Source organism: Phaenicophaeus curvirostris, chromosome 1, assembly GCF_032191515.1.
Source record: "Phaenicophaeus curvirostris isolate KB17595 chromosome 1, BPBGC_Pcur_1.0, whole genome shotgun sequence".
In the NCBI taxonomy this organism is placed as follows: Eukaryota; Metazoa; Chordata; class Aves; order Cuculiformes; family Cuculidae; genus Phaenicophaeus; species Phaenicophaeus curvirostris.
The window spans coordinates 56,960,703-57,104,881 of record NC_091392.1 but is presented as its reverse complement, the minus strand read 5'-3'; the positions used below and the strand labels follow the sequence as shown (position 1 = coordinate 57,104,881).

At 43.8% G+C, this 144,179-nt stretch overlaps 1 protein-coding gene and 1 pseudogene across 1 annotated transcript; one reads left to right on the top strand and one right to left on the bottom strand.

Moving 5' to 3' along the window:
- Positions 1 to 45,422: 45,422 nt before the first annotated feature.
- On the top strand, positions 45,423 to 72,828 carry LOC138732737 (otogelin-like protein; annotated as a pseudogene).
- Positions 72,829 to 96,181: 23,353 nt separating this feature from the next.
- Positions 96,182 to 106,350, bottom strand: LOC138716594 (inositol 1,4,5-trisphosphate receptor-interacting protein-like 1). The gene is made up of 5 exons (XM_069849760.1): positions 106,285 to 106,350; positions 104,300 to 105,475; positions 98,784 to 98,858; positions 97,979 to 98,062; positions 96,182 to 96,319 (listed from the first exon to the last, which is right to left on the bottom strand). The coding sequence occupies exons 1-5, from the start codon at positions 106,348 to 106,350 to the stop codon at positions 96,182 to 96,184; spliced, it is 1,539 nt and encodes a 512-aa protein (XP_069705861.1).
- Between the last annotated feature and the right edge of the window lie 37,829 nt (positions 106,351 to 144,179).

Genomic DNA, 144,179 nt, shown 5'->3' with positions numbered 1-144,179 from the left:
GTAACTGATTGTTAGCAGTAGGTCTGTGCTAGTCCCTGATCTGGAGCACAATCCCATCTCAAGCCTCCCCAGAGGAGGGAGGTGGGATCAGATCATTGGCCAGCCTGCCCTCAGAAGGCACAGAATTAGTCTGTGTAATATAAGAGAGATACTTGAGAAGTGACACCGACTCCTTCTTTACCTGTTGCCATGCAAAAAACCCACTGTTTTTTCCTGCCATGCTAAAAATTATATCAGTTGAGACAGAGCAAAAAAAAGGGTAAACGCCTCCAGCAAAAGAAGTGGTGCATGGTCTGGAGAACAACTGTTAGGAGGGGGAGCTTAGGATCTGGGCTTGTTTAATGTAGAAAAGAGGAAGCTGAGGGGAAACCTTACTGCTGTCTAGAGCTACCTGAAAGTAGATTGGGTCAAGGTGAATGTGGCTGTCTTTTTCCAAGTGGAAAGTCATAGGAGAGTAGGGAACGGACTTAAGTGGTGCCTGGGGAGGACTAGATGGGAGATTCCGAAAGGCTCTTTACTGAACGGGTTACCAAGCACTGGCACAGGCTTCCCGAGGAAGTGCTTGCCTAGCCTTCATTGGAAGTATTCAGAAAAGGTGTAGATGTGGCACTTATGGACGTGGTTTATGAGGTGAACTTGGAAGTGTTAAGATTCCTGTTGGAATCAAGGATCTTCAGGCTCTTTCCTGAACAAAATGACGCTATGATTCTACCTTAGAAGACTGAGAGTAGTAGCAGCATGGCTGTTTTGATGCTTTGATTCCAGAAACGTGGTAAAATACTAAAATGAGCCCTAAAGAAGGAAACGGAGCATCCAACTAATCATTCTTCACAGCTTGTTCCTACATTCAGTAGTTTGGAGAAAAGCTTTCTTGTAGTTTGTACCACTCCATTCAATGATGACTGTCCCCTGCTCACCAGATTCCCAAGATTAAATCTTCACAATCTGCAGGGACTTGCATGTGCCGTGCTATTTACTGTCTTCCAATATGAAAGCCGCATCTGCTCTTTCAGAGTGGCATTCACTTCCATCATTCTTTGGTTTTCAGAGAAAGCTTCATTTAACTGCTCTATTTTCCTTTCTTTTTCTTCATGTTCATTTGTCATCTGCTCAACTATCTGCTTTTCCTTAAAAACTCCTCAACAATTCCCCCTTTTTTTTTTTTTTGCACAACCCAAGCTTGATTTAAAAGTCTCTCTGCTGACTTTTGGAAGCATCGAAACAAACAAGGTTATACAAGAAGCAATGCAAGAGCCATAATAGCTAACATAAGTGCACCCTTAATCAAATCCTTTAACCAGCCAGCCAAACTAAAGCCATTCAGCCAATTATCTAAGCCAAAACCGTCAGTTACCTGCAATTTGTTAATAAGCCGCTGCAGTTCATTTAGTTGATGATGTATCGACTTTGAATGATCGGACAAATTCATACAACACATTCCTTCAAACTCTTCACATCCATGGCCTTGACTAACAATAAAAAATATATGGCCGCTCTATTCTGCAAAGTAGCCTGTTGAATAGAGTCCACATCAAGTAATAAATGAGATATGTCTCGGGATGTAGCATTTGTCTGTTTGGCGAGCCAACAGCCTAGCTGATTCAATTGGGCTAGTGCTCTGGCAGATGCTACACCTGGAGCTAAAAATGAAGCTGCTGTAATAGCGCTTGGAGACCAAAATTTTACATTATCCTTGCATTCTGCTGTAAATGCATGGGTCATTCTTTTTGTCCTTCGGTGTTGTCGAGACACAGTCAGGATCATACTCGTGTTTGGTGTCAACAAGGTTAATCTACCTATGGAACATGGTCTGCCTCGCAGTCGGGATGGGATACCTGGCCATGCACGGTCTCCACAAATCAAGAAAAATCCTGCTGGTAATGTAATAGGGCTGTTGGAAGATATTGACTTCTTCGGGGACGTATAGTTACACCACTGAGAAGAATTTCTGTATGTTAATAAACTAGAATTAACATTAATGGCTGTCCGGTTTAGGCTTTGGCTGGTCCAATTGAATTCTAAGCAAGCATCCATTTCAACGGATCCCAATAGCTCTAACTATTGTGGCTCAATTGATGCAATAGGGTAATGAGGCATCCATGTGTCCCAATTGTCGGCTGTTGTGTTAAGGTTTGAACTATTACATGTTGGCATAAAACCAGGAGGACAAGACCAAGTATCCGCTGGAACTCCCACCAAACAGGCTGAAAAGGGGTTTCCAGGGGAAGATAAGGCCAAACAAATAGAATCTTGATTGGTCAAATTAGTCATGGTAACCCAAATGTTAGTTTTTGGTTGAGGTGGAATCCATGTACCATTAATCCCTGAAAAATAAAGTGTTACTAACAACAAAGCAACTATCATTTTTAGTCCCATAGTGCTTCCACCTCGACCTCTCCACATCTTTACTTGTTAAATGGACACTCAACCTTCAAAATTGTTGTTCTTTGACTAGCTTGCACTTGTTCAGTAGTACACCTTATTATATTGGCTAATATGGTTCTTTGCAACTGTCCCTTGTCTTCAAATATAGCAATGCTTGATGTGTCCCTATAATATTGTTCTCCTACTTCTACCCTAAGTGCTGCAATGCAATCACGCTGTTGCCTAAGCTTAAAGCGACAAGCAATCCATATAAGCTCTATGCTAAAGTGACTATAATAAATCCACACTTGCTCTTGACATCCACGGCACTGGATTAACAACTGTGGATGACAATTATCATGCCGTTTACAGTAGAGTTGCAGTGCTGTAATGCACTGTTGATTTGGGCGTATGAATGATCTTAACCCGTTAGCAAGTAATTCCGACGTCAATGTCTCTGCGTCTGCAAAATAAAACTGAATGCCAAGAGCGTCGGTCAATTCCCTAATCAGGGGCTTAATTTTCCTGCGATGACGATGCTCTTCCCTCTCACGTGCTTCTGGGCATAGTTGTTCCTTGATCGCAGGCTCCACCATCCGAGTGCTGTAGATATGGTCTAATCCACTTCGCAGGTAACGGGCGTATTCTGGAACCTGTAAGTAAGCACATGTATTCTCTCCCGGTTAATCGTACCGTAGCTGACTCTTCCCACTGACCTGTTTCCAAATTTTTATACATGACTTTAATATCTGGCCGCTTGTTATTTGATGGTTCAGGCTGCGGGGCATGGTGCACATGAATAGGGGGATCAAGGTTGTCTCCTACCAGACGCAGGTAGTTAAGTACAAATAAAGCCTTCGCTGTACGTTCTTCTGGGGAAGCCCCTATCATTCCCCCTTTTTGTTTTTGCAACATGCCCTTCAAGGTCTGGTGGGCACGTTCGATAATTGCTTGCCCAGTAGGATTATGTGGAATACCGGTTTTGTGTTTGATACCCCATAGGGCACAAAATTTACGAAATTGCGCCGAGGTATACGCTGGTCCGTTATCCGTTGCTGACAGTCAGGACAGGATTTTGTGATTCCTGTGGCATCTGTAAGGGACAGTCCATATTGACGAGCTAGCATTTTTGCAGGTTGATGAAAAACCTGAAGAGAAATTTTGGCCTGGCTGAAAGAATCAGGTGTCACCGTCGGCCAGGCAGGGGCTACAAGCTGGTCGGCCTTAGCATTACCTATAGATAACCCAGGTAAGTCTTGATGACTCCTGATGTGCATAATAAAATATGGGCAGGTGTGACAGTTCACAAAATGTAACGGTTGTTGTAGAAGTCCTTGCAAGTGGGAGTTACAGAGATCTTTAATCATAGATCCCTCTAACCGGTGCACACATCCCACGACATACAAAGAGTCAGATACCACATTTAGCAGACTGTCATGCCAAGTTTTAAAAGCCCAAAGAACTGCCTTCAATTCTAAGGTTTGAAGGGAGTCTGAGGTTCCACCTTGGATGATATGGTGTTTCCACTGTTGGTCTTCGTGTCAGGTGCATGCTGCCCTTTTGGAACGATGCCCAGCATCAGTGAAAATTGTCATTCCAATGACAGGATGGTCAGAGCGAACTGGGCGAGTTTCAAAGGTGTTATTCATTAGCAGTGGAAGTGTTGGGTGCTTAGGATAGCAATTGGTCAATTGCCCTGAGTACCCAGCTACCGCAATCTGGATGGGCGTAGAGTATCTTAAGCACCAATCAAAATATGAGGTCACCAGAGGGATGATAATAGATTCAGGTTCCGTTCCTGTTATTTCCAAGATACGTTGCCGTCCTTTCATTATTAATTGAATAAAAAGTTCGAGTCGTGTAGTGATGGTTTTCGTGGGTTTTACTGACAGGAAAATCCACTCTAGGATTTTTAATGGATCTGTATCTTGAAAGGCCCACTGACAGATCAGTGCATAAGGATGACTTCTGGACTGGTCTGCTGTTTCTGGGTAGATTAACATCAATATGACTGACAATTGTTCGATTACTCTACTGGCAAAGGCGGTGGATACTTTATCCACACTATTTTCTAATGCTCGTCTGTGTTCTTTCTGTAGGGAGCGCTTGTCACGGCCGTGATTAGCCGTTCCAAGTAACTGAATCAATGGCATTATATCTTGATTTGTTAAACCACACAACTTCCAAATCCATTGTAAATCTCCTACTAATCTTTGTACGTCCTGACCAGTTGTGATTTCTGTGGTCAAAGTCAACTTTTGTGGCTTAACGCGGGTTTGATCAATTATCCAGCCTAGATACTTCCACGGTTCCTGTTGTTGTACCTTTTCAGGTGCGATTACCGCTCCTCGCTGTTGCAAGTTCTCATGCAAAATTTTGAAGGTTGTTTCATATGATAGTTGTTTTCCAGCAATGAGAATGTTGTCCAGGTAATGATAAATAAGCACCCTGGGAGTAGTTTCCTAATAGGTTCAAGGGCCCAAGAAACATAGATTTGGCACATGGTAGGGGAATTTTTTCATGCCTTGAGGCAAAACAGTCCATTCATAGTGCTTATAAGGCCTTTCTTTATTAATGGATGGTACTGAAAAGGCAAATGGAGCAGTATCTTCTGGGTGCAACGGAATAGTGAAAAAACAGTCTTTCAAATCTATTATTAAAAGATCCCAGCCCTCCGGGATCATTGTGGGCGAGGGAAGGTCTGGTTGCAGGGCTCCTATGCTTTGCATGACTGCATTGACCGCCCTTAGATCATGTAGTAACCTCCATTTTCCACTTTTCTTCGGGATGACAAAAATTGGAGTGTTCCATGGACTAGTAGAAGGCTGGATGGGTCCAGCTTGCAACTGTTCCTCTACCAGTTCCTGCACTTTGAGCAGCTTTTTTCTTGACAGCGGCCACTGATCAATCCACATGGGTGTATCAGTTGTCCATTGAATTTTTAGGATTGGCTGCTCCCCAGTGACCACTCCCACAAAGGCGTAGTCACTAGGGTTGTGTGCATTTGACTCAAAATGTCATGTCCAATCAGTCCACTCAAATTAGGAGGGGTACTCATCACATAAGGTAGAGTAGAAATATGTGTCCCATCCGTGAATTCAAATATGATGAGATCTCTACTGACTCAAGTAGCTTGTGACCCTCCTATTCCCATAATCCCTGAATGTGCCAGATGGGTAGGCCACCTTTTTGGCCATAATATTGAGGAGATAATCGTAACATCCACTCCAGTGTTGACCATTAAGTGACAGGGGATCAAGTCATCATCACGATGTGACAATATCACATTAGTAATAGGTTTTCTTTGCGTAATGTCCAGGGCCAAATATGTTTCTGGTTTCCCAGTGGATCCAAATCCTTGGTCGCCTCGCGGGGTGGATCCAGGTGTCGGAACATTTGCTTGAAAAGGTACTAATTGGGCGATTTTTGTCCCTCTTGGAATATTTATTGGGGGGTGTAGTGTTCTAACCATGATCTTTATGATTCCCATATAATCTGCATCAATGAGTCCAGGTAGCACTTCTAATCCCATTTTGGCACAAGACGATTGCCCTTAGAGGAATGCGCTCAAACCACGTCCTAAGGGTCCTGATACAGTGGTGTCTATCAATTTTACAATCGGTCAGGGTGGTTTCTACTGCTGTTTCCACATCCGCTCCTGTGCTTCCGGGAGTTACGGATTGAAGGGATCCGAGGCCGATGTGACTGGCTGTGCTGGAAATGCTTGTCCCCTCTTCTGTGTCGCTGCGCGGGGGCCTGCGCTCGATACAGAGTTTCCCTGATGCTGGAAGTGGCACTCTTGTGTAGTATGGTTATTCTTTCTGCAGATGGCACAGTGCTTCGATCGAAAAGAAGCTCTGCACTGGCTTCTCACATGACCCACCTTCCCACATCCAAAACATTTTGGACCTGTAGCCTTCTGGATTTTAGATGTTTTATCGAGAAGAGGATGCAAGATGGGTTGAACTGCTCCTTGTACTGCTGTGGCTACATGCACTGCTTTTTGCCGTTCCTGTACTCGAGATACAGGTTCGAACATATCTACCACTTTGGCTGATTTCGGGAGTGTACCTAATAATTGGCGAGTTCTTTCATTTGCATTGTCGAAAGTAAGCATTGTAAACATACGGCCTTTAGCGTCGGTGTCTAGGTCAGGGTTTTGCTCAATAGCTTCATGTAGCCGGTCTATAAATCGGTCGAAATCTTCATTTGGTCCATGTAAAATTTGGGTAAAACTTGGAGAATTACCTTTATAAGGAACAGTCAAAAGGGCTTGAAAGGCTGCTGTCTGACTTGCGTGCAATACTGCGTCGACGTTTGTGATCTGAGCCGTGGCTGTGGACCTTGGACCTTGCCCTAATAGTTGTTGGGCTGTAACGCCATAGAGAGGGTTGCCTTGAGCTCTGGGGGTTCTTTCTAACTGCTGACATGCTGACTCCCAGGCTTTAAAAAGAGCATTTGCTGGTGGACTGCAAGGACCAATTTTGCTAGAGTACATGTGTCTGCCGGAATGAGGGTATGCGATTGAAAGATGTACTGTATTATCTATATCGTAACTTGTGATTTAAGGCCGTACTGGATTACGGCAGCCTTGAGTTTCTCCAACAGTTTCCAATTGATCGGTTTCCCATATCGACCCCCTGCACCTTGCATTACTGGAAATGCTTCCAGTGCAGTTATGAAGTCCCCTTCTAAAACTGCGTTCATGATTGTGCCTTTCCACTTTTGGCTATGGGCTTCTTCTATCTCAGGGTCTGGCTCGACAAATGAGGGTTGCGCTGATAACCGTTTTGTGGCAATTGTGAGAGTTGGACCAGATCCATCCGTAAAAGTATAATTTTTATGTGCAGGGGGTTCCGGAGCTGACGGCAGCTCTGGCTTCTGTTGAATAGCCAATTGTTGCAATGCTTTCACTAACCCTTTCAACTCCCCTTCAAGCGAGGTCATTGCAGCCACTCCAGCAGCATTATCTTCTGTTGTTGCCACATATGGGTAACAGGGAACTAACTCCTCGGAGAGCGCAGAAGGATGACAGGCAGCCCCTCCTTGCTCCGCATCTCCCCTTAGTAACACAGTCTCTTGGGGTTAATCAGACGGTTTTCTCTCTGTCTCCATCTAGGGAGGTAACGCTTTTGGCACCTCTTTTACTAAAAATTCGTTAGATGCAGCCGCAGGGGCGGTGAGCACACTGCCAACAGCACCAGGTGCATTAGATGGGCTGGATTCCAGTGGGCTAGATGCCAGTGGGGCCCGCTGTGGGATGTTTAGTGTGTGGGAGAAGAGCATGGTTGGTGGGAAAGCTTGCGGAGCCATGCCAAGCAATACGGGGGCCCCGGGCACTCCGAGTAACGCTGTAGCCGCTGCAGCTGCTGATCTCTCTCCTTTCATTGTGCGCAGCACCTCCACTATTTCCCTCCACACCGGTCTGAATTTGGCTGCTTCTTTTGACTCCTTGCCCCCTTCGGACACTGCATCCCATAATACATGACCTACTGCTTCCGAGGTAAGAAATTTCGAACGCGACCATTGCCATCCTGCTCCAAAATGGGTCGTGACCATTGTCTGCGTCTGAGTCCTGGTGGAATCCTGTCCTTTTCCAGCCCACGGTCAGAGGACACACAATCATTCTGTGTAATTTAAAAGAGATACGTGAGCTCTGGCATCGACTCCTTCTCAACCCATTGCCATGCATAAATCTCCCTTGTTGAAAACATGCATAAGATGTTAGAGGTGAGGGATGGAAGAGAAGGGAGAAACACCGAGAGCATCTTTGGCATTTCTGCTGAGAAGGGCTTTTGAAAGGGGCTTAAGTACACCAGCCCAAGATGCACAGGGGCGAGGCAGAAGCACCTCTTTGTCTAGACTGTGGGTCCTATGGGCAATCCTTTGACACGGATGGGATCTGCAAGAGCGCTGAATGGTGGAACGGCATTTTTTCTCGCAGCAGAAGCCACCAAGGTTTTCAGAGGACTCTAAGTGGCAGGAGGCTTAACTGCATCAGTCCTCTACTAGAAATCAAGCTCAAAGGGCAGCTGCTAGGAGAGCCAAATCATTGGATTGCCCTAACATTGCCTCAGTCCTAATTGAACAGCTTGTCTGCAGCCCTGGTGCGTCAAGGTCCCCGTGAGAAGGTGTGGCAGAAGCAGCAGAGGAAAAGGAGTCCAGAAGCAAGCCAGCCCAGTGGGGCTCCACTGCCTCCTTCAGAGAAGGGCAAGAGTGACTGGAAAGCTGGCTGGTGGAAAAGGGGCTGGGGGGTGTTGATCAATAGGTGCTGAATATGATTGGGAAGGGTGGCCAGGCAGCCAAGAAGGCGAATTGCATCGTGGCTTCCAGCAAGAGCAGTTTGGCCAGCAGGACTAGGAAAGTGATTGCCCCTTTTGACTTGGCACTGCTGAGACTGCTCCTCCAATACTCGGTGTAATTTTGTGCCATAACTACAGATTTTATCATTCTACCTCAAAATCCTTGGAGATGTCCTTTTCATTGTCGGCATTTTTGAAGTCTGACATGGGAAAGACATCTGCAAAGGAGGCAAAAAGCACAAAGGAGCTGTGGGTGATTTTCACACTGCTTTTCCCCATCTGCTTCACTACAGAGAATCTGGAAGACGTGGCCCTTTTAGTTCATTAGGAAATTACCATTGCCATCCTGCCCCAAAATGGTTCGTGACAATTGTCTGCGTCTGCGTCCTGGTGGAATCCTGTCCTTTTCCAGCCCACGGTCAGAGGACACACAATCATTCTGTGTAATTTAAAAGAGATACGTGAGCTCTGGCATCGACTCCTTCTCAACCCATTGCCATGCATAAATCTCGCTTGTTGAAAACATGCATAAAATGTTAGAGGTGAGGGATGGAAGAGAAGGGAGAAACACGGAGAGCATCTTTGGCATTTCTGCTGAGAAGGGCTTTTGAAAGGGGCTTAAGTACACCAGCCCAAGATGCACAGGGGCGAGGCAGAAGCACCTCTTTGTCTAGACTGTGGGTCCTATGGGCAATCCTTTGACACGGATGGGATCTGCAAGAGAGCTGAGTGGTGGAACGTCTTTTCTTCTCGCAGCAGAATCCACGTAGGTTTTCGGAGGACTCTAAGTGGCAGGAGGCTTAACTGCATCAGTCCTCTACTAGAAATCAAGCTCAAAGGGCAGCTGCTAGGAGAGCCAAGTCATTGGATTGCCCTAACATTGTCTCAGTCCTAATTGAACAGCTTGTCTGCAGCCCTGGTGCGTCAAGGTCCTCGTGAGAAGGTGTGGCAGAAGCAGCAGAGGAAAAGGAGTCCAGAAGCAAGCCAGCCCAGTGGGGCTCCACTGCCTCCTTCAGAGAAGGGCAAGAGTGACTGGAAAGCTGGCTGGTGGAAAAGGGGCTGGGGGGTGTTGCTCAATAGGTGCTGAATATGAGTGGGAAGGGTTGCCAGGCAGCCAAGAAGGCGAATTGTATCGTGGCTTCCAGCAAGTGCAGTTTGGCCGGCGGGACTAGGAAAGTGATTGCCCCTTTCCACTTGGCGCTGCTGAGACCCCTCCTCCAATACTCGTTGTAATTTTGTGCCATAACTACAGATTTTATCATTCTACCTCAAAATCCTTCAAGATGTCCTCATCACTGTCGTCATTTTTGAAGTCTGACATGGGAAAAACAACTGCAAAGGAGGCAAAAAGCAGAAAGGAGCTGTGGGTGATTTTCACACTGCTTTTCCCCATCTCCTTCACTACAGAGAATCTTGAAGACGTGGCCCTTTTAGTTCATTAGGAAATTACCATTGCCATCCTGCTCTGAAATGGGTAGTGATGATTGTCTGCGTCTGCGTCCTGGTGGAATCCTGTCCTTTTCCAGCACATCTTTACAGGACACATAATACCTCTGTGTAATTTAAAAGAGATACGTGAGCTCTGGCATCGACTCCTTCTCAACCCATTGCCATGCATAAATATCGCTTGTTGAAAACATGCATAAAATGTTAGAGGTGAGGGATGGAAGAGAAGGGAGAAACACCGAGAGCATCTTTGGCATTTCTGCTGAGAAGGGCTTTTGAAAGGGGCTTAAGTACACCAGCCCAAGATGCACAGGGGCGAGGCAGAAGCACCTCTTTGTCTAGACTGTGGGTCCTATGGGCAATCATTTGACACGGATGGGATCTGCAAGAGAGCTGAGTGGTGGAACGGTTTTCTTCTCGCAGCAGAATCCACCTAGGTTTTCGGAGGACTCTAAGTGGCAGGAGGCTTAACTGCATCAATCCTCTACTAGAAATCAAGCTCAAAGGGCAGCTGCTAGGAGAGCCAAGTCATTGGATTGCCCTAACATTGTCTCAGTCCTAATTGAACAGCTTGTCTGCAGCCCTGGTGCGTCAAGGTCCTCGTGAGAAGGTGTGGCAGAAGCAGCAGAGGAAAAGGAGTCCAGAAGCAAGCCAGCCCAGTGGGGCTCCACTGCCTCCTTCAGAGAAGGGCAAGAGTGACTGGAAAGCTGGCTGGTGGAAAAGGGGCTGGGGGGTGTTGATCAATAGGTGCTGAATATGATTGGGAAGGGTGGCCAGGCAGCCAAGAAGGCGAATTGCATCGTGGCTTCCAGCAAGAGCAGTTTGGCCGGCAGTATTGGAAAATGATTGCCCCTTTTGACTTGGCGCTGCTGAGACCGCTCCTCCAATACCCGATGTAATTTTGTGCCATAACTACAGATTTTATCATTCTACCTCAAAATCCTTCAAGATGTCCTCGTCACTGTCGGCATTTTTGAAGTCTGACTTGGGAAAGACATCTACAAAGGAGACAAAAAGCACAAAGGAGCTGTGGGTGATTTTCACACTGCTTTTCCCCATCTGCTTCACTACAGAGAATCTGGAAGACGTGGCCCTTTTAGTTCATTAGGAAATTACCATTGCCATCCTGCCCCAAAATGGGTCGTGACCATTGTCTGCGTCTGTGTCCTGGTGGAATCCTGTCCTTTTCCAGCCCATGGGCAGAGGACACACAATCATTCTGTGTAATTTAAAAGAGATACGTGAGCTCTGGCATCGACTCCTTCTCAACCCATTGCCATCCATAAATCTCGCTTGTTGAAAACATGCATAAAATGTTAGAGGTGAGGGATGGAAGAGAAGGGAGAAACACGGAGAGCATCTTTGGCATTTCTGCTGAGAAGGGCTTTTGAAAGGGGCTTAAGTACACCAGCCCAAGATGCACAGGGGCGAGGCAGAAGCACCTCTTTGTCTAGACTGTGGGTCCTATGGGCAATCCTTTGACACGGATGGGATCTGCAAGAGAGCTGAGTGGTGGAACGGCTTTTGTTCTCGCAGCAGAAGCCACCTAGGTTTTCGGAGGACTCTAAGTGGCAGGAGGCTTAACTGCATCAGTCCTCTACTAGAAATCAAGCTCAAAGGGCAGCTGCTAGGAGAGCCAAGTCATTGGATTGCCCTAACATTGTCTCAGTCCTAATTGAACAGCTTGTCTGCAGCCCTGGTGCGTCAAGGTCCCCGTGAGAAGGTGTGGCAGAAGCAGCAGAGGAAAAGGAGTCCAGAAGCAAGCCAGCCCAGTGGGGCTCCACTGCCTCCTTCAGAGAAGGGCAAGAGTGACTGGAAAGCTGGCTGGTGGAAAAGGGGCTGGGGGGTGTTGCTCAATAGGTGCTGAATATGAGTGGGAAGGGTTGCCAGGCAGCCAAGAAGGCCAATAGCATCGTGGCTTCTAGCAAGAGCAATTTGGCCGGCAGGATTGGAAAGTGATTGCCCCTTTCCACTTGGCGCTGCTGAGACCGCTCCTCCAATACTCGGTGTAATTTTGTGCCATAACTACAGATTTTATCATTCTACCTCAAAATCCTTGGAGATGTCCTTTTCATTGTCGGCATTTTTGAAGTCTGACATGGGAAAGACATCTGCAAAGGAGGCAAAAAGCACAAAGGAGCTGTGGGTGATTTTCACACTGCTTTTCCCCATCTGCTTCACTACAGAGAATCTGGAAGACGTGGCCCTTTTAGTTCATTAGGAAATTACCATTGCCATCCTGCCCCAAAATGGGTCGTGACAATTGTCTGCGTCTGCGTCCTGGTGGAATCCTGTCCTTTTCCAGCCCACGGTCAGAGGACACACAATCATTCTGTGTAATTTAAAAGAGATACGTGAGCTCTGGCATCGACTCCTTCTCAACCCATTGCCATGCATAAATATCGCTTGTTGAAAACATGCATAAAATGTTAGTGGTGAGGGATGGAAGAGAAGGGAGAAACACCGAGAGCATCTTTGGCATTTCTGCTGAGAAGGGCTTTTGAAAGGGGCTTAAGTACACCAGCCCAAGATGCACAGGGGCGAGGCAGAAGCACCTCTTTGTCTAGACTGTGGGTCCTATGGGCAATCATTTGACACGGATGGGATCTGCAAGAGAGCTGAGTGGTGGAACGGTTTTCTTCTCGCAGCAGAATCCACCTAGGTTTTCGGAGGACTCTAAGTGGCAGGAGGCTTAACTGCATCAGTCCTCTACTAGAAATCAAGCTCAAAGGGCAGCTGCTAGGAGAGCCAAGTCATTGGATTGCCCTAACATTGTCTCAGTCCTAATTGAACAGCTTGTCTGCAGCCCTGGTGCGTCAAGGTCCTCGTGAGAAGGTGTGGCAGAAGCAGCAGAGGAAAAGGAGTCCAGAAGCAAGCCAGCCCAGTGGGGCTCCACTGCCTCCTTCAGAGAAGGGCAAGAGTGACTGGAAAGCTGGCTGGTGGAAAAGGGGCTGGGGGGTGTTGATCAATAGGTGCTGAATATGATTGGGAAGGGTGGCCAGGCAGCCAAGAAGGCGAATTGCATCGTGGCTTCCAGCAAGAGCAGTTTGGCCGGCAGGATTGGAAAATGATTGCCCCTTTTGACTTGGCGCTGCTGAGACCCCTCCTCCAATACTCGTTGTAATTTTGTGCCATAACTACAGATTTTATCATTCTACCTCAAAATCCTTCAAGATGTCCTCATCACTGTCGTCATTTTTGAAGTCTGACATGGGAAAGACATCTGCAAAGGAGGCAAAAAGCACAAAGGAGCTGTGGGTGATTTTCACACTGCTTTTCCCCATCTGCTTCACTACAGAGAATCTGGAAGACGTGGCCCTTTTAGTTCATTAGGAAATTACCATTGCCATCCTGCCCCAAAATGGGTCGTGACAATTGTCTGCGTCTGCGTCCTGGTGGAATCCTGTCCTTTTCCAGCCCACGGTCAGAGGACACACAATCATTCTGTGTAATTTAAAAGAGATACGTGAGCTCTGGCATCGACTCCTTCTCAACCCATTGCCATGCATAAATCTCGCTTGTTGAAAACATGCATAAAATGTTAGTGGTGAGGGATGGAAGAGAAGGGAGAAACACCGAGAGCATCTTTGGCATTTCTGCTGAGAAGGGCTTTTGAAAGGGGCTTAAGTACACCAGCCCAAGATGCACAGGGGCGAGGCAGAAGCACCTCTTTGTCTAGACTGTGGGTCCTATGGGCAATCATTTGACACGGATGGGATCTGCAAGAGAGCTGAGTGGTGGAACGGTTTTCTTCTCGCAGCAGAATCCACCTAGGTTTTCGGAGGACTCTAAGTGGCAGGAGGCTTAACTGCATCAGTCCTCTACTAGAAATCAAGCTCAAAGGGCAGCTGCTAGGAGAGCCAAGTCATTGGATTGCCCTAACATTGTCTCAGTCCTAATTGAACAGCTTGTCTGCAGCCCTGGTGCGTCAAGGTCCTCGTGAGAAGGTGTGGCAGAAGCAGCAGAGGAAAAGGAGTCCAGAAGCAAGCCAGCCCAGTGGGGCTCCACTGCCTCCTTCAGAGAAGGGCAAGAGTGACTGGAAAGCTGGCTGGTGGAAAAGGGGCTGGGGGGTGTTGATCAATAGGTGCTGAATATGATTGGGAAGGGTGGCCAGGCAGCCAAGAAGGCGAATTGCATCGTGGCTTCCAGCAAGAGCAGTTTGGCCGGCAGGATTGGAAAATGATTGCCCCTTTTGACTTGGCGCTGCTGAGACCGCTCCTCCAATACCCGATGTAATTTTGTGCCATAACTACAGATTTTATCATTCTACCTCAAAATCCTTCAAGATGTCCTCGTCACTGTCGGCATTTTTGAAGTCTGACTTGGGAAAGACATCTGCAAAGGAGGCAAAAAGCAGAAAGGAGCTGTGGGTGATTTTCACACTGCTTTTCCCCATCTGCTTCACTACAGAGAATCTGGAAGACGTGGCCCTTTTAGTTCATTAGGAAATTACCATTGCCATCCTGCTCTGAAATGGGTTGTGATGATTGTCTGCGTCTGCGTCCTGGTGGAATCCTGTCCTTTTCCAGCACATCTTTACAGGACACATAATACCTCTGTGTAATTTAAAAGAGATACGTGAGCTCTGGCATCGACTCCTTCTCAACCCATTGCCATGCATAAATCTCGCTTGTTGAAAACATGCATAAAATGTTAGAGGTGAGGGATGGAAGAGAAGGGAGAAACACCGAGAGCATCTTTGGCATTTCTGCTGAGAAGGGCTTTTGAAAGGGGCTTAAGTACACCAGCCCAAGATGCACAGGGGCGAGGCAGAAGCACCTCTTTGTCTAGACTGTGGGTCCTATGGGCAATCATTTGACACGGATGGGATCTGCAAGAGAGCTGAGTGGTGGAACGGTTTTCTTCTCGCAGCAGAATCCACCTAGGTTTTCGGAGGACTCTAAGTGGCAGGAGGCTTAACTGCATCAATCCTCTACTAGAAATCAAGCTCAAAGGGCAGCTGCTAGGAGAGCCAAGTCATTGGATTGCCCTAACATTGTCTCAGTCCTAATTGAACAGCTTGTCTGCAGCCCTGGTGCGTCAAGGTCCTCGTGAGAAGGTGTGGCAGAAGCAGCAGAGGAAAAGGAGTCCAGAAGCAAGCCAGCCCAGTGGGGCTCCACTGCCTCCTTCAGAGAAGGGCAAGAGTGACTGGAAAGCTGGCTGGTGGAAAAGGGGCTGGGGGGTGTTGATCAATAGGTGCTGAATATGATTGGGAAGGGTGGCCAGGCAGCCAAGAAGGCGAATTGCATCGTGGCTTCCAGCAAGAGCAGTTTGGCCGGCAGTATTGGAAAATGATTGCCCCTTTTGACTTGGCGCTGCTGAGACCGCTCCTCCAATACCCGATGTAATTTTGTGCCATAACTACAGATTTTATCATTCTACCTCAAAATCCTTCAAGATGTCCTCGTCACTGTCGGCATTTTTGAAGTCTGACATGGGAAAGACATCTACAAAGGAGACAAAAAGCACAAAGGAGCTGTGGGTGATTTTCACACTGCTTTTCCCCATCTGCTTCACTACAGAGAATCTGGAAGACGTGGCCCTTTTAGTTCATTAGGAAATTACCATTGCCATCCTGCCCCAAAATGGGTCGTGACCATTGTCTGCGTCTGTGTCCTGGTGGAATCCTGTCCTTTTCCAGCCCATGGGCAGAGGACACACAATCATTCTGTGTAATTTAAAAGAGATACGTGAGCTCTGGCATCGACTCCTTCTCAACCCATTGCCATCCATAAATCTCGCTTGTTGAAAACATGCATAAAATGTTAGAGGTGAGGGATGGAAGAGAAGGGAGAAACACGGAGAGCATCTTTGGCATTTCTGCTGAGAAGGGCTTTTGAAAGGGGCTTAAGTACACCAGCCCAAGATGCACAGGGGCGAGGCAGAAGCACCTCTTTGTCTAGACTGTGGGTCCTATGGGCAATCCTTTGACACGGATGGGATCTGCAAGAGAGCTGAGTGGTGGAACGGCTTTTGTTCTCGCAGCAGAAGCCACCTAGGTTTTCGGAGGACTCTAAGTGGCAGGAGGCTTAACTGCATCAGTCCTCTACTAGAAATCAAGCTCAAAGGGCAGCTGCTAGGAGAGCCAAGTCATTGGATTGCCCTAACATTGTCTCAGTCCTAATTGAACAGCTTGTCTGCAGCCCTGGTGCGTCAAGGTCCCCGTGAGAAGGTGTGGCAGAAGCAGCAGAGGAAAAGGAGTCCAGAAGCAAGCCAGCCCAGTGGGGCTCCACTGCCTCCTTCAGAGAAGGGCAAGAGTGACTGGAAAGCTGGCTGGTGGAAAAGGGGCTGGGGGGTGTTGATCAATAGGTGCTGAATATGAGTGGGAAGGGTTGCCAGGCAGCCAAGAAGGCCAATAGCATCGTGGCTTCTAGCAAGAGCAGTTTGGCCGGCAGGATTGGAAAGTGATTGCCCCTTTCCACTTGGCGCTGCTGAGACCGCTCCTCCAATACCCGGTGTAATTTTGTGCCATAACTACAGATTTTATCATTCTACCTCAAAATCCTTGGAGATGTCCTTTTCATTGTCGGCATTTTTGAAGTCTGACATGGGAAAGACATCTGCAAAGGAGGCAAAAAGCACAAAGGAGCTGTGGGTGATTTTCACACTGCTTTTCCCCATCTGCTTCACTACAGAGAATCTGGAAGACGTGGCCCTTTTAGTTCATTAGGAAATTACCATTGCCATCCTGCCCCAAAATGGGTCGTGACAATTGTCTGCGTCTGCGTCCTGGTGGAATCCTGTCCTTTTCCAGCCCACGGTCAGAGGACACACAATCATTCTGTGTAATTTAAAAGAGATACGTGAGCTCTGGCATCGACTCCTTCTCAACCCATTGCCATGCATAAATCTCGCTTGTTGAAAACATGCATAAAATGTTAGTGGTGAGGGATGGAAGAGAAGGGAGAAACACCGAGAGCATCTTTGGCATTTCTGCTGAGAAGGGCTTTTGAAAGGGGCTTAAGTACACCAGCCCAAGATGCACAGGGGCGAGGCAGAAGCACCTCTTTGTCTAGACTGTGGGTCCTATGGGCAATCATTTGACACGGATGGGATCTGCAAGAGAGCTGAGTGGTGGAACGGTTTTCTTCTCGCAGCAGAATCCACCTAGGTTTTCGGAGGACTCTAAGTGGCAGGAGGCTTAACTGCATCAGTCCTCTACTAGAAATCAAGCTCAAAGGGCAGCTGCTAGGAGAGCCAAGTCATTGGATTGCCCTAACATTGTCTCAGTCCTAATTGAACAGCTTGTCTGCAGCCCTGGTGCGTCAAGGTCCTCGTGAGAAGGTGTGGCAGAAGCAGCAGAGGAAAAGGAGTCCAGAAGCAAGCCAGCCCAGTGGGGCTCCACTGCCTCCTTCAGAGAAGGGCAAGAGTGACTGGAAAGCTGGCTGGTGGAAAAGGGGCTGGGGGGTGTTGATCAATAGGTGCTGAATATGATTGGGAAGGGTGGCCAGGCAGCCAAGAAGGCGAATTGCATCGTGGCTTCCAGCAAGAGCAGTTTGGCCGGCAGGATTGGAAAATGATTGCCCCTTTTGACTTGGCGCTGCTGAGACCCCTCCTCCAATACTCGTTGTAATTTTGTGCCATAACTACAGATTTTATCATTCTACCTCAAAATCCTTCAAGATGTCCTCATCACTGTCGTCATTTTTGAAGTCTGACATGGGAAAGACATCTGCAAAGGAGGCAAAAAGCACAAAGGAGCTGTGGGTGATTTTCACACTGCTTTTCCCCATCTGCTTCACTACAGAGAATCTGGAAGACGTGGCCCTTTTAGTTCATTAGGAAATTACCATTGCCATCCTGCCCCAAAATGGGTCGTGACAATTGTCTGCGTCTGCGTCCTGGTGGAATCCTGTCCTTTTCCAGCCCACGGTCAGAGGACACACAATCATTCTGTGTAATTTAAAAGAGATACGTGAGCTCTGGCATCGACTCCTTCTCAACCCATTGCCATGCATAAATCTCGCTTGTTGAAAACATGCATAAAATGTTAGTGGTGAGGGATGGAAGAGAAGGGAGAAACACCGAGAGCATCTTTGGCATTTCTGCTGAGAAGGGCTTTTGAAAGGGGCTTAAGTACACCAGCCCAAGATGCACAGGGGCGAGGCAGAAGCACCTCTTTGTCTAGACTGTGGGTCCTATGGGCAATCATTTGACACGGATGGGATCTGCAAGAGAGCTGAGTGGTGGAACGGTTTTCTTCTCGCAGCAGAATCCACCTAGGTTTTCGGAGGACTCTAAGTGGCAGGAGGCTTAACTGCATCAGTCCTCTACTAGAAATCAAGCTCAAAGGGCAGCTGCTAGGAGAGCCAAGTCATTGGATTGCCCTAACATTGTCTCAGTCCTAATTGAACAGCTTGTCTGCAGCCCTGGTGCGTCAAGGTCCTCGTGAGAAGGTGTGGCAGAAGCAGCAGAGGAAAAGGAGTCCAGAAGCAAGCCAGCCCAGTGGGGCTCCACTGCCTCCTTCAGAGAAGGGCAAGAGTGACTGGAAAGCTGGCTGGTGGAAAAGGGGCTGGGGGGTGTTGATCAATAGGTGCTGAATATGATTGGGAAGGGTGGCCAGGCAGCCAAGAAGGCGAATTGCATCGTGGCTTCCAGCAAGAGCAGTTTGGCCGGCAGGATTGGAAAATGATTGCCCCTTTTGACTTGGCGCTGCTGAGACCGCTCCTCCAATACCCGATGTAATTTTGTGCCATAACTACAGATTTTATCATTCTACCTCAAAATCCTTCAAGATGTCCTCGTCACTGTCGGCATTTTTGAAGTCTGACTTGGGAAAGACATCTGCAAAGGAGGCAAAAAGCACAAAGGAGCTGTGGGTGATTTTCACACTGCTTTTCCCCATCTGCTTCACTACAGAGAATCTGGAAGACGTGGCCCTTTTAGTTCATTAGGAAATTACCATTGCCATCCTGCTCTGAAATGGGTTGTGATGATTGTCTGCGTCTGTGTCCTGGTGGAATCCTGTCCTTTTCCAGCACATCTTTACAGGACACATAATACCTCTGTGTAATTTAAAAGAGATACGTGAGCTCTGGCATCGACTCCTTCTCAACCCATTGCCATGCATAAATCTCGCTTGTTGAAAACATGCATAAAATGTTAGTGGTGAGGGATGGAAGAGAAGGGAGAAACACCGAGAGCATCTTTGGCATTTCTGCTGAGAAGGGCTTTTGAAAGGGGCTTAAGTACACCAGCCCAAGATGCACAGGGGCGAGGCAGAAGCACCTCTTTGTCTAGACTGTGGGTCCTATGGGCAATCATTTGACACGGATGGGATCTGCAAGAGAGCTGAGTGGTGGAACGGTTTTCTTCTCGCAGCAGAAGCCACCTAGGTTTTCGGAGGACTCTAAGTGGCAGGAGGCTTAACTGCATCAGTCCTCTACTAGAAATCAAGCTCAAAGGGCAGCTGCTAGGAGAGCCAAGACATTGGATTGCCCTAACATTGTCTCAGTCCTAATTGAACAGCTTGTCTGCAGCCCTGGTGCGTCAAGGTCCTCGTGAGAAGGTGTGGCAGAAGCAGCAGAGGAAAAGGAGTCCAGAAGCAAGCCAGCCCAGTGGGGCTCCACTGCCTCCTTCAGAGAAGGGCAAGAGTGACTGGAAAGCTGGCTGGTGGAAAAGGGGCTGGGGGGTGATGATCAATAGGTGCTGAATATGAGTGGGAAGGGTTGCCAGGCAGCCAAGAAGGCGAATTGCATCGTGGCTTCTAGCAAGAGCAGTTTGGCCGGCAGGATTGGAAAGTGATTGCCCCTTTCCACTTGGCGCTGCTGAGACCGCTCCTCCAATACTCGGTGTAATTTTGTGCCATAACTACAGATTTTATCATTCTACCTCAAAATCCTTCAAGATGTCCTTTTCATTGTCGGCATTTTTGAAGTCTGACATGGGAAAGACATCTGCAAAGGAGGCAAAAAGCACAAAGGAGCTGTGGGTGATTTTCACACTGCTTTTCCCCATCTGCTTCACTACAGAGAATCTGGAAGACGTGGCCCTTTTAGTTCATTAGGAAATTACCATTGCCATCCTGCTCTGAAATGGGTTGTGATGATTGTCTGCGTCTGCGTCCTGGTGGAATCCTGTCCTTTTCCAGCACATCTTTACAGGACACATAATACCTCTGTGTAATTTAAAAGAGATACGTGAGCTCTGGCATCGACTCCTTCTCAACCCATTGCCATGCATAAATCTCGCTTGTTGAAAACATGCATAAAATGTTAGAGGTGAGGGATGGAAGAGAAGGGAGAAACACGGAGAGCATCTTTGGCATTTCTGCTGAGAAGGGCTTTTGAAAGGGGCTTAAGTACACCAGCCCAAGATGCACAGGGGCGAGGCAGAAGCACCTCTTTGTCTAGACTGTGGGTCCTATGGGCAATCCTTTGACACGGATGGGATCTGCAAGAGAGCTGAGTGGTGGAACGGCTTTTGTTCTCGCAGCAGAAGCCACCTAGGTTTTCGGAGGACTCTAAGTGGCAGGAGGCTTAACTGCATCAGTCCTCTACTAGAAATCAAGCTCAAAGGGCAGCTGCTAGGAGAGCCAAGTCATTGGATTGCCCTAACATTGTCTCAGTCCTAATTGAACAGCTTGTCTGCAGCCCTGGTGCGTCAAGGTCCTCGTGAGAAGGTGTGGCAGAAGCAGCAGAGGAAAAGGAGTCCAGAAGCAAGCCAGCCCAGTGGGGCTCCACTGCCTCCTTCAGAGAAGGGCAAGAGTGACTGGAAAGCTGGCTGGTGGAAAAGGGGCTGGGGGGTGTTGCTCAATAGGTGCTGAATATGAGTGGGAAGGGTTGCCAGGCAGCCAAGAAGGCGAATTGTATCGTGGCTTCCAGCAAGTGCAGTTTGGCCGGCAGGACTAGGAAAGTGATTGCCCCTTTCCACTTGGCGCTGCTGAGACCCCTCCTCCAATACTCGTTGTAATTTTGTGCCATAACTACAGATTTTATCATTCTACCTCAAAATCCTTCAAGATGTCCTCATCACTGTCGTCATTTTTGAAGTCTGACATGGGAAAAACAACTGCAAAGGAGGCAAAAAGCAGAAAGGAGCTGTGGGTGATTTTCACACTGCTTTTCCCCATCTGCTTCACTACAGAGAATCTGGAAGACGTGGCCCTTTTAGTTCATTAGGAAATTACCATTGCCATCCTGCTCTGAAATGGGTTGTGATGATTGTCTGCGTCTGCGTCCTGGTGGAATCCTGTCCTTTTCCAGCACATCTTTACAGGACACATAATACCTCTGTGTAATTTAAAAGAGATACGTGAGCTCTGGCATCGACTCCTTCTCAACCCATTGCCATGCATAAATCTCGCTTGTTGAAAACATGCATAAAATGTTAGAGGTGAGGGATGGAAGAGAAGGGAGAAACACGGAGAGCATCTTTGGCATTTCTGCTGAGAAGGGCTTTTGAAAGGGGCTTAAGTACACCAGCCCAAGATGCACAGGGGCGAGGCAGAAGCACCTCTTTGTCTAGACTGTGGGTCCTATGGGCAATCCTTTGACACGGATGGGATCTGCAAGAGAGCTGAGTGGTGGAACGGCTTTTGTTCTCGCAGCAGAAGCCACCTAGGTTTTCGGAGGACTCTAAGTGGCAGGAGGCTTAACTGCATCAGTCCTCTACTAGAAATCAAGCTCAAAGGGCAGCTGCTAGGAGAGCCAAGTCATTGGATTGCCCTAACATTGTCTCAGTCCTAATTGAACAGCTTGTCTGCAGCCCTGGTGCGTCAAGGTCCCCGTGAGAAGGTGTGGCAGAAGCAGCAGAGGAAAAGGAGTCCAGAAGCAAGCCAGCCCAGTGGGGCTCCACTGCCTCCTTCAGAGAAGGGCAAGAGTGACTGGAAAGCTGGCTGGTGGAAAAGGGGCTGGGGGGTGTTGCTCAATAGGTGCTGAATATGAGTGGGAAGGGTTGCCAGGCAGCCAAGAAGGCCAATAGCATCGTGGCTTCTAGCAAGAGCAATTTGGCCGGCAGGATTGGAAAGTGATTGCCCCTTTCCACTTGGCGCTGCTGAGACCGCTCCTCCAATACTCGGTGTAATTTTGTGCCATAACTACAGATTTTATCATTCTACCTCAAAATCCTTGGAGATGTCCTTTTCATTGTCGGCATTTTTGAAGTCTGACATGGGAAAGACATCTGCAAAGGAGGCAAAAAGCACAAAGGAGCTGTGGGTGATTTTCACACTGCTTTTCCCCATCTGCTTCACTACAGAGAATCTGGAAGACGTGGCCCTTTTAGTTCATTAGGAAATTACCATTGCCATCCTGCCCCAAAATGGGTCGTGACAATTGTCTGCGTCTGCGTCCTGGTGGAATCCTGTCCTTTTCCAGCCCACGGTCAGAGGACACACAATCATTCTGTGTAATTTAAAAGAGATACGTGAGCTCTGGCATCGACTCCTTCTCAACCCATTGCCATGCATAAATATCGCTTGTTGAAAACATGCATAAAATGTTAGTGGTGAGGGATGGAAGAGAAGGGAGAAACACCGAGAGCATCTTTGGCATTTCTGCTGAGAAGGGCTTTTGAAAGGGGCTTAAGTACACCAGCCCAAGATGCACAGGGGCGAGGCAGAAGCACCTCTTTGTCTAGACTGTGGGTCCTATGGGCAATCATTTGACACGGATGGGATCTGCAAGAGAGCTGAGTGGTGGAACGGTTTTCTTCTCGCAGCAGAATCCACCTAGGTTTTCGGAGGACTCTAAGTGGCAGGAGGCTTAACTGCATCAGTCCTCTACTAGAAATCAAGCTCAAAGGGCAGCTGCTAGGAGAGCCAAGTCATTGGATTGCCCTAACATTGTCTCAGTCCTAATTGAACAGCTTGTCTGCAGCCCTGGTGCGTCAAGGTCCCCGTGAGAAGGTGTGGCAGAAGCAGCAGAGGAAAAGGAGTCCAGAAGCAAGCCAGGCCAGTGGGGCTCCACTGCCTCCTTCAGAGAAGGGCAAGAGTGACTGGAAAGCTGGCTGGTGAAAAAGGGGCTGTTGCTCAATAGGTGCTGAATATGAGTGGGAATGTTGGCCAGGCAGCCAAGAAGGCCAATAGCATTGTGGCTTCCAGCAAGAGCAGTTTGGCCGGCAGGACTAGGAAAGTGATTGCCCCTTTCCACTTGGCACTGCTGAGACTGCTCCTCCAATACCCGGTGTAATTTTCTGCCGTAACTACAGATTTTATCATTCTACCTCAAAATCCTTGGAGATGTCCTTTTCATTGTCGGCATTTTTGAAGTCTGACATGGGAAAGACATCTGCAAAGGAGGCAAAAAGCACAAAGGAGCTGTGGGTGATTTTCACACTGCTTTTCCCCATCTGCTTCACTACAGAGAATCTGGAAGACGTGGCCCTTTTAGTTCATTAGGAAATTACCATTGCCATCCTGCCCCAAAATGGGTCGTGACCATTGTCTGCGTCTGCGTCCTGGTGGAATCCTGTCCTTTTCCAGCCCACGGTCAGAGGACACACAATCATTCTGTGTAATTTAAAAGAGATACGTGAGCTCTGGCATCGACTCCTTCTCAACCCATTGCCATGCATAAATCTCGCTTGTTGAAAACATGCATATAATGTTAATGGTGAGGGATGGAAGAGAAGGGAGAAACACCGAGAGCATCTTTGGCATTTCTGCTGAGAAGGGCTTTTGAAAGGGGCTTATGTACACCAGCCCAAGATGCACAGGGGCGAGGCAGAAGCACCTCTTTGTCTAGACTCTGGGTCATATGGGCAATCATTTGACACGGATGGGATCTGCAAGAGAGCTGAGTGGTGGAACGGCATTTCTTCTCGCAGCAGAAGCCACCAAGGTTTTCGGAGGACTCTGAGTGGCAGGAGGCTTAACTGCATCAGTCCTCTACTAGAAATCAAGCTCAAAGGGCAGCTGCTAGGAGAGCCAAGTCATTGGATTGCCCTAACATTGTCTCAGTCCTAATTGAACAGCTTGTCTGCAGCCCTGGTGCGTCAAGGTCCCCGTGAGAAGGTGTGGCAGAAGCAGCAGAGGAAAAGGAGTCCAGAAGCAAGCCAGCCCAGTGGGGCTCCACTGCCTCCTTCAGAGAAGGGCAAGAGTGACTGGAAAGCTGGCTGGTGGAAAAGGGGCTGGGGGGTGTTGCTCAATAGGTGCTGAATATGAGTGGGAAGGTTGGCCAGGCAGCCAAGAAGGCGAATTGCATCGTGGCTTCCAGCAAGAGCAGTTTGGCCGGCAGGACTAGGAAAGTGATTGCCCCTTTTGACTTGGCACTGCTTAGACCGCTCCTCCAATACCCGGTGTAATTTTCTGCCGTAACTACAGATTTTATCATTCTACCTCAAAATCCTTGGAGATGTCCTTGTCATTGTCGGCATTTTTGAAGTCTGACATGGGAAAGACATCTGCAAAGGAGGCAAAAAGCACAAAGGAGCTGTGGGTGATTTTCACACTGCTTTTCCCCATCTGCTTCACTACAGAGAATCTGGAAGACGTGGCCCTTTTAGTTCATTAGGAAATTACCATTGCCATCCTGCCCCAAAATGGGTCGTGACCATTGTCTGCGTCTGCGTCCTGGTGGAATCCTGTCCTTTTCCAGCCCACGGTCAGAGGACACACAATCATTCTGTGTAATTTAAAAGAGATACGTGAGCTCTGGCATCGACTCCTTCTCAACCCATTGCCATGCATAAATCTCGCTTGTTGAAAACATGCATAAAATGTTAGAGGTGAGGGATGGAAGAGAAGGGAGAAACACCGAGAGCATCTTTGGCATTTCTGCTGAGAAGGGCTTTTGAAAGGGGCTTAAGTACACCAGCCCAAGATGCACAGGGGCGAGGCAGAAGCACCTCTTTGTCTAGACTGTGGGTCCTATGGGCAATCATTTGACACGGATGGGATCTGCAAGAGAGCTGAGTGGTGGAACGGCTTTTCTTCTCGCAGCAGAATCCACCTAGGTTTTCGGAGGACTCTAAGTGGCAGGAGGCTTAACTGCATCAGTCCTCTACTAGAAATCAAGCTCAAAGGGCAGCTGCTAGGAGAGCCAAGTCATTGGATTGCCCTAACATTGTCTCAGTCCTAATTGAACAGCTTGTCTGCAGCCCTGGTGCGTCAAGGTCCTCGTGAGAAGGTGTGGCAGAAGCAGCAGAGGAAAAGGAGTCCAGAAGCAAGCCAGCCCAGTGGGGCTCCACTGCCTCCTTCAGAGAAGGGCAAGAGTGACTGGAAAGCTGGCTGGTGGAAAAGGGGCTGGGGGGTGTTGCTCAATAGGTGCTGAATATGAGTGGGAAGGGTGGCCAGGCAGCCAAGAAGGCGAATTGTATCGTGGCTTCCAGCAAGTGCAGTTTGGCCGGCAGGACTAGGAAAGTGATTGCCCCTTTCCACTTGGCGCTGCTGAGACCCCTCCTCCAATACTCGTTGTAATTTTGTGCCATAACTACAGATTTTATCATTCTACCTCAAAATCCTTCAAGATGTCCTCATCACTGTCGTCATTTTTGAAGTCTGACATGGGAAAAACAACTGCAAAGGAGGCAAAAAGCAGAAAGGAGCTGTGGGTGATTTTCACACTGCTTTTCCCCATCTGCTTCACTACAGAGAATCTGGAAGACGTGGCCCTTTTAGTTCATTAGGAAATTACCATTGCCATCCTGCTCTGAAATGGGTTGTGATGATTGTCTGCGTCTGCGTCCTGGTGGAATCCTGTCCTTTTCCAGCACATCTTTACAGGACACATAATACCTCTGTGTAATTTAAAAGAGATACGTGAGCTCTGGCATCGACTCCTTCTCAACCCATTGCCATGCATAAATCTCGCTTGTTGAAAACATGCATAAAATGTTAGAGGTGAGGGATGGAAGAGAAGGGAGAAACACGGAGAGCATCTTTGGCATTTCTGCTGAGAAGGGCTTTTGAAAGGGGCTTAAGTACACCAGCCCAAGATGCACAGGGGCGAGGCAGAAGCACCTCTTTGTCTAGACTGTGGGTCCTATGGGCAATCCTTTGACACGGATGGGATCTGCAAGAGAGCTGAGTGGTGGAACGGCTTTTGTTCTCGCAGCAGAAGCCACCTAGGTTTTCGGAGGACTCTAAGTGGCAGGAGGCTTAACTGCATCAGTCCTCTACTAGAAATCAAGCTCAAAGGGCAGCTGCTAGGAGAGCCAAGTCATTGGATTGCCCTAACATTGTCTCAGTCCTAATTGAACAGCTTGTCTGCAGCCCTGGTGCGTCAAGGTCCCCGTGAGAAGGTGTGGCAGAAGCAGCAGAGGAAAAGGAGTCCAGAAGCAAGCCAGCCCAGTGGGGCTCCACTGCCTCCTTCAGAGAAGGGCAAGAGTGACTGGAAAGCTGGCTGGTGGAAAAGGGGCTGGGGGGTGTTGCTCAATAGGTGCTGAATATGAGTGGGAAGGGTTGCCAGGCAGCCAAGAAGGCCAATAGCATCGTGGCTTCTAGCAAGAGCAATTTGGCCGGCAGGATTGGAAAGTGATTGCCCCTTTCCACTTGGCGCTGCTGAGACCGCTCCTCCAATACTCGGTGTAATTTTGTGCCATAACTACAGATTTTATCATTCTACCTCAAAATCCTTGGAGATGTCCTTTTCATTGTCGGCATTTTTGAAGTCTGACATGGGAAAGACATCTGCAAAGGAGGCAAAAAGCACAAAGGAGCTGTGGGTGATTTTCACACTGCTTTTCCCCATCTGCTTCACTACAGAGAATCTGGAAGACGTGGCCCTTTTAGTTCATTAGGAAATTACCATTGCCATCCTGCCCCAAAATGGTTCGTGACAATTGTCTGCGTCTGCGTCCAGGTGGAATCCTGTCCTTTTCCAGCCCACGGTCAGAGGACACACAATCATTCTGTGTAATTTAAAAGAGATACGTGAGCTCTGGCATCGACTCCTTCTCAACCCATTGCCATGCATAAATATCGCTTGTTGAAAACATGCATAAAATGTTAGTGGTGAGGGATGGAAGAGAAGGGAGAAACACCGAGAGCATCTTTGGCATTTCTGCTGAGAAGGGCTTTTGAAAGGGGCTTAAGTACACCAGCCCAAGATGCACAGGGGCGAGGCAGAAGCACCTCTTTGTCTAGACTGTGGGTCCTATGGGCAATCATTTGACACGGATGGGATCTGCAAGAGAGCTGAGTGGTGGAACGGTTTTCTTCTCGCAGCAGAATCCACCTAGGTTTTCGGAGGACTCTAAGTGGCAGGAGGCTTAACTGCATCAGTCCTCTACTAGAAATCAAGCTCAAAGGGCAGCTGCTAGGAGAGCCAAGTCATTGGATTGCCCTAACATTGTCTCAGTCCTAATTGAACAGCTTGTCTGCAGCCCTGGTGCGTCAAGGTCCCCGTGAGAAGGTGTGGCAGAAGCAGCAGAGGAAAAGGAGTCCAGAAGCAAGCCAGGCCAGTGGGGCTCCACTGCCTCCTTCAGAGAAGGGCAAGAGTGACTGGAAAGCTGGCTGGTGAAAAAGGGGCTGTTGCTCAATAGGTGCTGAATATGAGTGGGAAGGTTGGCCAGGCAGCCAAGAAGGCCAATAGCATTGTGGCTTCCAGCAAGAGCAGTTTGGCCGGCAGGACTAGGAAAGTGATTGCCCCTTTCCACTTGGCACTGCTGAGACTGCTCCTCCAATACCCGGTGTAATTTTCTGCCGTAACTACAGATTTTATCATTCTACCTCAAAATCCTTGGAGATGTCCTTTTCATTGTCGGCATTTTTGAAGTCTGACATGGGAAAGACATCTGCAAAGGAGGCAAAAAGCACAAAGGAGCTGTGGGTGATTTTCACACTGCTTTTCCCCATCTGCTTCACTACAGAGAATCTGGAAGACGTGGCCCTTTTAGTTCATTAGGAAATTACCATTGCCATCCTGCCCCAAAATGGGTCGTGACCATTGTCTGCGTCTGCGTCCTGGTGGAATCCTGTCCTTTTCCAGCCCACGGTCAGAGGACACACAATCATTCTGTGTAATTTAAAAGAGATACGTGAGCTCTGGCATCGACTCCTTCTCAACCCACTGCCATGCATAAATCTCGCTTGTTGAAAACATGCATATAATGTTAATGGTGAGGGATGGAAGAGAAGGGAGAAACACCGAGAGCATCTTTGGCATTTCTGCTGAGAAGGGCTTTTGAAAGGGGCTTATGTACACCAGCCCAAGATGCACAGGGGCGAGGCAGAAGCACCTCTTTGTCTAGACTGTGGGTCCTATGGGCAATCCTTTGACACGGATGGGATCTGCAAGAGAGCTGAGTGGTGGAACGGCATTTCTTCTCGCAGCAGAAGCCACCAAGGTTTTCGGAGGACTCTGAGTGGCAGGAGGCTTAACTGCATCAGTCCTCTACTAGAAATCAAGCTCAAAGGGCAGCTGCTAGGAGAGCCAAGTCATTGGATTGCCCTAACATTGTCTCAGTCCTAATTGAACAGCTTGTCTGCAGCCCTGGTGCGTCAAGGTCCCCGTGAGAAGGTGTGGCAGAAGCAGCAGAGGAAAAGGAGTCCAGAAGCAAGCCAGCCCAGTGGGGCTCCACTGCCTCCTTCAGAGAAGGGCAAGAGTGACTGGAAAGCTGGCTGGTGGAAAAGGGGCTGGGGGGTGTTGCTCAATAGGTGCTGAATATGAGTGGGAAGGGTTGCCAGGCAGCCAAGAAGGCCAATAGCATTGTGGCTTCCAGCAAGAGCAGTTTGGCCGGCAGGACTAGGAAAGTGATTGCCCCTTTCCACTTGGCGCTGCTGAGACCGCTCCTCCAATACCCAGTGTAATTTTGTGCCGTAACTACAGATTTTATCATTCTACCTCAAAATCCTTGGAGATGTCCTTGTCATTGTCGGCATTTTTGAAGTCTGACATGGGAAAGACATCTGCAAAGGAGGCAAAAAGCACAAAGGAGCTGTGGTTGCTTTTTCACACTGCTTTTCCCCATCTGCTTCTCTACAGAGAACCTCGAAGACACGGCCCTTTTAGTTCATTAGGAAATTACCATTGCCATCCTGCCCCAAAATGGGTCGTGACCATTGTCTGCGTCTGCGTCCTGGTGGAATCCTGTCCTTTTCCAGCCCACGGTCAGAGGACACACAATCATTCTGTGTAATTTAAAAGAGATACGTGAGCTCTGGCATCGACTCCTTCTCAACCCACTGCCATGCGTAAATCACACTTTTTGAAAACATGCATAAAATGTTAGAGGTGAGGGATGGAAGAGAAGGGAGAAACACTGAGAGCATCTTTGGCATTTCTGCTGAGAAGGGCTTTTGAAAGGGGCTTATGTACACCAGCCCAAGATGCACAGGGGCGAGGCAGAAGCACCTCTTTGTCTAGACTGTGGGTCCTATGGGCAATCATTTGACACGGATGGGACCTGCAAGAGAGCTGAGTGGTGGAACGGCATTTCTTCTCGCAGCAGAAGCCACCAAGGTTTTCGGAGGACTCTGAGTGGCAGGAGGCTTAACTGCATCAGTCCTCTACTAGAAATCAAGCTCAAAGGGCAGCTGCTAGGAGAGCCAAGTCATTGGATTGCCCTAACATTGTCTCAGTCCTAATTGAACAGCTTGTCTGCAGCCCTGGTGCGTCAAGGTCCCCGTGAGAAGGTGTGGCAGAAGCAGCAGAGGAAAAGGAGTCCAGAAGCAAGCCAGGCCAGTGGGGCTCCACTGCCTCCTTCAGAGAAGGGCAAGAGTGACTGGAAAGCTGGCTGGTGGAAAAGGGGCTGGGGGGTGTTGCTCAATAGGTGCTGAATATGAGTGGGAAGGGTTGCCAGGCAGCCAAGAAGGCCAATAGCATTGTGGCTTCCAGCAAGAGCAGTTTGGCCGGCAGGACTAGGAAAGTGATTGCCCCTTTCCACTTGGCGCTGCTGAGACCGCTCCTCCAATACCCAGTGTAATTTTGTGCCATAACTACAGATTTTATCATTCTACCTCAAAATCCTTGGAGATGTCCTTGTCATTGTCGGCATTTTTGAAGTCTGACATGGGAAAGACATCTGCAAAGGAGGCAAAAAGCACAAAGGAGCTGTGGGTGATTTTCACACTGCTTTTCCCCATCTGCTTCACTACAGAGAATCTGGAAGACGTGGCCCTTTTAGTTCATTAGGAAATTACCATTGCCATCCTGCCCCAAAATGGGTCGTGACCATTGTCTGCGTCTGCGTCCTGGTGGAATCCTGTCCTTTTCCAGCCCATGGGCAGAGGACACACAATCATTCTGTGTAATTTAAAAGAGATACGTGAGCTCTGGCATCGACTCCTTCTCAACCCATTGCCATGCATAAATCTCGCTTGTTGAAAACATGCATAAAATGTTAGAGGTGAGGGATGGAAGAGAAGGGAGAAACACCGAGAGCATCTTTGGCATTTCTGCTGAGAAGGGCTTTTGAAAGGGGCTTAAGTACACCAGCCCAAGATGCACAGGGGCGAGGCAGAAGCACCTCTTTGTCTAGACTGTGGGTCCTATGGGCAATCATTTGACACGGATGGGATCTGCAAGAGAGCTGAGTGGTGGAACGGCTTTTCTTCTCGCAGCAGAATCCACCTAGGTTTTCGGAGGACTCTAAGTGGCAGGAGGCTTAACTGCATCAGTCCTCTACTAGAAATCAAGCTCAAAGGGCAGCTGCTAGGAGAGCCAAGTCATTGGATTGCCCTAACATTGTCTCAGTCCTAATTGAACAGCTTGTCTGCAGCCCTGGTGCGTCAAGGTCCTCGTGAGAAGGTGTGGCAGAAGCAGCAGAGGAAAAGGAGTCCAGAAGCAAGCCAGCCCAGTGGGGCTCCACTGCCTCCTTCAGAGAAGGGCAAGAGTGACTGGAAAGCTGGCTGGTGGAAAAGGGGCTGGGGGGTGTTGCTCAATAGGTGCTGAATATGAGTGGGAAGGGTTGCCAGGCAGCCAAGAAGGCGAATTGTATCGTGGCTTCCAGCAAGAGCAGTTTGGCCGGCAGGACTAGGAAAGTGATTGCCCCTTTCCACTTGGCGCTGCTGAGACCCCTCCTCCAATACTCGGTGTAATTTTGTGCCATAACTACAGATTTTATCATTCTACCTCAAAATCCTTCAAGATGTCCTCATCACTGTCGTCATTTTTGAAGTCTGACATGGGAAAAACAACTGCAAAGGAGGCAAAAAGCAGAAAGGAGCTGTGGGTGATTTTCACACTGCTTTTCCCCATCTGCTTCACTACAGAGAATCTGGAAGACGTGGCCCTTTTAGTTCATTAGGAAATTACCATTGCCATCCTGCTCTGAAATGGGTTGTGATGATTGTCTGCGTCTGCGTCCTGGTGGAATCCTGTCCTTTTCCAGCACATCTTTACAGGACACATAATACCTCTGTGTAATTTAAAAGAGATACGTGAGCTCTGGCATCGACTCCTTCTCAACCCATTGCCATGCATAAATCTCGCTTGTTGAAAACATGCATAAAATGTTAGTGGTGAGGGATGGAAGAGAAGGGAGAAACACCGAGAGCATCTTTGGCATTTCTGCTGAGAAGGGCTTTTGAAAGGGGCTTAAGTACACCAGCCCAAGATGCACAGGGGCGAGGCAGAAGCACCTCTTTGTCTAGACTGTGGGTCCTATGGGCAATCCTTTGACACGGATGGGATCTGCAAGAGAGCTGAGTGGTGGAACGGCTTTTGTTCTCGCAGCAGAAGCCACGTAGGTTTTCGGAGGACTCTAAGTGGCAGGAGGCTTAACTGCATCAGTCCTCTACTAGAAATCAAGCTCAAAGGGCAGCTGCTAGGAGAGCCAAGTCATTGGATTGCCCTAACATTGTCTCAGTCCTAATTGAACAGCTTGTCTGCAGCCCTGGTGCGTCAAGGTCCCCGTGAGAAGGTGTGGCAGAAGCAGCAGAGGAAAAGGAGTCCAGAAGCAAGCCAGCCCAGTGGGGCTCCACTGCCTCCTTCAGAGAAGGGCAAGAGTGACTGGAAAGCTGGCTGGTGGAAAAGGGGCTGGGGGGTGTTGCTCAATAGGTGCTGAATATGAGTGGGAAGGGTTGCCAGGCAGCCAAGAAGGCCAATAGCATCGTGGCTTCTAGCAAGAGCAATTTGGCCGGCAGGATTGGAAAGTGATTGCCCCTTTCCACTTGGCGCTGCTGAGACCGCTCCTCCAATACTCGGTGTAATTTTGTGCCATAACTACAGATTTTATCATTCTACCTCAAAATCCTTGGAGATGTCCTTGTCATTGTCGGCATTTTTGAAGTCTGACATGGGAAAGACATCTGCAAAGGAGGCAAAAAGCAGAAAGGAGCTGTGGGTGATTTTCACACTGCTTTTCCCCATCTGCTTCACTACAGAGAATCTGGAAGACGTGGCCCTTTTAGTTCATTAGGAAATTACCATTGCCATCCTGCCCCAAAATGGTTCGTGACAATTGTCTGCGTCTGCGTCCTGGTGGAATCCTGTCCTTTTCCAGCCCACGGTCAGAGGACACACAATCATTCTGTGTAATTTAAAAGAGATACGTGAGCTCTGGCATCGACTCCTTCTCAACCCATTGCCATGCATAAATATCGCTTGTTGAAAACATGCATAAAATGTTAGTGGTGAGGGATGGAAGAGAAGGGAGAAACACCGAGAGCATCTTTGGCATTTCTGCTGAGAAGGGCTTTTGAAAGGGGCTTAAGTACACCAGCCCAAGATGCACAGGGGCGAGGCAGAAGCACCTCTTTGTCTAGACTGTGGGTCCTATGGGCAATCATTTGACACGGATGGGATCTGCAAGAGAGCTGAGTGGTGGAACGGTTTTCTTCTCGCAGCAGAATCCACCTAGGTTTTCGGAGGACTCTAAGTGGCAGGAGGCTTAACTGCATCAGTCCTCTACTAGAAATCAAGCTCAAAGGGCAGCTGCTAGGAGAGCCAAGTCATTGGATTGCCCTAACATTGTCTCAGTCCTAATTGAACAGCTTGTCTGCAGCCCTGGTGCGTCAAGGTCCCCGTGAGAAGGTGTGGCAGAAGCAGCAGAGGAAAAGGAGTCCAGAAGCAAGCCAGGCCAGTGGGGCTCCACTGCCTCCTTCAGAGAAGGGCAAGAGTGACTGGAAAGCTGGCTGGTGAAAAAGGGGCTGTTGCTCAATAGGTGCTGAATATGAGTGGGAAGGTTGGCCAGGCAGCCAAGAAGGCCAATAGCATTGTGGCTTCCAGCAAGAGCAGTTTGGCCGGCAGGACTAGGAAAGTGATTGCCCCTTTCCACTTGGCACTGCTGAGACTGCTCCTCCAATACCCGGTGTAATTTTCTGCCGTAACTACAGATTTTATCATTCTACCTCAAAATCCTTGGAGATGTCCTTTTCATTGTCGGCATTTTTGAAGTCTGACATGGGAAAGACATCTGCAAAGGAGGCAAAAAGCACAAAGGAGCTGTGGGTGATTTTCACACTGCTTTTCCCCATCTGCTTCACTACAGAGAATCTGGAAGACGTGGCCCTTTTAGTTCATTAGGAAATTACCATTGCCATCCTGCCCCAAAATGGTTCGTGACCATTGTCTGCGTCTGCGTCCTGGTGGAATCCTGTCCTTTTCCAGCCCACGGTCAGAGGACACACAATCATTCTGTGTAATTTAAAAGAGATACGTGAGCTCTGGCATCGACTCCTTCTCAACCCATTGCCATGCATAAGTCTCGCTTGTTGAAAACATGCATATAATGTTAATGGTGAGGGATGGAAGAGAAGGGAGAAACACCGAGAGCATCTTTGTCATTTCTGCTGAGAAGGGCTTTTGAAAGGGGCTTATGTACACCAGCCCAAGATGCACAGGGGCGAGGCAGAAGCACCTCTTTGTCTAGACTGTGGGTCGTATGGGCAATCATTTGACACGGATGGGATCTGCAAGAGAGCTGAGTGGTGGAACGGCATTTCTTCTCGCAGCAGAAGCCACCAAGGTTTTCGGAGGACTCTGAGTGGCAGGAGGCTTAACTGCATCAGTCCTCTACTAGAAATCAAGCTCAAAGGGCAGCTGCTAGGAGAGCCAAGTCATTGGATTGCCCTAACATTGTCTCAGTCCTAATTGAACAGCTTGTCTGCAGCCCTGGTGCATCAAGGTCCCCGTGAGAAGGTGTGGCAGAAGCAGCAGAGGAAAAGGAGTCCAGAAGCAAGCCAGCCCAGTGGGGCTCCACTGCCTCCTTCAGAGAAGGGCAAGAGTGACTGGAAAGCTGGCTGGTGGAAAAGGGGCTGGGGGGTGTTGCTCAATAGGTGCTGAATATGAGTGGGAAGGTTGGCCAGGCAGCCAAGAAGGCGAATTGCATCGTGGCTTCCAGCAAGAGCAGTTTGGCCGGCAGGACTAGGAAAGAGATTGCCCCTTTTGACTTGGCACTGCTGAGACCGCTCCTCCAATACCCGGTGTAATTTTCTGCCGTAACTACAGATTTTATCATTCTACCTCAAAATCCTTGGAGATGTCCTTGTCATTGTCGGCATTTTTGAAGTCTGACATGGGAAAGACATCTGCAAAGGAGGCAAAAAGCACAAAGGAGCTGTGGTTGCTTTTTCACACTGCTTTTCCCCATCTGCTTCTCTACAGAGAACCTCGAAGACACGGCCATTTTAGTTCATTAGGAAATTACCATTGCCATCCTGCCCCAAAATGGGTCGTGACCATGCTCTGTCTGTGTCTCCTGGTGGAATCCTGTCCTTTTCCAGCCCACGGTCAGAGGACACACAATCATTCTGTGTAATTTAAAAGAGATACGTGAGCTCTGGCATCGACTCCTTCTCAACCCACTGCCATGCGTAAATCACACTTTTTGAAAACATGCATAAAATGTTAGAGGTGAGGGATGGAAGAGAAGGGAGAAACACCGAGAGCATCTTTGGCATTTCTGCTGAGAAGGGCTTTTGAAAGGGGCTTAAGTACACCAGCCCAAGATGCACAGGGGCGAGGCAGAAGCACCTCTTTGTCTAGACTGTGGGTCCTATGGGCAATCCTTTGACACGGATGGGACCTGCAAGAGAGCTGAGTGGTGGAACGGCATTTCTTCTCGCAGCAGAAGCCACCAAGGTTTTCGGAGGACTCTGAGTGGCAGGAGGCTTAACTGCATCAGTCCTCTACTAGAAATCAAGCTCAAAGGGCAGCTGCTAGGAGAGCCAAGTCATTGGATTGCCCTAACATTGTCTCAGTCCTAATTGAACAGCTTGTCTGCAGCCCTGGTGCGTCAAGGTCCCCGTGAGAAGGTGTGGCAGAAGCAGCAGAGGAAAAGGAGTCCAGAAGCAAGCCAGCCCAGTGGGGCTCCACTGCCTCCTTCAGAGAAGGGCAAGAGTGACTGGAAAGCTGGCTGGTGGAAAAGGGGCTGGGGGGTGTTGCTCAATAGGTGCTGAATATGAGTGGGAAGGGTTGCCAGGCAGCCAAGAAGGCCAATAGCATTGTGGCTTCCAGCAAGAGCAGTTTGGCCGGCAGGACTAGGAAAGTGATTGCCCCTTTCCACTTGGCACTGCTGAGACCGCTCCTCCAATACCCAGTGTAATTTTGTGCCATAACTACAGATTTTATCATTCTACCTCAAAATCCTTGGAGATGTCCTTGTCATTGTCGGCATTTTTGAAGTCTGACATGGGAAAGACATCTGCAAAGGAGGCAAAAAGCACAAAGGAGCTGTGGGTGATTTTCACACTGCTTTTCCCCATCTGCTTCACTACAGAGAATCTGGAAGACGTGGCCCTTTTAGTTCATTAGGAAATTACCATTGCCTTCCTGCTCTGAAATGGATCGTGACCATGCTTTGCGACTGAGTCCAGGTGGAATCCTGTCCTTTTCCAGCACATCTTTACAGGACACATAATACCTCTGCGTAATTTAAAAGAGATACGTGAGCTCTGGCATCGACTCCTTCTCAACCCATTGCCATGCATAAGTCTCGCTTGTTGAAAACATGCATATAATGTTAATGGTGAGGGATGGAAGAGAAGGGAGAAACACCGAGAGCATCTTTGTCATTTCTGCTGAGAAGGGCTTTTGAAAGGGGCTTATGTACACCAGCCCAAGATGCACAGGGGCGAGGCAGAAGCACCTCTTTGTCTAGACTGTGGGTCGTATGGGCAATCATTTGACACGGATGGGATCTGCAAGAGAGCTGAGTGGTGGAACGGCATTTCTTCTCGCAGCAGAAGCCACCAAGGTTTTCGGAGGACTCTGAGTGGCAGGAGGCTTAACTGCATCAGTCCTCTACTAGAAATCAAGCTCAAAGGGCAGCTGCTAGGAGAGCCAAGTCATTGGATTGCCCTAACATTGTCTCAGTCCTAATTGAACAGCTTGTCTGCAGCCCTGGTGCATCAAGGTCCCCGTGAGAAGGTGTGGCAGAAGCAGCAGAGGAAAAGGAGTCCAGAAGCAAGCCAGCCCAGTGGGGCTCCACTGCCTCCTTCAGAGAAGGGCAAGAGTGACTGGAAAGCTGGCTGGTGGAAAAGGGGCTGGGGGGTGTTGCTCAATAGGTGCTGAATATGAGTGGGAAGGTTGGCCAGGCAGCCAAGAAGGCGAATTGCATCGTGGCTTCCAGCAAGAGCAGTTTGGCCGGCAGGACTAGGAAAGAGATTGCCCCTTTTGACTTGGCACTGCTGAGACCGCTCCTCCAATACCCGGTGTAATTTTCTGCCGTAACTACAGATTTTATCATTCTACCTCAAAATCCTTGGAGATGTCCTTGTCATTGTCGGCATTTTTGAAGTCTGACATGGGAAAGACATCTGCAAAGGAGGCAAAAAGCACAAAGGAGCTGTGGTTGCTTTTTCACACTGCTTTTCCCCATCTGCTTCTCTACAGAGAACCTCGAAGACACGGCCATTTTAGTTCATTAGGAAATTACCATTGCCATCCTGCCCCAAAATGGGTCGTGACCATGCTCTGTCTGTGTCTCCTGGTGGAATCCTGTCCTTTTCCAGCCCACGGTCAGAGGACACACAATCATTCTGTGTAATTTAAAAGAGATACGTGAGCTCTGGCATCGACTCCTTCTCAACCCACTGCCATGCGTAAATCACACTTTTTGAAAACATGCATAAAATGTTAGAGGTGAGGGATGGAAGAGAAGGGAGAAACACCGAGAGCATCTTTGGCATTTCTGCTGAGAAGGGCTTTTGAAAGGGGCTTATGTACACCAGCCCAAGATGCACAGGGGCGAGGCAGAAGCACCTCTTTGTCTAGACTGTGGGTCCTATGGGCAATCATTTGACACGGATGGGACCTGCAAGAGAGCTGAGTGGTGGAACGGCATTTCTTCTCGCAGCAGAAGCCACCAAGGTTTTCGGAGGACTCTGAGTGGCAGGAGGCTTAACTGCATCAGTCCTCTACTAGAAATCAAGCTCAAAGGGCAGCTGCTAGGAGAGCCAAGTCATTGGATTGCCCTAACATTGTCTCAGTCCTAATTGAACAGCTTGTCTGCAGCCCTGGTGCGTCAAGGTCCCCGTGAGAAGGTGTGGCAGAAGCAGCAGAGGAAAAGGAGTCCAGAAGCAAGCCAGGCCAGTGGGGCTCCACTGCCTCCTTCAGAGAAGGGCAAGAGTGACTGGAAAGCTGGCTGGTGGAAAAGGGGCTGGGGGGTGTTGCTCAATAGGTGCTGAATATGAGTGGGAAGGGTTGCCAGGCAGCCAAGAAGGCCAATAGCATTGTGGCTTCCAGCAAGAGCAGTTTGGCCGGCAGGACTAGGAAAGTGATTGCCCCTTTCCACTTGGCGCTGCTGAGACCGCTCCTCCAATACCCAGTGTAATTTTGTGCCATAACTACAGATTTTATCATTCTACCTCAAAATCCTTGGAGATGTCCTTGTCATTGTCGGCATTTTTGAAGTCTGACATGGGAAAGACATCTGCAAAGGAGGCAAAAAGCACAAAGGAGCTGTGGGTGATTTTCACACTGCTTTTCCCCATCTGCTTCACTACAGAGAATCTGGAAGACGTGGCCCTTTTAGTTCATTAGGAAATTACCATTGCCTTCCTGCTCTGAAATGGATCGTGACCATGCTTTGCGACTGAGTCCAGGTGGAATCCTGTCCTTTTCCAGCACATCTTTACAGGACACATAATACCTCTGCGTAATTTAAAAGAGATACGTGAGCTCTGGCATCGACTCCTTCTCAACCCATTGCCATGCATAAGTCTCGCTTGTTGAAAACATGCATATAATGTTAATGGTGAGGGATGGAAGAGAAGGGAGAAACACCGAGAGCATCTTTGTCATTTCTGCTGAGAAGGGCTTTTGAAAGGGGCTTATGTACACCAGCCCAAGATGCACAGGGGCGAGGCAGAAGCACCTCTTTGTCTAGACTGTGGGTCGTATGGGCAATCATTTGACACGGATGGGATCTGCAAGAGAGCTGAGTGGTGGAACGGCATTTCTTCTCGCAGCAGAAGCCACCAAGGTTTTCGGAGGACTCTGAGTGGCAGGACGCTTAACTGCATCAGTCCTCTACTAGAAATCAAGCTCAAAGGGCAGCTGCTAGGAGAGCCAAGTCATTGGATTGCCCTAACATTGTCTCAGTCCTAATTGAACAGCTTGTCTGCAGCCCTGGTGCGTCAAGGTCCCCGTGAGAAGGTGTGGCAGAAGCAGCAGAGGAAAAGGAGTCCAGAAGCAAGCCAGCCCAGTGGGGCTCCACTGCCTCCTTCAGAGAAGGGCAAGAGTGACTGGAAAGCTGGCTGGTGGAAAAGGGGCTGGGGGGTGTTGCTCAATAGGTGCTGAATATGAGTGGGAAGGTTGGCCAGGCAGCCAAGAAGGCGAATTGCATCGTGGCTTCCAGCAAGAGCAGTTTGGCCGGCAGGACTAGGAAAGAGATTGCCCCTTTCCACTTGGCGCTGCTGAGACCGCTCCTCCAATACCCAGTGTAATTTTGTGCCATAACTACAGATTTTATCATTCTACCTCAAAATCCTTGGAGATGTCCTTGTCATTGTCGGCATTTTTGAAGTCTGACATGGGAAAGACATCTGCAAAGGAGGCAAAAAGCACAAAGGAGCTGTGGGTGATTTTCACACTGCTTTTCCCCATCTGCTTCACTACAGAGAATCTGGAAGACGTGGCCCTTTTAGTTCATTAGGAAATTACCATTGCCTTCCTGCTCTGAAATGGATCGTGACCATGCTTTGCGACTGAGTCCAGGTGGAATCCTGTCCTTTTCCAGCACATCTTTACAGGACACATAATACCTCTGCGTAATTTAAAAGAGATACGTGAGCTCTGGCATCGACTCCTTCTCAACCCATTGCCATGCATAAGTCTCGCTTGTTGAAAACATGCATATAATGTTAATGGTGAGGGATGGAAGAGAAGGGAGAAACACCGAGAGCATCTTTGTCATTTCTGCTGAGAAGGGCTTTTGAAAGGGGCTTATGTACACCAGCCCAAGATGCACAGGGGCGAGGCAGAAGCACCTCTTTGTCTAGACTGTGGGTCGTATGGGCAATCATTTGACACGGATGGGATCTGCAAGAGAGCTGAGTGGTGGAACGGCATTTCTTCTCGCAGCAGAAGCCACCAAGGTTTTCGGAGGACTCTGAGTGGCAGGACGCTTAACTGCATCAGTCCTCTACTAGAAATCAAGCTCAAAGGGCAGCTGCTAGGAGAGCCAAGTCATTGGATTGCCCTAACATTGTCTCAGTCCTAATTGAACAGCTTGTCTGCAGCCCTGGTGCGTCAAGGTCCCCGTGAGAAGGTGTGGCAGAAGCAGCAGAGGAAAAGGAGTCCAGAAGCAAGCCAGCCCAGTGGGGCTCCACTGCCTCCTTCAGAGAAGGGCAAGAGTGACTGGAAAGCTGGCTGGTGGAAAAGGGGCTGGGGGGTGTTGCTCAATAGGTGCTGAATATGAGTGGGAAGGTTGGCCAGGCAGCCAAGAAGGCGAATTGCATCGTGGCTTCCAGCAAGAGCAGTTTGGCCGGCAGGACTAGGAAAGAGATTGCCCCTTTTGACTTGGCACTGCTGAGACCGCTCCTCCAATACCCGGTGTAATTTTCTGCCGTAACTACAGATTTTATCATTCTACCTCAAAATCCTTGGAGATGTCCTTGTCATTGTCGGCATTTTTGAAGTCTGACATGGGAAAGACATCTGCAAAGGAGGCAAAAAGCACAAAGGAGCTGTGGTTGCTTTTTCACACTGCTTTTCCCCATCTGCTTCTCTACAGAGAACCTCGAAGACACGGCCATTTTAGTTCATTAGGAAATTACCATTGCCATCCTGCCCCAAAATGGGTCGTGACCATGCTCTGTCTGTGTCTCCTGGTGGAATCCTGTCCTTTTCCAGCCCACGGTCAGAGGACACACAATCATTCTGTGTAATTTAAAAGAGATACGTGAGCTCTGGCATCGACTCCTTCTCAACCCACTGCCATGCATAAATCACACTTTTTGAAAACATGCATAAAATGTTAGAGGTGAGGGATGGAAGAGAAGGGAGAAACACCGAGAGCATCTTTGGCATTTCTGCTGAGAAGGGCTTTTGAAAGGGGCTTAAGTACACCAGCCCAAGATGCACAGGGGCGAGGCAGAAGCACCTCTTTGTCTAGACTCTGGGTCCTATGGGCAATCCTTTGACACGGATGGGACCTGCAAGAGAGCTGAGTGGTGGAACGGCATTTCTTCTCGCAGCAGAATCCACCTAGGTTTTCGGAGGACTCTAAGTGGCAGGAGGCTTAACTGCATCAGTCCTCTACTAGAAATCAAGCTCAAAGGTCAGCTGCTAGGAGAGCCAAGTCATTGGATTGCCCTAACATTGTCTCAGTCCTAATTGAACAGCTTGTCTGCAGCCCTGGTGCGTCAAGGTCCTCGTGAGAAGGTGTGGCAGAAGCAGCAGAGGAAAAGGAGTCCAGAAACAAGCCAGCCCAGTGGGGCTCCACTGCCTCCTTCAGAGAAGGGCAAGAGTGACTGGAAAGCTGGCTGGTGGAAAAGGGGCTGGGGGGTGTTGCTCAACAGGTGCTGAATATGAGTGGGAAGGTTTGCCAGGCAGCCAAGAAGATCTTTGTGGCTTCCAGCAAGATCAGTTTGGCCGGCAGGACTAGGGAAGTGATCGCCCCTTTTGACTTGGCACTGCTGCGACCACTCCTCCAATACCATGTGCAGTTTTGCGCCCTCACTGCAGAAGGACCTTGAATGGCCCTAATGATTCCAGAGAAGAGCAAAGGAGCCGGAGTGTGGTCTAGAGAACAACTGCTCAGAGGAGCAGCTTAGGAACTGGTCTTTTTTTAATCTAGAGAAGAGGAAGCTGAAGGGAGACATTACTGCCGTCTACAACTATGTGAAAGTAGATGAGGTCAAGTTGAAAGTCACTGTCTTTTTCCTAATGTAAAATCACAGACGTGCAGGGACCGGCCTTAAACGGTGCCTGGGGAGGATTAGACAGGAGATTAGGAAAAGCTCTTCACTGAAATGTCTGTCAAGAACTTACACAGTCTACTTGGGAATGTGCTTGAGTCGCCATTGCTAGAGGTATTTAGACAGAGTGTAGACATGGCACTAAAGGACATGTTTTAGAGGGATGCACTTTGGCGTGTTATGTTGACTGTTGGACTCAATAGATTAAGGGTCTTTTCCAAAAGAAATTATTTTATCATTCTACCTCAAAATCCTCGGAGATGTCCTCGTCATTGCTGTCATTTTCAAAGTCTGACATGGGAAAGACATCTACAAAGGAGGCAAAAAGCAGAAAGGAGCTGTGGGTGCTTTTTCACACTGCTTTCCCCCATCTCCTTCACTACAGATGATCTTGTCGATTTGACCCGTTTAGTTCATTAGGAAACTACCATTGCAATCCTTCTCAAAAATGGATCGGGACCATGCTCCGTCTCTCTCTTCTGGTGGAGTAATGTCATTGTCCCACCCATCGTCGGAAGGCACAGAATACTTCTGTGCCTCCTACAGGCCACTCCAATCTGTCCCCATAGCCTCCTCCATGGTCAAGTGTCCTACCTTCTTTCATCGATTTAGGTTCACTCTTGGGAAAGGCTGCAGCTGCCTCCATTTTTTCCTGGCCTTTTGTGCCCCATGCAGAACAACCTTCTGCCTTTTCATCTTCTGCATCATTCTCCAGATTGTCAGTAACACTACACACAGAAAGGAAGGGAATGCATTCCGTAAAAATACACACAGACTTGCATACACTTTCTACTGGAATTCAACGGCCATTTCTTTGCCATTCTATCTATATTCACAGACCGCTGAGAAAGGGTAACTCACACACAACTTACTGCACGACTAGAGTAGTGGAGACTGAAACACTGACTACAGGCATGTTCATGCTACTGCCACCTATTCTTGTCCCTGGAGTAACTCATCCCTGCTGGCTACAGTCACATCTGATAACTTCCCTCTCCACTTCGAGGGTCGGGGTGGATAATGAGCCCACTGGAAAACCAACATCTAACTACAAGGCTTGTACCTCATCAGGATGCTGCAGTAATGCTGCAACAACTCTTCACATCATGCTCAGGTCTCCTCAAACCCAGTCCTGATTTTGAAGGGATTCAGTTGTTCCCATGGTTAGTCTCAGGAGCTGGGATTTTAAAGAGCTCCTAAGTGGAGTAGCAAGGGACCAAGAAAGATGGGGGTTGCATTCCAAGCACTGCACGGCTTAACTACTTTGCATAGGCATTCTCTTCTAACACCCCTGGCAGAGGGTCTCTTGGTGCTCCAGAGAGAGACTGCTTTCAGGTTTGCTTCATAAGCAGAACTAAAACCAAAATAAAACCCTCAAACAAACAAGGAAAGAAAACATTAACAACATGCTCCAGGTCAAGTCTGCTCCGCTAAATGGTGTGTTAACACCATACTGATACTTTGCCAGAAGCCTGGAGGCAGGGAATGAACATCTTGTTTTGCTAGAGGAAATCCTTAAGCTTGCTGTCTTCCGAAAGGGACTTTTACTACAGGCACCTTTTCACAGAATCACAGAATAACCAGGTTGGAAGAGACCTACCGGATCATCGAGTCAAACCGTTCCCATCAAACACTAAACCATATCCCTCAGCACCTCACCCACCCGTGCCTTAAACACCTCCAGGGAAGGTGACTCAACCACCTCCCTGGGCAGCCTGTTCCAGTGCCCAATGACCCTTTCTGTAAAGAATTTTTTCCTAACGTCTTTCCTCCTGCTTCCCGTCAATCCAGGCTGAGAGAGGGGCAGGGGAAGAACTGAAGTCGAGATCTAGTGCCATGAAATGACAGGCAGTGGTTTGTAGCAGGACAAGGCATGCTCAGCTCATAGGCATAATGCAGTTCATTCACCCACCGCTAGGCTCCCTACCCAAAGAGACTCCCGTGCCCAGGCACGGGTCTCAGCCTCCAGCAGGGCTGCCCAGCCAAAAGGGCTGCACAGCAAAAGGGACGGTGTCTTGGAAGCCAGGAGTCTCTGGAGGCTACCTACATCTATGGAGACTGGAAAGTCTGTATAGAACTCTGGTTTTAACCCTGATCAGTCCCACATCAGACATGTCCCAGAGACAGAGGGGATTAGGGATTTCTAAACAGCAAAGGCACGGCTGTGTGGTGTCTTCTTGGAAGCACATGCCCTGCTCAAGCCAGGTGTTCAGTCAGACAAGAGGAAAGGAGCCATCTCTGCTTGGATGAAGGGCTGCTGAGCTCCACACAAGGTTTTTCACAGGGACCAGTCTAGCAGAGCGGAGCAGGGAAGGGCACGGCAGTGTAGGGCGGCAGTGTAGGGTAGAGTGGAGCATCCACCAGCTCCTGTGCCAGCTTGGGCAGTCTTCCTCCCTCTTCCAGCCAAGGGGCTGGAGACTTAGCAACAAGCATTGCCTGATCCTTACTGTTTCTTTGCAGACCGTCTCTTGATGTGAAGCCTTTTCCACCACCGGTGCTTATGCGGCTTGGCTAGGTGACCACTGATGGGTACACTGTGCAGTCCATCCTGGCCCTTCTCCTGGGGCTTGTTGGGCTCGTTGGGCTCATCAGGCTCATCAGCCTCATCAGGCTCATCAGCCTCATCAGCACCGGCCGCAGAAGCGCTGCAGCATGACAGTCGCTCCCATGCCCGCCTCAGGTGCTTGGTGAGGCGCTGCATGGTGCGATGGGGATGGGGGTGGAGAAAGCATAGGGAGGGGGAGGTTGTGAGGGGAGGGTGAGGAGAACCAAGAACTGAGTCTCGTCGCTGCCAGGCAGAGAAGTGCTGCCAGTCTAGGCACAGCCCCGACAGCTCTGAGGGCTGCTGCCTGCAGGGGTGTCTGGACAGGGGTGGGGAGTTTACTGTGGTGTCACAAAGAGGGGTAGGGCTGGGGGTGGGGTTTGTTGGGGCATGTCATGTAGGGGCTGGGGGTGGGGGGGCAGCAGGGGGAGGGTCAGGGTGATGGAGGCTGTGGAAGTCATAGGATCACAAGTCTGAAGAACCATAGACTCATAAAATGTTTTCGGTGGGAACATCATCCATTTCCAACCCTCCTGCCAAGGGCAGGGACACCTTCCCCTAATTCAGGTTGCTCAAAGCCTACTCCAACCTGGTCCACCCCCGTAGAATTTTCTTGTGTTAATTTGAACATGATACTGAAGCATTGCCTAAAAAGTGATGAAGCAGGCTATCGTTCGAGATGACTGATTTTCATCGTTACTCTTTCAAATTACATTCCAAAACTCAGGAAAAATTTTCAGGATTTCAAATGTTCTGTCACTTATTTTTCACAGTATCTGACACAGAATCCTCTGGTGTGGCAACCTTGACCGCCTCACTCATTTCTATTTAGGATTTCTAGCACAGAGTTATGAATTTGTATTTCAAGTGTAAGCTTGCCACAGTGAAGAATTTAATCCAGAGCTACTTTCCAGTGTCATTTTAGCAAAGAAGAAGTGAGGCCACCTTTTGAGTAAGGAGGTATCCTTCTGTTCCTAGAGCATTCTTGATTTGTGCTTCTGAGGAAAAAGTGTATTGTTTCTTCTACAGGAACAATGCCTGTATTTCTTTTTGAAGTCCCCGCTAAAGTGTGCCGGTCATTTTATGAAGCAGTTATTTACAAAACTGGAGATGAGGCAAAAGGGCCTTGGCATGTGGATATCAGAAGAACGGTTCACCAGATGTAGTCATGTCCTGCATTGTGTACACAGAGTTATCCAGCAGCTGTATCCAAGAATTCCTAGGTGGTTTTCTGCATTAATACCCTAGTTGGCTCCTCTGTGGCTCATGAAGCTGTTAACAGGGGCGGGAGGTTCCTCCTCTGTTCCTTTCAGCAGCTTAGACTGGAGGAAAGCCACCATGAGCTGGCAACCCAAAGATGATACTCAAGAAACAAGATCATCTCAGAAAACCACTGAATTGGGCCAGCCCATCATCAATATCTCCTCTTCTCTGGAGTGCTAGCATCTCTTCTAGATTGCCCTCATGCTGAGACCTTGAGGTGGCAACTGGAGCAGCTCTGGCAGATCTGGAATGTTGGTCAGAGGACCAGGGCTTTAACTCCCCATAATTATCTGAAGGAGAAGAGAAATGGATGCCAGAGATGAGGATATCTCTGTATCTGAATGCTATGGGTGGTAGGCCCCTTTGTTTCCCTTGTTCACAGCTCTGACCACCAAACTCCATCAATTCCTACTATACCTTAGCTCACAAAGCATCAAAAAATTTCAGAGTTAAGACAATTATGATACGCTGCACCAGATTGGAAAAACTAGCTGGTTATTTTTCAGCTGGACCACTTCTCTGCTGAAACACTTAGTATGGCGTAATAACTCGGGCAGTGAGGGGCAGAAGCAAGCGGTTTGTGGGAGAGAATGAACTAGACAACTTTCAGAGTATAGAAATGAGGACATGTAAAAGACTAAACACCATAAAAAAGCTGCTCAGATTACTTTCTTGTATCTTTCATTTTGTGAGGAGAGCTACCCACCCTTCTTTGCTCTCTGTATCTGCTGTGTTCTGCGCACCACTCAAAGAGGAAGGGAGTACATTGAACAGAGAGATACAGACGTACTCCTGCATAACACCTTCAGACACTGAGCTTTATTTCCAAATTTATTTGATTCCAGCTATAGCAAAATATTTAATGCAATATGTTATGTCAACTAAGACTTATGTATGTTACACAAGGAAGATTTTTTTTTTTAAAATTTGATTTTTCTTCCCTTAGGTCTCGGTGAAGGACCCTATATTTTGGCAAATTACAGAGAGAATGACACAATTATAGGAGCCAACGTATCCAGTAGACAGATATTTGCCCTGCCTAGAACTGGAGTGTATGGAAATAGGTTTTTCAGTTTCATGATAACTCCAGGTCTTTTCAAAGATAAAGATTTATGTAAGTGTTCTTAACAATTTTACTAATGGCAATTCCTAATTTTCAAACTATATGAATGATTTTTGCTCCATCTTTTAAATAACCTAAAATAGTCTAGATATTTTCAATTCTGAGAAGCAATACTGATTGTTCCATTTAAAAAAAAAGCCAAAACCGAAAACTTTGCTGCCAGCTTTAAACCTGACTTTTCAAAGATTGATTTAGAATTTTTGATTGCAAACTACAAGTGCATAGAATTATTTTGTGAAAAAAGTTAACTAGTTTGTATAACTGGAAATGGCACGCGTATCTTGCAAGGATCAACACTGAAAGTGAATGCAGGATGCAGGAACGTTTTTGTCTTCAGTCAATGACTTCTACTGCACCTTTTTTTTTTTTTTCCTTGTGACTTTCAGTGGACCATAATCTGTGCAATTTAGAACCATCATTCTCCCGCATTGTTAGTGAGAAGCCACTCCAAACAATGTGGAGTGAAATTTCTTAGTGAACAGCTATTCCTCGCCTGAGCTTTGTTTTTCACTTAGTAGGGACTGATCCAAGCTCTATTAAAAAAATTAATATGTTTAAATATTTTTCCTCATGCATACATTTTCTTTTCTTCACATGTATTAGGTTTGTGCTAAATAAGTCTATACAGATTATTCCATTGCTCACAGAATTTATTTTCAGAGGATTTTCAGAGAATTTTCTTCACTTTTTATTTTTGGTATTATTTTGGTTAAGCAAATAGAGGGTTGAGTCTTGTATCTGGCCACAAGTTTTCTTACTCTATGGCTGGATATGACAGTGTGTAAAAAAAAAAAAAAAAAGCCTGACATCAAGGTGAAGTCAGGTATGTTCTTACATTATTTGTGTGATGTTATTTGCTGAATGAAATTTTGGTACAGCTGAACTGTAAGGCAGTTGTCCAAATCTGAGAAAAAACCTCCCAGTGTGAGCAAGCCCTATCTAATCTGAGACTCCCTATGAATAATTTCAAAAGTGGTAGCAGTAGGCTGAATGTAGTTTTTATCTAACTTGTTACTTCTCTGGTAGCTCTATATTATGTGATCATTTTAAGCCTTCTTTAGACTCTGCCTTTCTAACTTTTTTTTTGTGTGTTACATAAAATTGATTTTTTGGTGAAAAGCTGTTGTTTAAAAGAGGCTAAAGATATAGATTTTAATCTCACTTTTATGTAGTCTTCTGTGAAAACCTTACTTGTTTGTTTGGTTTTTTTTCCTTCTGTGGAAGCCCTCTCTCTTGTTTCACTTGAATCTGCTGAAAGACCCAACTACTTTCTGTATGTACATGAGAATGAAACCGTTGGGTTGAAACACTGGCAGGCAAGTGCCTCCTTTCGAAGAAGAGCCACCTTCTTCCACCAACAGGGCCTCTGGAGTCCACGGCTTAGTGCCTTTGAACTGTACAGTCAAAAAGGCTTTTTCATCATTCTCACCTTGTCTGCTGTTAAAGTGGGGAAGTACGATGGCTCAGAAAAATTTAAACATTTAAGTAGCTTTAATATTGAAGGTAAATTTTGCATAATCGCCAGGGATAAGTATTTTTTTTTCTGCTTGCCTTCAGAGCACTTGCCTTTCATCAGCAATAGTATCCTATTTTTAATTACTACTCTGTCTTTGTTTTCCATCCCACCTCCTAATGTTATTATTTTCTAATTTTTGCAGTTGTGATGATCACTTTATCTTTGAACTACATTTTCATTATTTTACTCTCTCAAAATGAATATGTGATGTCACAAAAAGGGTGCACGTTATTGTCTTGTTAGTGAGCTATAAAGATCAGCTCTTTTAAATGAATGGGGCAACTGTATTGTTTCTGCAACCAACAGAACTTTCACTACGCTTAATTGATTTTTAAATTGTTTACACAGAATATATTGTAAAAGCGAGCAGGTATTTGTACCTTTGAAGCTTCAGTGTGTTTCAGCTTGACTGAATGTAAAGTACTTGAAACTGAAAATGAACAAAATCTCACCTGTTTGAGAGTTCTCAAGAATTGGTTTTCATTTTTTTTTCCTTGACAATTCCAATGTACATTAGAGAAAAGGCTATGAATTAATTTTTTCTTGACTACATAATCAGCAAATAATATCTTTTTCTTCTTTCTCAGAACTCAGTGCATCTGTGCCATATAGAAGCATGTGTGAATGGCGATATGAATCTTGTGCTAATCCTGGTGTTAAAACATGTAGTGAGCCTGAAGGTATAGCATGTAAATTCCTTCCTCTGTAAGTCAAGTTAAGTTCAGTATTGCTACTGTACTGTAGTTTCTAATATGTTTACCATATGTTTTCTGAAAATTACTGCAGCTGCAATACGTGCTAAATTTTATTCATCCAGATTTCAGTATCACTCTTGTGAGCAACTCTCTCAAGTCATGTGCATACGTTTGTAACAAGGCTCTCATTTCCCACCGTATAAATTCCTGTTTACATGCAAGCTTTCCCCACAAGAATAATGTATCTAGCCCAGGGGATTAGCTTCTGGTAGTGGTTAAGTAGAAATCTTTTAAATGAAATGAAGGCTGTTCCCTTTAATGAATTTATATTCACATCTTAAACTAGCATCCCATGATGCTGTAAATTACTGCAGCTTTCTGGTGTTTGTGTGATAGAGATCAAAAACTATAGAAACAGTAAGGGTGGACTATGCCCTCTCCTGTAAGAGGAGGGAACTTTATACGAAGAGATTCTCATTAGAGTGATTTGATAGATTTTGCACTGCTGATGTTATCATGTTACTTAGTAACAAGATTTCCTGTCTCCACGGATCTCCCATAGCTTCTATGGAGCCACAAAATACTAAAAGGAAAAATGCCTAAAAACCCAAGCTTTTTATGTATGGACACGCTGGTTGTTAACATCGTGATTTCTTATGAAAGATCCTCCCAAAATGAAAAAGTAAGAGAATACATGGACTTGTCTGCACTCTCCTCTGCTGAAAGTGCACAAGAACGAGAATGCGACTTTCTATGGAGTCAGTCTAAATATTTGAATATCTAAAATGAACACATCTGGTAAAAACAGCAGCCTGGTATGGAAGATCTTTGCTTTGTGGGAAACCTTTCTGCTTAGGGATCTGAACTTCCACCTTGTTGTGGAAGCAGAATGGACCAAAGCTATCACATACCTCAGACTCTGCAAAGAATTCATTATTAAAAATTCAGAAACAAAATTGTGCAGTTCAGTGTCTTATTGACCTTAAAATGTCTCTAAGTGCTGTGTTCACCATTACCCTGGAAAGTTCTCAGAACTCTGATGGGGAAGACATTAAAATGTTTCATTTGGCCAATGTGAAGTAATATAAAAGTCGTTTATATTTCCACCATGGCTTTAGAGTTAACTATACAATATTTTAAAGGGTTGAAGGGTGCTTGCTATACTGTCCTAAAAATATGATTCTTGATGAGATCAAACTTAAATGTGTTTATCCGGAAGACTGTAAGTATATTTTATTATATTGGTCTAATCTTACAAATCACTCCAGAGATCCTAGGAAAGAATCACAGAATCATAGAATCATAGAATAACCAGGTTGGAAGAGACCCACCGGATCATCGAGTCCAACCATTCCTATCAAACACTAAACCGTGCCCCTTAGGTTTTAATCAAGTGTCTGTTGCTGGGGTTTTTTTAATTAACGGTTTTACCAGAACATCTTTCTGTTGAACAGTGTCTCTCTGGGACATAGCCCTCATTCAGAAAATACATTTTTTACAAGCCATATCTAAAGTTGAATTAAGTGTGTTAAATTTAACTTTTTGTGGTGTGGTTACACTCATCACAACTATATTTGACTATATACTGCTAGTATATACTATGCATATAGTAGAAAGATCCCAAATGGAAGGGATAAAGCTGTGGCACAAAGTTCAGACTTTTCAGTTGCTGAGCCACCAGTAACAAATTCATTGCGTCTATTTCATAGCTTCTCATGTGTGAAGCTACCACATCAATTTCTTATTTGGGCCATATGGTATTCTTCGAACATAACAATTATATTTTAATACTGTTTCTTATTTTATTTTACAAGTTCTGACTTAAATGCATCATGCTTGATATTTGCCAGTACAAAGTTAACTCATATAGTGCATGACCTTTCAAAGATAGAATATATTTATTCCAGAAACCAGCGTGGTTGAGTAGGGAGGTCCTGAGAGACATCAGTAAGAAGAGGAAGGGCTATGAGCTTTGGAGGAAGGGGCAGGCATCCTGGGTGGACTATAGGGAGGAAGCAAGAACGTGCAGGGAAAAAATCAGGAGGGCTAAGGCCCAACTAGAAATCAGATTGGCCAAGTCTGTGAAAGACAATAAAAAGTCCTTCTACAAATATATCAACAGCAAAAGGAGGACTAGGGAGAATCTCCAGTCCCTACTAGATGCCGAGGGAACAACAATAACAGGGAATAAGGACAAGGCTGAAGTACTCAATGCCTCCTTTGCTTCAGTCTTTAATAGTAAGGAAAGTTGTTCCCTCTGCGCACAACCCCAGGGGTTGGAGGAGCAGAACAAGTTTCCCACGATCCAAGAGGAGGTGGTTAGAGACTTGCTTGCCCAGCTAGATGCCCACAAGTCTATGGGGCCGGATGGAGTCCACCCAAGAGTTTTGAGGGAACTGGCGGACGTCCTTGCCAAACCTCTTTCCATCATCTTCCAGCAGTCCTGGACAACTGGGGAGGTACCACTGGACTGGAGGCTGGCTGATGTCGTGCTCATCTACAAGAAAGGGCACAAGGCAGATCCAGGGAACTACAGGTCTGTCAGTCTGACCTCAGTGCCAGGGAAAGTCATGGAACAGGTGATCTTGAGTGCTATCACGAAGCACTTGCAAGAGAACCGGGTGATCAGGCCCAGTCAACATGGGTTTACAAAAGGCAGGTCTTGCCAAACTCACCTGATCGCCTTCTATGACCAAGTGACTCGGCTGCTGGATGAGGGAAAGGCTGTGGATGTAGTCTTCTTGGACTTTAGTAAAGCCTTTGATACAGTTTCTCATAGCATTCTGCTATGGAAACTGTCAGCCTCTGGCCTGGACAGGCGCACACTCTCCTGGGTGGAAAGCTGGTTGGATGGCCGGGCCCAGAGAGTGGTGGTAAATGGAGTTTACTCCAGCTGGAGGCCAGTGACAAGTGGGGTTCCCCAGGGCTCAGAGCCGGGTCCAGCCCTGTTCAATGTCTTTATCAATGACCTGGATGAAGGCATTGAGTGCACCCTTAGCAAGTTTGCGGATGACACTAAGCTGGGTGGAAGTGTCGATCTGCTGGAGGGTAGGGAGATTCTGCAAAGAGATCTAAACAGGCTGGACTGCTGGGCAGAGACCAATGGCATGAGGTTTAACAAGGCCAAATGCCGGTCCTGCACTTGGGGCACAACCACCCTAAGCAGTGCTACAGCCTGGCTGGAAAGCTGCCAGGAGAAGAAGGACCTGGGGGTGTTGGTTGACAGCTGACTGAACATGAGCCAGCAGTGTGCCCGGGTGGCCAAGAAGGCCAATGGCATCTTGGCTTGTGACAGAAATGGCGTGACCAGCAGGTCCAGGGAGGTTATTCTCAGAATCACAGAATCACAAATCACAGAATAACCAGGTTGGAAGAGACCCACTGGATCATCAAGTCCAACCGTTCCTATCAAACACTAAACCATATCCCTCAGCACCTCATCCACCCATGCCTTAAACACCTCCAGGGAAGGTGAATCAACCACCTCCCTGGGCAGCCTGTTCCAGTGCCCAATGACCCTTTCTGTAAAGAATTTTTTCCTAACGTCTAGCCTAAACCTCCCCTGGTGGAGCTTGAGGCCATTCCCTCTTGTCCTGTCCCCTGTCACTTGGGAGAAGAGGCCAGCACCCTCCTCTCTACAACCTTCTTTCAGGTAGTTGTAGAGAGCAATGAGGTCACCCCTCAGCCTCCTCTTCTCCAGGCTAAACAACCCCAGCTCTCTCAGCCGCTCCTCATAAGGCCTGTTCTCCAGCCCCTTCACCAGCTTTGTTGCTTTTCTCTGGACTCGCTCCAGAGCCTCAACATCCTTCTTATGGTGAGGGGCCCAGAACTGAACACAGGATTCGAGGAGCGGTCTCACCAGTGCCGAATACAGAGGGAGGATAACCTCCCTGGACCTGCTGGTCACGCCGTTTCTGATACAAGCCAAGATGCCATTGGCCTTCTTGGCCACCTGGGCACACTGCTGGCTCATATTCAGTCGGTTGTCAACCAACATACCCAGGTCCCTCTCCTCCAGACAGCTTTCTAGACAGACTCCTCCTAGTCTGTAGCACTGCATAGGGTTGTTGTGCCCCAAGTGCAGGACCCGGCATTTGGCCTTGTTAAACCTCATGCCATTGGACTCAGCCCAGCGGTCCAGCCTGTTCAGATCCCTTTGCAGAGCCTCCCTACCCCCCAGCAGATCGACACTTCCACCCAGCTTAGTGTCGTCTGCAAACTTCCTAAGGGTGCACGCAATGCCCTCATCCAGATCATTGATGAAGACATTGAACAGGGCTGGACCCAGCACCGAGCCCTGGGGAACCCCACTTGTCACTGGCCTCCAGCTGGATTTCACACCATTTACCACCACTCTCTGGGCCCGGCCAGCCAACCAGTTTTCCACCCAGGAGAGTGTGCACCTGTCCAGGCCAGAGGCTGACAGTTTCTCAAGCAGAACGCTGTGAGAAACTGTGTCAAAGGCTTTGCTGAAGTCCAGGGTGACCACATCCACAGCCTTTCCCTCATCCAGCAGCCGAGTCACTTGGTCATAGAAGGCGATCAGGTTAGTTTGGCAAGACCTGCCTTTTGTGAACCCATGTTGACTGGGCCTGATCACCCGGTTCTCTTGCATGTGCTTCATGGTAGCACTCAAGAGCACCTGTTCCATGACTTTCCCTGGCACTGAGGTCAGACTGACAGGCCTGTAGTTTTCTGGGTCCTCCCTGCGACCCTTTTTGTAGATGGGCACAACATCAGCCAGCCTCCAGTCCAGTGGGACTTCCCCAGTCTTCCAGGACTGTTGGAAGATGATGGAAAGGGGTGTGGCCAGCACATCCGCCAGCTCCTTCAGTACCCTAGGGTGAATCCCGTCCGGCCCCATAGACTTGTAGGTGTCCAGTCGGGCTAGCAAGGCTCTGACCACCTCCTCTTGGATCACGGGAGCCTCATTATGCTCCTCTAGCTCCTGGGTTAGTACACAGACGGAATGACCCTCCTTACAACTAAAGACTGAGGCAAAGAAGGGATTAAGTACCTCAGCCTTTTCCTCATCCCCTGTTACTATTGTTCCTTCTGTGTCCAATAGGGACTGTATGGTCTCCCTAGTCCGCCTTTTATTGTTTATATATTTGTAGAAATATTTTTTTTATCTTTCACTGACTTGGCCAATCCAATTTCTAGCTGAGCCTTAGCCCTTCTGATTTTTTCCTTACACAATCTCACTTCCCTCCTGTAGTCCACCCAAGAGGCCTGTCACTTCTTCCAGAGCCCATAAACATTTCTCTTCTTCTTGATATCCCTCAAGATCTCTCTATTCAACCAAGCTGGCTTTCTCCCCTGCCGGCTTTTTTTTCCGGACCACGGGGATGGCTTTCTCCTGAGCTGCTAGGACCACCCTTTTGAAGAGCTCCCAGCCCTCCTGGGCTCCCTTGCCCTTGAGTACTGTCTCCCATGAGACTTAGCCAACCAGCCTTCTGAAGAGTTCAAAGTCTGCCCTCTGGAAATTTAATGCTACCGTCTTGCTAACCACCCTCTTCACTTCACCTAGAACAGAAAATCCTATCATCTCATGGTCGCTTAGTCCTAGGCGTCCACCTACTGCCACATCCCCTACAAGGCCTTCTCTGTTCACCAACAGCAGGTCCAGGAGGGCACCCTCCCTTGTTGGTTCATTCACCAGCTGTGCGAGGAAGTTGTCTCCCACGCACTCCAGGAACCTCCTAGACTGCTTCCTTTCTGCTGTATTGTACACCCAGCAGATATCAGGCAGATTGAAGTTCTCCCTCTGTACTCGGCACTGGTGAGACCGCTCCTCGAACCCTGTGTTCAGTTCTGGGCCCCTCACCACAAGAAGGATGTTGAGGCTCTGGAGCGAGTCCAGAGAATAGCGACAAGGCTGGTGAGGGGGCTGGAGAACAAGTCTTACGAGGAGCGACTGAGAAAGCTGGGGTTGTTTAGCCTGGAGAAGAGGAGGCTGAGGGGAGACCTTATTGCTCTCTACAACTACCTGAAAGGAGGTTGTGGAGAGGAGGGAGCTGGCCTCTTCTCCCAAGTGACAGGGGACAGGACAAGAGGGAGTGGCCTCAAGCTCCACCAGGGGAGGTTCAGGCTTGACATAAGGAAAACATTCTTCACTGAAAGGGTCATCAGGCAATGGAACGGTTTGCCCAGGGAGGTGGTTGACTCGTCTTGCCTGGAGGTGTTTAAGGTGCGGGTGGATGAGATACTGAGGGGCATGGTTTAGAGTTTGGTGGGAATGGTTGGACTCGATGATCTGGTGGGTCTCGTCCAGCCTGGTGATTCTATGATTCTATGATTCAAACATTTCACTATTTTGGATTTACGGATTTTTCCATGGAATTACTTGGAATTAGGAAACTTCTTGAGTCAGCTGAGTTCCTCAAAGTCCTCAGGCAACCCGGAACCATTGGCAAGTTATCTTCTCAGCAAAATGATGCTCTGATATGTTAATATTTCTGTGGGAGTTGAGCAGAGATAGATGTTGTAATTTGCTTCACCAGTAATCCCTAAAAGACAATGAAGCGTGAGTTTTTCCTTGTAGGCATACCTGTGATGCCTACAGAATCAGCAGTTGGAACAAAACCTTCACTGTTAATCTCTCACATGGGTGCTGCTACGGACAGATTTCCTCAGACACCTCCTTAGCTTGTTATTTTGGGGACTGAGACAACTCATACTGATGTGACAGACAAAGTAACCATGAAGGCAAATACAACTTTAAAGGGAATGAATGCATCTGCACAGTCCACTACAGACTTTTAATCATTGGTAGCATCTAAGGCAGCCACCTATTCAACATTTTCATTACCAAGTACAGTGGAGCCTCCTGATGCACTTCACAGCACATCCAGCCCTACTGTCCTTTCCAAACTCATCTCTTCAACAGGTCTTCCAGCTGCTCTTCAAGCCTCAGCAGTCACATCACGTACTCTCAGTTCTACTGCATCTATAACTTTACCCATTTCAATAGCAACTCCAGCAACCCTGCTCAGTGCAAGTCCTAATCCAACACGTTCTACATTATTAACAACACCTATTTCTGTAGTGGTAGTTCCATTTCCACTTGAAACATCAACCACTCAGCTAGGGACTCTTTCCCCTACTTCAGCTTTAACAACTTTAACCTCCAAGCCATCTTCTGTCACTTCTGAGCTACCTGCAGGGATTGGGAGGAGTAGGAATCCTTCAGCAAGTCATTCTAAGGGAGCAACAATATCCTCTCAAGTGTCTTTGTCTGCTTTGCTGGCTGGCGAAGCAACTTTCACAAGACCTGTATTTTTCCTAGGTTCATGGTTGACACTAAGCACATCGGCTTTGACTGTTAGAACTAGATCTGGCATTGGTCAAACTACGGTTCACCTAACACCTCTTTCTGCACTGACTTCAACTGCTTCTCAAATTCCTATGACTACAAGATTTGCTAATTTTGAGACAAGTTTTCCTCAATTCTTCACAGTTTCATATTTTGAAACAGCAAAACCCTTGTCTAAAACTTCTCTTATATCATCAAATGCAAATTCTTCAGCTAGTATTTCTCCAAAGACATTTTTATCTTCAGTGGCTATTTCAGTGACTGCTCATGAGCAGACATCTCCACTAATAAAAGGCAGCATTCCTGCTGCTCAACCCATAATGACTGACTCTTCATCTCAAGTTGCTTCTCAAATTCCTATAAGCACTTATTCGAGTCCTTCTGTAATACGCACAGTATCTACACCAGTGAGTTGACTGATTACCTCACTAAATCCCAAAGCTATGGCAGGTATTACTGTTACCTCCAAAAGTCTCTATAAAGTACCCTCTGCTGCTTCTCCTCTTCTAGTCAACCCAACAATCTCGGATAGGTCTATAGCAAGTAAAGTCTCAAGAGAAAATAAATTCATAATGCACACTGGTTCCTTTTCAGCTTCATCCATTCCTAAAAAGCCACAGAAATCCATTATGTCTACAGTCTTCCCTTTTAGGACACTGATATTACCTCGAAACACTACATTAATTACTCCAGATATTGCAGAGTACTCAAGCAGTTCACATACAGAATTGAAAACTGACCCTGTGGCACGAAGTTCAGGCACTTTCATTCCCAAAGATCCTTCTCTTACAAGGTCATCCCCCTTTTTTTTCACAATCTTGTTATCAGCATCAGTACCACCTTATACATCTCATACTACAAGTTCTTCATTGATTCCCACAGTCAGTAGGACATCATCATTAACACGAAGTATAACTGCCACCAAAACATCCATTTCATCTCTAGATACACAAGGAACCTCAAAAAGTCCAGTTATAGACTTGACAACTTCTTCTGTAAATTCTTTTACCTTCACTTCAAACTTAAGCCTTTCTACCAACCTTTTAGCAGTACTAAAAACATCCATTTCAATGTCCCCTTTACTAATGCCTACAATTGCTGAGGCCACTTTAGACAGCCAGTCCAGTAGGGTCTCTATGTCTTTACCACCTCCTAAGACCACTCGTATCTCTACAGTTTCTCTAGGACAACAGAGTTCTTCAGAAGAAGATGGAACGATATCAACCATATCATCTGGACTCATCATGCAATGTACTACACCAATGATCATGAACACAAGAGTGAATGCTACATCCTTAAAAGCACCTTATATTTTTGCAAAAATACCATCCAGCTCTTCAGGAAGTTCATTAATTGCTTCTGGCACCACTGTCGCCTCTAGGATTACTACAGAAACCACTGATTCTTCTGTTGCGGATCTGGAGTTTTTTTATGGCTTCGTCTTCGCTTCCTAACACCACAGAAACACCTATGCATGTGCCACTCAAATCTTTATTTACATCTGCAGTGACTCAAGCTTTACAGAGCACTAATGAAACTCCAAAAATTATAATCATGAAAACAAGTGATACTACGAGTCCATTATCCCAGACAAAGAGTACCCCATTTACAGTTTCAGAAGTTAAATTCACAACCTTATTTGAAAGGACTGTGGATATTTCAGAAGGCAGTCAGCCTTCGCATGAACAAAGAAACATTACCAAGCCAAAGTCAACCACAACTCAGAAATCTTCCCTGCTTTATTTGACAGTATCTGCAGTTCAGAGTTCACCTTTTTCAAGAACTACCACCTCAGGAAAAAATCTCTCTCTTTCTGGAGTACTGCATGTAACAACATCAGATTGGTCCAAAATCCCAATGCAGAAACCAATTCAACCTTATTTCAATTTAACAGAACCCACAGAGCTGCAGACCAGAGCGCTAACAAATTTATCTCATTCTAGTGGTGTTACAGCGCTGCCTTCCTCTTCAGAGCCTGTGGAAGCACAAACTTCTCTAGTAAGCACAGAAACAATGACAGTTATTGCTGGCAAGGCTTTCTTTGATACAGTGATTCATACACTGATGTCTACAGCTTCTGAATGTGTGGTATGGTCAGTTTTACTTGCCCCTATGTGTTAAAATATCTATTGCTTTCCAGTCCATTCTGTTATGCTACGTATGTAAATAATAGAGATTTTAAATATCTTCTATTTTTTTTCGGTTTTATTTGTATATTTAAAAATCCTTATTTCTTCTTGGAGGTTTGTTGAATCAGTGCTTTTATACTGCCCGGACATTTTCTGCTTCTTGAACGGATTGCTCTCTTAAAAAAATGGCTTTTAAAATTATATGCCAATTCTAGACAGCAAAATATATTTCTGAGTTGTAGAAAAAGCCACAATCCATGGATTTTTTTTTTATTTCTGGATAACATCACCTTGTCTTTCTTTGTTTTTCATTTGTTTCTTTGTCATATGGTTTAAAAAGTTGGAAATGCGTAATTCGGTATTTCTTAAAAAGCTTCAGATTATTACTGAATGTAACATGTAACCTCGATGCATAATGGTTTACATAGAGAATTCCACCAAAGCTAGATGGAACAGGAAGGGTGTGGGTGAATTGATGTGCATCGTTCTCACCTGCTACAAGCACATGAAATCAATTAATTCCAACAATAACCGATGAGAGGTCATATTGACATGCTGATTCTGTCTCAGGGAGGGTGATGAACAAGCAATCATTTGAACTTCACAAAGGCAAGGAATGTAAGGTTGATTCTGATTGTTTTCCCCTTATATGACAGCCCAGATACCTTGAACCTGTTGATAAATGTAGCCAGTTTGTATGTGTTAATACGGGTTGGATGTTATACAACCTTTCAAGGAACTGCCCTAAGGATGTGCAGAAGCCAGACTGTGGTTTTTGAGGAATGCCAGTTCAGGCGAACACGGACAGTTGTTGCCCAGAACGGGAATGTCCCTGTAAGTCACTGTTTTATTTTTAAAAACAACACAGAGCCTTGATCTGTAAATTTCAAGTAATAACTTAAGGATTTATTACAGTGGGGATAGGAAGTTGAATACTGGCATAAATGTAAAAGAGCTGTTCATCATTAAAACAGAATAAAATATAGGGAACGTTTTGGTATCTTTGTATTAACATTCAAGAGAGTCAAAATAGTTTGTTTGGAATTAAAACATTGAAATGAAATCTGTGACATGAACACCAACATTTTCCAGCTGAGGCTTTTCAGAATTTCTGTCAGTAGTAATGCTGAGATTTTAACATTCTGTGAAGAAAAAAAATGAAAACCCAACATTTTCTGAAAGACAGAATCCCCAAATTTCAGTTAACCCAGAAGGTTTTACTCATATGTAGAAGTTGCAGAAACTGGCAGCTGACTGTCTGCCAAGGGTTCAAAAAGCCCAAATAAAAGTAATATTAAAAGCCTTGCACCGTTACTGAAACCAATATTGCACTTTTACATCTTTGTCTCCAGACAGGACAGAGCAGTCCCCTGTTATCTGCATCTCAAAAATACGTATATTTTAATGCATACATTTTATTAGGCAACGCACAGATTCATTGACCTTGCCTGTAAAACATTGACTTCAGTGAAAATTATCGCCAGTTTCAACTTTATCACTGGACACACGGTGGCAGGTTAAGATATTTTCACCGAGTAACAGAGGCTACTTCCTTCTGCTTATGGCTCAGTATGCTGCCTGCAGAATATGATCATCAATATGTATACAAATATATGTCATATGAAAGCAAATGTTGGTAAAAGTGAAAGGTTTTAGAAATGCCTTGTATTTGGTTTTGTGGTAACCTCATTAAATGACAGTTCTTTTTTAGGTCAATGCTCTGTACTGTCTGAACTGAGTGTTATTACATTCGATAGAAACAACACAGCACTCTGTAATATGGCTTCCTACATTTTAGTCAAGTTACCCGGAGAAACTATCATTGCTCATATTGAAAAATGTCCTGCTAGTCAGGCAATATTCTTGCATTTCCACAATAATGAAAATAGTTTCTCTTATAGGTATGAAATTCTGCAAAACTATAACTTTCAGATAAAACCCATACAAACTGAAAAATGGAAAGTTACTTAATTTTCAAGGCGCGTCTTTCAATGTGTTGGCTAAATAAACAAATTTTATTCAAGGTTAAATAGTTATCGCTATGTGATATTATGAGGAAAATCAAATGTAGGCTCCTTTTAAACTATCGCGGCGACATAACTTCTGAATAGCTTCAGACTCTCTGCCCACAAATATTCTTGAGGCCCTGAATTCATACTTTACAATATGTTAAATTACTGAATAATCACAAAAAACTTCTGTAGTTATTTTAAGAAGGTCTTCATGAGTTTGGGATTAGGGTGATGAGTTGTTCTTTGTAGTTGTGCAACTCTCTGCGTTACCGACAGAGGCGATCCAGCCACTTTATTTTTAGACTGCGACTTTAAGTCAGGTCAGTGTCATTCTTAGAGTCTGCACATACATTTCCTTTGTATTGTTCACAGTCCTAAATTATGCAGTCCTTGAAGAATGGCCTTGTATGTCCGTCTTTAGTTTGTGGATAAACAAGTTCCTGATGAGGAACTTCATCAAGTTTCTTTCCTTCCCATCCCTACTTGGTCTCTTACCTACTCTCACTCGGCAATCGTACACTTGATCTTTAGAGGTTTACTTTTATATTGTTCTCTTCACTGTTTCTTAGTTGCAGTTTAAAGCAAAACACAGCTCACGTAGGCAGATGAACTTTAGAGGTCTGTAGGTGTAGTTCTTTAAGACACACGCAATCTTGTGCAGAAAGATGCCTTGGTAAAGTAGCAGCTTTATCAAAGTTAGAGCTGGGGATTTTATTGGCATCAACATTGTATTTCTATGTATTTTAAACTGAGCTTGTTCATGTTGTGTTATCTTTTCTGTATTATTTTCCATATAAACCCACATAAATTTGATTTGAAACTTTAATAAGTAAATCAAGTTTCCAGAAATAGGTCATGGAAAGGTGTACTACATTTGCTGCAAAGTGTGTATTTTTTATTTCTAAGGGAAGTATTAAAATAGTTTGATTATAAAATTGATTGTAGAATAGCTTCAAACACAAAGAAATCAGTCATCGTATTTTTGCCTAAGAAGAATGCTGTTGACTATCGTTGCACTTCTAATGTTTTTCTAAATGTTTTTCAGAGTGCAAATTCAACAAGAAAACCAGTGAGTACTTATTTTCTTTTACTAATTGCACTGGTACAGAATTAGAAAAACAATAGTAACTAAACTTGTTTGTCACTTTTCTTTCAAGGTTCCCCCTGCAAGCAGTTCAGGGCTCTGTTTTCACAGAATCAAAGAATCACAGAATAACCAGGTTGGAATAGACCCACCGGATCATTGAGTCCAACCGTTAAGAAATTAAATGTAACAACACACGCATATAAATTACTTATCGATCGTTTAGCAAGAAAAGTAGGTATATATCACAAATGTATAGTATGTGTACACCTAAAAGATAGCTAGAGAGCTAGTCTGTTGCAGAATGCAATAGATCAGAATTTAATTAATGTACTACAGGATTAGGACTACTTTTGCAGTTCAGGTTCTGAGTAATTTTGGGTAGACTAGAAGCAAGAAGTGTACGCTTCTGATACCATGCTTCACTTATAGGTCATTAATACAAAATGACATTTTGAAGTTCTTTTGTCATTTTAAAGAGGTTGCAAAAGGCATTTATACTTGAGGCTGTATTTCCAGATAGCCTAGAACTGAACAGAAATGTACTAAGATCAGTTCAGAAAGATAACTTTGAGTAATTGAGATGAGGTTTGGTTTTGGTGTTTTGCTTTATTTTTGTTACTATACAGCATGTGATAGATGAGATTTATTGCTTCCTTAATTAGAAAAGATTTCAATATCGTTGTTTTTTCTTATGTGTACTTCATCTTCAGTTATAGGAAATGGCACTGACAGCAAGCTCTGTGATTTAAACACTCACTGGACGTGGCAGAGGCTGTAAAAAATATCTTTTACCATAAGATGCAAAGACATTTAAAATCATCACAATCTGTTTCTATCCCTGAAATGTATTTGGTTCATTTTAGGTAATACTGGATTCTGTAATTCAGTCATTCCCTCTTTCAAAAGAAGGACTGAGTATTCATGATATGGGTGCAATGTATGTCATTAATACTGCAGCTGGTATTAGCATCAAGTGGGCTCATGTTACAGGCATCATAGATACACAGTATGGACCACACCCTAACACATCGATGAAGACAGAAGGACTCTGTGGTGAGGCAATGGTGGCAATTCTTTTTCTTACTTAATAACGTCCCATTTAAAACTTACATCTCCTTTTTGTGTTTGTGATCTGCTGTCCTTACAAGGCGAGCTCGTGCAATTCTATTAATTAATAACGAGAAATGAAAAATTCCGTTTCAAAGCACTGCTTGCTAATAAGGTAGTTTTCAGAGCAAGTAATGATCAAGACATTGTATTAAATTAACTTTTAAAAAATGTTCACATCTCTGCTTGTGATTAAGAATACTGTTGAAGTCAAGTGAAGAAAAGGGGAAAATTTTCACTAGAGAAGTGGCTACTGGACTTCAGGTAGCGACAGTATATTTCAGTGATCACAGGAAAAAAGAACTGACAGATATTAGCAGTGGCAGCTTATAGTTACGCAAGCACTAATAAAAGGTGTATCTAGGGAAGCATTCAAGTTCCCTGAGGATGCCAAATCCAAATTCAGACCTCTTAAGGCTGGATTTATGGTCCAAAACCATGCTGAGTTGACTCAGACTTAAATTACAATGATAGTAAATTTAGCATGTTTCTGGCTTCCCTGATTATAACTCTGCCAGTATGACTCATGTGGAAAGATGTTAGCAGGTATTTCAGAGTTATTTGAATTCTACAATAAATTTTAATTTTCTGGTGCACTGTGATTTTACAGATTCTACACCATATTGAACAGGAAAATGAACTTTTATAATATTTTAAAATGCTTTTAGCTATAAAGCAGAAAAATTCAATTTAAATACAATCATGAACAAATTAAGCATTTATAATCAATTACTGTATTCTGCTTGAACAAAAGGAAAGTTTTCCTACATCTAGGGAGAGAAGGCAAATGCTGGCCCTGGCAGGTACTGCATCTCTTCCTACTATCATGTCATCTTCTCTATGGTTGCTGAAAAATATTGAGCTGAGCTGAGCTGAAGTGTAGGAAGGATTATATTATAGAATAGTTAATCTTTGTGCCATGAAAAGACACAAAGGGGAAGACTACACAGACAAATCCAACCTCTACTGCAAAGCGTTACTCTACCTGATATTTTTCTGTGAAATCTGAAGCCTGCTTCAGTGCTTCTGTCCTATTCTTTGCCATTTGTTCCCATCTGGGATTCTCCTGTCCTTTCCCCTCTCACAGAAAAAAAATCCTAACAAAACCATGTGGGACTATGGGGTAAATTTTCTTTATTTTTAAAGCTGTATTGATTCTGCAATTCTGTAATACGTCCCTATGCATTCTAATGCCAGCACAGTTTGACCAGAAGCAAGAAGCAGAAATATTAAGAATCCTGGAAAGAACTGTTTCTGTCAAATACTTCTTATCATGCAAACATCTTCAGTATTTCTCTATGCGGTCTGAGAGCCTGTCGCACCAGGCTAGTCCAGTTCTATCAAGAGACCCTGGAGAGCATCAGAACGCCAGGCTGGAAGCCCAAAGGCAAGAACTTAGTCTGTGGTTAGCAATGCAGAAGGAAAGTGAAAGAAGGATATAGGAACTTTGGCTGATCAGTCCCTACAATGTAAAACACTATTCTGAAGATTCCAATTATGGCTTTAATGGCTTGTTATGTGCTTATAAGGAGTATATGTTTTCACTGATGAATTAACTGAATACATACAATAATGGGTTCAGGTAGCCATTCAATGTCAGGTGAGGTTGGAGGGGTTGTTTTTTTCAGTGGATTTGTATAAATAATTTTAAATAAGAAAAATATTTTCTCTAGAGAAAGCAATTTGATCATCACAAGATTCCTTTCATAACTTCCTGCATTTAGAATGTTCAATTAAGTTTCATTACAGTGTTAAATCATCAGTGACGTGCAGTTAATTTGAAAGCCATCAACATTTACTGCAAAGGAGTTCATTGCTCTTCAGTAGTATGAGATCAGAATCTGGTGCCAAGTCAGTGCATTTGCCACACCCAACATCACATTTTGGTAGCAGTTTTTCTCCAAAGTTAATTCATTGCTGGGAATAATATCATCACTTACACTGCATCTATCTGCTTGTTGTGCTTGGCCATTGACCCGACAAGTAAAATTGTAGGTATAAATTTGGAACTACAGTGGACATATAACTGCTTTCATTTATAAATTCAGATGAGTAAGCCTCACAGTTAAGCAATGTTAATCTTACCTTATCAAGTGCATTTTTCTTTCCCAAAGGAAGTAATGTGGCATGTTTGCTTGTGCCTTGAATGTGATGCTCTGTCTCCAGGGGTGTGTAACGGAGACCCTACTGATGACCTCAAAATGCAAAACAGGACCATAATTAAAAATTTGGAGGAAATCAAAGCATTCATTAGGAGCTGGGAAATCGAGAAATCACTTGATGTAACGACTAGGAGACCAGTAAGAAGCTGTACTGAAGATAACTGCTCAAACTGTATGGAACTGTTGAACAGAAGCACTTTCATCCCTTGTCACAAGAAAGTGAGTACAAAGATCAGTGAAACTCCAGGTGCAAATTAAATAAAAAATGTATAGTTAACAAAAGAGTGAGAGAGAGATGCAGATTCTTAATGTTGTGCTTATTTTCATGAGTTGACAACTGGACAATTTGGTAGCATTTTTTACACAAATCATCTGTTTCTGGACGCTGTACTTTCTAATGTGTAGTGCAGCACATCTGCTTTTCATAACTGTTTTAACATATATAATTTTAAAATGATTAAGGGGAATTTGACTAGTCAGTATTCCTACTTCATATACGCCTCCAGGAGAACTCTCATAGACTCAGATACAATACAATTGCTTCTTTTCCGGTTTACAGCAACACCTGCCCTAGCCTGAAAACTGCCAAGCATTTAGTTAATACATTATAAAATTTGTTTCCTTTCATGTACACAATGATGACAGAGCAGAGTGGATAAAGTGTATTGTGTGCTTCCCAGGCAAGAAGCAAGTGGACAAAGATAGGTAATAGAGCTAGCGATGTGGCAAAAGTAAGTGACTGCTTGAAGATTTGCCAAAACCACAGGGAGAGCTGGGCTGCAGCACAGCAGTGAACAGGCAGAATGAACCAAAATCTGACTTCTTCCGCCTTGCCATTAGCTTACGCAAATAAAACCAATAGAAATAAGATAGGTTGCGCCACCTGCATTTAGACTAGTAAGATAGGCTATACTGGGTCCTATGGACACAGAAACAGAGTATTCAGCAATAGTTGATTCACAGCAAGAATTTATGAAAGGTACAGCAGCAATGTTCAGCTGTGTTTGTTCACTTTCAGCTACAGGGCTATACTGCAAAAGTTCTTGTAAGTAGTCTGACAAACTCATTAGGACTTTGTTTTGTGCCTACTGATGCGCATAAAAAATTCTGGCGGTTTCAGTTTTGCTGAAGGAGTTTTCTGAAAAATATCCCTGCTTGTGATTTTTCCCTGGTAGCCATATTATTTTTTGTAATTAATGATTTATTTTAATTACAGAAAACTCTTGTACTTGTTAATTCTCAATTACAATATGTTCTAGGTTTCACCACAGGAGTTTTGTGAGAAGATGTGGATCAACAGTACATATTTTTGGAATTATGAGTGTGATGCACTTTCTGCATACGTGGCTTTATGCAACAAGCACAACATCTGCATTAAATGGAGGACACCTGATTACTGTTGTAAGCAGATAGCCATGTTCTATACCCCAATCTGGCTTTATATTGCTGCAGTTTTAATGATGAGTTAAAAATATATTTCTTTCTATTGTTTTTGTAAGTACCCTCTCATTCTATCACAGCATTAGCAAATCAGGGTAGAAGTTCTCAAGATGTATTGTTTTAGTCTAAGTGTCATGAATCACTTTTAATCTTGATTGAACAAGTTGCTTACCTGAAGTACTGTTAAAAATATAAATGCATGTCTGTGATACACTCGGTTGTTCTTACTACTTGTTTATCCAATGAAATACTGAAAGAATAACAGCAGCACTCGATATCCTATTTTTATGATTTGCAGCATTGAGTTGTCCTGAGGGCAAGGAATATCAGCCTTGTCTGCAACCCTGTGAAGCCAAGACATGCTTGAATAAATGGTTCTACGAAGATTCTCCCTGTTCTTATTTAAGGGAAGACTGTGTTTGTAAAAATGGCACTATTCTGCATAGAACAGACTCTGATCTCTGTATACCAGAAGGAAAATGCAGTAAGTGCAGCAGGAGAGAGTGGTTTCGCAGATATGCTAATATTAACCAGCAGCTCGGTGTAAGCAATGTTTAAATTCTGTGTCCACCCTCAGTAAATGTGGATCTGGTACAGCTTCCTTCAACAGAGGCCAGCTTTATCCTCAAGCTACAGCAGTTTGTGCTTTCAGTTCACCTGAATTCAAGAGCCAGTGATGATGTACTTCTCCTGGGAAAAAGGACGGTCATTCTTCTGTAGCTCTCTTTCCTGGAATACTTAAGAAGAAATAGTATGGGCAGGTTCTTTCCCTTGCACACAGCATCTTCACCCGCGGCAAAGCATTTGTTCATTTGGGGTTTTCGAGGTCATTATCTTTTCTTGGATTCCTTGATCATAATGCTCCACAAGGCTCTTATTTTACGCAATAATTTTATGCAATTCACAGTTGCTTGCAGGATATCTGCACTCTCTGCTTGTTGAAGGATATTCTGTTTTTTCTCTCAGTGTGTACAGATAACAAAGGACAACCCCGCTCTGCTGGGGAGATCTGGAATGGATCGATGAGAGGCTGTTGCATGTACAACTGTTCAGAAAATGGAAGCATTGTTGCTGTAGAACCTGAATGCGACGAGGATGCACCACTAACCTGTGAAAGAGAAGGGGAAGTTATTGTCCGTGTCATTGAAGAGCGAGCTTGCTGTCCAAAGAAAGTTTGTGGTATGTACTGCACTTGTTTTCAGTAACAGAAGTATAAGGTAAGTGCCTGACATGCACTGGCAGATAACAGTATTTAGACAGGGTTCAAGGTAACATTTTTCAGAAGTGATTTTTAGGTACTTGTGCCTGGTTGGGCCAAGAAAGCAGGTTTCTTTTCTTTGTAAGGCTATCTCACTCTTTTTTCTTAGAAGTCCACTAGTACAACAAATCTTCCGTTAAAAATGAATTTTTAAGCTCTTGGGTGGAATTTCAAAAGAAATTGAGAAATACTCAATGACAGAAGTAGCTTGATAATTGGGACAGACGTCAGAGCCTGTATGCTTCTCTTATTAGCGTTTTGGTGTCACAAGGGGTGTCCTCTCACTTGCTGCTTTTTCCCAGAAGCAGCATTCTGTGAGCTGATCACTGAATACGATCATTCTGTCTAACCATGGTTGTTAGAAAAAGGAATATGCTTATTGCTCCGAAAATGTTAAGCAGAAGATACTTATGTCTTCATAACATCTTCAATTAAAACAAGAACAAATGATCTAGCTGATATGGTGCTTTTGCTCCTTAGTTAGATGCTTGTAAAAAAGATTGTATTGTCAATTTTTTTAGGGAATATTTTTACTGGGACATTTTTGCTGGCTTCATGTGTAGGAAGCCGAGCAAGTAAATATCTGCTTTAAAAGAGGTATAATGAACCACACTAATAGAGTTACACTGGCCCCTGGCTGAGCTTGGAGGCCTACATGACAGTATGGAGTGCACTTTAAGACGACTTGGGCTGCTCCTAGTTTGTAGATCTCGGTACTAGATGGTATAAATATGTTGAGCTATAGGACTTGCACGTGCATCTCTTCAAATATGTCAAAATTGATTGTTTTTTATCCCACAGAATGTAACATGTCATTGTGTGACACTAATATTCCAACATGCAAAGCCAATGAACAATTAGTGGTAGGATACCATGCCCTGTCCTGCTGTCCACAGTACCGATGTGGTAAGGGAAATATAAAAACACAGTTACTGAGAGATCTTCCATGCTCGTATTATGTGTTGTAAGAAAATTTGCCTTACGCTTTGTTTTGATTGTTAACATAATGGGATATTATAAACAGCAGCAGAAATGATGGGTTTTTTTCACTCTCTGATGCTTTTTTGTTCTTGTGTTTTGTGTCACTCTTGATTTACCATATGATTTGATAGAGTATGTTCTAATAAGTAGATGAAGAATATTTTGTCTTTTATCATTTTTGTACTGTTGCTATGACTCTTTTAAAAATATTGTTTATTTCACATCGTAAAGAATGTGACCCTTCAGTTTGTTTCAATGCTACCCAGCCGGACTGCAGAGAAGATCAATTTATTGTTGAAGCAAAACAGGAAGATCCCTGTTGTTTCTCTTATCTCTGTGGTAAGAAGCCTCTAATATTTTGATGGATAACTGAGAAATAGTTAAGTATTTACAAAAACTGTCTATAGTTTCAAACCTAGTAACTTAGGCCAAGAAGTTTTACAGAGGTCGGTTGGACTTCACCCAGGTTAGATTGCCTGGAGCATGAATTATTCTTGGGTTTGAGGATCTGCTATTTCCAACATAATTTTGAACATCATACTTAAACTTTGTTATAGTTTTAAATTTGAATGTCAATCCATAAAAACCCTTTTATTGAAGTAACAAACATAATATGACTTGTTATAGAGTCTATTAAATAGAATTCACGTGTGCGAACTTTTTAGTACTTAGAACTTTATAAATGTCTGTTTGGTTGGTTGGTTTTTTTTTAATTTAGTTTGTGAATCCTGTATTGAGCCTGTTCCCTTGTGTAATGAAGGGGAAATTCTCACCGTAGACCTTAGTACCATGCAATACTGTTGTCCTCGTTACTGCTGTGGTGAGTGTAACTACTGTCAGTTCAATACGTGATTGAATTTAGTAAAATGACAGACTGTGTATGTGTGTGATTGTTTTGATTCAGCAGTTAGGATGGGCTTCAGATAGAGATTAAGAGATCTAAATGAGGGTGTTTGCGTTTGAAGTAGGTTCAAAGTCCTTGACAGACTCAGTGGTGTTCTAACCAATCCGGTGAATGGAGTTTGGAGAGATTATTTAGTTTACCAGACAGCAAATAGCTACTTTCAGGGTGATCTAAATACCAGCATATTAATGTGGAACTGAATGCCATCCTTGGACTATGTCACTGTTCAGATTAAAACACCCGTAATAAAACAGCTTCCGTGTTGTTGTTCCTCTGTTGTATCACTCATTAGTGTTTCAGCAGTTTCTTTACACTTTTAGCATTTAGGGGAAGGAGTAGGCCAAGGGTTTCAAATTCTTCTGGGTTGACCACTATTGAGACAATGAGCAGCCAGAAGAAAAAAGTGTGCCTCATAAAACACAGAAATTGTGCTATTTGTTCTTAAGTAATGTCTACAAGAGTAACTGCTTAATTCAGATTAACTCTCATCCCATTGCAGTCTTTGGGTAATTACAATTGATTAAATTGTCTTCCAGTAAGTTTGGAGCTTAGTGATTTTTACTTCACATGCTTCCATATTTGGGTGCTTTCCATTTCCTGGCACTTGCACTCAGGTGGAAGTTTCTGCAGAGCTGTTTGGTGCTGCTTTTAGCAAATTCTGGCAGGTAGGAAGTTAGATCTTAGTATATGGTCTTCTTTCAGAGTCCCACCAAATAAGCTACCTCTGATAATACAGGCAGGTATTTTCCTATTAGAGTCATCTCCGGAGGGCAGTTGCTCCCTGTTATCTTACAGAAATGCGCTTTGTGGCACATCTGTAGCTTAGAGGAAAAAAACCAAACACGTTTTTAAAAAGCTGTGATTTTAGTTTTCTTAGGTACTGATTATCAGCTTGAGTGACTCTGAAGTAGGAAGAATATTAAATGATTCCTGTGTGATGTTTAAATTTAAACATGTTCTAAGGCAACAAGAAGCACTTTTGAAGATCTTTGTTTAAGAAGCATGATAATGTTTTCTAAAAAATCATTATTTTAAAAATAGTGCATGAAAAGAAGTATAAGCTGGAAAAGTCAAAGGAAATTCGAATGAATTCTCATACCCATCTTTCCTTCCCATTTAGTTTGTGATGAAAATCTTTGTTCTGAGCCTCCTATGAACTGCAGAGATGACATGAAACTGATGAAGGAAAAGATACCCGGGCAGTGTTGTCCAGAATGGCACTGTGGTAATTATTGCTTTATTCCTTAGTCATTGCTGTTAACAGAAGCCAAAAAATTAACTAACTGACTAATAATACTTTCTTGTTCTCTTCTCAGAATGCAGCTGTGAAAACACTACTTTTCTGACCTGTAAATTGGTAAGCACTGTCCTTGAGATATTTTTATTGATGTTATTCAACCCTCTTACTCTTCCCTTTCCATTCCTTGTGTCGATTATCTGTAAAGGGTGATAAGACTAAATAGGGACAGACTGAGACTGCCTCCTGGTCCCCAGCTCAAGCATGTAACTCCCTCAGGTGTCTGCACAATGTCAGCTGTTCCTTAGGGAAATTTCACTTTGTGTATTTTAAGATGTCAAAAAAAAAAGAAAGAAAAGCAACTGCAATATTATTCTTTTCAATGTTGACTCAAAACAGTGTGCAGGGAAGGTTTTCCATGTAAACAATTCCCGATTGTTTTTTAATAAGTAGAAATGAGCTTTATGAACACATGTATTTTCTGGAGAAATGTGTTATTCAGTTAATCATTTATGCTTTTTATTAAAATGATTTAACATCATTGAATTTAGCTTATATGAGAAGTCATAAATACCTTGCTTCACACATACTTTCCAACTATAGGGACTGTGATCTGGAAAATAATTATGAGTGAATGTTTGAACTCCCATTAGTAAAGGGACATTCTGCCTATCAAGCCTATAGCTTGGACTTCTCTTTCCCTTATGTGAAGACTGGAAAATTTAAATTCTAAGGAGGACTTGCAAATTTGAAGAGCTTTCATCTATCTTTTGGGAGAAAATTAATAGGAAACAGTCATTTCCTGTTAAGTTCAGTATTGAAATAACTATGTATCACAGGAAAAATGACTGTTTAGTAACTCTGCTATTCACATGCATTCCTAGAGAAAATTAAGTGCTTTGCCTCTGTTGAAAGAGATAAATACATTGAATAACTCTAAATGTGCTCCTGTTTCTTGAGTAAATCAAAATTTTTCTCTTTTATGAAAGGAGGGGTAGATGTGATGAAAGTCATATTTTAGTTTTAGAGAAAAATGTCTGTTTAGCACTACAATTAATTGTGCACGACATAACAAACTCTTTTACATTTTTATAGTTGGGGGAAGTTAAAAAAATAGACAGCAGTGTTTCCAGTGCTTGTGGATGTACTCATTACGTTTGTGGTAAGTTTTTCCTATTTCTAGCTGTTTTGTTTCAGTTGTTAGTAAAAAGACCATGCAAAGAAAGCAGAAGTAGGACCATAACAACCTTCTCAAACATAAACATTCTTTTATCTTGATTTTTATGTGTGACTACCTAGTTATGTAATTATGCTCTCTTTTCTGAATAGGATGCTTTGCTAACTCATCAATTTTGTGTCCATTCTGGTGGGGTGTAGGAGAGTTCTAAAAATCCTTAAGCTTTCAGAGTCAGGTACTGTCTCTGTGGCGAGAGGCAGGTCACGAACCACAGCTGAGTATGAGTGGTGTGACTGCTTCTAGTCCAGTGTTGAGGACAAGTAAGACATGTCACACCAGAGCAACAGACCTGTTCAGCCAGCATAAGGGTAGGTACCAAGCCAAACCTCTCTGGGATGGACAAGCGATGACCCAGATAAATTCCCAACCAGACCTCTGCTCCCTTCCCTCACTCAGCTACCCCGTGTAGACTAGACTTCAGCTGCACTGTGCATGGGGGTGCTTCAGGTGTGCTGCAAACCTGACCTCAGCCCATGCTAAACTGCCTCCAGGAGCAAAGTACACTTAGAGCACACACCCATCCCACAGGTAATTTCAGACATACTGGTTTAATTGACATTAAACATTCCGTGAAGTGCAGAATAATTCATGTGGTGTACTTAGCTCAATGTTAAATACTAGAACTCTTTACAAAAATACAATCATCAACCTTTTTTTTAATTTTCATAGTTGGAACACTATCAATTTTAGTTGATAATAACTGACAAAAGGCAGTTTTGCATTTCATAGCATTTTCTTAAGTTGAATTATACCTCCTACTTGCTTGATAATTAAAACCACCAACCAAGCTTTCTAGAGCACAGGACTTTACCCTACTTTTGTCTTCACACTGATTCCATTAAATTGCTAGATGACCTCATTTTCCCTGCCCTCTGATAACATTTATTTCTTTTGGTGTTAGAGAAGGATGAAGTGTGCATCTTGGAAGAGGTCACAGTACTGAATCCTGGACAGTCAGTAATTCAGTACTTGGATGGAGACCTTTGTTACACTGTACAGTGTTTACAAGAAAAAGATGAGAACACAGGATATAATGCCATGTATTTTACAATAGTGAACAGTTCGCAACAATGTGAAGCTGTGATTATCCTTAAAATAAAGGAATGATGCAATTTTTGAGCACAACTATAACATTAGGATAACAGTAGAAGTGAAGACTTTTGCTAGCCCTGTTTGCTCAGCAAGAACTTGACAACTTAGTGGTGGTGATGTGCATCTTGTGCTTCCAGCATTATTTTGAAAAGCAACTTCTAGCAGGATATGTAAAAATATCCATCCATCCATATATCGTTTCTCTTGGTATTTTTAGTTTAAAAATCAATGAATTTTCCTATAATGTATGTTGAAAATTTTATTTATTTATTTATTTATTATTGCTTTCCTTTCTTTCCAGCATCAAATATATATCCCTCCCTCCAGTCACCATACTTGTTGCGGTACTTGTCAAAACATGTCCTGCTCTTTTCATACTGAGAATGGAACGCTAATTGTGTATGAGGTAGGTGCCTCTGAAAAGAGGTAGAAATAACTCCAATGCGACAATAAATAGGTGTCTGACACTTACTTCTTAGTTAACTCATGCTGTGAGTCTTGTTTCATCCCTCCTTACTGCCAGTAACACTCTTAAAAGCCATTTATAGTATATGATAGGAAAGAAGTGTGTTTATTTCAAGACCTTCCATTTCACGCCAGGTTAATCCCTTATTTCATATTATCTGTTGTAGTAGTTTCTACAGAGATATGGGTGTGTCATCGTTTAGTTAAGCCTGGATATACTCTAAGTGCAGGGTAGGGTTCAAATTGTTTCAAAAGTGTGATTTAGATGAGTTAGGAGCTTCTGAGTCTTCCCAGGGCCACTCGTCTCCTCGTTCTGGTTTCTGCAGAAAGGAAGTGTTCAAACTGAAGCACTGAGGTTCAGGATAGTGCGTTCCAGCACCCACAGACAAGGAAATGTAGATGCGGCCGTGATTTGATTCACACTTTCCATTAATTTTGGAGCAAAAGAAACTATTGTTTGGGGTTTTTTTCTGGCACAGAGACCTTTCATTCTACACTAGGACACTCATGCTGAGAAGCACACTGAACAGTAGAGCCATGGCTCCAGGGAGGAGTAGCTGCTGGTGGTTAGAGGATGTTTTGAAAGATGCCTCCAAACTTACTGATTTATTCTATACAGCTAGTATGCACCTTCTAGGACAAAAATGCTGGAATATAATTTTTTAAATCCCAAGTGTGGAAAAGTTATAGTAATACGTAAAGAAATCCTTATATAAAATTGACTTTTTAATATTTGGGAATACATTCACATTCTCTGAGTGTATATTGTGATGCAAGCTTATATAACAAGCTTAGTGACAAGTGGGGTTCCCCAGGGCTCAGTGCTGGGTCCAGCCCTGTTCAATGTCTTCATCAATGACCTGGATGAAGGCATCGAGTGCACCCTGAGCAAGTTTGCGGACGACACTAAGCTGGGTGGAAGTGTCGATCTGCTGGAGGGTCGGGAGGCTCTGCAAAGGGATCTGAACAGGCTGGACCGCTGGGCAGAGTCCAATGGCATGAGGTTTAACAAGGCCAAATGCCGGGTCCTGCACTTGGGGCACAACAACCCTATGCAGTGCTACAGACTGGGAGAAGTCTGTCTAGAAAGCTGCCTGGAGGAGAGGGACCTGGGTGTGTTGGTTGACAGCCGACTGAATATGAGCCAGCAGTGTGCCCAGGTGGCCAAGAAGGCCAATGGCATCTTGGCTTGTATCAGAAACGGCGTGACCAGCAGGTCCAGGGAGGTTATCCTCCCTCTGTACTCGGCACTGGTGAGACCGCTCCTCGAATACTGTGTTCAGTTCTGGGCCCCTCACCACAAGAAGGATGTTGAGGCTCTGGAGAGAGTCCAGAGAAGAGCAACAAAGCTGGTGAAAGGGCTGGAGAACAGGCCTTATGAGGAGCGGCTGAGAGAGCTGGGGTTGTTTAGCCTGGAGAAGAGGAGGCTGAGGGGAGACCTCATTGCTCTCTACAACTACCTGAAAGGACGTTGTAGAGAGGAGGGTGCTGGCCTCTTCTCCCAAGTGACAGGGGACAGGACAAGAGGGAATGGCTTCAAGCTCCGCCAGGGGAGGTTTAGGCTAGACGTTAGGAAAAAATTCTTTACAGAAAGGGTCATTGGGCACTGGAACAGGCTGCCCAGGGAGGTGGTTGAGTCACCTTCCCTGGAGGTGTTTAAGGCACGGGTGGACGAGGTGCTGAGGGATATGGTTTAGTGTTTGGTAGGAACGGTTGGACTCGGTGATCCGGTGGGTCTCTTCCAACCTGGTTATTCTGTGTGATTCTGTGTGATAAAGTTTTATAACTTAGGCAATTTTAAAAGTTAGTTGAGGACAAACTGATTTTCTCTGCAGTTTTGACTAGGAAATTTTTACTCTCCAGGTATATATTTATGTGTACATAAAACACCATTGTATAAAACTAAGTGTGCAGAGCAAGAGCTTGTTGAATGCTACAACCCCCCTTCCCCTTCTTATTTGGTCTTTTTTTGTAGTCAACACTAGGGTTAAAATATCTGAGCAAATTAATCCTTGGAATTTTTTTGGACAAACTTTACTTAATAATATTGAATAGGAAGTCACTGACTTAAGACCATACATTACATAGTAATTAAAGATTCAGAAGTGCACTATATTGTAAATAATTGGATGATATAACAAGAAATATTCAGATCTATCAAATACAGAACAACATTTAAGTTTCCAATTCATCTAAAGCTTTGAAAGTGAACTGCAAGTACTGTTCTTCTATTGTATCCAAAAGATAGAAAATAAAAACTATTTTAATGCAACATAATATATTTTTGACAGAGAATCAGCATAGAAAAGTAGCACACCAGAATTGTGCTTAAAATCTTACTAATCAATATTATTTTTCTAATGTGATAAGCTACGTTGAAAAGTATTTAACTACTGCCCCCAGGTAGGTTTGCTTTATTAGTCAAAAGAATTAACAGCTCCTGGTTTTCTGTTGACCAGGAAGATCTATAATTTTGACTGTATTTCTTGGCCTCAGGAAAGGCATCGTTATACTTCAGAAACACTTGCTGAGGTGACTGCTAAAAACACAGCTATAATTCGTACAATTATATGCTATTTTATTTTTATTTAAAATTTGTTTTATTTTAACTAAAAGCATGTGCCCTGTGGTGAAGCAGATAAAAAGAGTACTTAGAAGTAGAGCTTGCAGCACCTTGGGGTCTTAATGGGAACAAATAATCTCTCTGAAAGAGCTTGTGATTCAATGCATACAAAGTGAATGCAAAAATTTAATTCTTACCTTGTCATAGAGAGGCTCATTATAAAAGTTTGGTTTACAAGGAAGCATCATTCCAGTTTTGTGCTAACCAGAGAGTAATAAAGTTCAGGCCGTCTTTAGTGAGACTTGAAGCAGCTGCAGAGTTTCTAAATTTGGAAAGCTCATCATCTTTTTTCTAACAGAAAAATTGCAGTTGGCAGTGTAAGAATTAATGAAATGTCTTTTATATAAAAATGTTTTTATTTAATGAGAAACTTATATTCCTAATGATTCTGCCAGGTTCTGGATTGGGTCTATTACCCTTTGCCATTAGTCCAGTAGTGCCTACCAATAGGATTAATTGTGAACCAGGTATTACTTTTAATAACGTCTTTACTTTTTCTAATAATAGTGGAAGCACTGCTTGATATACACGTATGGCTGTCATCACTATTAAATGTTGCCATGCAGTTAATGGTATTGGGCCTGATACTGAGAGATGCTGAGCCCCTGTTGGCCTCTGAAATCAGTGGTTTTCTAAAGCCTGGTTAGGGTTCACCGCTCAGCACCTGTCAGAATTAGGTTCATCCATTTGTGGTATATGCTGCAGATGGTTCTTCCTCCTATTCCTTTCTGAAACTGGTTTTAATATGTGAAATTACTGTACAGGGTAGCCGAAACAAGAAAGGTTACTTTAAAAAAACATCATCATCCTGAAGACCGTTACCAAGAGATTTTAAATCTGATCCCAGGTCTCTGAATTTAATCACTGAACTGTTTTTATCTTAAAATAGAGCAAGAGCGTGCATAGCTGCCTAGCTCACCTTTGTAGATATGGATTTATGCTGTATTTATTTTTTGTCACAAATAACATGCTATGCAAATGATGGGGGAGGGGGAACATAGAACTACAATCATGCATTAATAAATAGTCTTTACACCAGAAATTACAGAATGTTACATAACCACTGCATTTTGACCACAATTCTTTGCTTTTACAGATAGGTAAGTCACAGAAACTCCTTACTGGAATAAGGAGTGAGTAGAAAAAGTATACCTAATAATGAATGCAGATCTTCTTGACTGTGAAAGTGAGAAACATAAAGCAACAGAGTTTTTATTAAATATCAGCACCTTATATGCTGAAATGTCATATATCTCTCCACATGACTTGTAGAGGTACAAAGATTCCACTGTCTACACATATTTAGGCTGGCAAGTGCTTTCTGATGGAAATATCACAGGACTTCTTTTTCTTAAGTGCTGCTGAGCAACAACCAAGATGCTGGAGGCTAACAGCTTCGGTCCTACAGTGATCTACCAGTTCAGTAACAGCATCTTGTTTGAGCATGCAATGCATCGATTAAATTCTAATTCCACTCTGCAGCCAGCCTAATTTTTAAATACCCACTGGAGTTGTGGTTGCAGAATATCTCAGTTACTCAGAACTCATTTATCTTATAGAAGTGCTCACGAGGTCCTGGGGAACAGAAGAGTTGTTCTAGTGTACACCCAGCCACGAAGGCATGTGCTGAAGTTGGAGAAACCGCTGAATAGTGCTTGTTTTACATACTAAATGTCCAGAATGGTTGTGTAGAAAAACTAATAAGCAATTTTGATGGGTAGTGAAACAGGAGACCTAAATAACTGCTGTTATACAGATAGTAATAACAACCAGCCTGACATGGAGCGCAGCATGAAAGATTGTACATTTAGCTGTTTCAGTACCATAATAGAATTTTCAGTATGTCAAAAATGGCTTAGCACTCTATAGCTTTGTTTTTCAAATCAAAGGAAAAAACCTATCAATCTCTTCCAGAATGTACTGAAAATTGTAGTATTTCCCTAATCCTAGATCCATACGCTGACACAGAGCTACAGCTTTGGTTCCGGTGGTAGAAACTGCAACGTATCTAGCAAACATTTGCATTCCTCCTTTCAAAGCCTCCTTGAAAAAATTCAATTGAAATTATATAGTTCTATTTAAATTCTAAACATTCAAAATAACATCACATTTGTAATCACATTCACTGCTTTACCTTATTAATTGTTAAATTCTGAAAAATTTCTAACATACAGGGTCAGAATCCTATTCATATTCAGTATTTCTATCAAAACAGAATTAATTCTAATAGTATTCAAAAGTACTCGAGACATCTTTTTTCTAGTTGCTTGTATTGTCTTGCCACGTATGCAATTCAAAATCATATTATTATTTTAATGTTTATAAAATCTGTATCACTTAATGGGCCACTTAACGCTTTATACGTGCCAGCTATAAAATCAATACTAATGCTCAGGAAGTATTTATCAACATAATTATTAAAATTATTTTAACAGTTTCACTTTTTTAGTAGCAAACACGGTACAAAAAGGGTATTGATTCAGTGTGCATTTTCTGTGATTGGTCAGGCAAAAAGGAAGAAAGGATTTGCCAGAAAATGACAATCAGGACGACCATAAGAAAAAACGATTGTATAAGTCAAAGCCCGGTAAGCATAAAAGACCGATGTTTCACACTGGGCTTACTGTGCCAAATATTCAGAAGTAGGTTATAGCTATCAACAAGCAACAGAAAAATGTTGCTATCTTTCAAAAGCAGACCTTTGACCTGAGGAATGTTATCCGACTGGTAAATGGCGTAAAATTAGCTGTTCCTATGACTGGAAGACTGAGCATTCCTACCTGGAAAAACATCTGGCTTCAGAGGAAAACGATACAGCATAATTGCTTCTAACTAACAGAGACACTGAACTCTTCACCATGAGATAACATCCCATTCTAAAAGAGGAGCAGAAATGCTTCCACTTAGGATGTGATAGAAACACTGCTGCCTTCATCTTCAAAGACCTTTACTCTCCAAGTGTTCTTCTCCTCCACAGAGCATGTGTCTCCATTTCATAAATTCATGATCCCATTTATTTACGGGTCTGCTTAAGACATCTTATTTCTCAGCTTTGCTGTAGCCCCATCCAGGGGCTAAAATCCAGGACACGTCCAAGCAGCAACCATGCTTCTCGTGTAGCACTTAAAGGAGAAGCAATCAACACAGTATCTCAAGACTTTCAAAAGGCCTCTGGTGAGATTCTGTTCAAGAACCTAAGCAGTCATAAGGAAAGAGGCAAAATATCATCACAGATTTCCTTGAGGGCTGCCTACCCTTCCCACAGTCCAGATTCCCTTACGCTTCACCCAGAAGTACTTCCAGACTTTTATCTCCTCAAAATTTCTATTCACATCCTTAGCTCCACTTCCCTTCCCCCCAGCTCTCCTACAGCAAAATCCCTGACATTCTGTTTCAATCACACGAATTTGGCCCATCACGTGGTGGTATCTGCAATGGCTGGTTTGGAACTATGTATGTGTTCTTTGGTCAGATTAATGCTGTCAATCTTCGGATAGGGCTGAATAGAATTACATTTACTTAATTAACAACTGAGAATATTAGTGCTTAGAGTAGGGTCTTTTTATTGCCCTACTAAATTCCAGGAAAGCTCTAAGAGTTACCTTTTGGTCTAATTTGTTTGTTTATGGCCCATTTGTTCACAGGCTCTTTGGAAGGGAGTGGATCAAAGCATCCTTCATATGCCTCACTTGCTTAAGAAAACAGATTTAAAACTATGACTAAAATAACAAGACCTAACATGGACATTCTGTATTTTCCAGCATTTCGGCTCTGCTTAAGTTTTAATTAAAAAAAGTCTATTTCTTTTCTGTCAGGGCATCAGGCAAGAAGACTCTTTGTCTAATGCAGTAGTGAAAAGAAGTTTTGCTCTGAAATTTAGAAGATAAAATAATTTTTAAGACCAGAGTCCTTTTCAAATGTAAAAATGGGTTTTAACCACAAAGTTCAAAATCTGACACCTGACATCTCTAACTTCAGTTGCTCTTTTACCTACAGATAAATGTGGCTTCTTGTGATGGAAAATGCCCATCTGCAACAATTTTCAATGTCAATATTGATAGCCATTTAAGATTTTGTAACTGTTGTCGAGAAAATGGAACACGTAATCTCACTGTACTACTACGCTGCTCAGGAAATGGCACTGAAATTATGTACGTCATTCAAGAGCCTATAGACTGCTCATGCCAATGGAACTGAACATTACTGTGGATATGATTTAATCTGAAGAATTAAAATTAGCTTCCTTTCACCAGACTCCCTTTTTTACCTTGGAGGGCTACAGTACTCTGCAGGGGGGAAAAAATAAAATGTCGTCAATTATTCTATATAATGTAACTTTTTGCAAGTTTAGTAAAGATTATGTCATTCATTATTCTTCTTCAGAGTTTCTTTTTAAATATTGGCATAAATAAAAAGAAAAATATAAATCCTATTGACCAAGGCATAATTTAGCCTTCATTTATTTCTACTTTGGGGTTTTCTGCTAAGCTGTTGAAAACTGGTTAATGCCTGTGTTTCCACTGTTCTAAAATTTTGGATTGTGGCTACCTGTCAAAGTTCAGAATTTCTTGGTGTTTCTCTTCCCTTTATTTAGAAACTTGCAGTTAAGATCTATCACAGGTCCCTGTTTACATGGGAAAGAAGCACATTAGTGTTTTGAGAACAACTGAATTAATTTGTTAAAAAAAAAATGGTGGGTTCAAATGAAACATTTTTTATCCTGCTGAAAAGTGCGTCTTTTGTTCATTACACTGTGGTCAATGGATGGACTCTGGTTACACTGTAAGTCACTGAGAAACACCACACCTGTGGTCTGTATGTACCTGTGGTAAATCTCCAGAGCATCCAGTAGAATGATAATAATATCTTTGAACTTCTGTCATTTATTTATTTTTGATCTATGATTCTATGACTTATTTTAAATATATGTTATAAATATGAAGCCTGACAAGGAAAAGGCTGGAGAGTTTAAGCTTTTGTGCCTTTATTAAAAATACCTAAAGCTGTTTCTGATATGAAAAATTCTATTTTATATCCATTTTTCAGTTTTCACAGATGAGGAGTGGGTTGTCTTCTAGCTGTAGAGTAAGATTCCATGTGTATATATATTTATTAAAAAAATCAAGATACTGCATATTTTAATTATTCATAATGGCTTTCTTCCTCTGTTGTCCAGTTTGAAAATTTGTGTTCAGTATCTTTTTATAAAGTATGTACAAATTGGATTGTTGGTTTGTTGTTTTTGGCTTTTGGGTTTTTTTTTAAAATACTGAGATTTGGACTGTTGACTGAATTTAGGTTTAATAATTTTGGAGACGACTAGGAAAATATCCAGGTAAAATATATGTTTTGAAGGGCTTAGGTGAGCTATTTATGTTCAGGCTGTGAATATCCATGATTCAGCAATATAAGCTCAATATACTCTCCTTTTTTCTTAAATATATTGCATAATACTTTCTTTAAAACTAAGGATGGAATTTACCTTTTTTTGGAAGACTACTTTTCTCTATACACTCACTGAATGAAACTGGTTTACATGATGACAGTGGGAGTTTCGCCATTGACATTACAGTGGCCAATAGTTTCCTTATCATGAAAATTGTTCCAGAATTTACCTGTGCCACTAAGGATGAATGGTAATGCAGAATCTTAGATGAACCTAGAAATTAAAAGCAGTTATGTTTAAAATAAACTCCAAGATAACATGTAACAAGAAAATGGTATTAGGAGATGTTTTTCCCATTCACCAAATCTGGGGTGGTTTGTTTTTTTTTTTTAAGTGCAACAATCAATAGGAACTGTGTCAGGATTCTCCCTGAAGCCTACAGCAAAACCTCACGTCTTCAGCGGAGCTAGATATCTAAGATTGTCTTTCATTTTACAATTAAACTTCAAATTCAGACTGTTTGGCCTGGTTGGAAAGAGAACATCTACTATAAGTTGTGAACCATTTTCTGGACAGTCATCCACTTCTGTTACCTCCATGAATGTGACATTAGCATAATGGAGTATGTTTTATATAACATGAACTAGACATTCAAAGCCTTGCAATTGATAGAAGGTTTGAACCAGCCTGAAATGTGGAGGACTGTTCTGCTCCGCTCCCCCAGTCTGTAACTTAAATATGGAATCACAGAATAACCAGGTTGGAAGAGACCCACCGGATCATCGAGTCCAACCATTCCTATCAAACTCTAAACCATGCCCCTCAGCACCTCGTCCACCCGTGCCTTAAACACCTCCAGGGAAGGTGACTCAACCACCTCCCTGGGCAGCCTGTTCCAGTGCCCAATGACCCTTTCTGTGAAGAATTTTTTCCTAATGCCCAGCCTGAACCTCCCTGGCGGAGCTTGAGGCCATTCCCTCTTGTCCTGTCCCCTGTCACTTGGCAGAAGAGGCCAGCTCCCTCCTCTCCACAACCTCCTTTCAGGTAGTTGTAGAGAGCAATAAGGTCTCCCCTCAGCCTCCTCTTCTCCAGGCTAAACAACCCCAGCTCTCCCAGCCGTTCCTCATAAGGCCTGTTCTCCAGCCCCTTCACCAGCCTTGTTGCTCTTCTCTGGACTCGCTCCAGAGCCTCAACATCCTTCTTGTGGTGAGGGGCCCAGAACTTAACACAAGATTCGAGGAGCGGTCTCACCAGTGCCGAGTACAGAGGGAGAATAACCTCCCTGGACCTGCTGGCCACGCTGTTTCTGACACCAGCCAAGATGCCATTGGCCTTCTTGGCCACCTGGGCACACTGCTGGCCGGCAGCTTTCTAGACAGACTTCTCCTAGTCTGTGGCACTGCACAGGGTTGTTGTGCCCTAAGTGCACTTGGCCTTGTTAAACCTCATGCCATTGGTCTTTGCCCAGCAGTCCAGCTTGTTCAGATCCCTTTGCAGAGCCTCCCTACCCTCCAGCAGATCAACACTTCCACCCAGCTTAGTGTCATCCGCAAACTTGCTAAGGGTGCACTCAATGCCTTCATCCAGGTCATTGATAAAGACATTGAACAGGGCTGGACCCGGCTCTGAGCCCTTGGGAACCCCACTTGTCACTGGCCTCCAGCTGGAGTAAACTCCATTTACCACCACTCTCTGGGCCCGGTCATCCAACCAGTTTTCCACCCAGGAGAGTGTGCACCTGTCCAGGCCAGAGGCCGACAGCTTCCGAAGCAGAATGCTGCGAGAAACTGTATCATAGGCTTTACTGAAGTCCAGGAAGACAACATCCACAGCCTTTCCCTCATCCAGCAGCCGAGTCACTTGGTCATAGAAGGCGATCGGGTGAGTTTGGCAAGACCTGCCTTTTGTGAACCCATGTTGACTGGGCATGATCACCTGGTTCTCTTGCAAGTGCTTCATGATAGCACTCAAGACCACCTGCTCCATGACTTTCCCTGGCACTGAGGTCAGACTGACAGGCCTGTAGTTCCCTGGATCCTACCTGCGACCCTTCTTGTAGATGAGCACAACATCAGCCAGCCTCCAGTCCAGTGGGACTTCCCCAGTCTTCCAGGACTGTTGAAAGATGATGGCAAGGGGTTTGGCCAGCACATCTGCCAGATCCTTCAATACCCTTGTGTGTATCCCATCTGGCCCCATAGACTTGTAGGTGTCCAGCTGGGAAAGCAAGGCTCTGACCACCTCCTGTTGGATCATGGGAGCCTCATTTTGCTCCTCTAGCTCCTGGGTTTGCACACAGAAGGAACAACTTTCTTTACAATTAAAGGCTGAGGCAAAGAAGACATTAAGTACCTCAGCCTTTTCCTCGTCCCCTGTCACTGTTGTTCTTTCTGCATCCAATAGGGACTGTATGGTCTCCCTAATCCTCCTTTTATTATTTATATATTTATAGAAAGATTTTTTGTTATCTTTCACAGATTTTGCCAATCTGATTTCTAGTTGGGCCTTTGCCCTCTCTCTGTTCAACCAAGCTGTTTTTTCCCCCTGCTGGCTTCTTTTCCGGAACATGGGGATGGCTTTCTCCTGAGCTGCTAGGATTTCCTTTTTGAAGAGCTCCCAGCCCTCATGGGAGCCCTTAAGTACTGTCTCCCATGGGACTTTGCCAACCAGCCTTCTGAAGAGTTCAAAGTCTGCCTTCTGTAAATCAAGTGCCACTGACCTGCTATCCAATGTCTTCACTTCACCTAGAGCTGAAAACCCTATCATCTCATGATCGCTTTGTTCTAGGTGTCCTCCTACTGCCATATCCCCCACAAGGCCTTCTCTGTTCACAAACAGCAGGTCCAGGAGGGCGCCTTCTCTTGTCAGTTCATTCACCAGCTGTGCGAGGAATTTGTCTTCCACGCACTCCAGGAACCTCCTAGACTGCTTCCTTTCTGCTCTATTGTACTTCCAGCAGATATCTGGAAGATTGAAGTCTCCCACAAGAACAAGAGGCATCTATCTAGACACTAACCCCAGCTATTTATAGAAGAGCTCATCAGCTGCTTCTCCTTGGCTGGGTGGTCTGTAACAGACTCCCATCACAAAATTTACCTTCTTATGGGCTCCTCTGATTTTAACCCACAGTCACTCAATCTCCTCATCGCCACAATCCGTCTCAACAGTGTCCAAGTCCTCCCTTACAAAGAGGGCTACCCTGCCTCCTCTCCTACCCTTCCTGTCCCGCCTGAAGAGTTTGTACCCCACCATAGCTGCACTCCAGTTATATGAGTCGTCCCACCACGTTTCCGTGATGGCAACGACATCGTAGCCTCCTTGCCCTACGACAGCTTCCAGCTCCTCCTTCTTATTCCCCATGCTGCGTGCATTGGTGTAAATGCACTTCAGCTGAGCTGCCGAGCCTTCAGCCATCTTAGAGGGAATACAGTTCATTCCCAATTGCCTGGTCACTGGAGTAGCTAGTGCCAAAGTGCCCATATCTTCCTGACCAACCCCAGGTATAATCACCCCCACTTGCTGTGTGGTGATGTACTGGTGGTCCTCACCAGCACACCCTCTCCAAGTCAACAGTGCCCCACGTCCAGGCTCACTCCTGTCTAGCCTGGTCTCATCCCCCTCCCCCTTCACATCTAGTTTAAAGCTCGCTTTATGAGCTTAGCTAGCTTTTTAGCAAGGGCTTTGGCCCCCCTAGGAGGTACACGTGTCCAATCCTTAGTAAGAAAGCCTGGGGGTGTGTGAGCCACCCCATGATCAAAGAAACCGAAGCCCCTCTCCTCGCACCAGGCTCGGAGCCAGGCATTAATGGAACTCCTCTTCCTGACTTCCTGCTCCTCTGTATTTAATCTTGGAATGGAGCAGAATACTATTTGTGCCCCAGAGCCCTCCATCATTTTCCCAAGGGCCCTGAAGTCTCTCTTGATGGCTTTGGTCTTTCTGTTCTCTAGATCATCACTACCAGTTTGGAATACTGTCAGAGGATAGTAGCCCATCTCATGGACCAGGGAAGGAAGTTTTCTACCTACCTCCTCACTGATGCCCCTGGAAAGCAGCAGACCTCTCTGTGGAGTCGGTACAGTCTGCAGATGGGTCCCTCCGTACCTTTTAGGAGGGAGTCCCCTACAACAATCACCCTCCTCTTCTTCATAATGGAGGATGTTTTCATCATTTTCTGAGGATGGTGCAGCCTAGGGTAAGATTCAAGGCTGTGGGAGCCGTCCTCCTCAGGATTGGATTCTGCCTGCAGCGCATTGTATTTTTTCACCAGGGGGATCTGGGGTTTTGTTGTCTGGGTGAGGGGGGCAGGTTTCCTTCCTCTGTCAGGAACTTGCTGCCATTCCCCATCTCTTGTTCCCCCAACCTTGCAGTTTGCAGGTGGTAGCGTTCAGACGCACCAGCTCCAGCAGGCTGCTGAGTGAGTGAGAGGGCACTGCTCCACTGGTCTATCTCCCTCTCACATTCCCTGATGATCCTCAGCCTCTTCACCTCCTCCCTTAGCTCCTCCACCATACGAAGCAGTTCCCCGACTTGAGTGCAGCTTTCACGAGTGGATCCAGTACCAGAGGCACGAGCTGGTAGGGGAGGGGACACTGCCTGCAGCCAGGGTCTGGGTAGCTGCCTGCACCCACTGCGGCTCTGGCTGGCTGGCAGCATCCATCTTGCTTGCTGCAGCACCCGGAGCAGCTTTAATCTTCTGCCGGGTGGCCACCATCGTCTTCAGTGTCTTTTGGCTGGTCCCTAGCCCCTCTCTGTGCCCTGCCTGCTCGAACTGCCCCACACCTCTTTGCTCAGCTCCTCGTCGCCGTGCTCCCAAGGGACCAGGTTTTGCTGTATTTACTGAGGCCTCTGCTGGCTTCTCTGCTTGCTGGCTTGCTCTTCCAGCTGCATGGCAACCCCCCGGGCATCCAAGGTTTCTCTGACAGAAAGGAAGTTTCTTGAGCTGGCCAATAGGATACCAGCCTCTAGTATACCAGCCCAAGACAGTAAACAGCAGGGTATCTAGACAGTAGGGGACTAGACAGTAGGACTGTCTAGTTTGACTTTCAACAGAAAGCAGAAGTGATTGGCTTTCTCCTGCTTCAGGCAAAGGCTAACCCATTTGTGGGGTTGCTTTTGCTCAAGGGCCTGGACATACTTGGTGGTAATAATGAAGGATGGTCAAGTCCAATGCATACCTCAAGGGAATCTGACTATGGCTTCGAACTGATCAGCTTGGCAGAGTAAGCCAGACACTGAGTAACTACACGAGGACAATCTTGTCCAGCTTGCTTTACACTGCTTTCCTGGGCTCTTATCAGCCAAATCACAAAGACAATGAATCCTGTCTGTCTTGCTGAGTTTAAATCAGAAATTCTCTTGAAATTCCCCGTTACATCAGGCTTCCTGAGACTTGTATATGTGTGAACAAGTCGATTTTGTTAAGAATAATTGATTATAACAATTTGTGACTGAATGAGGGTTTGGTGGTGGCTTGGGATACAAAACTGTTTCTGAAAATACATTGAAAAGCATAAATAGGAATGATATGCAGGTAAGAAATATGGGGTTACAATCAAAGTGCAGAGAGAGAAGTAGCTTGAAGTTACGATGTATATTCTTAGAGCACATAACACAAATGTCTCACCTCGATGGTGTCCTGAGGGCGGGGGGAGATGGGATGCAACCTGTCAGCAACTCAAATGTTTTGATGACATTTCCCCCCTGCAACCTTCCCATTTGTTTACATTTTTATAATAAATTTCACCATTTGGACAGACTTTTCTAAGGAGCTTGAGTGACTGAAGTCATCACATCAAACTCTGCTGACTGGTGGAGAAAAAATCTCTTGCTTCACTTGCCAAAACCTGATGATGCATGGCCAGCAGGAGTGGTTATGGGAGTGGTTTGCCTCAGAGGTGGGGAGGAGGCAGGTAGTCCTAGATGTGGAAGCGTGTTTTAGTATAATAATGATATTACAATGATGTTGTAAGGAGTACAGGTCAGCCAAAGGGCAGGATTGTCAGAGCACTCTAATAAGTCCCACTTTTATTTCAATGTGATTTTTATATAAAAAACCTCATTCTGGGCAGTACCTGAGGAGGCTGTTGCCATCTTTGAGCCTGGACATGCTGGTCTGTAGTTGCTTTGTCTGTTGCATGTAGGCCAAGGAGATGACGGTTCTGACTCAGATGAGGTCAGACTCGGGGAAAGGGCACATTAAAGCAGGCAGGATACCTAGAAGCCAAATCAAACCGGGCAGCAGTGTGAAATTTCTCAATGACTACAGATGTTTGTGCCTTGAAAGCACAGCATAATCAAGGGGCCTCCTCTCTTCCATCTACGCCCTGCTGAAAGCAGGGTCATACAAGGCAGGTGACACAGGATTATTTCCAGTTTCGAGCATCTCTGAGCATGGAGGCTCCACAACCTCTCAGTGGCACAAAGAAACCATGAGCAAGCTAGGCTGAGGTGCAGGCCTCCAGACGCTGCCTGAGCTCTGTCACGGTGTCCCTGTCTAGGTCTGTGCTAGTCCCTGATCTGAGCACAATCCCATCTCAAGCCTCCCCAGAGGAGGGAGGTGGGATCAGATCATTGGCCAGCCTGCCCTCAGAAGCCACAGAATTAGTCTGTGTAATATAAAAGAGATACTTGAGAAGTGACACTGACTCCTTCTTTACCTGTTGCCATGCAAAAAACCCACTGTTTTTTCCTGCTGTACTAAAAATTATATCAGTTTAGACAAAGCAAAAAAAAGGGTAAACACCTCCAGCAAAAGAAGTGGTGCATGGTCTAGAGAACAACTGTTTGGAGGAGGAGCTTAGGAACTGGTCTTGTTTAACCTAGAAAAGAGGAAGCTGAAGGGAGACATTACTGCCGTCTACAGCTACCTGAAAATAGATTGTGTCGAGGTGAATGTGGCTGTCCTTTTCCAAGCGGAAAGTCATAGGGGAGTACGGAACGGCCTTAAGTGGTGCCTGGGGAGGACTAGATAGGAGACTCTGAAAGTCTCTTCACTGAAAGGGCTATCAAGCACTGGCACAGGCTTCCTGAGGAAGTGCTTTAGTCGCCATTGTTGGAGGTATTCAGAAATAGTGTAGACGTGGCACTTAGGGACGTGGTTTATCAGGTGAACTCGGAAGTGTTAAGATTCCCATTGGAATCAAGGATCTTCAGGCTCTTTCCTGAACAAAATGATTCTACGATTCTACCTTATAATCAAAACAGTAGTCCTCATCTTCCTCTGCCTCTGATTCTTCTTCTAGCAAGATACCTAAAAAGGGGGAAAAAAAGTGCAACGACGCTGTGAGTGCTTATTTCAGCCTGCTCTTCTCCATCTGCTCCACTACAGGGAGGCTTGCAAAGGGATCCATTTAGTTCATTAGGAAATCACCATAGCCATCCTCCTCTGTAATGAATTTTGCACATGCTCCTTCTCCCTCTATGGCTGGAATCTGGTCATTGGCAAGCCCATTTTCAGATACACTGAATCGGTCTGTATAATATAAAAGAGGTACTTGAGCATCAGTATTCACTCCTTTTTAACATGCTGCCATGAAAAAACTCCTTTTTTGCCATCGTGCTAAAAATGATATCAGGTGAGACAAAGAGAAAAAAAGGGCAAACACCCCCTGTGTCTTTGCCATCCCTAGAGAGCAGGGCTTTTGAACTGGGCTTAGGTACACCTGCCTGAGACAGAAAGGAACTAGGCAGAAGCAGCTGTGTGTCCAAACTGAAGGTGCTAAAGGTAATCATTTCACACTGATGGAATCTGGAAGAGATCTGAGTGGTGGAAAGCCAGTTCTCCTTGTCAGTCCTCTACTAGAAATTGAGCTCAAAGGGCAGCTGCTAGGAGGCCCAAGTCATTAGCTTGCCCTCACATTGTGGCAGTCCTAATTGAACAGCTTGTCTGCAGCACTGGCATGTCAAGGTCCCCATGAGAAGGTGTGGCAGAAGCAGCAGAGGAAAAGGAGTCCAGAAGCAATTGGGCCCCAACGCCGCCATCAGAGAAGGGCAAGAATGACTGGAAAGCTGGCTGGTGGAAAAGGAGCTGGGGGGAGGCGGTTGCTCAACAGGTGCTGAATATGAGTGGGAAGGGTTGCCAGGCAGCCAAGAAGGTGAATTGCATCGTGGCTTCGAGCAAGAGCAATTTGGCCAGCAGGACAAAGGAAGCGATTGTCCCTTTCTTCTTGTCATTGTTGAGACAACTCCTCAACTACTGTGTGCGTTTTGTGCCCTCACTACAGAAAGACCTTGATTGGCCCTAATGCTTCCAAAGAAGAACAAAGGAGCCGGTGTATGGTCTAGAGAACAAGTGCTTGGAGGAGCAGCTTAGGAACTGGGCTTGTTTAATCTAGAAAAGAGGAAGCTGAGGGGAGACCTTACTGCTGTCTAGAACTAGCTGAAAGTATATGGGGTCTATGTGAAAGTCGCTGTCCTTTTCCAAGCAGAAAGTCTTAGGAGAGTGTGGAATGGCCTTAAGTGGTGCTAGGGGAGGATTAAGAAAGGCTCTTCACTGAAAGGGCTGAGATTGTCACAGTCCTAACTGAACAGCTTATATGCAGCACTGGCATGTCAAGGTCCTTGTTACCAGGTGTGGGGAAACAGTACAGGAAAAGAAGTCAAAAAAGAAGGGAGCCCAGCTGGTCTTACTGCCTCCTTTGGAGAAGGGCAAGAGTGACTGGAAAGCTCGCTAGTGGATAAGGACCTGGGCCTCTTGCTCAACAGTTGCTGAATATGAGTAGGAAGGGTTTCCAGGCGACCAGCTCTTCACTGCAAGGGCAATCAAGGACTGGCACAGGCGTCCCTGGGAAATGCTGGAGTCATCAACTATGGAGATATTCAGAAGCAGTGTAGACTAGCACTTACGGGCATCGTTTATCGGGTGGACTTGGAAGTGTTGATCTTCCCATTCGACTCAATGGCTTAATCTTCAGGGTGTTTTCTGAACTAAATGATTCCATGATTCTAACTTCAAATCAAGAAATAAATCCTCATCTTCCTCTTCTAATTATCAACACCTCTGCATGTTGACTGGCTGCCATTTGAACATGAGCCATCAGTGTGCCCAGGTAGCCAAGAAGGCCATCGGCATCTCGGCTTGTATCAGAAACAGCATGACGAGCGGGTACAGGGAGGTTATTCTCCCCTTGTACTCAGCACTGGTGAGACCACAGCTTGAATACTGTGTTCAGTTCTGGGCCCCTCACCACAAGAAGTAGGCTGAGGCTCTGGAGTGTTTCCAGAGAAGAGTGACAAAGCTGGTGAAAGGGCTGGAGAACAAGTCTTACGAGGAGCGGCTGAGGGAGCTGGGATTGTTTAGCCTTGAGAAGAGAAGTCTGAGGGGAGACCTTATTGTTCTCTGTAACTACCTGAAAGGAGGATGTAGAGAGGAGGGTGCTGGCCTCTTCTCCCAAGTGACGGGGGACAGGACAAGGCGTAATGTTCTCAAGCTCTGCCAGGGGAGCTTCAGGCTGGACATCAGGGCTGCTCTCCCTGCTGAAGTGCATGTAGAGACAGTGATCAAAAAATAAAGGTATATTTTTGTCAGCTGTCTGTGAATAAAGGGGGGTCAACCCCTCTATCTTTGTTTTCCTTGGACAAGAGGATCTAAACTCTGGAGGGATCTAATACTTTGCCAGTGATGTTCCCCAGATATTCCATGGTCTTTTGGGGCCATGCCTAAAATTGTTGTTCTCCAAGCAGAATTCCCCAGACCAGAGACAAAAAATATCTTATTTACCTATGGGACCCATGCCAGAAAATGTGTTCCTTGTCTGGTCATTAGGCTAGATTCCTCTTAAGACTTGGCAGGAAGAAAAACAACCAGAGTATCTCTTTTAGGTGGTAATTCTGTCATCGTAATATTTACCCATAAGGAAACAGCCCCAGATTTATCTATCTTTAGAAGACATTAGCTCTCTCTCTGCCTTGTCTCCCAAGGAGATGTTCAAGCCTTCAGCCTCCAGGACAGGGAGAAGGATAGAGGCAAAGACCATGTCACCATAGTGGCTGATGGCAGTGCTGTGGTCCTGGCATACTGCTGATTGAGATGAAGCACTACCTGGTGTCTCTGCCTGCCAAGATTGGCAGGATGGGCATTATGCTGATGCACTGTCTTATCTGTGGTTTCAGTGGAAGCTGTATGAGACTTTAAGAATAAACCTATCTACTTAAGACACTTAGACATGCATTTGTAGCTTCCTGGACAAGACTGAATTAATAATTTACTTAAAACAAAATGCAGGAAAAAAAATTCTTCCTGGGCCAACCCCTTCTTTTTCTAAAAGAGCTAGAGAAAATCTGTGGCTGAGATAACTCTTCAGCTACTTTACGTGGTAGGACCCTGGCGTTTAATGAAAGGTCATTGCCAAAATACTCCCCTTGTGAGTGCAATTTTATCGCATTAAGTATTAGCCCCAAGAAATCCTCCTAGACATAAATCTAACCGAAAGACTTCTTTGTTTGGGATCTTTCTTGATTTGTTCCAATTTGTAAGCTGCTCTTAATTGCTTGCATTGCATGTCACTGCAGATGATTCTGAGCAAATACAAGCGGTTCACTGATCTGGGAGTCCTGGGACCTTGCTCAGAGAGACTTTGACAGCACAAGGGTGGCACCAATCACTTCCTACAGAATAAGGAAGGACTCAGGTCTGTCAAAAGACATGCACATCCTCATTGCATCTCTGCAGAGAGACTGGAACCATTCATGCTCAAAGAACATGCACAAAAGGCCACATGACTTGCTAAATGTTAATTGTGTATTTTACTTTAGCTACTTATGTATGGACTTTCCCACCTTCTCCTTAAGTGACCTTTCTCTGTTTCATCAGTGCTCCTCTTCCAGATGTTGTTAAGGAGGAGGGGATAACGTGTCAGTTGATGCAAAGGAGTGACCAGCAGCTCCAGCCGATGCAGCCTCTTGTACTGTTCATTTTATTCACACCACTGCTGAAGTCAAGGGAAATCTGCCTCAGGCCTCAGCTTGCTGCCTGGCAGGGAGGTAGTAAACAGATTTTTGTGTCATTGGCTGACTGTAATGAGGCAGGGACTAACTGACGATGAACTTCTCACTCATTGAGAACAAGGGCAGTGTAAAGGCTCTCTACAAGGAGAATCACGTCACTCCTTCAGATTCACTTTCTCCACTGCTACTTCTGATTTCATATGCTGTGGCCATGCTAGTGGATCAGGCAGTGCTCTTATTTATCTGCTATTTTCATTTCATCAGGAAGATCTCGGTTATGTCCGAGGGCCACCTTATGTTTCGGAGTTGTTTGCTGCTTCCTACTGGAGAACTTTTTCCTAGTCATGAATGTCTGAAATCCTCATCAGGGAGCAAGCAGTGTGAATCTCCCAGGCCATGGAAGCTGGAATGTTTGTGGCTGCTACAAAGAGATGTCCTCCCAGTCCTGGGCTGCCTGTGAGGAAAGCCCACTTCTTCAAGTTTCTCTTCACCACTGTACACAAATGCACAGAAATTTGTGACAAGACTCAGCTTCAGGCCAAATTTTAGGCCAGAAGGGAACATCATCTTCTGTGACACTGCTATGAACTACTGTGGTAGCTGAACACACTGTTTTATTTGTTGTATTTATGGGGGCAGGGATGCCTGTTCTTTCATTTTGACAAGAGTACATTTTACATCTTTCACAGGATACATTTTTTCGTGGAGTCAGCCCCCTGTCTAGAAGTAAGCATGCTGTAAAACGCATGAAAAAAAGGCCTAAAAGACATTGAGAGCAGCTACTTTCTCCTACATTTGCTTAGTATTTTATATACAAATATACATAATAGATGATTATTTAACAGCCTCATCAATAAGGACAATAAAATTAGGAAAAATATTAGAAAATTTATTTAAGATAATTCTCTCAAGATATTACTAAGCTCCAGCTGAGCTCATTTTCTTGTGATTGCTAAGTAGCACACAACAATACACCTGCCCCTTCTTTGAACAGGAAGAAGAAATCAGCAACCGAACTCTAGCACTTGGCCACCTGTATGGTCTTAGCCCAACAAGTGCAAGGTGAAACACATCAGTTAAAAATCTTTTTTCTTGTACCTCCAAACCTGCTCTTATGGCCCCTCACAGCATTTCACCTGGTATGTGGTCAGTTACTGAGGGAAGATGACTTGCTCAGTCATGTATTTGAACTCTGGCTAATTGTCTCTATTTTGAAGAGTTTTCCTGTTTTTGTTGTTCTGGCTAAAAACTGAGATTTTAACTGTTGTGTGCAATTACTAAACATGCAGGTGGAGAGCCCCTTACAAAATTCACCTTGCTATTAAGGGTGAAGTGTTTGTTGCATTTATATTTACAGTCCTGTAAAAGAGCTCTCAAGGTAAGAAAAACTTCTGTTTTGCTTCTAAAGTTAAATAAAAGCTAATTTGGACTTACAGGTTCCTTTAACTTTTGGGAGCTGAAAAGGGTTTCCTAGCAGCTGGTCACAAGCAGCAAAGATCTGGAAGCATGTCTAAGCCAAGCCTTGTGGTTCTTCTCCTGGAAGCTGGAGGGTAAGTAGCACATGAGCGCAGAGGATCTGCTTAGTGTGGGAGACAGGTTTCCACCTACAGTGGAAGAATCCCTGGCTGGAGAGAGATGATCATCGTATTTTAACTTGCAGCACTGGAGTGGCATAATAGATAGCAAAGTCTTTGTGCCTGTCTGTTTGTGAAAGGAAAGTTCTTATTGGAGTTATTTTGCCATTCGTACTGTTTTGCTCACATTTCAAGGTATAACTAAAGATCATTAATCCAACCTCTTCATCCTCTTCCTTAATTCAGCTTCTTTCTTTTCTAAGAGGAATATTAAACCTGTTCATGATTTCTGTCTGCTTTGGACACTTTTATTTATCAGAATGAGATTATTTAAGCATATGTTTACTTATTTCTTGGGTTATTGAATATCACACATTGAAAATTACATCTGTCTAATTACATAGATTCATCAGATTGATTTGTAAAGTGATTAGAAACAAATTCTTTCATTAGGTTTCCTAGTTCAAAGTACTGCTTTCTACAAACTCTTCAGGCAATAGAAGATAATCGTTCAGATGATTACAGGAAGAAAAAACATGCTGTTACGATGAAAATGTCTTCTTTCACAACTGTAGTGATAGCCACGAATACATTAACATCTATTCATTCCTCTACAGTAGAGAAAGGGTAATTAACACATATGTTTATTAAAATGGACAAGCACTAAAAATCCCATTCAAGATATATCATACATGACAATAATGAGAAATTATTACTATTTTCCATTTCTGAGCAAAAATATTATTACATGCCATTGCTGTCAGATTGGCTATTAGTGTTTTTAATCTTTCAAGACCTTTTTTTGGTTGAGTATAATCGCATCTAAGCTACGAAATGAAACAAAAGGATTGATTATTGTTTGGCTAGGGAATCTTTTTTGCATTTTTCCCCTTTTATTTTTTAATACTCACCTCTTTGCCAGGCAGAATTTTGCAACTCGGCATGGAGCTTCCACATATTCTTGCAGATAGTTGTGTTGCAGAAATAGGAAAGATCAGTTTCAGTTTACCAAGCTCTCTTTTCTGAAATAAGTTCAAACTTACAAGTTTCTTGATGAGTACTTAAGAATTACCTTGATGAGCAGAACCTTTCATGAAAAAAGTTGGAAAGAAAATAGATTTTTTCAAAAATTGTTGAAATATGGCACACACTTACAGAAAGGTTGTTTTTTATGACTGGTCTTACCAATGTAGCCAGGTGAAGACTTACTGAATGCCTGTATGTTGCATGCTTTTCATATGCAAGTAAAATTTTCAGCAAGTGCTTGATTAACTGATGCAAGGCTTAGCAGCAGCATTTTATCTTTTAAAGCCTCTTTACTGAATGCTGGCATAGGAATCAACTTTTTCTTCTTGTAGATTTGTTTCTAGGGGATTTGTTTATCGGGTCAGGTGGAAGTGGCCTCAGGATCAATGTGTGTTTACATAAGGTAACATGAACCATACTTTTTATTAAACTTTATTGCCTTTATGATTTTTTTTGTCCTTTTTGCATTGATAAAGTTTGGCAAGAGAAATCTCAGTCAAGTATATAAGAAGCTGCAAGAGAAGATGGAATATCTCCACCTCTCCAATAATCCTTTTTATCTTGTGAATTGACAATGAAATTTGTGGAAATCTATTTTATTTGGTAGGTAACTTTTGAGGAAGCACTGACCACCACAAATATTCAAACCTGTTTTGTACTTAACACACATATTCAGAGGGCTGAGGGAACACTTCAAAATGCAGACAACCTTTGTGCTGTGACATTTTCATTTTATGGAACAATTGTTTTTTAAAACTCATCCATGAACCAGAACATGATCCCCCACAACTGGTATCAGTGAGTGCCTTTGATTTCGCTTGGCACTGGATGTCAATGTGGACTGAGGGATGATTCTTCCAAGAGAATGACAGAAGAAAACAAACTCAAAGAGTTGATTTGCAAGATTGTGACAATATTTATTTCAGTATTGTCACTGTTTAGCCCCACTTGGCCAAATTCAGCAGGTAAAGCCATGCAGTTAAGCTTCCAAAGTCCCTTCCCCACACACACCCTGCTGGGAAAGGAGAGAGGGAAATGAGAGGAAAAAGGCTTACAGGTTGGAAACAAGAACTATAGCTTTGATGCAATGATAACGATAACAGTGAAAATAATTAGAAAGTAATAAAATATAAAAAAAATGTATAAGATAGTGCCCCCACCCCTCAATGACTATATGTCACCCCAAACACTGCAGAACAGACATGAGGGAGTGGGTCCATGGACAGTAGGGAGCTGGACACTGGAACTGAATTCAGGATCTGGGACCCGAAGCAACCAGATAGATGAGATCCTCACTGGACTTCGGCCATCGCAGAAGAGCAAGACCCTCATGATATTTCAAGTTTATACCGAGTATGACATATATGGCATGGAATAATCTGTTGGTCAGTTTAGGGTCACCTGCCCTATTTGCCCCACCTTGATGGTGGGGCTCCTTTTCCACCAGCTTGAGGATGGCCTCGGTTAAGTATAAGTATTGGTCTTTTTGCATACCAATGCCCTGTGTTATCACTTTAGAGAAGAACACTGTCTCAAGAACATGCAGGTAGTTTTCAAAGAGATGAAGTTACCTCAGCAATTCAGTTAGTCACAAAACTGACTCGGATTTACCTTAAACTAAAACAAGTATTCATTGAGTTTGGCTACAAAAGTATAAGTGAAAGAAGAAAGCAAGTGTCTTGCTTGATAGTTGATTGTTATAGGGCAAGTGTATTTTTCTTAAGTCAGGGTTTATGGAGCATAAGAATTTATTTCTTTTGACTTCTTATACTGCTGTCGAGGTGGTACCAGAATCAGATGAAGTGGAATGGACCTCGTTGCTTGATGAAACTTGCAAATGTCTGGAGATTTTTATGCAAATGTCGGGGCAGATTGGAGTGGCAAGTCTCTGCAGGATGAAGTGCTGTGGGAGGGGGACAGAGAGTTAGCATGTGAAACCATACCCTTCCCAGTGGGGAAAACTCCTTAGTGGTTGGGAGAGCTGAGAGCTCTGCCATCTGCTCCTGGCACTCTTTACATTTTTGTGTAGTGTCTAAAAAGGCTCTTCTGCTGCCTAATTGAAATCTTCTGAATGTGCTTGAAAGCTGCTACTATGACTTTTCTGTCCACAGCTCCATTTATCCCTCTGCAAGCACCAGTCCCAAATGAGTACAGAGACTGCCAGACCAGACCTTACTCCTGCATATCAGCTCATGAAAGCCTCATCTCAAATACAAGTCTAATCCCAAGTTCTGAATATCCAACTATAAACTAGGCAAACCTAGCAATAATTCTGTGAACTATCAGTTTTATCCTTGGAAGCAAATGTAGCCAAGTCATTTAACAGGTTATGCTAAGCATTTCCTCCAGCCTTACTTCCCTGGTTGTTCAAGACATACACAGAGCCAGATGTCCTTACTGCCCTTTGCAGCTACCTTCTGAAGTTGCATATAGCTCATGCAACTAAGCCTCTGCGTGCTGAAACCTCATGCTTTATGTTACCTCATTAATATAAAGCAGCAGATGCTCCAGCCAGACCTTCTCCCTTTGTCACCTGGCAAGTGATTTCCCAAATGCAGGAGATCCCTGGATTCTGTTTGTGCGACTCCTTATCCTCTCCTTTTGGCTTAGCCTTATCATTAGGGCAGCCTAATTTGTTTGCCAGAGGACTAAGAAGAGCCAGGCAGACCACGCCTGTTCTCAGCTTTGCTGCCTTGCCTCTTAAGAGCTAAACAATTCCAGTAGTTGTCAGTTTTCTACCTTACCTAGCCCAACACTCAGGCTGAGCTCTAGCCTTCAGGCTTGTCTTTTTCAGCAGGTCTCTAGAGCACAAGTAAAGCTTAGCATCAGAGCAGAAAAACAAAGATGAATGCAGCACTGTCCACAGATGCCTGACAGCTCTGTCACACATCTCCCTCTGGCTGTTAACACACCTAACTGGCTTGATATTTAAGAAATAGGGAATGACTTTCCATTACAGTGGAAAAATCCACAGATTCATCATCACAACAGGATACTTGGACATATTTCTGTATTTTAGATCCTTTGATAGCACATGATGGTGACATACAGTTCTAGCTACCACCTGCTATGAATAGCAGTCTCCATGCACTTGGTGTCAGCTATGTTGGTACTCAACACATCTCAGTGATTTGTACATCCCTCTTGGGAATAAAGTTTGGAACTTTAGCTGTGTTGCTTAGACCAGAATTGCACCCACCTCCTCAAACCCATGTTAATTTAGAAGATGGATTAATACAGTGACTCACCATGAGATTAAGCCTTAGGCTTAATGGACTTAATGACAATGCAGACATTCCTCATGAGTCCTGTTTTTTTCATGCCTGCTGCCTCCATTTTTTTGACTGCTTCTCCAGCTGTTAGGAAACATCACCAGCTGGTAGGTGGCAAAACAAAAGGAACTCCAAGAAACAGATCCCAAGTTACTCACTTCCATAGCAATCCATAAAGTGAGGGGCCATTAAGAATGAATTCTGCTGGCAGAATATTAGAATGGATTAAAATCCTGATGCATGGTGAACAGCTCCACTCTTCTCACTCACCTGATCTTTTGATAAAATACCTGCCCACAATGCTGGCGTTGGTGTTCCTCTGCAGTCCGCATGATTGGAGAGCCAGACTGAAAGTCCTCCTGGATTTTAATATCCTACAGCAGGATTAAAAGAAGGAAAAAGAAGTCATGCTAGGATTTTCCTGACTGAGGGTTGCACTGCAGGGCCCTTCTTCTTCTCTTGCTACTATCAGTACAACAAAGCATTTTCTGGTCCTGCAACATCACCCAAGCACAGAAAATACTGCCCGTAGAAGTGTCATTTCCTTGTTAGTTGCTGATTTTCATCTTTGGAGGTCTTCTCTTTGCATTATGTACTCATGCCTTCTTGCCAAGGAACCCACAGTCACTAAAATGGGGAGGTGACCAGGGTAGAAGCAGCTGAAGAACTGTTGGTCTGACAATGTCAGTCAGGCCTCCAGGATGGGGGAGGGATGGAGTGCTCAGCCCCACCAGAGCCCAAGGAAGGTCAGCAGCCAAAAGTACCAAGTACTCCTGCAGAATGACTGTCTGAAGAGCTGCTCAAGGTCTCAACCTGATGATTGGTCTAAAGTGGAATACCTTTAAGCCAGTATGTTACTGTCAGCCCCATAAGAAAGATGGTTTAAAGTAGGACTCTCTATAGCCTCATGCAGCAGCTCTCCAAACCAGAAACCTGGACAATAGGACAGCAGGACTTTCAGAGCAACCTGTAGTCAGTAGAAGAGAGGAACTGATCTCTCCTATGCTCTCCAGGGAAACCTCATAGAGTTTCCCCCCCATGAATGTGGAACTAGGCTCTGTAGTTCATGAAAAGGGAAGGTTCTGACTGGCTTACTGAGGCATAGTCCTCCAGGTCCTTCTGAATAGTGGCTTTAAGGGCCTTGGCTTGGCAACTAACTTTGGCTCTCACCTGTGCATTTCGAACACGTAACCCAGAAAAGAAGTACAGGCCTTATTAGAGAAGTCCAACAGAGTATGCAGCCCAAAAGAAGAGTGTGAAAGAACCTCATCTAAACCAAAAGCATTTTGAAAACTTGTGTATTATTATTTCATTGGGATTCAAGAAGACAGTCCTGTTGTTTGCAAAAAGGGAAGTCTTGCTCTGCTGTGTTACTTCCTTACCATTGCACACACCCTTCCAGCTCTGCAGTAGTGTCCCAAAGACCCTGCATCTTGTTCTGTGTTTCTAGTTCTTCTTCCATGTCTTTCTGCTTCCTGTCCACTTCCAATTTCAATTCCTGCAGCTGTCAAACCACTGCAAGAATCTCCAAGTGTTGGGTTAGGTTTGATAAAAAGGAGCAGACTTCTTTGACTTTCACCTCAACTCTCAAAACTGATGTTATTTGTTCATCTGTTTTGCTGAACCCTCTCCTGCTTCCACACTGAATCCCTACAGTTACCTTGCGGAGGATCCCAGTGGGGAAGAGGCATGGAGAGGGCGCGGAGAGGGAGAAAGGACTGGGAGAGGGTGAGAAGAATGCAGAGCTGAGCCCTGATGTTGCAGCCACAGGTGCCACAGCTCTGGTGTGGCAGCGATAGCGCAGAGTGCGGGGCCTGCAGGGGTCATGATAAAAGGGGGCCGGGCCGAGAGCACGGGGCACCATGGAATCACGGGATCATGGTATGGTTTGGTTAGGAAGGGTTTTAAAGATCATCCAGTTCCATCACTCCTGCCACAAGGAGGGACACCTCCCACTAGACCTTGTTGCTCAAAGCAACCTGTGATGTATATGTTCCACTTCCCAAACCACTCCTCATCTTTAACCAAAACAGCAACAATTAAAACAAGGTCTCTAGAATAAATGACAGTCTGGAAAGCAGAGAGGGATCAAGGATACATTAACACCAGCTGAACCAGGCAAGATGAAAACCTGTATGAAAGACAGCGAAGTAATCCAATGAAGATGCCCAAAACTACTACTAGACTGGACCATCGCATGAGGAGGGCAGGCGAATAGTCTGTAAGGTTATAATTGCCCAGAGATTTCTTTGTTCATGTTTACCCCTCTCTGCAGAGTCGGTCTCTCTCCCTGGAATTGACCGTGTTGCTATATCCCTCTATTAAATTATTTGTTTTATAAAATCTGGTGGCTGAGAGTCTGCTTTGCAAAAGCTCAGACTCTAACTTCACCATGTAGTAATGCTGGACATCCAGAAAGATGCATCCAATACCTGAGAGGCTGCTTAGCAAAAGCTTAGATTTGAACTCCAAGGGAAACTCACACCAGACAGTAAGACAGGAATGTAAATGAATTGGGGATAAGCATTATGAAACTTTGATATATTAGCTAAGTGACATAGGGAGTCAGCTGTGTACATATAATCCTTTAGCGATAAGCACAAATAATTCTTTGGCTATAAACACATATATCCTGATTTTCCCTCACATATTTCCTCCCTGCAGTAAGTAATGGTGTGACCTTATCACTGAACTCTGTTAAAGTCACCCTTTTATTTAAATAGGAGTTTTATCTGCCAAACTCTTTCATCATCATTATGCCAGGAGGTGTTCGATACAGTCTGCAATTTACCTGTCAGTCATTGCCTCCAAAAGGCGCCTTACTCTGTGCAAAGGCTGGAACACTGAGTTTGGAGCTAAAGGGAAGTTACTGACTACTCATTTCTGAAATTTTCTGCTTTTCCTGAGATGCAGCCCCTCAAGTTGGCTGTGTTTCTATGATCTGAAAGACCTTGTGCTTCATTTCTGGTGAAGAATGATCCCAGCTTCGCAGAACTGCCAGATTGGAAGCTTCCTAGCCCAGACTATTGCTAATTTATCAGTCATTAGGATTTCTTATGGCAGCGTCTGCAGATCATTGCATCCTTTATATTTCAGTCATATCTTACTGATTTCATACTTTACCTATTCAGCATTTTAGCTTTTTACTCATAACATGAATCAATAAAAAATTTCACTGAAGGATATGATTTTTCATGTTTAAGATTGAAATGTTGAGATCTGAGTAATGTCTTTAAGTGGTCTAAATTTTTAGAGGCCAGAGCCAGTTGTTCAATATTACAGGATATGTCAGTACTATTTTCACAAAACACTTCTGTCTATCAGGTTAAACAGTTCTTTCTATATACATCTTTTTTTTTTTTCCTGTATTGTAAGGGACCTTTCAATATAGAAAACAGATGGAAAAGTCTCATGAGTGGGTCATTTCTGAAGAAATCAATTGCTGAAAAGTTATGACAATCTAAAGAAATTATTTAAGATTTTCCTTGCAAAGAAATCCTTCTCTTCTGCAGAAACTAAAAAGTAGTTTGCTTATAGAAGGTGGCAAGGTAACAGCCTTTAGTAGTTAATCTATACCATATTTCTCTCTTCTTTAATCCATAAAATAGACTCAATAATTATCTAACAGTATCTGAAAGCTGTCTGAAGCGCTCATCAGTTCTAGCTAATCTCATGAATAAATTTTCCAGTTGGTAAATGATGCCATCTGCAGCATGCCAGCACCATTTTCATCCATCTTTCATTTAAAAGAAAAACAAATCCATTTAAACAGCCAAAATAATCACTTAATCTCATAATGGAAATGATACTAAATAATATTATAAACATATATTATTAAAATGCCTGCCTACTAGTGTACATATATATTACACTATCCTGCTTAAATGATCATCTCCATTAAAACTATTGCATTTATTTAAAACTGGTGAAATGACATGCTGTTTGAAATCTGGATGGAATCATTGAAACCCACTGAATTCAAGGAAAAGCTGCTTTTAACCTTAACAGGGGCATAAAGTTCCATTTATTCAAGAGTAAATCCGGAGGAACAGAACCAACTTTCTGGACCTTTGAAGGTATACCAAGCCAGAGACATGTCTCATACCACAAAGACCAAAGAAGGGGTCATATTCAGGAAAGATCACATACGAAAGTGTAGGAATCAGTGATAGCAAGGTAGACCTGTTGGATACTTTTGACTTGGGGTCCTTGAACTGACCTTGGGTTGTAAGAGTGGGAAGCTGAACAAAGAGGTGAACATCAGAGATGCAAATCAGGTTGGAGACAGCATTTAGGGGCAGTGTGTGGGGTTTTGGAGGTCAACCAACCAAATGTTGCTGCTGGTGATTGCAGGCGCATGGACAATAGGCCTGGGCCAATCAGGTTGCTATGGGAAGCGCGTGGACAGATGAGCAAAGGTATATAAACCTGTAAGTTCCAACAATAAAGGTCTCCGCTTTTACAGCTATCTGGAATCTGTCTCATTGTTTCATTCCCACAGCTGAGTGGTATAGTTGCCACACCAGAAGGATGGGATGTCATCCAGAGGGACCTGGACAGGCTGGAGAAGTGGGGCTGTGAGAACCTCATGAGGTTTAACAAGGCCAAGTGCAAGGTCCTTCACCTGGGTCGAGGCAATCCCCGATTTCAGTACACGATGGCGGATAATGTGATTGAAAGCTGCCCTGCAGACTTTGGGTGCTGGTTGATGAGAGCCAGCAATGTGCACTCGCAGCACAGAAGGCCGACCATGTCCTGGGCTGCATCAAAAGAAGCGTGGCCAGCAGGTCGAGGGAAGTGATTCTGCCCCTCTATTCCTTTCTTTTGAGACCTCATCTGGAATACTGTGTCCATTTCTGCAATCCTCAAAGTAAGAAGGATATGGAACTGTTGGAACGGGTCCAGAGGAGGCTACAAAGATGGTCAGATGGCTGGAGCACCTCCCATACGAGAACAGGCTGAGAGAGTTGGGGTTGTTCAGTCTGGGGCAGAGAAGGCTCTGAGGAGATCTTACAGTGACTTGAAAGGGGCCTACAGGAAAGCTGAAGAGGGACTGTTCATAAAGGCTTGTGGTGATAGGACAAATGGGAATGGATATGAACTGGAGAGGGGGTGATTTAGACTAGACATTAGGAAGAATTTCTTCACCGTGACAGTGATGAGACACTGGAACATGTTGCCAAGGGCAGTTGTGGCTGCCCCATCCCTGGAGGTGTTCAAGGCCAGGTTGGATGGGGCCTTGGGCAGCCTGATCTAGTGGGATGTCCCTGCCCATGGCAGGGGAGTGGGAACTGTGTCCCAAACTGACGGGCCTGCAGTGGTCAGGAGATGCGTCACAGCTGTCTTGATGGTATAGATGGACAAGCTACTGCCTACCAGGATGAGTTGCCTCTGGATCCCAAGGAAGGCACTTCAGGATCTCCATGGCAAAGGCAACGTGCACGGCTGTGGAGGGGGACCAACTATTCCCATTGGCTCAATGTGGGAGCACAGAGAGCTGGGGGAATCGGTGAAAGCAGAGCACAGTGCCCCAGTCCTTCTGGAAATGCTCCTCGGCTCTGTGGCAGCTGAGCAGCCAGCACCCTATACTCACATCCCCTGGGAGAGTGATGCACAGACACGCAGAGACGCAGCCGTTGTTCAAACACACCATTTATTGGCAACTTTGTACAGTGTAAACATCCCAGAGGGAATGGACTCTCTCCAAGAGACAGGGACGGTCACTGTGTAGGGGAAACAGGAGTCTCTGGCATGAGCCTCCTTGCAAGGGGCTCTTCAGCTGCATTGGGACCAACCACCCCGAGTGTGCTTTTGCTCTGGAGGAGAGGTGTGGCAGAAACTCCCCAAGTGTGACAGTTAGGTAAGGGTTCTTGGGGGATATGACTAAATAGCTACAAGCACACAAACTACAATAAACAGACTATTAACAAAAACTACTGACTTGCTTACAAAGAGCAAGACAATTCAGCAATCATGAGGGATAATAACAAGGCAGCCTTCATGTCCCTGCACTGCAGTCCGGTGAGGCACAAAGCTTAGCAGGCATCCCTGTGATGACAACATTGGTCGTGGTTTGTTGCCGCACCGCTCCACAAGTTTCAGGGTTGTTGATACAGATCCACGTCCTGCCACGTGGGGCTTCCTGCCAGGAAGCAGGAGCAACATTGCCCTGAAATCGTAGAAGAACTGCTAGTTATTGCTCTTGTGCAAACCCCAGTCAAGGCTCCTTCCCTCTTCTAAGGGTCATTACTTTGTCTTTCTTTGCCCTCCTCATTGTCCTTTGGCTCTCTTTGGCCACCTTCCCGTTTTGGAGAAGGACACTTACAATAGGACAGTTTGTAACTTGGATGGGAAACACAGATGAGAAAGCCCATCTTCTTCTGTATCTGCTTCTGCCTTTGACAATACCATTCCTCATGGTTCTTAACACAGTCTTTCTCCTGTGGTATATCAAGTGCCAGTCAGGCGCTTGCTTAAACTCGCAACAATACAATACACTGTTTACCTCTACAGATCAAGTGTGAGGATGTTGCCTGCTGTCAACTGTGAGACCAACAATCAAGCTCTGTGCATGGAGACCTCTTTCAATGTCCCTTCACGAGCAGTCTTACGAGTCGATATTGCAGCTGTTTGAAATCATGCAATGCCTCGGCATAGGCCGCTGGATCTTGTGTGAAGCGTTGGAAGAGACTCAGTGGCTTGGCCGTTCTGAAGGAGGGTGGCAAGCTTATCTCCTCGGGCATGTTCTCATTGCCAAGGAAGAAGTGTTTGAGGCACTTCTCCAGGCAGCAGAGCACGTATGGCATGATGTCTCGCAGCCGCAGTAGCGAATACTTGCTGTGCCAATCTGAGAGGAGGATTGTGGTCAGGAGGTGCATGACAGCTGTCTTGAAGGTATAGGTGGAAAAGCTTGTGCCCATCAGGATGTATGCGCAGTGGTGAAGGCATTTGAGGTGGACACGGCCAGTTGGGACCTGCCTGGCCATGTACTTGAAGAACGTCACCTCGGCCGCAGCGTAGGTCACTGGCCACGTAGTGCTTGGGGTGGAGGTGTCCTCTGGAGCCTGGATGCTTAGGAAGATGTCTGAGTCTCCATGCTGCACTCCAAAGATCAACTCAATGAAGAAGGTTTTTCCAGAGGCACTTGTCAGCTCCAGCCTGCAGGACTGGTTGGAGGGCAGCGTCTTCATGTTGTAGTGACGCAAATGAGGCACATCCCTCCAGGCTGACATCATGAGGTTCTGGAACCAGCGGGCAGTTTTGTGCACATCTAGGTAGCAGCCAGTGCAGAGGGTGTGTAGGAGGCTGGGGTCCTGATTTTTTGTGATGTCCTTAGAATGGTGGAGGAAGCAGAGCATGTTCTCCTCCATTTGCTGCCCTGTGCAGGTGCACTCTAGCTCCACGCGGATGCAGGGGTCTCCTGCTGGCATCTCCCTCATGGTGCCAAGCTCCAGGTTGAAGGTGTGGCCACGAGGTGCCTTCAGGGGCAGGAGCAGCTGGTAGACAGCATCATCATCACAGGGAAACCAGCCTGCGAAGGAAGTGCCCACACTGATGGCTTGTTGTAGCACAGGGTAGAAACTCTTGCACAACTGCTCTTTGATGATCCAGAGGAGTTCATCCACCAGCTCCTCCACCATCAGGCAACTGTACATCACATACTGCACTGGCCTCCAAGCGTGCCTTTCAAAAATCCCAACCAGATCCCTCTCTTCATCAGAACCTTCTCCTTTACTTTCTTCCTCCTCCACCTCCTCTTCTTCTTCCACCAGCTCTCCATCGTGCCTCTGGTTCTCACCCACAGCTTGTGAAACTCCTCAGGAAAGCTTCGGCAGTGCCATCAGCCAGTTCTTTGAATAGTGTTCTGCAGAAATACGAAGACATTTTATCCAAGGTAGGGGAATGCTTTGGCCAGAACTTAACCCTGTGGAGATGCCAGTGCCCAGTATAGCACCGTGACGGGTATTGCTGAGTCGTGCTTGCACAGGGAGGAATTTGAGCTGCAGCACCTGCTCTCAGGCCAAGATTCAGCTTTGCCACCCTGCCAAAGTCCAGAGATCACGGTCCAGTTCGAATTTGTCCATGGGATCTGCCAATCGCACCTCCAGTGGGACTGACTCAGTGGTGACCAAAAGACCTTGGCAGCGCATGTGTATGCTTCACTTCTTCCTTCTGCTGGGGTGGTCGCATCTTTCATGCCGCTGTTGCCATGGCCTGTTAAACCTCTCCATGCTCAGCAGAGTTATGTTCCACTCTACCCTGTCCTTTGCAATGGATTAATGGATTAACCCCCAATCTTCTCAGTAACCTCACTTGTACTCTGATTGATGGCTCTTGTTGTCTTGCATTTTGCATCACCAGCACAGGGAAAAAAAAAGAAAAAGCTGCTACAGAGGAGCAAAAAACTCAGCTACCACGCTATGGGTGACCCTCATCCTTTGTTCAGCAGTAGGTGTGATTTGGGGTAGCCAAATATTTGGAAACGGCTGGTATCCTCTCTTCGCCAGGTCATATTGCTTTAACAAGACCAGGGCCCAGCTACAGACAATGGAAGAATGTTGTTCTGGAGAGGGCAAGAATGCCTTTAGCCATTCACTTGTTCTGCTTCTTCAGGGCCACAGTGGAATACACGAATCTCTGGCTTCAGCTCGAGGCCACTCATAGCCAGGTTTCTAAACTGAAAGCAGCTCTCATTATGAGGAGAGCTATGATGGATTGAGGTGCATGAAGAGATACACCAAACATACCCAAGAGAATGAGAGGAGCAGAGATCACAGAGACTTGCACATGCTGTCCATCCCAGACAACAGAACTTTCCTCCTTGCCTCCCAGGCAACAAGACGGGATGTTGTTCCCTTCCTCTATGAGGCGTGAGAGGAGGGCCTGTGCAAACCTCATGAAGTTCAACAACACCAAGTGTAAGGTCCTGAACCTGGGTCAGGGCGATGCCAGGCAGAGAACGGGTTGGGAGGAGCCCTGAAGAGGAGGACTTGGGGATGGTGATGGATAAGAAGCTCAACATAAACTGGCAGATTGCACTCCTAGGCCAGAAAGCCAACCGTATCCTGGGCTGCAGCAAAAGCAATGTAACCATCGTAGAATCATAGAATCATAGAATCACCAGGTTGGAAGAGACCCACCGGATCATTAAGTCCAACCATTCCTATCAAACACTAAACCATGTTCCTCAGCCCCTTGTCCACCCATCCCTTAAACACCTTCAGGGAAGGTGACTCAACTCCCTCCCTGGGCAGCCTGTTCCAGTGCCCAATGACCCTTTCCGTGAAAAATTTTTTCCTAATGTCCAGCCTGAACCTCCCCTGGCTGAGCTTGAGGCCGTTTCCTCTTGTCCTGTCCCCTCTCACTTGGGAGAAGAGGTCAGCTCCTTCCTCTCTACAACCTCCTTTCAGGTAGAGTAGTGGTCAATGGCTTAAAGTCCAGATGGAGATCTCTGACAAGTGGTGTCACTCAGGGGTCTGTACTGGGACTGGTGCTGTTTAATATCATCATCAATGATATTGACAGCGAGACTGAGAGCACCCTCAGAAAGGTGGCAGATGACATATGAAAGTGTAGGAATCAGTGATAGCAAGGTAGACCTGTTGGATACTTTTGACTTGGGGTCCTTGAACTGACCTTGGGTTGTAAGAGCGGGAAGCTGAACAAAGAGGTGAACATCAGAGATGCAAATCAGGTTGGAGACAGCATTTAGGGGCAGTGTGTGGGGTTTTGGAGGTCAACCAACCAAATGTTGCTGCTGGTGATTGCAGGCGCATGGACAATAGGCCTGGGCCAATCAGGTTGCTATGGGAAGTGCGTGGACAGATGAGCAAAGGTATATAAACCTGTAAGTTCCAACAATAAAGGTCTCCGCTTTTACAGCTATCTGGAGTCCATCTCGTCATTTCATTCCCGCAAAATGGCTCCAAAACCCCACAGTTTACAGAACAAGAAACCAACACACAGAAAAAGGAGGACGATTTGCCTTGAGCCTTTAATTCTGAGACAGTAGACACAGAAACAACATTCAATATATTGTAAATCATCCACACATAAAGAAGGCTGGTGTGATGCTTTTACCTTGGATCACTGGTGAATTTATCCCTGAGGCATCTGTGTACATGAAAGACAAAACCCAGTATCAATCTGCCAGGCAACAATACAAAAAGTAATATAAACCAACACAAAAGTTGCATGTTTATAGGATTCTTCTTTTTTTTTTTTTTTAACAAGACCGCATTTGCTCCTTGCTCCAGTATAGAGATAACCATTTTACTCTCTACCACCCTCCCTGGAGTTTTCTATGAAAAAGCAATTGCCTCTGAAAGGTTTTAGAAACATTAATTCAGCCAGTGATACTGGATGGAGTACCACCACATCTCCCCCATTTACAAGAGAAAAGGAATGATATTTTTAAGCATAACGAAGGCTAAAAATCAAATATTGGAGCTGATATGAAAATATCCCTCCATGGACTGCAAGCACTGGATTTTTGCAAAGAAAACCGAGTTTTAATTGATTGAAATATCACATTTAGAAAGCATGTCACTAGAAAAAAAGCTGCTGTTTTAAAGTGTTCCGTCCTTGCATAGCATAAGTCAAACTCCCTGAACTCCAAAACAATTACAAACAAGATAAGACAGAATTGAAAAAAATGTAAATCTAGGGAGTAATGAAAGATGGTATTCACAGCTCACTTATATATTACTTTAAAGGCAGCTTGATTATAGGGAAGGAGAATAAAATTATAAGATTGGACCAGTGCTGAGGCAAACAAGACTTGCATGGTTGCCGTGTAATTATTTTCTAAGCAATGCAGCTTTGAAGCAGTAGAGATTACCATTTCAAATGGTATTCTCAGAGGAAAATCACAAACAAACAAGAAATCCAAGGGGAACCAAGTACAAAATTTGACATTAACTCAAGAGTACATTTACACAGTCAACCACTAAACATCAGGAAATGCTACACTTAAGTCTGGCTGTGTAATTGTGCTGATTCTTTTTTTGTGTGCATTATCTCACAGGCTGATAGCTCGGACGCCACTCAGACAGAATCTATCAGATTTAATTCCCTGCCCCAGATATAAACCTATGCATGTGTTCATTGTTCCTCAGTGATGTTTCCGTAGCCAGCGACAAATTTGTGGATATGAGATAGATAAAGAATCATAGAATCATAGAGTTGCTTGGTTGGGTGTGACGTTTGCCAACCTCCAGTCAAGTGGAACTTTCCCAGTCAGCCAGGACTGCTGGTAGATGATGGAGGGGGTTGTGGTGAGCACCTCTGCCAGCTACCTTAAAATCCTTGGGTGGATTCCATCCAGCCCCATAGACTTGTGAGTATGTAATGGGCTGAGCAGGTCTCTAACCGTTTCCTTTTGGATTGTTGGAGCTTTGTTTTGCTCTTCCTCCCTGTTTTCTGGCTCAGGAGGCTGAGTACCCAGAGAACATCTTAACTTACTATTAAACACTGAGTTATCCTAATATTTTGTCACTATTGTTCCCCCTGCATCCAGCAGAGGGTGGAGATTCTCCTTGGCCCTCCTTTTGCTGTTAATATATTTGTAGAATTTTTTTTCTTTTTATCTTTCACACAACTGGCCAATGTAAGTTCTAGTCGGGCTTCAGCCCTTCTGATTTTCTGTGTGTGCTATCTCACTTCATCCTTGTAGTCCTCCTGGGATGCTTGCCTCTTCTTCAAAAGCTCATATACTTACCTCTTTTTTTCAGAGACCCACCCAAAGCTCTCTGATCAGCCAGGCTGGTTTTCATTCCTGCTAGCTCATTTTTTGGCACATGGGGATGGCCTTTATCAGCCAGCCTTCTAAACAGTCTGAAATCTGCCCTCCAGAAGTCCAAGGTGGCAGTTCATAGGCAGTGCATAGGAATGCATTCAAATGCTGACTAAGAGGACTCAAACTCTGGTAAAATAAAAATCAAATCTCTACCCTCTCAATTGCCATGAAAGTCACTGTAAGAGCATCTCCAGATGAAATCTGGAGTATAATGTGAATGTTCCTGTGAAGGTGTATAAAAACATATCTCTGGACACTGCAAGTTAATGCATTGCTTTTCCTTGAAAACTGAAGTCAGAAATGAACATACTATGCAACCATGAGACCCTGCCTCAGAGACCAGTTTTCAAACAGGTCTTCTAGCTGAGACCACATGTGAGATTTACAGATAGTGTTCAGATGTGCTAGTGGTCTGTGTCTGTAGTATTGCAGCCAACATCGATACCCCCTGCAATGCTGATCTGTTCCTGTAATACTTGATTTTGGCAGGCTGCAGAAGTACCATTAAACAACATGTCTCATCTTTCCCTTTTCTCTGATAAGCCCTCCTAAAACCTGAGCTACAAGGTACAAATAACAAACTATAGCAGAAACATTTTGAGTGTATATGTGCATGCGTATGGAAGAAATTCAAAAGGAGAAGAGAAAATGCCAGGAAGGTCAGCTCTCCTAGGAGAATAAGGGATTATCTCAGGGATGTGGAGGAGGGAAAGTAAAATGAAATTGATTAACTTCAAAGTCAAAAGGGACAAATCTTTTCTTCCCATGGCTTTACAGGTAAAATGACAGACCTACCCTAATTTCTAAAATAATTTTTGGAGCTAGACACAAAATTCTGCTTTCATAGAATCATAGAATAACCAGGTTGGAAAAGACCTGTTGCCTGACTAAAGAACAAAGCAGAATTTCTGCTGGTTTTTTATCAACTATTACAGTGTCCCAATAGGCAATGTAATTTCTAGCTATGTTTTCTATATGTGCAGTCTAAATTAATTTTGGATGCTAGAAATTGTACATGGCACCATCCCTGCCATGCTCATTTCATCTCTTCTCATTTTGATCAGGTCAAAGCAGAAGGGATTTTGGTGAATTTGCAGGTGTTTCATGGGCTGTTTTGAGCCCTGGAATGGGGACAGAGATACGCTAAGGTGTAGTGGTAGAAGTCACAAGCTTTCTGCTCTCCTCAGCCTTATTTCTCACAGCTGGGTCTGCCGTGAAATGTGCTTGGGGAGCTGGGACAGCTGAGATGCATGTGCAACAGCACCTGGGAGGTGGTAGAGGGAGGTAGCTGAGGCATTTAGGAGGGCAGTTGTATTGAGAATGTGAGAATGAATGCAGTAAATAGGCTGGAAACTAGGAGAAACAGGAACAGTAGGAGCAGTAGCTGTGGTAATCACTTCTGAAAAGTTCATCCTTCAGACATGTACTCATTCTCCCTTATTTTCAGAATTTCTTTATGTCGGTGCCTTTGATAGAGAGGGGATTCCATGGGTATAGCAGCAGGCTTACAGGGCTGTGTAAAGACATACCTTTCTTTTCCTCTGATGTTGTAGTTCTGTGCAACCAGCAAAACTGTATAGCTTCATCCAGTACCCTGTGGACATCTCACCAGACACCTTGTCAAACTTAATATATTGCTTACCCTCATTCTTTATGTATGGTACCACCATCAGATTTTTTCATTCAGAAAAATGATTTCAGTTTAAGTTAATGTGAATGAACACCTGAATAAAACTTCCCAGAGCAGTGTAGAGGTATGTTACTGGAATTTGTATAGAAACCTCCATTGGCATGATGCTTTCTGGATTCCAGTAGCTGGCAGTACAAGGTTGCAGGATTAAACACAGTTTGCATGCCTGTGAGGTATTCAGGGTGCTTGAACTAAGAAATTGGATGAGCAAATAAATGATGTAGCATGTGAAGGCACACAGGTGTTTGGTTCAATGGGAAACTTGTGAAGCATGTTTGGAATAATTCCAGGAATTCCTGGAGTGTGAGGTCAGTTTCCCCCACCTTTCTTCTTATCCTTTCACATTGCCATGTAGGACTACGTTTTCCTAGAAGATTGATTTTGATCTCAGCTACTTGGACTGCCAGCTGTATTCTCAATCTTCTCTTGTCAGGCAGACAGGTTTAACATGAAATCCATGTGTTTCAGAGAGAGTGGATCATGGTTAGTAAGACTCTAACTAGAGACAACTGTGGGGGTCTGGTTGATGCAACCAATATAAAAATATAGTCAGGGGCTGGAAGCATTCACAGACCAGCTGCTGCAGATGAGAGGTGTGCTCTATAACAGATGGAGGCAGCACACAGAGGAAGTATCAGAGCCAGGACATACCACCCTCCGTTACTGCAAAGCCTTATCAGTGTTTTGTGGTAAGAAATACCCTCTTCAGGCAGCTTTAATCTTGCTCCTGAACAGAATAGGGGAATGGTCCTGCTCATAAGACATAGGTATGTATTTCACCGGATGCATTTTTCAGCAAGTCAGGAGTTAAGTGTACCTGGGGGCAAATAAATTGCCTGGGAGGATGGGGGAATAAGACATTTTGGGAACCTTACTGAGCAGAAGATATACCAGGCCCAAGGGGGCTGTTTATATCTTGGTGTATCTCAGTAAGTCAGAGGGAAATGCTCTTTCAAACATGTTAAAGTTCATTAAAGCTTTAAAGAGGAAAGCAGGGCCTGGATAACCAGATATTTGGATGGGGTAAACTGGCAATTGCCAGTTGGCTGTTATAGAAGTTGGATAGGAACAGACAGTCTGATCACAATAAAAATAATAATATGCTGATCTTCCTTGTTTTTCTGTGCCCCACACCCCACCATGGCTGCCTGCTTGTTCCGAACAGATATCAAACCATTGGCCACAGCAGTCAGAAATGTGGTTTAAACAGCTGTCATTTTGCATCCTGCTGGCAGCTTAGTTCCCTTTTATCCTCTGTCCCAGATGCAAGGCTCTCTTTCTATCAGTTATTTACTTGCATAGCTCCTCTGCTTGAAATGTGATTGCACTCCCTGAGCAAGTTCTTCCTTGGTGTTAAGTAAGACAAAAACCTAACCCCCTCTTCCCCGCTCCTCTTCCCACAAAGTATTTAAATTTATTGTCAAACATTTCTATTTATTGATGTTTGTTTATTGTTAAATACTGGCAGATGAGCAACCATTGTCCATGGTGGTGTGGGTAAGTCTGCACAGCACAATGGGCTGTGTGAGCATACGTTTTCTCTCGTGTTTTCTTTCTATCATAAGCAAGTTAAGGCAGTATAGAGTTATTTCAGTCTCAGACTCTAAGCAGGGAGTTAAGAATTTAACAAAGAAATCTATCAAACTCTTGTTCTTATAATGAAGTGAACGACTTCTAACCTTTTGGTTTGATGGACAGAAATGGGAGAAAATGCTAGTCTGTTGAAAGCCACCAATGGATGCCATCAGAATGGTCTGATTCAAAGACCGTTAAAGGCACAGTTCACATGCTAAGGCTTCCAGACACGCTTTTCCAACTGAACCCCTTAAAGGTGGTGACCCAGTCAAGAGTTTGCCAGAATCAGACACCAGCAGTTAGATTTCCTATGGATTTATCATCCTGAGCCATACTGTCTAGCTTTGCTTTTGATAGGTATTTCACCTGTAGATATGGGTGAGTTTTCTCCCAGCAATATGGAAGAGAGGGACATCTTCAGTCTTATACAACCATTATTTTGTAGAGTTTATTTATACCCATATCCTGTCAGAAGAAAGAATGGCATCTGGATGAGCACTGGTAGTTTCGTAGCATCACAGAATGGCTTGGTTGGAAAAGGCCTTTGAGATCATTGAATCCAACCATACCTGTCCACTACTAAACCATATCCCTGAGCACTTAATCTATTAGTCTTTTAAATACCATCAGGGATAGTGGCTCAACCACCTCTGTGGGGAGTCTATTCCACTACCTGATAACCCTTTTGGTGAAGAAGTGTTTCCTGATGTCTAGTCTGAACCTCCCCTGGTGCAACTTAATGCCATTTCCTCTTGTTCTATCACCTGTCACTTGGGAGAAGAGACCAAAATCCACTTCACTACAACCTCTTTTCCAATAGTAGTCGACAGTGATAAGGTCTCCCCTCAGGCTCCTTTTCCCCAAGCTAAACAACCCCAGTACCCTCAGCCGCCTGTCATAAGGCTTGTTCTCCATCCTCTTCACCAGCATCGTTTCCCTTCTCTGGATGTGCTCTGGGACCTCAATGTCTTTCTTGTAGTGAGAGGCCCAAACCTAAACACAGTATTCAAGGTGCGGCCTAACCAGTGCTGAGTACAGGGGCACAAGACCTTCTCTCGTCCTGCTAGCCACACTGACCACAATTTGACAATGCTGCCACAGAAGTCAGCTCAATTACTTTTCCTTTATTCTTAAAGAGATTTAAATGCATTAATCTCTACTTACTTTCTAGTATTTGGCCTTGCAGATCTTTGTGTTTACAGGCAGGCACACTACCCAGAATTGTGGGGTTTTTTGCAGGATCTAGAATGAGAACATGAGGCACTTCTATGAATATATACATGGAGTAGGTTATGCAGACTGAGACTCATAGAAACAAGTTACTGTATTGCATGTTTAGGAGCCCTGCAGTTGACTGAGACCAAAAGAGTGACAGAATGGTAGCTGTCTTGGGTGACAAATGTCTGAGAAACTTCCTTTTACTGTCATCTTTCTTGCTTATAGCCAGGAGTGATTTCTGACTTAGGTGACATTGAGCACTTCTGGGAGTGAAAAAGAAGAAGTAGGAGAGGTGTGTCCTAACCTCTCCTTGATGAGCAGAATCAAGACATTATGATATGAAGAGCTCCTGAGGAAACAGAGTTGGCTAGGAAGAATGGAGGGTTTGGGGCAGTTAGAAGCATTTCTGTGGAGCATAGTGGTACTCCAACATGGCTACTATAAGAGATCACTCAAGACTTGGAGTCCTAGCATTTGAAAATTCCTCTCTTAGAAAAATTTTTAATATGAAGAAGAATTTGGGGCATAAATAATGTGTTTTCTGCCACTTTACTGATTCAACCATCTCTTTTCTTGTCTTTGAGTTATTATTATTTTCTTTAAATCTTGCCTGTTCAGCAGTCATAGGCAGTGTGAATAACTTGGGTTGTTTGCTTGGATATGAAGCATTACTCTGTTTTCAGCCACTCATGCTGTGCCAGAACATCTGCAACTCACTATACCTAGACCTTGCTAATATATTTCTGTGACTGCCCAAAGCACAGATTTTCCTAGTTAAGAATAATAGTAACAGACAAAAGTTTCTTATACTGAGCAAGGAGTTAATATGGGAGCTGGAAGACTTATTCTAATTACAGACATCAAAACCTAAGTGGTAATTCATATGATACATATTTAATAATTATTGCTCTTTTTTTTTTATTGCTATAGAAGCCCTTTTGCCAACCCTGTATATAATGCCTTTATTGATTGAAGTCAGAGAACCCTCAAGAGGCAGCATTTTGCCTCCACTGAGTACATTAAACAAGCGTGTTTTTATGACTTGGAGGTTAGCACTTGTCATAAATGTCTGCAAAGAGCCTTTATCATCCAGACAAAATTAAGTAACTAATTCATCCATTTATCATACTGCATGAAGCCATGGAACTTTTGTTCTTTTGTGCTGGGACTAATGGCATTGTAGGCAATGACTTTCTAGGAGGTGAAACTTGCATAACTAGTCCATTACCATTTCATAATGTTCATGTGAACCATCTGATGATGATGGAATTAGTTAAACCACTTCTCAGCGATCTGTATCAGCACCCCAATATATTTTCTGATTTACTGAAGATTTGTCTGAAAATCATGTTATATACAGTTCTAAAGAAATCTGTGGCCATTGTAGCACAACCTTAGAAAGCCTTACAGAGTTCATAACTTGTGCTTGGGGTCATACTAAACAGTACAGCAGATAGTAACATTTTATTAGTTTCAACCTGTTTGAAGATAAAAAGATGTGATGTCCTAAGGGAAATGTGATTCTGAGTGGCCCCAAAGTTTTGAGATAAAGTCTGACCTTTATTTCAGTGCTTTCCTACCTCTTCCAGTTTGTGGATCTTTAAATTTTGGCCAACGTAGAATTAAAGAATTTTGAAAATTTTGCATATATATTTGATTACAAAAGATATGTGCTTCTTTAAAAATGTACTCTTGTTAAAAATCTGGGTTTGCAGGTGCTTTAGAAATAGTTCACAAGACTTTGAGGAATCTGTAAACTACATGTTAAAAACTGATTTAAAGTGTAAAGGATGATGTTCAGTGAGCCATCACTGAAGGGACAGCATTATCTAGTAATGATGGATAGAGAGCAAACATACTTGATTAACTATGTTCTTTTCTCATCGTTCTGCAAGGTCAAATGTTTGCTGCAGAGGAGTTTGCTGTCTCTTGCCTTTCTCTGTATGTGCTTGTGTGTGTGTGTGTACATGTTGCTGTGCAGAGATTCCTTCACAAGGAAAAGTAATCTCTGAGCTGCCATAGGACAGCTTTTCTTTAAACAATGATTTTGTAAGTTGTGAAAGTGTAAGGACCAATCTTGTTGTTGTATATGATTTATCTGGTGGGTGGAAAAGTTTTCTGTGGCATGTAGATTTATTCTAAGCTGTAAGAAGCTGCAGCACTATAGGAATTTATCATTACTCAGTATGTATGAAAAGTGTTGTTTGCAGTGTTTAAAAAATAGCCCCAGTAGGATAAAAATCTCCCTAGCTTCTAAAGAAATCCTATTATTCATAATTTAACTGTAAAAAAAGTATACACGGGGAATAAAATTATAAATGTGCATTAATTTTCCCTAGCAAAGTGCCCTTCTTTCAGCTTTTAACAGTCAAAAGGCTGTTACTCGTTGCTTGCTTGTGAAGACTAATTTGAAATGAAAATTATGAAGCCTGAAACAATTTCTATAATGTTATATATGTATTCACATATTCACACATACGTTCTTGAAAATTTTCCCTCGTTTATTTTCTGAACATTTTTTTTTTTTCCGTTTCTGTGAAATACGAGTTAGTCATTTTGTTTGCTCAACACCAGGTGGCAGTAAGACATTATCCGGTGACATACAATAGCTTAGACTGCTTCTTTTCCCTCCTGTTTATTTATTCTTCAGATAACAAAAGTCCTCTTGACGCATGAACGTTGAAAGGAAAAGAGTTTGTTAAAAGAACAGTTTAGAAAGATGCATAGATAAAGAAAATACTCCAGATAAGATCCAAAACAATTTGTTACGTTATGTTAAACCATGTTGTATAATCCTGTGGACAGTATCATAAAGTAATATATTTATCTTTCTTTTTTTCCTTGTGTAGTTATTGTTTCCCTAGGATTTGCGCATTAAATAAAGGCTACTCATTGCAAAGGTGGAAATGTACCTGGTTTTCAAGTTTTAATTTATCAACATTCCAAATATTTGTTGAGATTCTGCATTTTGGAAAGGACAAAGCTTCCTATCTCAGTTCTTTTTGGTTGCCTAGAAAACACTTTAGTGTCACTGCATTGAATAGCAACTACAGCGATAAACTCCTTTTCAAATGCTACAGGAGGGAGAAATGGAGAGAGATGTGCCAGAGTACTCAATTGGCAATGTTAAGAAAGGCATTTTTCTTGTTCTGGGGAGATATAGACCACATGCTAATAATCTTGAGTGCAGACCTGCTAATTGCAAATATAGCTGCTGTTGCTTTAATTATTCATATTCATATTCTAGCAGATTCAAAGGATGGCTTGGCTACTGAACATGATCACATGATCAAAATTCATCCTTGTGGGACAATTTGTGGTATTTTATGTCCGTCTTACTCCTAGTTTCCAAGAATACTATAAAACCTCATCTGTAGCCTTTCTACACACTTACGTACTTGTTGAGTACCAAAAAAAAATTATAGATGCTTCAGGCAAGGTGATTTGATGAAAACTGTCCCTCTTTGTTTCACAAGCCACACTCATATGGCTAATTTTCCAAGAACTGTTTGGCAGAGATTATGTTATTTTGTTTTCCATCAGAATGATTTACTCAATGATTTACTCATAGCCTTTAAAGTCCAATATCACCATGAACTCCCATACATATGAATCACACACACAACTTGGAAGAAGCATCCTTTAATATCTGTCAAAAATAGTTTTCTGATGTCAAACTACTGTTAGACAATAACGTAGACCTACTTCTTCCTTTGCTTACCCCTTATAGTTTTGCCCTTGAATACATGCCACCTGGAGATGGCTTTACGACTATGCAAAATAATACAGTTTTCAGGAAGAAAATTCCCAATGCTATGATCTTCGTTTTATATTGATGGCTTTCGTCATGAAGAACGACTCCTACACAGCACCTTTAAACTACCATTCACAATATTCTTAATGTGTGATTCTTATCTTCTTAGGATTCAGTTATTCTCCAAAAAATCTTTGTTAAATGTTTTATGTTAGTTTCATGATCTTGAATTCATCACAACATCAGAAAACTGTTGAAGCCCTTTTAGAACTGGAGGTGCTGAACTAACAAATTGGGTGTCTTCTTTTTATAGGACTAAAGGTAACAAATGCTACATTACTTTGCTACTACATGATACATATTCACAGAGGATCAGGGCTTCTGTAGATGCCTTGGATGGAACTCCAAGGAATCTGAAACTGTTCATAATGTAACTATTCTATATTTAAAATGGACACTTTTCTGTAAAGTAAACTTCTCTGAAAATCTCCAACAAATTGTGAGCTGAATTTTAGTATCTGGTGACGTTCCTTTGAAGTTTTTACATTATTTTAATCTTATGCGACTGACAATGATGTTAATTTAAGTTTATAAACCTGAAATAACATTACATTTTTGAGACCCTCGTATTATACTTGGAATGGCTGAAACACTAGTAAACAGATCTATTCCATGGAGTGCCTGTGGGAGGGGCATGGAAAAAAAACAGCCACACACTCCAAGAAAAAAGTTGAACAGTTTTCCTCAGAGGCAAACTACATAGCTGGGATTATCCTGGCCAACTGTGGGTTGCTAAACCTCTCCTGAGAATTTATTATGGCCAGTTGCTGTGTTAGCTTTCCACTTTTACATCTGTTTGTGGGTGTGGACAGCACTGAGAAGTGTTCTTTTTCTTGAAGGCTTTTTGTACAAGAAAGCACAGATGACGTGCTAGGCCATGAATGAACTTGCCGTGCTCTTCATAGGCTTGCTTGCTATGTTCACATACACGGAAGACAGATTCTCATTCCTTAGGTTTCTCCAAACATGGCATGAACAGTGTTTTGTACACACAAAGGAACAATGTCATCTCTGTTGGGAAGCAGGATAACCTCAGGGTTAAAGATATTTTAAAGTATTTGAAAGTAAATTGTCTATGTAAACAAAGACATTCTGTCAGTTCTGACATATTTTTTTATTTCTGCTTCTAATTAATACACTCAGTCACATCTTTTTCACATAAACACATGATTTCCAGCTCCTTTCCTACACCTACTAAAGCCACTGGTTACAGCTGAATTCAGGCTAGAGCATCTGTCACTAAGAGTTGCTGTGCAGTTCAAGGCAAACCAGTCTGAAAGGATTTCTGTCTAAAATACTAGCAGTTCTGGAACAATATAAAAAGTAAATGTCTTTCTTTTTCATGTATCCAGTTAAGTAACTTATTGTGTGGCACAAAGTCTGTACTAAAGTATGCCTGTTACATTTACCATGACTTTCACCACTATTGCACAGAGGCAGGACTTCTCTTTCAGCAGTCAGGATTGTGGAAAACAAGAAGCTGAAAAGTGGGATGGCTGCATTTTTTTGGCAAGTAGTCACAACTCTGTTCTATAATTCTGGAAACCAAAAAGGACCCTGATGTTACAGATTCAAGCTTTGCTCATAATTTCTCCATGCCTTCATGCACAGAAAAGCATTAAAATTTTAAGTATATCTAAAAGGGAAGTTGGAAAGAATGTTATGTTTTTCCTCTTACAGCAGGTAATGAAGACAAATAAACCCCAACAAGTAAAGAAAGGCACAGATTTTGGAGCAAAGCACATCCTGGGATTTGTCATTGCAGGATAACCAAATGGACTTTGTAAGTGAATTGTAAAAAATTAACATCCTATGAAATACGTTTTCCTCTTACATCATCAGTTGTTCATAAGCTCATTTCTCATCTTTGAAGGCTGGACTCCTCATTTTCTCTGTGGCATTCATCCCATCTATTTTAAGAACAGCCAAGTACATGAAATATATTCTTTCTGATTTCATAGCAGAAAAATCTTAGGTCAGTGCTGAGTGCCATTTCTATCTTGTCATTGATGGTCATTTTGTCTCTGGCAATAAAGTAAGAGAATTAGATACCCATTTCTTGGTTTTTAAGAATAAATTATGTTAAGGTTAGATTACAGAATCATAGAATAATTTAACTTGGAAGGGACCTTAAAGATGATCTAATTCCAAGTCTCCTGTCATGGGCAGAGACACCTTCCACTAGATCAGGCTGCCCAAGGCCCCATCCAACCTGGTCTTGAACACCTCCAGGCTGTGAGTGCACATTGCTAGCTCATGTTGAGCTTCTCATCAATCACCCTCCCAAAGTCCTTCTCTGCAGGGCAGCTCCCAATCACATCATCCCCCATCCTGTATTGAAATGTTGGATTGCCCCAAGCCAGGTATAGGACCTTGCACTTGGTCTTGTTGGACCTCATGAGGTTCCCACGGGCCCATTTCTCCAGCTTGTCCAGGTCTCTCTGGATGACATTCTGTCTTAGTGTGGCAACTACACCCCTTACCTTAGTATCATCTGCAAACTTGCTGAGGGTGCACTCAATCTCACCATCAGTATCACTGATGAAGATATTAAAAAGCACTGGTCCCAGTAAGGACCTCTGAAGGACACCACTCATCATGGATCTCCATCTAGACATCAAGCCATTGACCACTACTCTGAAAACGACCATCCAACCAATTTCTTACCCACTGAACAGTCCACCCATCAAATCTACATCTGTCCAATTTAGAGAGAAGGATGTTGTGGGGGACTCTGTCAAAGGCTTCACAGAAGTCCAGATAGATCGTATCTGTTGGTTTTCCCATGTCCACTGCTGTGGTTACCCCATCATAGAAAGCCACTAGGTTGGTCATACAAGACTTCCCCCTGGTGAAGCCATGCTGACTGCCGCTAATCACGTCCCTGTATTCCATGTGCTTTAGCATAGCTTCTAGGAGGATCTGTTCCATGATAATATGTCTTATCCTGTGAAACATTTGGTTTTATTCATAAGTACATAAATATTCTTCTAGAAGTGTGTTGGTAGCACCATCTAGCAAATATCCAGTTCTGAACCACATAACAGGTTCTCAGAGATTCAGAGGTGTGGTTTGTGCAGTGGTGACACTTGCATCATCTCTGTCGCTTGCTTGGCCCCTGGATTGACACTGACACTTCTAGCTTATACGGAAGTTATTGCTATGTGCAAAAATGAACATTTAGATGTTTCAGCTGAAGTTTGGAATGAGCATAGCAAGTGAAGGAGAATAAAGAAAAATCCTTAAAGCATAGGAAAAGCTGAAGTTAGAGATGCTTGTGTGACTTGTCTTCCTAACAGATTTAGATGCCTATCTGAAAGGCCAGACAGACACCTCTGTGAGGGAAGAACCAGACTTAAAAGTTGCTCTGGGGCCATGAACACCTTACCCTGCTGCTTCTTTGTTATCAGGTTCCTAAAAGTGAGACTTCTTACAGCAGAAAAGGAGAGAGAAGAGAAAATGTGAATGACTGCAGATGAATTGCTGGGGCATTTTCTCAGATACCAAGGCAACTTCTGGGTTTGGTCTGGATCATAGATATACCTCATCCTTCAGTATCTCTGTTCTGAAAAGCGAAAAGTGTTACTTAATTCTGAGGAAAAAGGTTTGATACATTTGTTTGCCTGAGATCAAGAAGCTGAAACTTTGCATTTGATTTCACATAATGATCAAGATTATAAGATTTGCTTAACACAGAGGACAAAATAAATTTGGCATGGGGCCAGGTTAAAGAGATGCTGTTTTCTCAGCTTTCCCTTCCTGTGTCTCTCTGATAGAGAATCAGATATATGAGAAAAAAAGTTTATTTGTAGCAGAGGAAGAAAATTAATACTAGATTTGACTGAGATTGCAATTGAAGTTACATGAAGCCCAATATTTTATATGAGATGCTCAAATCTGAGACTAAAATTTCTGTTCTCTAGAACAAATCAGACTATGATCTAGTTCATTAAGCAGCTCATTCTATGTTTAGGTGAGCATTTTTCCATATTTTGTTCTTTCACCAGAAATTAATTACTACAATCAATTTGTTTTCTGTCCATGTGCCAGTGACTCCATAAAGTTTTTTGGTTGTATCTTTTTGGTAGGCAGAAGTCATGAAGTTTGCTCTTTTGCAACATGCTATTGTTAAAGAGTTTTTGTTGGCTCTACATAAAGGCCATGCCCATGAGTTGAAAGTTGTAGTTTTAAATAAACCAAAAAACTAAATAGAAAGAACTGAGGCCTCTTATACAAGTCTATCCACTCAATCTGTTAGTTTTTCAGGTACATGTGAATGTTATGTTCATTCTAGAGAACAAAGCAGCACGGGATTCTTGTCTCCCCTAGCAGTGGTACCCCAGAACTCTAGCTTTAATTCTGGCTTGTTTACAGAAATAAAAAAAAACAAACCTAAAGCACTGAAATGCTGCCAAAAGCAGAAGCCTTAGGTTTTCTAAAGGTTCAATAATTTTTTTTTATGTTCTTGAGAATTCACCAGTAGTAGCACACAGAATTTTGCAGTTATTGTTGGTGCTAGAGAGACCACAAAACCACCATGTGAATCCTTATGATTACTCTAGAAGGGTCACTGCAACAAAACTTGTCTGTAGCAGGCTTCTCTGGGGAATATGAATGAGAGGTTTTGTTGTCAGTACTCTGAAGAGTTTGAAGCGGTGGTTCAAAAGTTAACTTTTTTCTTGACTGGAAGAAATGACACTAAGCTGAGTGGAAGTGTCAATCTTCTGGAGGGTAGGGGGTTTCTTCAAAGGGATCTGAACAGGCTGGACCGATGGGCTGAGACCAATGGCATGAGGTTTAACAAGGCCAAACGCTGGATCCTGCACTTGGAGTACAACAACCCTATGCAGTGCTACAGACTAGGGGAAGAGTGGCTAGAAAGCTGCCTGGAGGAGAAGAACCTGGGGGTGTTGGTTGACAGCGACTGAACATGAGCCAGCAGTGTGCCCAGGTGGTCAAGAAGGTCAACGGCATCTTGACTTGTATCAGAAATGGCATGACCAGCAGGTCCAGGCAGCTTATTCTGCCCCTGTACTTGGCACTGGTTAGACCGCACCTCGAATACTGTGTTCAGTTCTGGGCCCCTTGCTACAAGGAGGATGTTGAGGCTCTGGAGCGAGTCCAGAGAAGAGCAACAAAGCCGGTGAAGGGGCTGGAGAACAAGTCTTAAGAGGGGCAGCTGAGGGAACTGGAGTTGTTTAGCCTTGAGAAGAGGAGTCTGAGGGGAGATCTTATTGCTCTTTACAGCTACCTGAAAGGAGGTTGTAGAGAGGTGGGAGCTGGTCTCTTCTCCCAAGTGTCAGGGGACAGGACAAGGGGGAATGGCCTCAAGCTCCACCAGGGAAGGTTCAGGCTGGACATCAGAAAAAAATTTTCATAGAAAGGGTCATTGGGCACTGGAACAAGCTGCCCAAGGAGGTGATTGAGTCAGCATCCCTGGAGGTATTTAAAAGAGGGGTGGATGAGATGCTCAGGGGCATGTTGAGTTGTTGATAGGAATGGTTGGACTCAATGATCCTGGAGATCTTTTCCAACCTAGTGATTCTGTGATTCTGTGAATGTTAAAAGCCTTCCCTGGAGAAATAGTACTACTAGCCAAAAAGTTAAAAATACCAATTTATCACATTTGATAGGGACAATTTGATAGGGAATACACCAAACAGAGAATATGTATCTATCCCAGACTTAAAGTGCAAGTTTGAAAGTAATAAGGGATGTGATTTCAGAGGAATACCAGTACCTACCATTTCCAGTTGCCTAACTCTACAGCATTCACTATGCAGAAAGGTGGTCTTCTGGATCTCTGACTTCTATTACTCCTCATACCTTATGGTGGGAGCATGAACAGTAAACTGTGGATTCCAGTGGAGACTCCCTGTCTAAAAAGTAGCTGTTGTAGTATCTATCTTGCATACCTGTAATTGACAGAATAGGTAACGGAATTTTTTGCTTAGCTCCATGGATATCAAATAACCTGGTCAGCCCTTCTGATCCAGCTGAATGCTGGCTATCTGCAGGTCCTGGGGTAATGGCCATTGTGTTTCCACAGCACTGAGCCGGTACCAGCCCTTGAAAGGGTAAAGAAGAAAAAAACAAATGCTGTAGCTGAGGAGTGCCAGAGTTGAAGAAACATCTCCTATATCAAACTGTAACTCAAGAACAGACCTTAGAGGAATGGTGCAGTCTTGTACTTATCCAGGTTACTTCTCTGAATCAGGCAACCCTAGTATATCATGGCTGGATTAACAAAATGGAGATTTTATTGGTGGGATGCTTCACTTCTTTTCTATTGAAAACTAAAATTTCTAGTAAAAACTAAAATAAACTTGCAATCAGCAGGAACCTTTACAGCTCCAATTCCCTGTAGACCCACAGGAGGAAAAACTAATGTGCAAATGAATGTTGCTCTGACATGGCTACCTTGGTTACTCTGAAATATAATCATCTTATAGCATTACTGAAGTTTTTTGTTTCAAAATGTTCTTCTGTTCTACTAGATGATGTGCAAATGTACCAGGCAAAGATGATCCCATCTGCAGGGAGATCTTAAAGCCTCTGAGAGTGAGAACATCTTTTCCTTTCTGCAACAGCAGTGTTGAGGGTCAGCTCAAGCTCTTTGCGTATGAAGTGCTGCTGAGAACCACATGAAAATGAGTTTTTTATAGTGCTCTCTCTTATATGAGGCACTTCACGATATCACCTCAAGTGTCTCTTGTTTTCTGACAAGGCTAGAGCAGTGCACAATAGCAAAGAAACAGTGGAAGCAGTACAGTCCTTGATTCAGGCTTTCATGTTAAAATGGAAATAAAATGCAAATGTCTATCTTTCTGCTGTACAGATACATTAAACCACAGTGATAACACTGTTGAGCTGACTAAGGAAGCACTTTATGATGGATTTTATTAATGGAATGTAGTACAGGTAGATCAACTATACTGATGTATGGTTTTATGAAAACTTGTCAAATTTCTTACTTTCCTTGGAAAACTGTGGGAGACTTTCAGTAGTATTTATACAATCATGGAATGGGTTGGGCTGGAAGGAACCTTAAAGATCATCCAGTTCTAGCCCCACTGCCATGGGCAGGAACACCTCCCACTACACCAGGTTGCTCAAAACCCCTTCCAAGCTGGCCTTGAGCACCGCCAGGGATGGGGCATCCACAACTTCTCTGGGCAGCCTGTGCCAGTATCTCACCACACTCATAGTGAACAATTGCTTCCTTATACCTAATCGAAATCTCTCTTCTTTCAATTTAAAGCCATTACCCCTTGTCCAATTACTACATGCCCTTGTCAAAAGACCCTCTCCAGGTTTCTTGTTGTCCCCTGTTAGGTACTGGAAGGTCTCCTTAAAGCCTTCTCTTCTCCAGGTTGAACATATCCAACTCTCAGCCTGTCTTCATAGGAGGGGTGCCCCAGGCCTTGGATCATCTTTGTGGCCCTCCTTTGGACTCACTCTACCTAGTTTATGTCCTTTTTATGCTGGGAGCCCCAGAGCTGAATGCAGTACTCCATTTGGAGTCTTGTAAGAGCAGAATAGAGGGTAAGAATCTCCTCCCTCAACCTGCTAATCAGTCTTCTTTTGATGCAGCCCAGGATATGGCTGTCTTGCGCATTGCCAGGTCGTGTTGAGCTTAAAAACCAGCACTCCCAAGTCCTCCTCATGACTGCTCTCAATCCGTTTTCCACCCAGCTTGTATTTGTGCTTGTGTTTGCCTTGACACAGGTGCAGGACTTTGCCTGTGACCTTGTTGAACTTCGTAAGGTTTACATGGGCCCATCTCTCAAGCCTATCAAGATCCCTTTGGATGATATCCTTTCCCCCAGCATGTTTACCATACCTCTCACTTTGGTGTTGTCATCAGAAGTGCTGATGGAGCACTCAGTCCTACTGTTTATGTCACTGGCAAAGATATTAAACAGTGCCAGTCATGACACTGATCCCTGAGAAACACCATTTATGTCTGGTCTCCTCTTGGACATCAGGCCATTGACTGCAACTCTTTGAGTGTGACTATCAAGCCAATTCCTCAACCACCAAGTGGTCCATTCATCAAATCCATGTCTCACTAATTTAGAGACAAGGATATTGTGCAGGACATTGTCAAATGCTTTACGCAAGTCCAGGTAGGTGACGTCAATTGCTCTTCCTCTATCCACCACCTTCCCCTTTCCACCAATACTGTAATCCTGTTGCAGTAGGTGACCAAATTCGTCAGGTACTATTTGCTATTTGTGAAGCCATCTGGCTGGCACCAGTCATCTCCTTATTTTCCTTGTACCTTAGCATACTTTCCAGGACAATATTCTCCATGATCTTGCCAGTCACAGAGGTGAGACTGATTGACCTACAGATCCCAAGGTCTTCCTTTTTTCTCTTTTCAAAAATTGTTGTTATGTTTCCTCTCTTCCAGGCAGTGGGAACTTCACCGAATTGCCAAAACTTCTCAAATATGATGACCAGCGATTTAGCAACTTCTTTTGCCAGTTCCCTCAGGACCTGCAGATGCATCTAACCAGGTTTTGTGGACTTCTGCATCTTTAGAGGCCTTTGATGGTCTTGAACCTGATCTTCTCCTGCAGTAGGTGGTTCTTCACTCTCCCAACCCCTGCCTTTGCCTTCTGTGACTTGTGTGGTTTGGCTAGAGCACTTGCTTTTGATGACTGGGACTATCCAGGCTTTAGGGGGTTGGTAGCCCTGTATGAATCAGATACATCTGAGGTTCTCTTTCCCCATCTTCAGCCACCCTGTGGTACTCTAGGTATGGTACACTGGGGACTACCCACACACTGATGCCTGTTGGATGTTGTGGCAGAGTGAGGGAGTGACAGCTGTTTTCTGTCTTTAGCTTCCAGCCACTGAATCTTGCTCTGCCACTGCAATCAGAAGAGACAGTCTGTTGGAAATCTCTTCCCCATACTCACGTATCATGGCAAGATCTTCCTTGACCTTTTCTTTGAAAATCTATTTTGCTTACTAGTCTCTCTATAAAACAGATTTATCTTGAGACCAAGCTGGTTTTGTAACCCTTTTCTGAATCCAACATCCTAACAGTAACTAAAGGACACAGCAGTTAAGGATACATTGAATTCAGATTTTCTGTTTGTGATCTGATGTGTGAATCCTCACAACACTAGAAGTTATTGTAACATAACAGCAGATAGAATATGCTTTTGTGTGTGCACTCTGGCATAGAAACATTGCTCTGTATTTGCAAAAGCTGGTTAATGCTCGAAGGGTGAGATTAACATGCTTGTGAGGTTAGAACCTGAAGAGAATTCATTGTAGATCTCCTAATTGCTAAAAACCTCTTGCTCCTGATGGATGTGGGTTTCAGTATTCATATTCATGAGAAACTTATCACCCAGATTCCTAGTGTTTTTGCACTGTCCATTGTCATGGCCACAGAATAATCACAGAATAATCACAGAATAATCACAAGCGTGCCCTGTCTTGTCCACAGAGGAACTCTTGGCCACTAGAAGTGTCACCACTGACTTCTGCTAACAAGATACTGACTCAGCTGCTTTGACACAAAGGTTGAAATGATCTGGTAATCAACTCACAGGAGCTGAACCTTAAGGTTGAAGGTCTCCCTTCTAGGCCATTGGTAAGAATTAAAAATAAATAAAAAACAAATAAAGACTTCAGCCATGGTACTCTGCATTGATTTCACGAAAGAGGGTTGGCCAAGACTTTAGCAAGCAAATAGAAACTAAATTTGCAATTACACTGTTCATTTTAATCTATGTGTTTGTGTACCTCTTCTTGTTTGTATCATATACATATGTGTATTTTTATATAGCATACTCAGAAAAGCAAGCAATGTTTCATGTTGGCAGATCATTTTCTCTGCAGGACCTCTACTCAAATACAGAATCTCTGAGGAAGAACAAGAGCTGGTCAGTGGCAAAAAATATACACTGTGGGAAGTGTAGCATAGGTACCCAGTCGTCAGTAGTCCTGACTTTCTCACTGACTGTTCTGTGCCCTTCAGTGTGGCACCTAGACTGTCTTCATCACAGTTCATCACATAATAAAAAGGAGATAATAACCCATAGTCTCAGTGTAAATAGGCTGATTGTATTGCTTTTACTCTCAAGGATTATGAAGCATTCTGCACACTACAATACAGTCAGCTCTAAAAGCTTCAATTTCTAATGGCTCCATTTAAAAGTTTAAAGTGCAACGCTTGTATAATGTGTGATCTATTATTGCAGTTACTGATATTTAAGGAAGTTCTCCCTTCCTTTAATATATAGTTTTGGAGCTTTGCTTTCTCCATGTGGAAAATCTCCTAATTAGAGAGTCTGTTTTTCCTTTAACAGTCCCTGCTGCTTTAAAAAAAAAAAAGACAGGGACCAAGTAGTTGGACTGCGTTCAAGATGGAAGAACACATCAGAAGCAGAGGAGGTGATGGCACAATACCACCAGTAAGAGAACAGTACATCAGTTACAAAACAGGGAAAACAAGGAGAAAACATGCCAACTTAGGAGAACTTATTTGCTACACCTTCAGTTTCAGGGCTATACGTTAGAAAGTGTCTTGGCAATTATTCTGAAGCTTCATGTGTGCCTCATCAAAAATACTCCAAAACTTCTCTGTTACCTAATAATTTGGAATACATATTTTTTTTATGTGAAAAGATGACATGTATAACAAGCACTCTCCCCTTAGCTACTGAATGGAAAAAAAGGCCCTGTGCTTGTTGGATCAGTGTCCTTAGTCCAACACTAGGAAAATGCTGCATTTTTTTTAATTTTATGAAACATATGTGTACAAAAGCCAGTTCAAGTTGTTTGAGATTGTCCTTTCCTTCTTCTTCTCTAGTAAAAATTTGTAAGTCAAGAAAAACATTGGGTGCAAGACGTTACCTTTCCTTAGTCTATATATATATTTTTTGTTAATATATGTCTACCTTTATATGATGACGATTGTCAAGTTTTAGCAGCTGCCTTTTCTTAGAAGAACTGTCTGCACAGGAGTGTAACAAATCAATAATTGTTTTATTTGCCACTGAGCCCATACTGTTCTCTGTAAAACTCTAAACTAGGGTCAGAACCACCACCATGTAATGTGGTGAAAAGGCACTCGCTGCAAATAGAAAATTTAAATAAATTGCTTGTTTTCAAATCACAGACTGACCTTCTAGTCGGTCTTGTGACAACTACCTGCCTAGAATAAGGTATTATGACCCTGTAGAATTCTTACCACATGAAAAAGGCAATATAAGTTTAACATTTGATTTTCAGTAATTGTTAATGAGTTCCCTAAGTCAGTATTGTGTTAGAGGCTAAAGACTAAAGAATGAAACCACTCAGAATAAGGTTGATGAATAAATGGTGTGTCCAGCTTTAGAGTGTACTTCAGGAGTTGTTTTAACACACTTTCCCAGGTGTTAGTCTCTTGATGAGTCAGATCTCTCTATAAACCTTCTCTAGGCCTCCTTATTGCTCTGTAGAAGTATAACCTTTCCTCTGCAATTAGTTACACTATTCCTTGGTGTTCTTCTGTAAATCAGGCTGTGGCATTGCCTGGCGCTGCCCTGTGTGCCCAAATACTCTTCATGGGGAGCTGTTGGCACCTGTGAACCCTTTCACTTGTGTTGCCACCTGTGCCTTTGAACTTGCTCTCCTCTGCCAAGTTTCAAGCACCCATCGTGCTATTATCTGTGCACCTTTGCTTCTCATTTTTACTCGTTATCAGCCTTTCACCAACTGTGGTCACAGCTGGTAGGGAGTCATGAAAACTTTCAGAGGAAATAATGAAAAGATTCAGAGGAGATCACAATATACTGGAAGACACAGAGTTAGTTGGCAGCAGGTTGGTTATTTGCTGGGTGAGGAAATGAATGTTTATACTTGCATCCAGTAATGACAGCCTGTTCTTCCTTTCCCAACCTGGAGGAACTGAGCTTCTGCCAACTCAGGAGGAGCACAGGGACAAAAGGAGGTTCACAGGAAGACATCTGAGGCAGAAAAAGGAAAAACAAATAGCAGGATGGAGGTGGTCTGTCTCTCAGAAAATTTGAGAAATACGGCTTGAAATTTATACTGCATTCATGTACCCCAAACTACTGAAAGTTCCTTCTCTTTTTATCTCTTCTAAAACAAGAAAAACTCTTGCAAATGGGGAAAAAACAATGTTAATGAAGAATCATTTTCTATCTATCGCCCGATCTCCTTGGTGTATCTTATAGTCTCTCTGCTTGATAAAAGAAACTCTGTATGGCAGAGTCCAGAAGCTGCAACCATATAGCACTCATAAATCTAATAAATAGGACTAATAAAACAGATATAAAAGATGGATCTATAAAGTAGGAGTCATCGCAGTGCTCTTGAACTATGTATTTGTGACCTTATGATTTGAAAGCAGAACAGACCTGCCATGTTCACCAGTGGTCACTTGCAAATCCCTGACTATCTGGGGAGGTCTATAAATATGATAATGGGGTAGTGACTACCCTTGCATGAATCCGTACTGTACAGAAGCAAAGGGAATGTAAGAGCAGTATTGAACTTACCACCCTTGTTTCTGCCTACAGCAGTATTTCCAGAGCTTTGTACAGCTTTGATAAGGATCAGCTTCCAAGGCTAGAAGAGTCCTGAAATACTGATCATTGTCCCATTGGCTGTACTATTTCATTGTTATGTCTTTAAACACACTTGCTTCATTCACCTGAACTTCTCTATTACCATTATTAACAATGAAGTGTAACCCATCTAGATACGTTACAGAAACACAAATCCCAACAATGACCTTGAACATTGAATAGCACCAAACTATATCATATCCTATTTTCTTTTCAAGTTTATCCACTGAGCTCACATTTATATTTCTCTGCTGTCTTTTGATCAGTTTCCGGGTGTTTCACTACTGTGAGACCATATCACACTCTTTTTCCTCTCTTATCTTGAGGTAAGACACTTGTGAGGATATATTTTGTTGTCCGCGTAGCTAAAACATTGCTGAAGGTGAGTCAGTCTGTGAGTTGCTCGGATAGAGTTTCAGCAAAGCTCAGGTGGGGCTGTTTGTGTAGGCGTGACTGTGGTCCATCCCTGTGCCCTGTAGTGCTCAGGGTGGATGTCTGTCCTTGGGTGGTGACAGTGGATGTGTTAGAGGGCTGGCAAACCTGTGCAGGCTTGGAGAAGATGATGAGACCAAGCACTGAAGCCTGATGCTGTTGCTGACAGCCTACCTGCCAGTGTCACTAAAATATTATCGTCTCTGATTGGAGCTGCACAGACATCCCTGGCTTTCTCTACCAGGTACTGCAATAAGCTATCTTACTGTCTTAAATCTTAATGTAAATAGTATTGAGGTAAGTGTAAAAAAGCCAGAAAAGACAAATTATTAAGCTGATTTCTATTATGAAGAGCAGATAGTAAACCCATGCTGAATCCTTATTTCTGAGTCCAGCACCATGCACAGTTTGGCTTATGTATACCATGTGGGTAAGTATTAACACTGATAACTGCAGTTATAAATGATGTTCACATAATATTTTATTTTGATCACGATGGCATGTTTCCTCTCCTCCTCCCTGTATATTTGGAGAACCTGTTTTTACTCTTCTCTGAGCTGTGACAAATACATATTTACCAGCCAGATAACACATGATTATTATTAATGATGGAACTTGAAAATGAGCTCCATTATAAATTAATAATTATTCTGCCGGTGGAACGAGAAGATATAAAGGGAGCAAAGGTAAAAATGCATTCTAGTCAGAGTGATATATTGAAACAGCAGTTTCAAAAGCACTATATTCATGGGAAATGAAAAGTTTAATTTGGATCATGGATTGTGCAACACTGTAGCAGGAAACATTGAAAAAAAAACAAAAAAAGAAAAATTGTATGAATCATAAATTGAAATTTGGGCTAACAATTAAGGAATAAATGATTCCTCTAAACCTATAAGCCTGATTTTCAGAAGTATGGAGGAAATTTTGGCCTCCATTCAACTGTTGGGACCTCATACCTCCCAAAAAGCAGATCCTCAGTTCAGCACTGAGAGAAATTCTTATTGTCCAAATTAAGGACCAAATTAAATGAAGCAAATTTGTGAAAAATCAAGAAAAGCCTATAGTGTTAGCTCAGTATGCATAGTAAAAGACGGAATAACTGAATTTATATTTTAACTTTATTTAAAGACCTGGCTCTGGATAAACAAAGGAGAAACTTGAACGTGACCTTTTTCAGAAGGGAACTGGAAGTAAGCAATGACCTTGTTCCTTCCTCATGTTCTTTTCATCTGTCTGGACTCTTCTAGCATCATTTGAGTTTGGGATGAATGTTAGCTCATATTGCTGGTATCAATCTTAGGTGTATCCAAAATAATACAGTTCATTACAAATACTCACATACACCTTCTTGTGTTCCTGCAAGTTTAGTAAGGAGAGATTTCTTCACTAGAGTGAGTGCTAGAAACTGTTATATAAATGGAAACACCACACTGGTAAACATTAAAAAGGAAGACAGGTAGATCAGGAAGTCAAACTCTCATTGTTATTATCATAGAATCATAGAATCATAGAATAACCAGGTTGGAAGAGACTCACCGGATCATCGAGTCCAACCATTCCTATCAAACTCTAAACCATGCCCCTTAGCACCTCGTCCACCCATGCCTTAAACACCTCCAGGGAAGGTGACTCAACCACCTCCCTGGGCAGCCTGTTCCAGTGCCCAATGACCCTTTCTGTGAAGAATTTTTTCCTAATGTTCAGCCTAAACCTCCCCTGGCGGAGCTTGAGGCCATTCCCTCTTGTCCTGTCCCCCGTCACTTGGGAGAAGAGGCCAGCACCCTCCTCTCTACAACCTCTTTTAAGGTAGTTATAGAGCGCAATGAGGTCTCCCCTCAGACTCCTCTTCTCCAGGCTAAACAACCCCAGCTCTCCCAGCCGCTCCTCGTAAGACCTGCTCTCCAGCCCCCTCATCAGCTTTGTTGCTCTTCTCTGGACTCGTTCCAGAGCCTCAACATCCTTCTTGTGGTGAGGGGCCCAGAACTGAACACAGTACTCGAGGAGCAGTCTCACCAGTGCCAAGTACAGAGGGAGAATAACCTCCCTGGACCTGCTGGTCACACCATTTCTGATACAAGCCAAGATGCCATTGGCCTTCTTGGGCACCTGGGCACACTGCTGGCTCATGTTCAGTCGGTTGTCAACCAACACCCCCAGGTCCCTCTCCTCCAGGCAGCTTTCTAGCCAGTCTTCTCCTAGTCTGTAGCACTACATAGGGTTGTTGTGCCCCAAGTGCAGGACCCGGCATTTGGCCTTGTTAAACCTCATGCCATTGGACTCAGCCCATCGGTCCAGCCTGTTCAGATCCCTTTGCAGAGCCTCCCTGCCCTCCAGCAGATCAACACTTCCACCCAGATTAGTGTCGTCTGCAAACTTCCTAAGGGTGCACTCAATGCCTTCATCCAGGTCATTGATAAAGACATTGAACAGGGCTGGACCCAGCTCTGAGCCCTGGGGAACCCCACTTGTCACTGGCCTCCAGCTGGATTTCACACCATTTACCACCACTCTCTGGGCCCGGCCATCCCACCAGTTTTCCACCCAGGAGAGTGTGCACCTGTCCAGGCCAGAGGCTGATAGTTTCCAAAGCAGAATGCTGTGAGAAACTGTGTCAAAGGCTTTACTGAAGTCCAGGAAGACCACATCCACAGCCTTTCCCTCATCCAGCAGCCGAGTCACTTGGTCATAGAAGGCGATCAGGTTAGTTTGGCAAGACCTGCCTTTTGTGAACCCATGTTGACTGGGCCTGATCACCCGGTTCTCTTGCATGTGCTTCATGATAGCACTCAAGAGCACCTGTTCCATGACTTTCCCTGGCACTGAGGTCAGACTGACAGGCCTGTAGTTTTCTGGGTCCTCCCTGCGACCCTTTTTGTAGATGGGCACAACATCAGCCAGCCTCCAGTCCAGTGGGACTTCCCCAGTCTTCCAGGACTGTTGGAAGATGATGGAAAGGGGTTTGGCTAGCACATCCACCAGCTCCTTCAATACCCTAGGGTGAATCCCGTCCGGCCCCATAGACTTGTGGGTGTCTAGTTGGGCTAGCAAGGCTCTGACCACCTCCTCTTGGATCACGGGAGCCTCATTATGCTCCTCTAGCTCCTGGGTTTGTACACAGACAGAACGACCCTCCTTACAACTAAAGACTGAGGCAAAGAAGGCATTAAGTACCTCAGCCTTTTCCTCATCCCCTGTCACTGTTGTTCCTTCTACATCCAATAGGGACTGTATGATCTCCCTAGTCCTCCTTTTATTATTTATATATTTGTAGAAAGATTTTTTGTTATCTTTCACAGACTTGGCCAATCTGATTTCTAGCTGAGCCTTAGCCCTTCTGATTTTTTCCCTACACAATCTCACTTCCCTCCTGTAGTCCACCCAAGAGGCCTGTCCCCTCTTCCAGAGCCCTCAGAAAATGATATCGCCTTCAGAAAATTATTATCTTAATAAACACTTAAGTGATGGGAACAAATATGCATTTCCACAGTATCTACAGCTTATGAATCAGTGAGAACATTGCTTTCCCAGCTGTGATTTCATTAAAGGCATAGCAGCGGTGAAAACACCTCACTGCAGCTCCCCTGCTGATCCATTTGCAAAAAACTTGCATTTACCTCACTTACATCCAGCTATTACATTTCTCTCATTAGCAAGTGTTTGAGGCATTTTTCCACTGCTTGCTGAAGAGAAAGCAGATACTCTGGTAGTGCATATTGGTGTCCATCTCTCTCCCCATGGTGAAGGTGTTCGTATTTGTTTTATGCCATAGGCAAAGCAAGACAGCTCTTGTGCTCTGCCTGGCTGGCTGAAGGAAAAATGTCTGAAGCACCTTGTTGCTCTGGGAAGTCTGCCTCCAGCACTCTCCCAGAAGCCTAGCTCCAACCTGAAGTTGGATTCTTCCTTTCTGGGTTGTGGCCAGGGAAAGGAGGTAGGATGTGCTCCCAGGTATGCGCATGCAGTAACACTAAAGAGGTCCCACATTGGGATCTGGGCCTACTTGAGCAGGAATGGCAAAGATGAAGAGTGACATCTTCATTGTAGATTAGGAGGCTGAGACAGGTGTAAATTACCAGCATTCACCTGCTGCTATCCATGCTGGGAAGCGCCAGCCATAAAGCAGGAGCAGACCTAGCTCTTGATACAGGGCTGAGCCGGCAGCTGCTTGCATCTCCCACGGAGGGGGTAGGCTTGATTTCTTCTGTGTTGCACATAGTGACACATAGTCCATTTAAAGCTGATAGGAGTGAAAGCATGTGTGGCAAAGCATGTGTAGCAGAATTAGGTTCAGTAAAGCTAGAACCAGTCTTAGAAAAATGAAGTCTTAGAAAAAACAAGAAAAAAAAACCCAAAAAAATAACCAGACTACATTTCACAAACTATCTGCCAGCCAATATCAGGGAAGGATGCTGTTCAAAACAAACTAAAAACTGAATTTCTCTTTACAGAAATACTCCCAACATTGGGAAATATATCTCACATGGACATCTAAACAGGCTGCTTTGAGGCTTTTTACAAGTTCTTCCAATTCCTCTGTCTCTGCCTATTGCTGCAGCAGTAGGATCCTGTAAGGATCATACTGAATCTTTTCCATTTGCCTTCCACCATAATTTCATGCTTGCTTTCTATCTTGGCTCATTTCCATGTACAAAGTCTGCTTCATCTGAATGGGAGGCTACAAACTAAAAGCTGAATTTATAGTTTTATTTGTGGCATTAATTATCTTGTGGTAATGCTTACAGAAATAGTTATAAGCATGTATAAATTGTACCAAGACTTGAATAGATAGGAATAAGAAAATTAAATCATATTGGATGTAGTCAATGAGTCTGTTTAATTAAACATTTCAGATAAATATAGTTGATCTTTTAACAACAGACAAATTATGTTGTTTTCCTTCCCTGAGAGAACCTCTGGTTTAGTTTATTTTTCAACGTTAATGTTTTCATTTCCAGTGCAGGTTAATTTAATGATGTTTTTGCCTAAGCCTGGAATTGTTTAAGGAGATGCAATTAATTTTTAAAAGGAGGAAAGCTCCTATCCCTACCATTAAGGATGAAGATTTTGTTCCTGGCTTAGTCCACTAAGTTCCAGTGAAATGAAGCCCTCTGTGTGTGATTCATGCCCTGACTGATGCTTTTGCGCCAGAAATTCCCCTTACTAGCATTTATGTAACATTGGTCAAAATGTCTTGAGTCCAATGTGACTATATGAAGAGGAAAGAAAAAAATATCTTCAGATGTTACAAAACAGAACAGAAAAACTCCAGATGAGGAAAGCTTCAGATCACTTGAAGAATAGGAATGGTCAAGCTCTAGTGCCAGGCAAGCTTCTTTGTTTGACAGTGGATATAATCCAAAAGCTGCCTGAGGCAGGAAGGCAATCCACTTACTAAGCAGTGGGAGAGAATGCTCTTCTAGGACATGTAATTTTTGCTCCTTGGAGCTAGAGGAAAGGTTTCAATTAGACGTAGATGAACCTGGTAGCGTGAGGTTTTGCAAACCTCTCCAGCAGATTTATTTTTTGCTTCACAACCATAGCCTAAGTTTCAAGCTCTTCTATTATGTAATTTAAGCTCAAAGCTAAATCTATCCAGAAAAACAGGCTATTTTTATCTCTCTCTGTTTTGATAAACATGGAACCTTTGTCATTATATCCTGTAACTGAGAACAGCAAACTGAATGTCTGGTAGATGTCACATATATACTGGACTTATATTACAGTTGCATTTTCCATGCTACCATAATTGCCTCTCAGACACATGTCTATGTTGTGAGGGCAGTTGCAAGGACTTTCTCCAGATGCAGGAGTCCTTCTCAGGGCCTGGCTGGACCTCAGGGCTGCATGAATAATCTCTACCCTCCTGCTCTGGGACTCAGCCCAAGCTTACTGACCGTTACAAGAACATCCAAGAGGAGTTCCATGCACCCGCCGAACAAAGAGCGTTGCCAGGACCTTTTCATAGCCTCAGTCACAACTAACACCCCTAAATCTCCTTTACTCTGTCCTCGTACTTATCTGACCTGCAGAAACTGGCTCACAGGAGAGAAGGGTGAGGGAAGAAGGCAGACTAATTTCCCTTGCTGCCTTTCTTATTTACCCTGTGTGTGAGCCAGAAAGTAAGCCCTGAATCTGAGTGGGAATTCAACACTCAGATACCTGCCTTCCCACCCATCCACTGTTACCTCCAGCTACACTCACAGCAAAAGCAAATGGAAAGATATTTCATTTTCTCACGTGTACTAGAAAAGTGTTAACTAAGATTTACCAGGCTCTGTGGAAGGTCCTATTGTTCAGGAAACACCCACATTCTTGTCAGCAGTTTCTTCAACATCAATCATCGGGTTAGGTGTCATTTTATAATAGCATTGCCCAATGCTAAGAAATGAACCTTCACTGACATGGGACAGCTGTGTAGAAAATATCTCAGTGTTTGCAGGGTATATTTTATAAACCAGCTTGGAAAATCCTGTTTACTTACTTGGGCAATGAGGGAAGAAGAGGAAAACGAAAGACAAGGAATGAATGGAATTCCATATTAGCTGTAGCAGGTCACTTTGCCAAAGCTGTAATGGGATACTTGTAAAGCAGTAATCAGCTGTATCAACGCTGAATTTCATTTAAAGTAGGGATGCATGGTAAAAGACTCTAGAAAGGATTACAGTGCTAAATTTCTCTGTTAGTTGTCCAAAATATGATCTGGTGTCATAAGATAGTGTAAAACTCATTTAGAATTGCTTTTGCCAAAGAAATATTAGGTAACTTGGCATGACTATGTTTTTCTGACTATAATACTTGACATTTTGGTTGGTGATGAAACATGATCCCCAGGGCTGAACAGTCTCCTCAGAACTAGGTTCCTGGATGTCAGTGACTCTGCCTTCTACTTTACTCCCTTTGCCTTTGTGGTCTTATTTGTGAGTGTGTACAAGTAATTCTTTTTAATTTGTTCCCTCCTAATAACCTGCTAAATTAAGAATTAGTCCTGCCCACGTACTGCAGCTGGCCTGTGACATTGCCACAGTTGTTCTCAGCAGTAAGTAGGCTGCACATCCCGCCCCATCTCAGCCCTCTGCATCACTCACTGGCCTGCTGTCAGCAACAATAAAACTTGCCCTTTGGGGTCTGGGCTCCAGGTAGTAATTGCATCTTCTTTCTCTCCAGACAGATGGAAGCAGCTTAATCAAATTTTGTTTTTCACCCAGATCTTCAGTCTTAGATCGTAAGACCTTCCAAGTAGACTTAACTTTACTTCTGTAACAGCCCCAAGAACCCAAAAGGTGTCCAACCATTTCCAAGATATTTGCAAACATTTCTAAGCAGATCATCTAACTCTACAGCAGTTCTGATAATCCTGAAATCCTGATTACCACTCCCTGCTGTTTCTTGAATCTTTATGCCATAATCTCTGCTACAGGGAGTAGTAGTAGTAGGAGTAGTGCTGCACCATGAAGCTAACTTGCCAATACGTGGAGATTTGCTTCTGGTTTAAATCTATTCCTCATCTTATGAGTACTGGCAGACCTTTTTCCTAGGTAATTACAGGTAATCCCTAGGTAATTTCCTGGGTGGGCTTATTTATGAGGAGATGGGGGATATCTGAAAGCCTGCCAGCCCAGCAACGCGTCCAAGATGTATGATAACGTGTGAAGCGGAATGACATAAACATGCTTGTACGGTGCCAGCATGTACATGTTGCTAAGGCTTTTGCCTGTGTTCACCAAGTAGCCAGCACAGTGCTCTAGGATGCTGCCATCACCTTTCTAGTTTTGGTCCCCTCCTCCCTTTCATAAACTGACATCTCAGTATTTGACCACAAAAAATCCTGTGCTGTATTGTGAACTGGTGCAAACCAGGCTCTGCTTTTTCCTTTCCTGCTGTACATTTACCTCAAGCAGAGAGCCAGAGCAGAGAGCTGTAGACTGCCAACATGGCACACCTCTGCACTTAACTTCCTCAGGGCCACTAGTCCGTAATAAGAGCAACTTATGTTCATCAAGGCAGTTTGTAACAACTTGGAAGGAAGTAATAGCCAAAGAAAGCACTATAATATCAGAAAAGGAATGTCCACACTGTGATTTGTACCAGGGAAAGAAATCTATCTTTCCTGTACATGCAAATCTTTCTGGTGTGAAACTTGTTTGCTTTAAATATTCAGAAAATGTGCCAGGGTCCTTTTCACTAAAGGGACCATTAGTAAGTGGAACAGGAGGAGTCCGTTTTAGAAGAAATACTATCTAGAAGAATGGAATTAAATCCAGCTAGTGTCCAGTTGCAAGTGAAATTCCCCAGGGCTCAGTACTGGGGCCAGTGCTGTTTAATATCATTATCAATGGCATAGATGAGGGAATCGAGTGCACCCTCAGTACGTTTGCAGGTGATACTAAGTTGCATGGGAGTGCTGACCTGTGTGAGGGCAGGAAGGCTCTAGAGAGGGACCTGGACAGGCTGGATCAATGGGCCAAGGCCAATTGCATGGCGTTGAACAAGACCAAGTGCTGGGTCCTGCATGTGGGTCACAGCAACCCCTTGCAACATTACAGGCTTGGAGAGGAGTAGTGGGAGAGCTGCCTGGAGGAGGAGGAACTGGGGGTGCCGGTTGACAGTTGGCTGAATATGAGCCAGCAGTGTGCCCAAGTGGCCAAGAAGGCCAACAGCATCCTGATCTGCATCAGGAACAGTGTGACCAGCAGGACCAGGGAAGTGATTCTGCTCCTGCACTCAGCACTGGTGAGGCTGCACCTTGAATACTATGTTCAGTTTTGGACCCCCTCCCTACAAGAAGACATTGAGATGCTGTTGAAGGTTTTAGAGCACAAGCCTTATGAGGAGTGGCAGAGGGAGCTGTGGTTGTTTAGTGTGGAGAAAAGAAGGCTGAGGGAAGACCTATACATCGCTCTATACAACTACCTAAAAGGAGGTTGTAGTGAGGTGGGGGTTGGTCTCTTCTCCCTGGTAGCTATCGACAGGAGAAGAAGGAATGGCCTCAAGATGCACCAGGGGAGATCTAGGTTGGATATTAGGAGGAATTTCTTTACTAAAAGGACTGTCAAGTATTGGAAGGCTGCTCAGGGAGGTGATTGAGTCACCATCCCTAAAGGTGTTTAAAAGATGTGTAGATGTTGTACTTCAGGACATGATCTAGTGGTGAACTTAGCAGAGCTGAATTGGTGGTTGGACTCAATGATCTTAAAGTTCTTTTCTGACTGATGCCATTCTGTGATTCTGTGATAAAGAAACTAAGACAAAACCTGATATTCTGATTGGTTTTATACTTTGAAGTCAAATGCATACAGCTCTTTTGTTAAGCAGAAAATATTTTTACATTAATATCTCCTGCTTGTGGGAAAATATTACCTCTTGTGGGAATATTGAGCCAATAGCCCTATATAATGTCAGCAACAGTATGCTGTTATGAAATTTAAAATTGAGAGGATTCAGTAAAGGTGCAATGTCATGAATGAAAAGTCTCAAGGCTATTTCAGTTTTTGTTGCAAATTGAATATAATTCATTTCAGTCTACCTTACCTTTCCCCAGACTGCTTCAGTTTTTGAAATATGGTATTAGCATAAAACAGTCCATAGTATAAAGTTGCTAGATGGTGCTTAGTGCTGGAACATTTCTTGTTTCTCCCTTTGCACATGATGAGAGTCAGGTGTGATTAGTCTAAATTTAGATGTCTAAATCGAAGTAAAATTTCTTATTGTATACACATGTTGTGTCAAAAGGTATGTATTAAGTGTGTTTGTAAATATCTGTGTCTATGCATGTGTAAGTATCTATAAATGCACACACTTATACACACGTCTGTGTTTGTGTAACCTGTGCTCTGTAACTTACATAGGTCTTATAACTTCAAATCTGAGACCTTTTGGCTGAAACTAAAGTCCTCATATTATACTCTAGTGTTTTCAGTAGCAGAAATTCCCTGCTCAGAGTAGTTTACAGTCTAAACAAGCAGAGAGTGGGAGACTGTGCAGAAGCTAAGACAGGCAGAAAGAGCCCCACTTAACATGTCTCAGACACTAGAGGCAGTTTGTAGTTTCCCATTTACTGCATACTGATAAAATGATCTTTGCTTGTCTTACCCTCCTGAATTTTTTAAACTGAGTAGGGGCAGGGTTTCTCCCACTGACATCATTGCCCTGTGCCCAGGTTTCCCTGGACTCAAAGCACCAAGGAACAGCATGAATTTACTGTGCTCTGAGTAGGCCAGCTAGGCTGGTAAGCTCTGGACAATTAGTTGTCCAAGTCCGGTAGGCTCCTCAGATGTACAATATGAAAATTAGGAACTAAAATTAAAGACTGTCCTTCAAGATTGCCTGTTTGTGGTGAGAGCTGTAAATAGCCAGACAACTGATCAGCCTAAAGCAGTTAGACAGAGCACATTCCTGGTAGTGCTGCCCTTATTTTCATAGTCCATTTCAAACAGTAGAGCAGTCTCTGGTAGCATAAAGAGAGCTATGCTGGGAGCAGTGATGAGATATCCAAATGCTGCCAGAGGAGAGGGTACACAGAACCTTTTCCTGAGCCCCTTGTGTAAAAAGACTCTAGAGAGTTGGATGCCAGAACCATCAGATGTACTGCAGCTGTTTCTTGTAACAATGCATTTGTGTGAATAGCAGAGGTTCAGTATGATGTGCGGAGGGGAGAGCCTGAAGCACTGCATATGTGCAGAGCATCTTCTGTTTAAACGCACATGGCACATGTAGTACTCCCAGATGCCTAAAATCTTAATATAAACTTGGATCAGCCAGGAATATTATTTTATGCAGACCCCAGGCTCTCTTCTCTAAAATCATGAAAGAACCTCATTTTCCTCTGGGCGTTTGCTGCAGGATAAGAGTGGCAAGTATATAGATGTACACTATGCAAAGAATTGTGTAGGTTTGCTGCTAGTAACACCACTGAATAAAAGGACAAAGTGTATTTTCTGGGGACCCAATCTAGAAATTTGCTTTGACTTTGCACTTGGCCCCAAGGAAATGAAAAATGAGGGCAATTTCTAGTATGCATCTTCTGCTCTCAGTGTAAATATAAGACTTCTGTTGTTTATAACCCACTGCTGTGTAGCATGTTCTCTAGCTGGGGTGTTAGCTTTTATCCTTGCTTACACTATCAGGACAGAATGATCTACCTTTGCTGTTCTATAAAACAATGTATAATTTGAGATTGAAGGAATACAGATTCCCATAAAACCTGATATGGCTCAAAAAAGTACTTCTGTTGCTGATCTCCTTTTGCAACACAGTTGAGATATCTCTTCACAGGCAAACTCATTTCCCAAATTCTATGCTTGCTTGACCTCAGAGTCCCATTGTGTGGAGCTACAAGAGATGGTAGCATAGAGCACTTCTGCTAACTGCATTGCAAAGGCACCCGGCCACCACACTGAAGGATGGAATAAAACAATGTAAATAATTTTATCAGCAGGTAGATTACAACATGAGGTTTCATCTATGGTGAGTGATAGAAATGGATGTATTTTTAATTAGCAAAGTAATGTCATAGCACACCATTAAACAATTGCACTACAAAGAATTCTGACTTTTTACAGAATTCAGTCATGAAGTTCTTGAGAAATCCTGAGGCTCTTACTAGAGAAACTTGTCTCATTATTTCTTTCCTTAGAAGTTATTCTTTAGTTGATAAAATATCTACTTCAAATCCTTAGCAAACTCATAAAACTTCAAGAAGACATAACTGGGCTTGTGAGCAAAAGTGTGGCTTGCCTTGCAGTGAAAGATGGGCAGTGCCCATGCACAGTGCCAGCTCAGCAAGGTAGGTCTCTCAATGTAAATTTGTATCCATTAAATATTCATATTCCACTTTATTCCTCTTTACTTGTTCATATCATACTGCTTAACAAGTTTCAAAGGAAGTTGGCACTGGGAAAATACGGTGATATTGGTAAACTGGAAGAAAGGTAAGTTGATTAGGGGAAGAATAGATAAAGCCATGAGTAGATGGATGTTCAGAAATCTAAACCTAATGTGTACTTCTATTTGCAAAATTAATACACATTTTCAGTCTCTCATCCTAGTATCTGGGTTTGTCTTCTATATGTTCCAATAAAAGTATCAGTTTTTAGGTTTTCAGTCACACATGACCTCAAAAAGAAGTTAAAAATACTTTCAAATATCCCAAGAATTTGTATATGTAATTGTTTGGTTATAATACATTTCAATCATGACCTTTTCAGTGTCTACTAGGGCAACTACTAAAATTGACATCCAAGGACTTATTTCTTGCAAAGTATTGCACTGTACATCCTCCCTTAGCAGCCAGTAATATTCCAGAGTGACTGTTTCTCAAATTTCATCAGAATTTACATAAAATTTAGTGGTGTCACTAATGTGAACAACAAATGGTATGGCTTTGCAGATCAGTCTTATATCAGCCAATGGTTGGTTTCATGTTAGCTGTAACACTATATCATGTATGATATTTCAACAGAGATCTTTATAAAATTAGTGCTGAAGCGCTGGCAACCTGAAAGATGTTACGTGATAAGCTCTCCAGGCTAGGAATTTCCTTGATTATCTCAGAGGTCAAATGCCTGTTAGAGACCTGTCATCGTCTAAATTAAAAAGACAGCTTAACCTGTGTGTTGGGGGATAATTAGTAAACTTGAATTTGCTGTGTGTTAAGCTGCATAGTGTTCAGAGCCTACTGTTGTGTCCCTGATAAACTTCCTTTCTGTTTCCACCCTAGTGGAGAAACAACCAAACTGGGTGTATAAAAACAGACATGGTTGCTCATTTAGCCGTTCATGGGCAACTGTTTTGCAGCTGGAATTCACATGAACTCTCGCAAGATCTACTAGGAGATGAATTTAATAAGCAGAGTACAACAAATTCTGAAACTGCTTTTTAGATATAAAAGAGCAAATTCTTCCTGAACTTTTGAATTCTTGGATTTAAAGGAATGATTGACTCCTTTTAAATACTTCTTTCATTAAAAAGGGGGGCTCTCCCCCTCTTTTCCTCTTCCTTTCTTAGTCTATAGGTTTTATTTTGGTTATTGTGCAGTAAGAGAGAAATCAATTTCTCTGTATACATCATATGTTCTCTAAGCTTTGTCACAAGTAGTGAACAAGAAAACTTGAATGATTTCAGATGATAATAATTACTTTTCCACTCTGTCCATTCCTGATAACTGGAAAGATTTTTCTTAACAATGCCAGCGACACTTTGCAGTTACTTCTTTGTAACTCCCTTGTGCAATCATTCCATTTCCAACAAACTTCTACTTTTGAGTTGAGTTTGAAAAAGTTTAGATCAGCACAAACAAATCTGTTATGTGAATTCAAGAGCTTTTTATTTTCTACTTTGTTCAACGTATTTCAACATCCTTTGCTTTGTATTT

Coding starts and splice junctions, on each gene's coding strand:
- LOC138716594 (XM_069849760.1), bottom strand. CDS start 106,350: ATGAGTGGCCTCGAGCTGAAGCCAGAGATTCGTGTATTCCACTGTGGC. Junction 98,063..98,783: donor ACCTGGAGGACTATGCCTCA/GTAAGCCAGTCA, acceptor ATCCTGCTGTAG/GATATTAAAATCCAGGAGGA. Junction 96,320..97,978: donor AACGCCAGCATTGTGGGCAG/GTATTTTATCAA, acceptor CCCCTCCCACAG/CACTTCATCCTGCAGAGACT.